Here is a 104,064-nt window from a genome sequence, read left to right on the forward strand (position 1 = left end):
TCCATGCAGGGAGCCCGATGTGGGACTAGATCCCAGGTCTCCAGGATCACGCCCTGGACTGAAGGTGGCGCTAAACCACAGAGCCACCCGGGCTGCCCCCTCAAATGGTTTTTTAAACAAAGAGGGGTGAATTCGTTCATATAACAGAGATCTCCAGAACAGCAACTGGTTTGGGGAGAGGCCTTGAATAAAATCAACTAGAGCAGTAGAGGATGGGGCGACTTTGGCAGAGACCCAAGTGGGAAGATGTGGAGGGGAACGATAGTCATGCAAAGAAAGGAGAAATGTGTAAAAATCCCAAGAGTGTAATAAGCCTGGCATGTTCAAGAGACCAAAGAAAGCCACGAGGACCAGCTGGGTAGGGAAACTGGAGAGGTTGACAAGCGTCAACTCCCGTGAGACACGGAAGCCACACCAAGGAGCTCAATTATATGTTCTATTTGATTCCACCTGCTGTGGGAAGGATCTGATTTACACTTTTAAAGAGATCATCCTGGTCACTATTTTGAAAATGGGTTAGGGAGAAGAGAAGAGGTAAAGGCAGAAGACGGGAGGCCAATTGGGAGGTGCTGCCATCTTCAGGGAGATAAATGGTGGCAAATTGGTCTAGAGCTTTGTCAGAGGAGATACAGAAAAACAGTCAGGTGTTTGGATATAATTCATTGAGATGAAGAAGTACTCAAGGGGGAAAATAAAGAATTCTGTTTTTCCCATGATAGACAAGACTGACTATTGGGTTTTTTTAAGTGAAATATCAAGTAAGTGGTTGGATATATGAGTTTGGAGCTCAGCATGGGCATGTGATTTAGGAGTCACCAGTTTAGATGATATTTCTAGTCAACAGCCAGAATGTATCAGAGAGCGCTGTAAAAATCTAGAAGAACAAAGCCAAAAACCTGATAGAAAAACCTGAAAGAAATCACTGTAGTTCATTTTTAAAAAATCATCAAAAATTTTTCAAACATATATAAAGATACTCAATTTCATGCAAATTAAAACCCCAAATGAAAATACACTGAGATACTGTGTATCAACCACTGATTGACAAAAACTCAAAAGCTTGAAAACCTACCCTGTTAATGAAGCTGTGAGAATAGGCACTTTCTTACATTGCTGTCAAAGGTACAAAAATGGAACAGATGCTATGGAAGGAACATCTGGTAATATTTAACAAAATTATGTATTAATATGGATTTACCTCTTGATCCAATAATCTGGGGAGGAGGGTTTTTTTTTTTTAAGATTTTATTTGTAAGTCATCTCTATACCCTATGTGGGGCTCAAACTCAGAACCCTGAGATCAAGAGTCGCACGCTCCACTGACTGAGCCAGCCAGGCGCCCCAGATATAGTAATCCGTTTTATAGGAAGTTATCCTGTGGATACACCTGTAAAAAAGAAAGAAAGAAACAACAGGTTTATTAATTGTGGCACCATCTTTAATAGCAAAATATTAAAAACAACCCAGATGCCACCTACATAAGAAAATTGTTGAGTTAAAGGTAGTACAGCTACATAATCAAGTACTATGTAGCCATAAAAGACAATGAAGAGGAGTACTATGTACTGTTATGAAATGAATGCCAAGGTACATTGTTAAGTGGAAAAAAAGCAGAGGTCAAAAAAGTATACTGTGTGCTACATTTTTTTTAAAGATTTATTTATTCATGAGAGACACAGAGAGAGACAGAGGCAGAGGGAGAAGCAGGCTCCTTGCAGACAGCCCCATGTGGGACTCGATCCCAGACCCCGGGATCACATCCTGAGCCAAAGGCTCAACCACTGTGCCACCCAGGCATCCCCAGTGTGCTACATTTTATTTTAAAAATGGTGGAAGAAGCCTATATATTCTGTATTTCCTAATTTTTATTACAGTTTATTGAAATATAATCCATATAATATGAAACTCGCCATTTTATTATTTTATTTTATTTTATTTATTTTATTTTATGAGAGAGAGCACACACAAGCAGGGAGTGGGGAGGGACAGAGAGAAGAATCTGAAGCAGGCTCCATTCTCAGAGCAGAGCCCAATGTGGAGCTTGATCCCAAAACCCTGGGATCAACACCTGAGCCGAAATCAGGAGCTGGACACTTAACCAAACTGAGCCACGCAGGCACCCCAAAAGTCACTGTTTTAAAGTATACACATCAGTGATGTGTAACATATTAAAGAAGATAGGCAACTGTCACCACAATCAATTTTAGAACATTTCATCATCGCCAGAAAAAAACCCCATTCTCATTACAATCACAATCGATTCTCCTCTTCCTCCAGAACCTGGCAACCACTTCTTTATTTTCCACATAGGTAGATTTTCCCCTTCCAGACATTTCATACAAATGGAACCATAAATATGTTATCTTTTGTGTCTGGCTTCCTTCACTAAGCATAAATTTTCCAAGAGTCGTTTGTGCTGTAGCAGGTGTTGATATTTTGTCTCCTTTTGTGGCCAGATAAGATTTTCTTGTACAGATATGCCACATTTCATTTATCCATTCATCAGTTGAGGAATATTTGGGTTATTTCCATGTAAGACTGTTGTGAATATTCACGGACAAGTTGTATGGGCACATGTTTTCATTTCACTTGGGTCTAGAACCATGAGGATAATTACTGGGTCACAGAGTAATTCTGGGGTTAGCACTTTGAGGAACTACCAAACTGTTTTCTAAAGAGGTATACCATTTTACAATTCTAGGGTGTATGAGGGTTCCAAATTCCCCACACCTTTGCCAACATTTGTTATTTATTTTCTCTCTTTTTTTAAATCTTAGTCATCCTAGTATGTGTGAAGTGGTAGTGTATTGAGGCTTGCAATTGCATTTCCCCAATGTCTAATGATGTCAGACATCTTTCCACGTGCTTACTGCTATTTGCATATCTTCTTTGGAGAATGTCTGTTCAGATACTTTTGTTCATTTTTTTTTTTTAAAGATTTTATTTACCTACTCATGATAGTCACAGAGAGAGAGAGAGAGAGGCAGAGACACAGGCAGAGGGAGAAGCAGGTTCCATGCAGGGAGCCTGATGTGGGATTCGATCCTGAGTCTCCAGGATCGCGCCCTGGGCCAAAGGCAGGCGCCAAACCGCTGCGCCACCCAGGGATCCCTGTTCATTTTTTAAATAGGTATTTTTCTTTATATTGTTGAGTTGTAAGAATCCTTTTTATATTCTGGACTCAGGTCCCTTACGATACATTTGATATTTTGGAATCAAGAAGTGTGAGGGGCAGCCCGGGTGGTGGTTTAGCGCCGCCTTCAGCCCAGGGTGTGATCCTGGAGACCTGGGATCAAGTCCCACGTCGGACTCCCTGCATGGAGCCTGCTTCTCCCTCTCTCTCTCTCTCTCTCTCTCTCTGTGTGTGTATGTCTCTCATGAATAAATAAAATCTTAAAAAAAAAAAAAGTGTGAGGGGATCCCTGGGTGGCTCAGCGGTTTAGCGCCTGCCTTTGGCCCAGGGCGCGATCCTGGAGTCCCGGGATCGAGTCCCACATCGGGCTCCCGGCATGGAGCCTGCTTCTCCTTCCTCCTGTGTCTCTGCCTCTCTCTCTCTCTCTATGTCTATCATAAATAAATAAATAAATATTTTTTTTAAAAAGTGTGAGGCTTCCAGCTTTATTCTTCTTGGTTAAGATTGTTTTGACCACTCTGGATTCCTTGAATTCCTATGAGTTTTAGGATCAGCTTGTCAATTTCTTCAAAGAAATCATCTGGGATATTAAAAGACATCATATTGAATCTTAGACCCTTCTGAAGAGAATTGCCACCTTAACCATATAATATCTTCCAATCCATGAATATGGTATGTTTTTCCATTTATCTGTCTTAAATTTGTTTCAACGATGTTTTACAGTTTTCAGAGCATAGATTTTGCTCTTCTTTTGTTAAATTTATCCCTCGGCATTTCATTGTTTTTGAGCTATTGTACGTGGAATTGACTTTTTTTTTTTTTTTAGATTTTATTTATTTATTCATGAGAGACACCCAGAGAGAGGCAGAGACATAGGCAGAGGGAGAAGCAGGCTCTATGCAGGAAGCCGGATGTGGGACTCGATCCTGGTCACTCCCTGAGCCAAAGGCAGACACTCAACCACGGAGCCACACATGCATCCCATGGAATTGACTCCTTAATTTCATTTGTAGATTTTTCATTGCTAATGTATAGAAATACAACCGGGGTTTGTCTATTAGTCTTGTATCCTGCATCCTTGCTGAACTCATTTATTAGTTCCAATGGTTTTTTGGTGGATTTTCTTTTTCTTTCTTTCTTTTTTTTTTTTTTTTTTAGATTTTATTTATTTATTCATGAGATACAGAGAGAGAGAGAGAGAGAGAGAAGCAGAGACACAGGCAGAGGGAGAAGCAGACTCCATGCAGGGAGCCCAATGTGGGACTCGATCCCGGGACTCTGGGATCACACCCTGGGCGGAAGGCAGACACCCAACCACTGAGCCACCCAAGCATCCCATTTTTCTTAGGATTTTCTATATACAAGATCATGTCATCCGAGAACATAGTTGCACTTTCTTTCCAATCTGGATGTCTTTTGTTTCATTTTCTTGCCTAATTGCCCTGGATAAAAGTTCCAGTCTGATGGTGAATAGAAGTGATGAGACTGGACATCTTTGTATTACTCTTGATCTTTGAGGGAAAGCTTTCATTATTTTACAAAGTAGCACACCTACCATATACCACTAAACATAATGTCTTAGACATGTATCACTTAAGAAAGAACATGCAGTGTGAGCACTAAACACAATATCTCACACACATATATCACTGAACACAATAGCATAGACACTATATACCACTTGCCTGGTGCATGTATCACTAAACACAATAGCACACACACTATGTGTGACGAAACAGTGTTTCATGCAGTAAAACATGGATCATGCACCACTAAACACAGCATCTCATGCATACATTACTAAACACAGCAGTCTACGCACCACACACCATTAAACTCAGAGTCTCATCCATATATCATTAAAATGTAGTTTTTCATAGATCTCTTTTATCAGGTTGAGGAAGTTTGTATTCCTACTTTAACAGGCAGGTTTTTGTTTTTTTTTTCATGAGAGGGTGTTGGATTTCATCAAATGATCTCTCTATGTGTCTATTGAGATGATCCTGTGTTTTTTTTTTTAATCTAATTGATATGGTGTATAATACTAATTGATTTTCAGGTGTTTAACCAGTCTTGCATTCCTCGAATAAATGCCACTTTTTATGTTTCGCTGAATTTGGTTTGCTAGTACTTTATTGAGGATTTTTGCATCTATATTCATAGGAAAATTTGGTCTGTAGTTTTCTTTGTTGTGATATCTTCTTTTTGGTTTGGTAGCAGCCTTATTGAATGAGTGGGGCAGTACCCTCACCTATCTATTTTTTAAAAGAGCTTGTGAAGTATCAGTGTTAATTCTTCTTGAAACATTTAATAGAATTTATTAGTGGAGCTATCTGGCCCTAAGTTTTCTTTCCAGGTAGTTTTTTCTTATTAATAATTCAACCCCATTGTTTGTTATAGATCTATTCATATTTTCTATTTCTTCATGAGTCAGTTTCAGCAGTTTGTTTCTTTCTAGGAATTTGTTCATTTCATCTAAATTATCTAATTTATTGGCAAACAATTGTTCATAATATCATTTTATTATCCTAATATTTCCATAGGTTGGTAGTAATGTCCCCTGTTTATATTTTTTTAATGTATTTATTCATGAGAGACATAGAGAGAGAGGCAGAGACACAGGCAGAGGGAGAAGCAGGCTCCCTGCAGGGAGCCCAGTGCAGAACTCGATCCCAGGACCCCGGGATCCCAACCTGAGCCAAAGGCAGATGCTCAACCACTGAGCCACTCAGGTGCTCCCTTGTTTATATTTCTTTTTTTTTTAATTTTTATTTATTTATTTATTTATGATAGTCACAGAGAGAGAGAGAGACAGAGAGGCAGAGACACAGGCAGAGGGAAAAGCAGGCTCCATGCACCGGGAGCCTGATGTGGGATTCGATCCCGGGTCTCCAGGATCGCGCCCTGGGCCAAAGGCAGGCGCCAAACCGCTGCGCCACCCAGGGATCCCCTATATTTCTTAATCTCATTAAGGATTTGTCAATTTTGCTGATCTTTTCAAAGAACCAACTTTGGTTCTATTGATTTTCTCTATTGTTTTTCTATTCTCTGTTTCATTTATTTTCACTCTAATCTTCATTATTGTCTTCCTTCAAAGTGCTTTGGGTTTCATTCACTCCTATTTTTCTCATTTCCTAAGGTATAATTTTTGGTTATTGGCTTGAAATCTTTCTTTCTTTCTTTCTTTCTTTCTTTCTTTCTTTCTTTCTTTCTTTTTCTTTTTCTTTCTTTCTTTATGATAGTTACACAGAGAGAGAGAGAGAGAGGCAGAGACATAGGCAGAGGGAGAAGCAGGCTCCATGCACCGGGAGCCCGACGTGGGATTCGATCCCGGGTCTCCAGGATCGCGCCCTGGGCCAAAGGCAGGCGCCAAACCGCTGCGCCACCCAGGGATCCCCTATATTTCTTAATCTCATTAAGGATTTGTCAATTTTGCTGATCTTTTCAAAGAACCAACTTTGGTTCTATTGATTTTCTCTATTGTTTTTCTATTCTCTGTTTCATTTATTTTCACTCTAATCTTCATTATTGTCTTCCTTCAAAGTGCTTTGGGTTTCATTCACTCCTATTTTTCTCATTTCCTAAGGTATAATTTTTGGTTATTGGCTTGAAATCTTTCTTTCTTTCTTTCTTTCTTTCTTTCTTTCTTTCTTTCTTTCTTTCTTTCTTTATGATAGTCACACAGAGAGAGAGAGTGAGAGAGGCAGAGACACAGGCAGAGGGAGAAGCAGGCTCCATGCACCGGGAGCCCGACGTGGGATTCGATCCCGGGTCTCCAGGATCGCGCCCTGGGCCAAAGGCAGGCGCTAAACCGCTGCGCCACCCAGGGATCCCTCTCTCTTTTTTTAATACAGGCATCTAGAGCTATATATCCCTCTAATCACTCCTGTATCTGTAGTCCATAAATTTTGATATGTTGTATTTTCATGTTAACTCATTTCAAAGTAATTTCTAACATCCCTTGTGATTTCTTTTTTTGACCCATTGATTATTTAGAAATGTATTGATTTCTGAATTTCTGATTTTTGTGAATTTCCCAAATATCCTTATGCTAATGATGTCTAGTTTCATTCCATTGTGTCGGAGAACATACTATATGCAATTTCAATTCTTTCAAATTTACTGAGGATTATTTTATAGCCTAACACAATGTTATGGCCTAGAAAATGTTCTATGTAAACTTGAAAAGAATGTGCTTTTGTTGGGTGCTATTACATCTAATTGGTTTATGATGTTCAAGTCATATATTTCCTTGTTGATCTTTCTAGATGCTCTATAGATTACTAAACATGGGGTATTGAAGCCAACTATTATTGTTCAATTGTCTATATCTTCCTTCAATTCTGTCCATTTTTGTTTCATTGGGTCTCTTTTATTAGGTACATATATATTTGTAATTAAAATGCAATTAACCTTGGGCAGCCCCGCTGGCCCAGCGGTTTGGTGCCGCCTTCAGCCAGGGTGTGATCCTGGAGACCCAGGATCAAGTCCCACACCAGGCTCCCTGCATGCAGTCTGCTTCTCTCCCTCTGTCTCTGCCTCTCTCTCTCGTCTCTCTCTCTCTCTCTGTGTCTCTTATGAATAAATAAATAAAACATTTTTAAAAATGTAATTAGGGGATCCCTGGGTGGCTCGGTGGTTTAGCAACTGCCTTTGGCCCAGGGCGTGAGCCTGGAGTCCCTGAATCGAGTCCCACGTCGGGCTCCCCATATGGAGCCTGCTTCTCCCTCCTCCTGTGTCTCTGCCTCTCTCTCTCTCTCTCTCTCTCTATGTCTATCATGAATAGAAAAAAAATTAAAAATGTAATTAACCTTTTTATTATTATAAAATGCCCTTCTTTGTTGCTATTGGCAATTTTTGTTTTAAGGTGTATTTTATACAGTATTAACACAGTCATCCTACTTCTCATTTGAATACTATTTGTATGGACTATCTTTTCCACTCTTTGAATTTAAATGGCTCTTAAAACAGCATGCAGTTCACGATTTTTTTCTTTTATCCATTGCCAATCTTGGTCTTTTGGTTGGACTGTTTCATATATTTACATTTAATTAATTGCTCATAAAATGGAAGAGGAAATTAATACATCTATAAACACAGCTTTATAATTATTTATTCAGCTAGGATTTAAAAATTACAAACAAAAAATAAATATTTGCTGTCTTATACTTACGTAGTTACCTTTATTGGTATTCTTTATTTCTGTGTGGATTTGAGTTGCTGTATAATGTCTTTGCATTTCAGCCTGAAGGATTCCTTTTAGTATTGTCTGCAGGGAAGATATGCCAGCAACAAATGTTTTAGTTTTTGTTTATCTGAAAGTGTCTTAATTTCTCCTTCATTTTTGTGGGATTATTTTGCTGGATATGGAATTTTAACAATTTTTAAAAAAGATTTATGTATTTATTTATTCATGATAGACAGAGAGAGAGAGAGAGAGAGAGAGAGAGGCAGAAGCAGGCTCCATGTCGGGAGCCTGACGCAGGAGCAGGACTCGATCCCAAGACTCCAGGATCCCGCCCCCGGCCAAAGGCAGGCACTAAACCGCTGAGCCACTCAGGGATCCCCTTTAACGATCTTTTTGCTTCGGCACTTTGAATATGTCATCCCACTGCTTTCTGGTCTCCAGTTTCTGATGAGAAGTCAGCTGTTAACATTTTTGAGGATTTCTGGTATGTGATTTTTCTCCTGCTGCTTTTGAGATTCTTTGGCTTTTGTTTTCATAAGTTTAACTGATGCAGCTAGGTATACATCATTTGAGTTTACCATACTTGGAATTAGTTGAGCATCCTGAATGTACAAATTAATGTATTTCATCAAATTTGGGAATTATCTGGCATTATTTCTTTAAATGTTCTTCTTCTCTCTCCTTTCCTTCTGGAATTCCCATTATTCTGTGAAGTTGGCCTTACTGGTGTTCGGCTAATAATTGGACAGAGATTTCCTTAAATTTCTTGAAGCAGGGATCCCTGGGTGGCTCAGCAGTTTAGTGCCTGCCTTTGGCCCAGGGCGCGATCCTGGAGTCCCGTGATCAAGTCCCACATCGGGCTCCCTGCATGGAGCCTGCTTCTCCCTCCTCCTGTGTCTCTGCCTCTCTCTCTCTCTCTCTCTCTCTCTCTCATAAATAAATAAATAAATAAATAAATAAATAACTCTTTAAAAAAAATTTCTTGAAGCAATAAGATTCCCAGCTTTTGACATGAGGTTATGTGTGTGTGTTCCGTCATGACTTCAATGCTACAACAGGTAGTTTATGACTCTGCTTTGCCCTTAGTTTCATGCTTGTACAAAGTCTCAAGGTCAGTCAGAAGTGAGAGATTGGTGGGGTAATTGGGTGGCTCAGCAGTTGAGCGTCTGCCTTTGGCTCAGGGTGTGATCCCGGGGTCCTGGGATCGAGTCCCACATCGGGCTCCCCGCAGGGAGTCTGCTTCTCCCTCTGCCTGGTCTCTGCCTCTCTGTGTGTCTCTCATGAATAAATGAATAAAATCTTTTAAAAAAAAAGAAGTGAGAGATTGGGGCCTCTCGGGTGTTTCTTAGACATGTTCACAGCCCTGTACACGCAGGTGTCCTTCTGGAGTTCCAAGAATGAGTCAGAGAATATCAGAGCCCTCTGTGGACATCTCATTCCCTAGCTTTGCCTTTCAAGTTCTTTGGTCGGCTTCTGGTTAGCTCCAACTGGTATTACTACTTCTTGCAGCTATGATGTTGAACCATCACAACTGGTTTTTTTCTTTCAATGAATGCCCCGGGGATAGCCTGTTTGCTTAGAATAAGCTCTGAGTCAGTTCAAATAAAAACAAGCCCTAAGACTGGAGATTTTTAAGGAGCTACCAGACAGATCACATGGTGACAGTTTTCTGTGTTGGGGATTTGGGGGCAAGTTCAACCCTATTCTACCCCCTCTAATGGCTTATAGCCTGGTGGCTTTCATAGCAACTATAGTTTCAAGTCTACTACAAAGATAAAGAAGAGGAGGGGTGAGAAGAGAGTAAGCTAAAAATGCCAGAAATCCTTCGTTCTTACCTAGTTTCAGTCATTTTTCTACAATAAATCCTTTTAGCAAGACTTTGGTGAATTTCTAGAGTTCTAATACAGTTGATTTTGACCATTTATTTGCCAGTGCTTTTGATATTTTTACAGAGGAACAGATTTTCAGAGACCTTTACTCTGTCTATGGAAGTGCTTCTACCTGTATTCATTTTTCCACAAAAGGAATCAGGATAAACCAGTCTAATAAAAATCGCAACACAGAGAGCAATTCTCAAACTATCTTGGGTAGATTATAGGGTAGAGTAAGTACACAAATATGTTGATTTTGTTGGGAACTAGGATTCTCACTGCAAAGAAAGGAAGGTACAAATACAGGAGGACAAAGGTGTAGCAGTATTGGATGAAGTTGGATTGGTCATATTAATAGTAGCATATGATCTCTAAAAATATATATATTTTAAGAATTCATGATTTTTGCTCTGGTCATCAGAAGGGCTTAGAAGCGATGATACACAGCAAACACAACTGGCACTCAGTTTATCTGAAATTCAATGCTCCATTAGAAAAAAAAGAAAAAAAAAGGAATATTTGGAGACATGGTTGATCCTGGGCAGAGAGGCAGGGAAAATAGAAGGTGAGCCTGAAACACATTTTGTGCCAAAAAGCAAAGAGGAGAAGACAAAGACTTGCAATGACATGGATGGGACTAGAGAGTATGATGCTGAATGAAGTAAGCCAGTCAGAGAAAGACAAATACCATATGATCTCACTCATATGTGGAATTTAAGAAACAAAACAAATGAATAAAGAAAATAGAGACAAACCAAGAAAGAGGCTCTTCACCATAGAGAAAAAACTGATGGTCACCAGAGAGAAGGCTGGTGAGAGGATGGGGGAGACAGGTGATGGGGAGTCAGGATTGCACTTGTCCTGATGAACACCGGTGATGTAGGAAAGTGTTGAATCACTATATTGTACACCTGAAACTAATACCACACTGCATGTTAACTACAGTGGGATTAAAATAAAAAATAAGAGAGACGCCTGGATGGGTCAGTGGTTGAGCATCTGCCTTCAGCTCAGGGAGTGACCCCAGGGTCCTGGGATCGAGTCCCACATCAGGCTCCCCACAGGGAGCCTGCTTCTCCCTCTGCCTGTGTCTCTGCCTTTCTCTGTGTGTCTCTCATGAATAAATAAATAAATTTAAAAATAAATAAATAAAAATCTGATGAAAGTAATAGACACCTTCTTGAGAAAATACACATACACACATATCATTTTAAGGGGTTCATGGATGCCCCGAAATCCATTCATGCACCAAGTGTAGAGTGTCTAACTTACAGTCCAGATTGGAAAAATAAAGTTACGAAGTTAATTCAAATCATTTTGTAGATACAAATATGCTAGAAATCATTCATAGCAGCCAATTAAAAGAATAACGATTTGTTTCTTGTTTTAGCAGTCTGTGGCAAGGTTGGGATTGAAAGCCAAACAAACCTTGGATTCTAAAGCAGAGCAGCCACTACATGTTGGCAGCTTCTCTCCAATTGATCTGATCAGAAAATCTTGGGCAAATCATGAATTCTTCAGGCTAACTGCCATTTCTTCATCCACTTCAACAACTTCACCTTCCTGGATGGTAGCAGGGAAAAAAAAAACACATATTAAGAAAAGCCACTTTAATCTCAATAAAGAAAAACATGCAAAGATTTTACTAAGGAGTAACATTTCTGGAGAAAAGACTATGCCTTCTGATATGATATTCTCTTTTCTTTTTCTAAAAGATTTTATTTATTTATTCATGACAGAGAGAGAGAAGGAGAGAGAGAGAGAGAAGCAGAGACACAGGCAGAGGGAGAAGCAAGCTCCATGCAGGGAACTTGATGTGAGACTCGATCCTAGGTCTCCAGGATCACACTCCGGGTGGAAGGCCGCACTAAACCGCTGAGCCACCGGGGCTGCCTGATATTCTCTCTCTCTCTCTCTCTTTTTTTTTTTTTTTGTCTATCAGATTTTATTTATTTATAATCATTTTCTTCGGTGGCAAAGCAAAAAAAAAAAAAAAAAAAAGTCATACACAGGAGTGCCTGGGTGGCTCAGTTGGTTAAGCGGCTAACTCTTAATTTTGGCCCAGGTCATGATCACCGGGTTGTGAGTTCAAGCCCCATACTGGGGTTGCAAACTAGGTATGGAATCTACTAAGAAAAAATAATAATAACACCACACATTATACTATATATATATACACACACACCCCATACACACATATATAAAATTTGTGATAAAAGTGAGAAAGTAGGGATCCCTGGGTGGTGCAGCGGTTTAGCGCCTGCCTTTGGCCCAGGGCGCGATCCTGGAGACCCGGGATCGAATCCCACGTCGGGCTCCCAGTGCATGGAGCCTGCTTCTTCCTCTGCCTATGTCTCTGCCTCTCTCTCTCTCTCTGTGACTATCATAAATAAATAAAAATTTTAAAAAAAGTGAGAAAGTATTTGCCAATTAATAATTATGGGTTAATTTTGTGTCTGGAATGGGGATAGATGGAAAGAGAGGGTTTTGCTCTGCATTTGGCTCATTTCAACTAATCTATGTTAATAATAATATTAATAATGATGATAAAAGTGATAGGTCACATTTAAGGGGAGTCTACCATATGCCAGATCCTAAGAACCAACAAAAAATTTTTTTGAAAGAAAGAAAGCTAAAAGATTAACGGAAATGTCACAAGGAAGCAGGAGGCAGCTTGCAGTGACTCGCGCTGGCCAACCAATGGCACCGTGGGCACCAAAATAAGCAATGATGGGGGCACCTGGCAGGCTCAGTCGGTGGAACATGCAAGTCTTGGTCTCAGGGTTGTGGGTTCAAGCCCCACATTGGCTATAGAGATTACTTGCAAATAAAATCTTAAAAAAAAAATAAAACACTGAGACAAGGTGAACCTGGATCTAAATCATAAGTAAACAATTAGGTACATGTAAACGGGGATTTCTCCACCTTGGCACTGCTGATGTTTTGGGCTGGGTAATCCTTTGTTGTGGGGATGCTTCCGTGGACTGCAGGATGTTCAGAAGCCCATCTGGCCTCTCCGCATCACATGCCCAAGGTATGTGGCTACAGACTGAATACTGTGTCCCCCCAAAATCCTTATGTGGCTATCCTAATCCCCAAGCTGATGGCATCAGGAGGTGGGGGTATTTGGAGGTTATTAGGTCATGGGTGCAGTCCTCGTGAATGGGATTTTTGTCCTTTATAAAAGGGGCCCTACACAGCTCTCTTCATCTGAGTAACTATAGCAAAACGACAGGTGTCTATGCACCAGGGAGCAAGCCCTTCACAGACACTGAGCACCTGCCAGCCGCAGCCCGGAAGTCCCAGCCTCCAGGACTGTGAGAAACAAGTATCTGATCTTATGAGCCATGCAGCCCATGTTATTTTCCCGTCTCAATCCCAAAGGATTAACACGCACTCCCTCAACAGTGACATTACCAAATTTTCCCCTAGGGGGCCAAATTACACAAACTGAGAAATGCATTCTACAAGCCAGAGTGGGCTCTTCCAAAAAATCAACGTTGCGTGAGCGGGGCGGGGAAACAAAAGCAGGGGAGGAGTTTTCTGTTTTACAGCAAGGGAGACTAGAGATACTAAGGGCCAACTGTAGTTGATAAATCTTGATTAGATCTTGGATTAAAAAAAAAACTTGGGGTGCCTGGGTGCCTCAGTCAATTAAGGGTCTGGCTCTTGACTTTGGCTCAGATCATGATCTCAGGGTCTTGGGATCGTGCCCTGTAGCCTCTTCACTCAGTAGGGAGTCAGCCTGAGATTCTCCCTCTCCCTCTGCCCCTCCCCACTCTCACTCTCTCAAAATAATAAATAAAACCTTTGAAAAAACTAAAAGAAAAACTTCTATAAAAGTCAGATGGTGTGGGATCCCTGGGTGGCGTAGCAGTTTGGCGCCTGCCTTTGGCCCCGGGCGCGATCCTGGAGACCTGGGATCGAATCCCACATCAGGCTCCCGGTGCATGGAGCCTGCTTCTCCCTCTGCCTGTGTCTCTGCCTCTCTCTCTCTCTCTCTCTGTGACTATCATAAAAAAAAAAAAAAAAAAAAAAAAAGTCAGATGGTGGAGATTTGGGGAAATTTGAATATGCACTATATATATTAGTGATACTAAGTGATTATTCACTTTTTTAGATGTAATAATAGTATTGTAGTCACTCAGGAAAACCTTTATTCTGATCTTGGGACATACATGCTAAACTACTTAAGGGAGCAGTATCATGTTCATTGAAACTTGCTTCCAAATGGTTGGGCAGAAAGTAAAGTGTGTGGGGCAGGAGGACAAGTGAAGAAGAGAGAGACAGAGAGAGGGAGAGAGAAAGTCCAAATGTTGGCAAAATGCTGATGAGCTTCGTGGAAGCCCATAGGGGTGTTCATAGTTAGTATTCACCCAACTTCTTGGTAAGCTTGAAACTTTTCAAAATAAATCAAGGAAATACAATCAAAATATATAATATATGATAAAAATCATAGAGAAAAAACATTTGACAAGGAAGCTGGAAATCACTGAGGGAGAGGAGGTCGTAGAGGAGAGAAGACCCCAGGGAAGCGAAGTAGGTTGAGAAAAGTCAGGGAGTGTGAAGTTCCAGAACCTCCAGAAGAAGTTGTTTCAACAATACAAAGGGCTGCCGGGCAGCTCAGTAAGATGCCAACAGAAAATGCAACAAACATTGGCTTTGGCAAGACAGAGGTCTACGGTGACCTTGACAAAATGGGGAGGACAGGAGCCCGATTGATGTGGTTTGTGGGAAGGACAGCATTGAGCAAGGGGAGCACACAAATAGATGGTCCTAAAGAGGAGCTTTGTGTGGGGACGGGAACAGAAACGTGAGGCAAGAGCCAGAAGGGGAATGGCTAGGAGTATGTTCTTGCCCTGCTTGTGATTCTGGAGGGGAGTGATGGGAGGATGGGTCTCTGTGGTTGAGGGAAGGACTGAGTAGCGTGTGTGTGGGGGGGACAGGGTGTGGACGCCACCCCCAAGGGGCTGAGGGGCGGCGGCATCCTCAGAGCAAGTGGAAGGGTGGCCTGGGTGGAATGAGGGGCTAGACTCCTCTGGATGCACCTGTCTTCTCCAGGGATCACCACCCAAGGCACCATGGGCTGAGCGGAAGCTGCTGGAGGTCTAAGGAGGAGAGAGAGGTGAAGTCGAAGCTCAGCAGGTAGCAACCTGGGTTTGGAGGAAGGCACAGGATAGTCCGGCCATGTTGCCAGCTCAGTTGTGGACAATGAGTGGGTTCCATCAAAGTGCAAGATCATTTCCTCCTACAACAAGCTACCGTTTGGGCGCAGGTGCAGAGTGAGAGGATAGCTGGGGTCTGCCAGGGGTGTCGGATTTCTTTCATCTTTATTGACAGCCCAGGATCCAAACCTCTTTCCTCTATTTCCTATGTGTGGATCCCCTTCCCCATTGTGACAGTCTCCCTGAAGAGCACGGCCCTCCTCCCACCAGACAAGCTCCCACCGCCAGATACTTGCTTCGCAGTGTCCCATGCAGAAGGGAAGGAGCGCGTGACCCAGGGCAGCCAATCAAATGCACTGATTCGAGTTTGGGGTCAGGAGCCCAAGAAGACACAGAGTTGGGGGCTGCAGAATGGTGTCAGCGGTGGCAACCAGGCCAGTGGTCGCCTCCCGTGAGCAGTGAACCATGTCCCTGCAGCCTTTACCCTCCTGCCCCCCAGATGGTAGCAGAGACGTCTTCTCCAACGTGGGTTCTATGCCAGACCTTTGCTTGTGGTTCTCACCTCGTAACCTCCAAGCTGGTTCTCCAGCTCTCCCAGAAACTCTGTGAGCCAACCAGCGTCTACGCAGTGCAGATGGCTACATTTATACAATGATATGTCTGTGATCATAAAACCGCAAGGTTCACCGACAGATTGAGCAAGCAAGTTCAATTTCCTCTAACTAGTGTGTTTTGCGGCCTAAATGAACAAACACGGCCCGCCGTGGTAATGATGTTTTACACGTTTTATGGGTATCCGAAGCCTTGTGGTGAAAACTTACATTCCTGTGAGATTAGCCAGGAACAAAAAAACCTCTTGTACTCTAACAGATGGCTATCTCACAGAACCTCTTCGGTTCCTTCTCCTAGAATGCCAGTAAACACGCTGCGAGAAATTGCCGTCGTGATGACAAGGAAGCAGGCATGTATTGTCTAATCATAAATTAGATCTCCGCTGAACACCTGGCTGGTCCCCAAAACCCCTAACTCTTCTTCCTTCTCTAAGATGACAATAGCCGGAACAACTCTCACGTCCTCACACAATTTTGGTAAGAATGTGTTTCCTTTATAGCCTTCTCATCAAATACTCTTGTGACCAAAAGTTTCTTTTGATTTGATTTTTTTTAAAGATTTTATTTATGGGGATCCCTGGGTGGCGCAGCGGTTTAGCACCTGCCTTTGGCCCAGGGCGCGATCCTGGAGACCCAGGATCGAATCCCACATTGGGCTCCCGGTGCATGGAGCCTGCTTCTCCCTCTGCCTGTGTCTCTGCCTCTCTCTCTCTCTCTCTCTCTGTGACTATCATAAATAAATAAAAATTTAAAAAAATAAAAATAAATAAATAAAGATTTTATTTATGTATTCATGAGAGACACAGGCAGAGAAAGAAGCAGGCTCCCTGTGGAGAGCCCAATGCGGGACTCGATCCCAGTCCCCAGGATCACACCCTGAGCCAAAGGCAGATGCTCAACCACTGAGCCATCCAGGCGTCCCTTTCTTTTGATTTTAAAGGAAGCTGATTACTGAATATAAGCTGAATCTTATAATTTTGGGTCGTTACTAGCAATTGTCCCTTCTTTGCCATCTCTTCCCCCCTTCTTTCTTTCCTTCCTTATTGTCTCTTTACATTGGCTAGAACCTTCCGATCATCATTAAGTAGCAGAAGCAAGGGGCACCTAGGAGCTCAGTAGGTTGAGCATCTGACTCTCGATTTCGGCTCAGGTCATGATCTCAGGGTTATAAATAAATAAATAAATAAATAAATAAATAAATAAATAAATAAATAAATAATCTTCAAAGAAGAAGTGAGGCAAATGAAGAATGCCAGCCTCCCAAGAATTTGAAGATTGAGTCTGAGTCTGAAGCTGCACAGGTAATTCTTGAGAGCCAAGTCGGTGCTGGAGTTTTGATGCTAATCTAAAGCTTGTCTAGGGTATTCCACAGCTATTGAACTTCATGAGTTCCATTTTTGTAGTAATCTTTGAGGGTAGTAATGATATTTTTCTGTTTGTATAATGTCAATCATTTGGTCAATGAAGATGGACCTTAGATTAAATTCAACAACATAAGTTTTAGTTAAGAAAAAATGTTTTAACTGAGTTTTTAAAAACTTCAATTTAAAAATTGAAGCTTTGTAAAATAACTTTTTCTCACTTATACCAAAATTATAGTTAGCAGGGTGAGGGCAGAGAAGAGCATTCCGAATGGAGAAACCGGAGAGCCAAGGGGAGTAAGTGCCAGGTTTTTCTCTGGAGTGGTTTTCTTCCAAAGGGCATTTCTGTCCAGGGTAATGTGACTGTGCTTGCTGGGCTCCAAGTAACCCACTTTATAGGTACAGGGCAGAGGACCGGAAGGAAACTAAGTGGGAACCTTAGATCTGCCCTCGCTTGTTGGGTTACTTTGGCTAAGTCACCAAGCACCAGGAATGTTTCTTGTCATGGATCAGTCCATCCATCCATCATGCACCAATCCTTCATCCACCTGTCCTTCATCCACTCATCCATCATCCATCCATCCTTCTCTCCATCCATCCATTCTTTTCTCCTTCTATCCATCCATCGATACATCCATCCATTCATCACCCACCCATCCCTCTATCCCTCCATCCATTCATCCATCCATCGTCCATCCAATATTTAAAGAGTGATTACTACCTACATACACTATTTTAGATACTGGGAATACCCGCATAAAGAGACAATGTTCCTGCTTACTATGTAGTGGAGAAATGTAATATATAAGCAAATAAATAAATAAAAAGGCAATTTCACACTGTGATTAGTTCTATTTAACAAACCACGGGAACATGTGGCATGGTGAGGACATGGATGCAGGTGAGGATGCTCCTAGTTGAGGTGGTGGGGGAAAACTTCTCAGAGGAGGTGATGTGGGAACTCAGAATGAGCTCCCCGTGCTAATGAGAAGGAATCAGCCAGGTGAAAGGACGAAGAACAGTGTTGGGGGGACCAGAAAACCCTGAAAAGAAGAAAGGCACAGCATGGTACAGGCCAGAAGGAGGGCCAGTGCACTGGAGCTTCAATGAAGGTGTGGGGAAGCTGTAGGGCATGGCGTAGGGGAGCTTGGGGGGCATGTTTTCCAGTGGACTTTCTCCTTGGCTTTCCTGGAACTTGTCCAGTTTACACGACTGTGCGAGCCTCTTTTCTTTTCAACGGTATTTGGGTTCAGACAGCAAATTATACAGTTGCCCTCCCTTTAAGGCCACAGCAAGGGCTTTGAGTATTTCCTCAGTGCAGGGAGATGCCACTGAAGGTTTTAGGCAGGAGAATCGAGGACCTCATATGGGTGCTTCCTGTAGCTACAGCAGTTTTCTCCATGTCTGAAATAAGACATAGCTGCTGCCATGGGTCTGGCCTCTATTTCCAGGGATCTGCAAGATGATCCACATGGGTGTGATTTTGTATTAAATCTAAAATGGGGGATCCCTGGGTGGCGCAGCGGTTTGGCGCCTGCCTTTGGCCCAGGGCGCGATCCTGGAGACCCGGAATCGAATCCCACGTCGGGCTCCCGGTGCATGGAGCCTGCTTCTCCCTCTGCCTATGTCTCTGCCTCTCTCTCCCTCTCTGTGACTATCATAAATAAATAAAAATTTTTAAAAAATCTAAAATGGTTGAGGGGCACCTAGGGGGCTCAGTAGGCTAAGCAATCTGCTCTTGATTTCAGCTGCTTCTCCCTCTGCTTATGTCTCTGCCTCTCTCTCTCTGACTATCATAGATAAATAAAAATTAAAAAAAAATCTAAAATGGTTGAGGGGCACCTAGGGGGCTCAGTAGGCTAAGCAATCTGCTCTTGATTTCAGCTCAGATCATGATCTCAGGGTAATGGGATCAAGCCCCACTGTCAGGCCCTGCAGTCAATGTGGAGTCTGCTTGAGATTCTCTCTCTCTCTCCCTCTGCCCCTCCCCCCCAGCTCACTCGCTCTCTCTCTTTCAAAATAAAAATAAATAAATAAAATCTTTAAACCTACAATGGTTGAAACATGTCCCACGTGGCTGATGTATGTTCCACGGATTGGTGCTAGCGTGCGGGTGCAGAGGTCAGATCATAGCCAGTAGGGCTGGTATACCAGGTGTCCTTCCAGAAGAGGGTGGAGGCCCACCTGCAGGAGTGGGGGCACGGGGTGGGGGGGTGCACAGCGGCTGCCGTGATCTTTGCCCCCAGTATATTGTGATGTACTGCAGCTACACTGGGCCCAAGTTATATGGGTTTTCTGTTTATAGCATCCAGTATAGAGCCCAGAGCACGCGCTGGAAACCTATATCGTCTGAAAACATTTGAGTGGGGAGTATCCGTTTCCTGTCTCCACCATGAGGAGGATAATCATGTGGCCTGGGGACTGCCGGGCAGATCAAATCCCACCCCATCCGTGTCCCAGACAGTCCCTTATGAGTGTCCCGCCTAGGGGGCCTCCTTGCTGGCCTCCCACCCCCAGCTCCCTAACATCCTGTTTACTCTCCATTCCACAGCTGACAGAGTCCAACGTCGTGACCCCGTATGTTTACACATCACCAGACGATCTCCAACCTCACGGTATTACTGACCATGCTCCCTGTGCTCCACACTGCATCCCCGTGACTTGTGTATTTTCTAACTAGCAGTTTGCACCTCTTGATTCAGTCTACCACTGAACAGGTGGAGACATGGCAGGAAAAAAGGGATAAAACAATGTTTTGAATACACTGTGAGGGAGCAGGGGTGGCGGGCAGGGAGTGAAGGCAAGATGGTGGGCCAGGAGGCGTGGGTGAGGGCCCACAGTTACAGGGAGGAGGGTGAGACTATGGAAATGCATGGAATTCTCCCCTTTTTGATACCTGTGTCTGGCTGTAGGTAGCCCATTGGTTGTTTAGGGCCTATGGCTACTTTGAGGTGGGTCACCTAATGTGCATGACCGATGGGTGGCCACGGGGTCACTTTGGGCGCTTTCTGCATTTCACCCACAAGCCTGTTGGCAGACAAGTGGCCTCCGGGTCCCCTGCCCTCTGGCCCCCACCAGTTGGTCCTCTGGGGCTGTGAGTCTGTGTTGTGTTTTGTTTTGTTTGTTCACGTGGCCATGCCCCCCAGCCAGGTGTACAAGGCCATCAGGATGAGGATGCTGCCACCACACAGAGCCCAGCCTCACCTCAGTGTCCAATATCCAAACCCCTCCAGTCCCCGAAGGCCAGCCAAGCCCACGGGTCCCACCCTGCCAACCTCTCCTGGGTCTTCCTGGCCCCGGGGACTTGCGCCTGGGTGGGAATCCGCCCAGCAAACGTTCCCTGCTGCCTCCCGTCCCAGATCTGGGCTGAAGACCTCTGAGGGCCCTTGTCAAGGTATTTGTAGTTTCTGGGCAGATGTTCTGCTCTCCACGCCTAGAAAGCAGGATGTGGGTCTAAAACCAGAGCCTCGATGGCAAGTGATGCAGAGCATTTTCTCATGTGCATGTTGGCCAAGTCTATGTCTTCCTCTGTGAGATTTCTCTTCATGTCTTTTGCCCGTTTCATGATTGGATTGTTTGTTTCTTTGGTGTTGAGTTTAAGAAGTTCTTTATAGATCTTGGAAACTAGCCCTTTATCTGATATGTCATTTGCAAATATCTTCTCCCATTCTGTAGGTTGTCTTTTAGTTTTGTTGACAGTATCCTTTGCTGTGCAAAAGCTTCTCATCTTGATGAAGTCCCAATGAGTCTCACCTCACACCAGTGAGAATGGGGAAAATTAACAAGGCAGGAAACCACAAATGTGGGAGAGGATGTGGAGAAAAGGGAACCCTCCTGCACTGTTGGTGGGAATGTGAAATGGTGCAGCCACTCTGGAAAACTGTGTGGAGGTTCCTCAAAGAGTTAAAAATAGACCTGCCCTATGACCCAGCAATTGCACTGCTGGGGATTTACCCCAAAGATGCAGATGCAATGAAACGCCGGGACACCTGCACCCCGATGTTTCTAGCAGCAATGTCCACAATAGCCAAACTGTGGAAGGAGCCTCGGTGTCCATCGAAAGATGAATGGATAAAGAAGATGTGGTCTATGTATACAATGGAATATTCCTCAGCCATTAGAAACGACAAATACCCACCATTTGCTTCGACATGGATGGAACTGGAGGGTATTATGCTGAGTGAAGTAAGTCAGTCGGAGAAGGACAAACATTATATGTTCTCATTCATTTGGGGAATATAAATAATAGTGAAAGGGAATAGAAGGGAAGGGAGAAGAAATGGGTAGGAAATATCAGAAAGGGAGACAGAACATGAGAGACTCCTAACTCTGGGAAACAAACGAGCGGTGGTGGAAGGGGAGGGGGGGGGGGGTGGATGGGTGACGGGCACTGAGGGGGGCACTTGACGGGATGAGCACTGGGTGTTATTCTGTAAGTTGGCAAATTGAACACCAATAAAAAATAAATTTATTATTAAAAAAAAAAAACAGAGCCTCGATGAAGAGGCTCCAGAAATGTTTGCTGCCTGAGTGAATAAAGGGACGGAAGAGTGGAAGACTTGGCCTGGGCCAGGTCCTCAGGCCTCAGTTTATCGGGGTTAGGATGCACCTGACAGGAACTCAGCCCTTAGGGACGCTAGTCCTCTGCACAGCTCTCAGCCTCGCCTCTGGCTTGGGGTTTGGCCTCCTCTTCCTCTGGACCACTGGGCCTCCTAGTACACACACCTTCTCTCCCTCCGTCTGCCCTGGGGTGTCATCCTGTGGCCCGGGCACAGCACAGCTCTTGGTCTTTGGCCTGAGCGCACCTAGGAAGCCAGCCAGCCTGCCAGCCAGCCAGGTTATATTTAGATTTCTGCCACCACCTGACGGGGTCATCTGTGAGTCGGGGCACAGAAGTAGCTGTGGCATTTCGGGAGTAAGCCGAGGCAGGACCAGGGCAGCGAGGAAGTAGGTGGGGAAGTGGGGGCTCGTCTAAGTGAGTCACAGGGCAAGGATGAGAATGTGTGGCTTCCATGGAACCCAGGGAGAGGAGGTCAGACCCCAGGCTGCTGCTGGTTTGCAGTCTCCAGCAAAGCTGACCCGGGCACAGGCACTTGAGCTGCAGACACCGTGACTCCATCGACGGCACCGCGTGCACCCACGGGTGCTCCCACGCAAGTGCCGGCTTAACTTTTCCAGAAAGTCCCAAGCTGTTTTCCAGAGGGCTGGCTCTGGTTTCTGTGCTTGCCGGGAGGGCACGAGGGGGCTGCTCCGCTGCGTCCCCACCAGCATGTGCACAGCCAGGTACCCTCCACTCAGCCACTTGGCCACGGTGCAGATCCCTCACTGAGGGTCGCTTTGTATCCCTGTGGTCACTCAGGGTGGCGAAGGGATGCCCATGGGCGTGTTTCTGGGTTGATGATATGTCCCTTCAAATATTTTTTCCATCTTGTTTTCTTATTGTGAAGTTATTTATTTATTTATTTATTTATTTATTTATTTATTTATTTGCAAAGGAGAGCTTGAGCAGGGGTGGGGGGAAGAGGCAGATGGAGAGGAAGATGCAGACGCCCCGCTGAGCAGGGAGCCCGATGCAGGGACTCAACCCCAGGACCCCAACCCCAGCACCCCGGGATCATGGCCCAAGTGGAAGGCAGAAGCGTCACCCACTGAGCCCCCTGGGCGCCCCTTAGAGTCTTTCAAATACTGCATACACAAAGCTTTATCCAATATTTGACTTTCCAATATTCTCTTCCAATTTGTTGTCTATCTTTTCAATTCTCCTAATGGTGTCCTTGGAAGAGACGTTCTCATTCTGAGCAAGTCCAACATATGAATTTGGTTTTCTACAGATAGCACAGGAGCTAAGAAATCTTTGCTGAACCAAAAGGTCACGAAGATTTTGTGCTAAGTTCATCAGTTTCATGTCCTACGTTTTAGTTCTGTGATCCATCTCGAGTACTTTGGTTTTGTTTTGTTTGTGTGGTTCTTGACGTCCTACAGTTTCCACGCTATTTGTTGAGAAGACCGTCCTTTCCTTCTGCACTGAATCACCTTCGCTCCTTTGCTGAAAACCAACCATCCACATGCGATCCATGTCCTGGGTCACGGGCCCCCGGCTTTCAAGTACCTGCATTCAAATCCCATCACTGTCACTTATTAGCCTAACCTCCCCTAGATACAGATATGCCCCGCAGTGCCTCAGCCCTCTCATGTGTAACAGTGACTCGCTAATGATTCTTACTGGAAGCGTTGTGGGGGTGATTAAATGAGGTAATCACATTAAGCTTCTGGAATACTGAGTAGACACACAGTAAATACTAGCTGCAATTTTTATCTCCACTTTTCAGGGGATGTGAGGTGAGCTTCGAGTCATAAATAGCTCTCCTAAGTGAGCGTTCAGAAGTGGTACGGGAAATTTCCAGGTGATGCACCACAGGAGTCTGACCCCAGACCTCAGAGCCTCCATCACTCACATCATCTATCCTGTACATTTTTTAAAATATTTTTTTCAAAGATTCTACCTATTTATTCATAAGAGACACACAGAGAGAGGCAGAGACACAGGCAGAGGGAGAAGTAGGCTCCCTGCGGGGAACCCGATGTGGGACTGGATCCCAGGACCCCAGGATCACACCCTGAGCCGAAGGCAGATGCTCAACCACTGAGCCCCCCAGGCATCCCTTGATACTGTGATTATGATGGAACTTGGTGGTTTTCTTCATGTTTCTTGTGTTTTGGGTTCATTGAGCTTTTGGGGCCTGTGAGTTTGTAGTTTTTATGAAATTTGTAAACTTGCATCCATTATTTCTTGGAATTTTTTTTTTTTTTTTTTTTTTTTTTTTTTTTTTTTTGGTGCCTCTTCCATTTGGGACTCCAGCACACACATCATAGGCTTCTCAGAGTTATCTCACACTCGGCATTCATATATTTTCAGCCTTTACTTCTCTGTATTCCGCTGTGGACAGTTCCTCTTACCATGTTAAGGTCACTAATTTTAGATAATTTCTGTGTTATCTAATCGAGGGATTCCATTCAGTGTTATTTGTCATCTCTAGAGGCATGGCTTGGGTCATGGATGTGGGTTCTCCATATCTATTTAACATGCATTTGTCCCTAATTCCACCACTGCTACCATTTCTGGGCCTGTTTCTGTCATTAGTTTGTGCCTCTTTCCCATGTTGATGTAAAATTAATTTTTTTACATATTAAGGAAAATAACTCTTGTCACATAGCACAGATATTTCTCACAATTTTTTGTTTGTGTTTTCTGTTCCCTATCCCTGAAATGAAACTCACTCTTATTCTTGCTCCAATCTCCCTTTCTTGGCTCCATTTTCCTTCAATAATCCTTAGTACCACCCAACACGTTATATAAATCTGTGTTGTCTCCTCACTAAAAAACAAACTGTATAAGGGTAGAGATTTATCTGTTTTATTTACTGCAATATCCCCATGCCAAACATCAGGAGCAGAGCACATCCTAAGTGTCTCTAATAAATATATTTTGGGAGGAAAAAAAAAGTTAATCTTGTTTCCATTATTTTTGTTTTCATTAAAATCAGTCACCTTTAGAAAGTCTTGCTCATTTCAAGAATACTTGATTTAATTTTTATATTTAAATGTTAAAGCTTCTGATCCTTAAAAAAAAAAAGCCTCTGATCCTTTTGTAGCTCATAAATGTGATGATTATGTGTTCACGCCACTGTGTGACATATGCCGCCCTCAAACCTTGTTACGACCACGGCACATTACCCATTTGACGTGAAAAAAATAATAATAATAAGGGATCTCTGGGTGGCGCAGCGGTTTGGCTCCTGCCTTTGGCCCAGGGTGTGATCCTGGAGACCCAGGATCAAATCCCACGTCGGGCTCCCAGTGCATGGAGCCTGCTTCTCCCTCTGCCTATGTCTCTGCCTCTCTCTCTCTCTCTCTGTGTGACTTATCATAAATAAATAAAAATTTAAAAAATAATAATAAATAATTATTAAAGCCTCTTTGATATGGATTTTGATGTGTGAAGCATGATTCTGGTTTTATTGGTGAATCTTCTTCCTTCTGCCTTGCTCCTGGCAGCCACCATTCTCCTTCCTGTCTCAACTAATTTGATTGCTCGAGGTTCTTCATGAAAGTGAAGTCACATGATATTGTCCTCTAGTGACTGGCTTAGTTCACTCGGCATAACGTCCTCAACATTCATCCGCGTTGTAGCAGGTGTCAGAATGTCCTTCTTTTCTCAGGTGGAATAATATTCCACTCCACGGATATAGGCCACATTTTGTTTACCTGATCCTCCATCGGTGGACACTTGGGTTGTTTCCATGTCAGGGCTGGGGTAAAGAATGCTGCTATGAACACAGGTGCATGAATGTTTCTTGAGACCCTATTCTTTTTTTTTTTTAAGATTTTACTTATTTATTCATGAGAGACAGAGAGAGGCAGAGACACAGACAGAGGGACAAGCAGATACCCTGCAGGGACCCCGATGTGGGACTTGATCCCAGGACCCGGGGTCACAACCTAAGCCGAAGGGAGATGCTCAACCACGAAGCCACCCAGGTGTCCCTGAGACCCTAGTCTTAATTTTTTGGGGTATATGCCTAGAATTATAATTGCTAGATAATGTGGTGGCTCTATTTTTAATATTTGGAGGAACTGCCACACCGTTTTCCAGAGCAGCTGCATCACTGTACGTGCCCACTCTCAGGACACAAGGATTCCAATTTCCTCACATCTTTTTTGACACACCATTTTCTGGGGGTTTTGTTTCATTTTGTTTTTTAATAGTAACCATCCTAAATGGTGTGAAGGTATCTCACTGTGGTTTTTTGTTTTGTTGTTTTCTTTTTTAAAGATTTTATTTATTTATCCATGAGAGACACAGAGAGAAAGAGAGGCAGAGACACAGGCAGAGGGAGAAGCAGGCTCCATGCAGGGCGCCCAACGAGGGACTCGATCCTGGGTCTCCAGGATCACACACTGGGCTGAAGGCAGCGCTAAACCACTGAGCCACCTGGGCTGCCCCTGTTTTGTTGTTTTTTTAAGTAGGCTCCATGTGGGCATGGGGCCCAACACAGGACTCGAACTCAGGAACCCCCACCCCATCCCAAAATCAAGACTTGGATGCTCAACCGACTGACTAAGCCACCCAGGCGGCTTTGATTCTCATTTCCCTAAATGATCAATGATGTCGAGAATCCTTTATGGGCTTGTTGGCCAAGTGTGAATCTTCTTGGGAGAAATGCCTATTCAATATTCTCTCCATTTACGAATTGGGTACTTTGGTGTTTTTTGCGGTAAAACCAATGAGTTTTTAGTGGTTGGAATTTCTATTATTGTGCCAAGTGGAGTGAAACAGTGGGAAGAATAAGCACCGTGCATGGTGAGGGGGAATGGAGAAGGGACTTCTGGCCAGGACCCCTTTCCTGGTCAGGGCTTTCAGCTCCCAGCTGCACCTGCTGTCTCCTGACCCCGCCCAACCCCCCCGGACCCCCTCCCCCCTGGCCGAAGTGTCCAAGGTCCCCGCGGTTCCTGTGGGGAACCCCAGGTCAGTGGGGGGCAGGCACCTGCCACAGTCCCTCGCAGGGGTGAGGGCGCCACCTACCGGGGAGACTGAGAATTTGTCATTTTCCTGAGAATCCAGGCACCAGCTGGCCAGAGAGAGAGGAAGAGGCAGGGTTTGGCCTCCACTTGCCCCCGGCTCTATGGTTTTGAGACGATCTTCAGCTCTGTGGGCACTGAAGTGCCTCCTCCCCGCTCTCAGCTTTGGGAGTTTCAGGGCGGAGATCACGGGGGGCCAGAATGTCCCCCAGGCAAGAATTCTCTCACAGGGTCCTTTCTGGCTCCAGGTCTGGTCCACTGGCTTGGCATTCAGGGCCTCCCTGCTATGGGGACCCGAGGCAGCACCTGACTGAGAGGCCTTGCTGTCCACTCCAGCCCTGTGCCCTTGGAGGCTGCAGGGTCCAGCCTTGAATCCTGGCCTCACGTTCCCAGGCTGTCCCTGAAGCCAGCCCTGGGGTCTTCCACATCCAAGTTTCTCTGCAGAATTCAGCAGGGACTCAGGTCACGGGTAACAACTGAATCCCGAAGGCTCCAGCACCTCCTGGAAATGTGGGGGCCCTTCCTCTTGGTCTGGAACTACTCCTGATGCCCAGCCTCTCCCAGAGGCTCCATTCACCTGTTCTTCTCTCTGACCCCTTCGCCTCGGCCCTGCCTTCTCTCACGTCAAGAAAACTTTGTTTCAGGGGAAAATCATGCACTGTGGAAATCCTGGAGGCCCCCCCCCCCCCCGCCCTCTGGGTTTTCTGGTCCCAGTTCCCTGTGAAGCACAGACACTTGGTGGCAACACAAAAAGAATTCTTATCTGTAGAGATGGAAATGATGTCCTATGATGTGCAGGGTGAATTGACTCTCTTCCCTGCCTCCCTAGCTCTGGGGAAAAACCAGTCTGCTGTACATTTGTGCATTCACTGCCATATTCCTCATCGATAAGTGTGTCTGTTCCTTGGATCTGTTTCCTTTTTCTTTCTTTCTTTTTTTAAACGACAGTATTATTGACTGTATTCCCTATGCTGTACTTTTCATCTCTGTGATGGGACTTTCTTTTCAACCTGTTAAACCATCTACTTGGTTCCCTCACTGATTAGCAAGTAGAATAAAATCCTCAACAGGCAGGGCTGCTGGAGAGCTCAGTGAGGTAAGCATCCAGCTCTTGGTTTTGGCTCTGTTCATGATCTCAGGGTTATGGGATTGAGCCCCACATGGACTCTGTGCTCAGAGGGGAGTCTGCTTGAGATTCTGTCTCCCTTTCCCTCTCCCTCTGCTCTCTCTCTCTCTCTCTCTCTCTCTCAAACAAATAAATAAATCTAAAAATAAAATCTATAACAGGTGCTCATTTTTGTGTCTGCATGAGATTCATGATTTTTACCTTTTGTTGAAAATTAAACACTCAACTGGGTAGGTCCCTGCACCCAGAAAGCCCAGCCCTCCGGCACCGAGACCCCAAGGGTCACAGCTGGGGACCCGTGCCCCCCCTTTATGTGCCCCGTGGGCTCCAGGAGAGACATCCTCTCTGGTTCCTGGTCCCCACAGGCTGCAGCACACGTGGCTGGTCAATAAGACCATGAAGGCGAAGCTGGGGGCTTTCTGGATGTTGGGGGAAGGGGCTTGCCCTGAAACTGACTGTTCTGCCCTAGAAAGGCTCAAGGGCAGCTTGGCCATCCCTGCACTGGTCACGGGGTAAAATGGTTGGGTTTTCACGGTTTTGAAAATGCTTGAGCCTTTTCTAAGAAAAACGTTGCTGTGGGGGGAAGGGGAGAGTTTGTGTTTCGTGGGGACAGAGTTCTGGGGACAGTCAGTGGCAACAGTGTCAGGACGGTGGGAATGTGTCGACACTCCTAAGCCACGTGCTTGCAGGAGTAAGAAGATAGATTTTACATCACGTGCATTTTACCATGATAAAAAGAAAATGAGAGCAAAGTGCTCATTTCAATGCTTTTTTGGGTGGACTTCTGTGGAGGAAGCTGAAACGGGCAAGATTTCACAGCTTCTCAGAAATGGAGCTTCTTATGCAGGTGATGCTTAAAAATAAACCTTCCTCCTCCCTCCATTTCCCCCCACCCCCAGCTTTCTACCCAACAGCACACAAGGACGTGGCCTACTATCTAGAAGGTTCCAGGGAGCAGCATGGAGGCAATGAGAGGGAGCGCCAGGGTGAGGGGACACCAGTCTGTCCACGTGACACCTGCTGTTGTCATGAAAGGGTTGCTTCGATGACTGAGGACAGAAAACTTCATGAGCTGGCCAGCAGGCCAGGGGAAGGGAGGGCTGCGGGGTGTGGAGGGGGTGCTTAGTCTTGTTGCTGTGGTAGTTCTGGCTGTCAGAAGTCCAGAACAGGTCAGCAGGACCAGTTCCTCCTGGAGGCTCTAGGGGGGAATCAGCCGCTTCCTGCATCGTCCTGACCGCTCACTTCCCAGGTCACAGCTGCTGACTCTGACCTTCCCGCCTCCTTCTTGGGAGGGTGGGGACCCTGGCGGTCACCATGACCCCACTTAGGTCAGCCAGTACAGTCTCATGTCTCAAAGTCCTTAACATACACCTGCAAAGTCCCTTTGCCCATATAAGGTGACATTCTCACGGGCTCTGGGGTTTGGAGGGCTTCCTGTGAAATGTGGGGGTGAAGACAGGCCTGTTGGGACTCCCCATGCCCTCTCATGGGGATCTTCACCTCCAGGAATGGGGACAGTGGGTGGGGACCCCCTCATCTGCAAGAGATGGCTGCTGCCTGCCCACCCACCCCCGAATACCCGCACACCAACCTTGCCTCTGGATTGGGGTGATCTCACCTCGGTGACCCCGGGGCAGGGGGCAGGAGGGCAAGGGGCCTGCCTGGCTGTGGTTGGGGATAGCAGAGCAACTCCAGCAGGCTCAGTGAGGACCCCCAGTTCCCATGAGTGCTCTGGCCTCCCACACCCGTCAGAGCTCTTTGGAGACATGTCCTCGGGGCACTTGGGTGACTCAGCCAGGTCCTGGGATCAAGTCCCACATTGGGCTCCCTACCCATCATCCCTACTTGTCCTTCTCCCTCTGCAGCCCCCCCTGCTTGTGCTCTCTCTCTCTGCAAATAAACAAATATTGTTTAAAATAAATAAATAAAAACAAGTTCTTGTTTTTGTGATTTACAAACATGCCTGACATCCTCAGACAATTAAGAGAAAACAATTTAAGCCTCTAGAAAACCCATCAACTCAGTGGCAACCACTGTGAACATAGCCACGTACATCTTTCTTGACAGATTTAAGTATGTGAGTTTGTAACATTATTATATGTGCAGCTTTATAATCTGCTTTACTCACTCAGTAATAGGTCGCGATCATTTTTCTACAGCCATAAGTGCAGAATTGCACATCTGTTTGTATCGGCATTGTAGTGCCGTGTAGAATAACATATTTACGGGGTCACACAGTTGACTGCTGAATTTCTCTAACTTTTCACTATCATAAACAATACCTTTGTATTTGTCGGTCGAGGTATCTCCTTAGGGTAAATTTCTTGTCTTTATTCCATTTTTTTTTTTTTAATTTTCAGAGAGCCAGAGAGCCAGAGGAAGGAAGGGCAGAGGGAAAGAGAGAATCTCAAGCAGACTCTGGACTGAGCGTAGAGCCTGGCTTGGGGCTCGATCCCAGGACCCCGAGATCATGACCTGAACCAAAATCAAGAGCAGGACACCTAACCAGCTGAGCTACCCAGGCATCATCCTTACAGTAAATTTCTAAATGTGGGATTACTGAGCCAAAATATGCTCATTTTACATCTGGACATAGTACCGGTTAAATTATATGCCCCACTCCCACCCCCCCACACAAAGATAGGCTGAAGTTTCTAAGCCCTGGTACCTGTGAACGTGACTTCCTTTGGAAATATGGTCTTTTCTGATGATCAAGTTAGGGCATCCTTAGGATGGATCCCGATCCAGGAGGACCAGAGTCCTCCCATAAAGGAGAAACTTGGACACAGATTCAAACACATGGAGAGACGCGGGGACAATGTGGTGATGGTCATCACGCTGATAAAGGCACGCGTGATGCACTGCCAACCAAGGATGCCCAGATGCCCGTCCTCTCCAGAAGCTCAGAACAGGCTGGGAAGGAGTCTACCCAGAGTCACAGAGGGGGCGTGGTCCCACCCACACGTGGATTTTGTACAGCTAGACTCCAGGACTGTGAGGCAACGCATGTCTTTCGAGCCGCCCAGTTCGTGGTGATTTGTCGTAACAGCCCAAGGAGACTAGTACAGATGCTTGTGGCCAAACTGCCCTGCAGGAAAGCCTCATCATTAGGTTCTCATCAGAAGGAACCATCAGCATACACGTCCCTTCCACCATTGGTGAGATGCAATCATTTTTCATATGTTCGCCCACTGTTTGTATTTCTTCCATGGATTGCTTGTCTGTACCCTTTGTCCATTTTCTTATTTTTTTTTAAAGATATCATGCATTTATTCATGAGAGACACACAGAGAGAAGCAGAGACACAGGCAGAGGGAGAAGCAGGCTCCATGCAGGGAGCCTGACGCAGGACTCGATCCCGGGATTCCAGGACCACACCCTGGGCCGAAGGCAGGTGCCAAACCACAGAGCCACCCAGGGATCCCCTTTTGCCCATTTTCTATCAGGAAATTCCTTCTTCCTTTCTTTCCTTTCCTTCCTTTCTTTTCTTTCTTTCTCTTTTGACAGAGAGATGGCATGTGCTCCTGCATGGGGCCGAGGGCAAAAGGAGAGAGAGAATCTCAAGCAGACCCCCTGCTCAGGGAGGGGCCCAACATAGGACTCGATCCCAGGACCCCTGAGATCGTGACCTGAGTCAGATGCTTAGCCAACTGAGCCAGCCGGGCACCCTCCATTTCATTTCTTCTTAGCTCGTAAGAGATGTTTTCAAATCAGAAACACTGATGGTCTCCCCACTTTTCTTTCAATAACTGCTCCCCATCTAGACACCCATCTTCCAAAGATGCATCTGGCCTCTCATCCTTCAGAAAATTTAAAATCAAATGTTACTGATGCCTTTTCTGGTGACCTCTGGCTTTGCAGCACACCTTACAAGTCTTTCCCCCGCCCAGGGTAATTTTAATAAGAAAAAGTAGGGATCCCTGGGTGGCGCAGCGGTTTAGTGCCTGCCTTTGGCCCAGGGCGTGATCCTGGAGATCCAGGATCGAGTCCCACGTCGGGCTCCTGGTGCATGGAGCCTGCTTCTCCCTCTGCCTGTGTCTCTGCCTCTCTCTCTCTCTCTCTGTGTGACTATCATAAATAAATAAAAATTAAAAAAATTAAAAAAAAAAAAGAAAAAGTATCTGCGTTTGCTTCTGGGATTTCTCTCATTTCGCATCTTGAAGCTAGATCTTTGCTGGTCCCGGATGCGTTTTCCCAGGAGGCCGGGCTCCAGCGGGTGTTTCCTGGAAGCGGCCAGGCAGGGCTGCAAGGTGAGGAGCCCATGTCCTGTACGCTGACCTGGAGCACCACCAGGAGCACATCCTAGATCCCCAGGGCGCGACCATCTATTTCTGGGCTCTGCTGTGATCGTTATCCCACTGTTGTAATCCACTTACTTGTCCTTCTCCCCAGCCGACCGTGAGTCACTTGAAGACAGGGACTGGGTCCTACTCGGCCACCAGCACCCAGCGGGGCTCCATGTAAATGACCGACCGCACAAGAGAGCACTAACACATGGTGCCGTGAGCACCACCACAGCCCTTTCCTGGGGTCCCCCCCTCCCCGTCCAGACACACAGCTGCCTGTCACCTCCAGCTTGCCTTTCAGGCTGGGCAAGAGCACCCCCACCCCCGCCTCTGAGAAGTCCACCTGGGCACCCCCGCCGGCCCATCGGGCAAAGCCCTGGCAGGTCATCCAATCACTTCACGGATCAGACAATAATTCTAGGCCCCTGAAAAAACACCAAAATGGGAACAGTTGCGTTTGGTTTTGTTGTGGTTTTTTTCTTTCTTCCGACTTACCGTGATTTGATACTTCGAACCACAGGTGACAGAGCAACGCACCGCATGGGAAGGGGCTCAGTGTGAGGCAAGAAGCAAGGATACAACAGGAGAGTTTCCTCCCTGTTTCTGGGACCCGCAGCCTGCTGGGTGGGAAGGGATCTCAGCCCAGGCTGTGCCGCATTGAGCGAGCGCCTTCCCCCACGTCCGGTTCCCCGCTGCCCCCTGAGCGGAGCTGGGACCTGCACCCTTCAGAGGTCACGCCCGCTCAGAGGGAGCGCCCGCCCGGCTTCCAGCGCTGGGTTAGGGAGCCTCCCCCTTCCCCGCCCCCCGCCCCCCACCTCGTCAGCAATTAGGAGACTAGAAGGAGCGAATCCCGGCCCCTGGGAGCGTCGTTTCTGCCCCGGGGGCCCCACGCAGCCCTTCCTTCAATTGCTGAAGCAGCACGAGAGCAGCCCCTCGTTCTGCGCGGGACCGGGACGCCGTGTGCCACCTGGATGCTACGAGGACACGGAACCCGGGGCAGGGGGACTAGACTGCAGTCCCCCCCGGTGCCCCTCCGGTCTGACGTCTCGGGTTCTGCGGCGTCCGAGGCCAAGGTCTCCGGTGTCCAGCATCCCCGCCCCCGCCCCGCCTCCCCCCGCCCCCAGGGCGGGACCTGGGCAGGTGGAACCCTGGGAGGCAGGCACCGCACGCGGCCGGCAGAGGGCGCCCCCCTTCCTCGCCGAGCCCCGCGGCCCCGGCTCCCGCAGCCCGCCTCGCCGCCGCCGCCGCCCTCCCCGCCCCAGGCCCGAGGAAGAGTGTGGGCAGCAGGAAAACCTGCAGGTCCGCGGCCCCGGGCTGGGGCCCAGCGTTCCTCTCCGGCCTCCTGCTGCCTCCAAACACTCCAGCGGGTCTGCCCTGCTCCCGCCACGGCGTGACCTCCGGCCTACACACCCGCCAAGGCCCAGGCCAGATGCCTCGGCCACGCCTGTGCTCCCACGGGGCCAGCACTCCTTGCTTTCAACAGGAATGACCGGTGTCCTTCTGTCCTGCAAAAACTGGGCTCCACGGCCACCGGCCAGACTGCGACTTGCCGGGCTCCGAGCTCAGACTTGTGAGTGCGCGGGCACCCAGTGACGGGCGTTGAACCCGGCCTGCGTCCGGTCATGCCCTCGCCAACCTCCCACGCAGGAGAGGCTTCCCTGAGAGCAGATGCCGGGTCTCAACCTCCCCCGGGGCTCCCGCCCCTTGCTGGGACCAAGTGCGTCATTTCTCTCCGTGGATGGCTTGGCTTCCTTTCTTGGTGGGCACACACCTGGGTGCCCTGTCCCCCCAGGCCAGCTGACTGTCACAGCACAGCCTCCACGGCCTAGTCCTAGGGACACCTTAGCATCACCAGGGAGCTCACTTACTTCCCAAAAGCAAGGAAACTGAGGCTCAGGCAGGGGAGGGATGCACCCGGATCTCTGTGGGTAACTGCATGTGGGATCCTGACCCCCTGGACCCTCTCCAATGCCCCCTCCCCGGGGGCCACAGCCTGTTGTGCTGGGTTCCCCTTGGCAGGCAGCAGGTATGCTGAGAATGCTGTCACCTAGCTGGGGCCAGCCCCAAGCGCTGCTGAAACCACATGGGATGCAGACCCAGAAGTCAGGCCTGGGTAGCACAGGCTAAGCTATTCCCACAGGAGCATGTGTTTACTTCTCCAACGATCACTTTAAATTCGCTTTTAGGGAGTGTTTGGAGCAGCTCAATGCTGGCTCGATCTGAAGAAAGAGCACAGGTTCTGCATGCTCACGGGCACACAGGGGCTTGGAGTCCTTCCCTGGCCCAGGAGCTGACTCCAGCTGTAACCCCCCTGCTCAGGTGTGCTTGCCTGTACCATGGAGATGATCACCCCCCAGGCCAGGGGAGATGCGGCCAGGCAGGGCACAGAAGGCGCTGCCACGGTGGGCGCAGTGCCCGCAGGTGCTGGGGGCTGGGAGTTAGCGGCCGTAACCCCTGATGCAAACATGCCCCCCACCCCCCGGCCGGATGCAGGCCCAGCCCGCCACTGGCTCGAGATGGGCCACAGTGGCGCTGTCTGCATCGTGGAAATTTGCAAAGCCTGTCAGATCAGGAATCCTGTTTCCTGCAAGCCGGTGGGTAAGCATTTACCAGAAAGCCCAGGGCAGCATCATTACCCCGGAGACTCAAAATAACCTCTGTCCCCGGGGCAGAGGTGGTACACACCCATGTGGCTATTTTTACCGCCAGGCTGTTCCCTGAAGTCAGAACGGTCAATTCAACAAGACAAAACGACAAAACACGACAAAATGGTTCACAGACCCCCCACCCCCGCCACCATGGCCTGCGGCCCCAGGGCGCTGCTGGCGACTCTCTACCCCGTTTGGTGGAGACCCAGTCCTGCCACGATGGCCGGGGTGGGGGTGGGGGGCGGTGGATGGCTGGCCCAGTAGCCCCTAGGTGCCCAGGTTTCCTCCAGCGGCTCCCACAGGGATGCCGTGTCCCACCTGAGCCCGTGTCGTGCCCGGGTCTCTGGGTGGGAGCCAGCGTCCTCACTCTTTGGGAGCCCTATGGGGGCTGCTGCAGCCAAGGATGCCCACACAGGCTCATCTCAGGGACCCCACAGCACCCCGTCCACGCCGGTGAGCCTGTCCCCGACCCCTGGATGGCTGTCTGCCGGGCCTCGTGGAAGGAGGGTCTGGGTCCTGAGAGCCTGGGGAGGCAGCTCCCCTGGAACAAGGACGGGCTGCTGTGCAGGCGCCTGGGACTCCCCCCACTGGAGGGCTGAGCAGGAAGGGGAAGTGTGGTCTGGCTGGGCTCACTGCTCCGGGGTGGGCGGGAGGCTTGTGGGCGAGGAAGACGTCCTGCCAGCTGCGCCGGAGCCACCACACTCGGGCGCCTGCCATACCCTCAGCTGCTCACGGATGGACACCCTTGCTACCCAGGTAAGCATCCGGGCCCGAGCCACCCGAGGGGTCACCCGGGGGTTGTAGCCCAATCTCTGGGTGGCCTTGGCGAGTCCACTCTGCCACCCACCAGCTGGGTGACCTCAGAATCACTGCACCCCTCGGGGCCTCCATTCCCCAGCGTGTGTTGGGGGGAAGAAGAAATCTGCGTCTCGGGTTGAAATGACACAATGACTGGCAGCGAGCTGTGTTACCTGGAGAGGGGTGGTTCGCCCTCTCTGGACTCTGATAGTGAGAGGACCCCGATGGGTGTGCGCTGGGGGTAAGGGGGCGAGGCAGTGACAGTGCAAACTTTGGGCTGCGTCGTGGGGCCCGTGCAAAACACCCTAGGGGCCACACACTGTGGCGCCGTCATGCGTGTGCATCTGCTGCATGGGGACTGGTAAGACATCCCGTGCTCCCACGGCCCTGGGGTCTAGCTATGCCGGGCTGGCCTCAGATCCCGGTCAGCCATCTGCTGCCACCCCGGGGGGAAATCACCGCGGAGGGGGCCTGGCTCCAGCCTGATGTTTCTAGTTCCACTTTGTCGCTCATCACTGGTCCCGAGGGCCACTGCCTTTCCTGGCCCCTCTGCCAGACCAAGCTTGCCAGCATGTGAACCTCCCGGGGAGCTCTGGAGGTGGGACTCCCCGTGCCTGGTAAGGACAAGATCTGGCGGCTTCTCAGTATTTTTTAGGATCAATGAACATGAAAACTTCAGACAAACAAGGGGAAGGGATGAGCCCACATTCCACAACCTCGCAACAAACAACGCAGAGTTTGGGTTTTTGCCTCCTGGTTTTTCGGCAGAGAGCATAGCTATTTTGAGAAGGTAGCACTGTCTTGTTTTGATTAAACAAGTTCTAGAGGGGACCTACGGGCCTCAGCGGCTGTCACCAGGCATCCTCAGTGCCCCCCACCCTCGGATGATACAAGCACCGTGGCCAAAGAGCCACCCCTGGCTCCTGGCACCAGAGCCAAACAAAAAAGGCCAGCAACAGTGGGAGACAATTTGACGGGACCCGAGGAAGGATTTATGGGTTGCAGAAATCCCGGGATAACTCAGTAGGAAGCTTGAGTCATCCGTAATTCCAAAAGATTCTGAGGAGGACATAGCCAACGCCGTGGAAACACCACAAAGGCCACCTGCTCAGGAGGGGCAAGCAGAGGCTCTTTTAAGATGTGATACCTGGAGTCTTGAAACCGTGTTGGGTTCATGCTTCATAGCGAGGCTGGCGGCAGAGCGAGAGAGGGGGATGGATCGTATTCCCGCACGGTGGAAGGTCTGCGTCCTGGGCTTTCTCCCCACAGGCCCCAGCCGCGCACCCAGGTGTCAAGGGGAGACATGGCATCGCATGGGCACGGGCCCTGCTCTGCTCCCTCAGGGTCTGGGGTTCCTGGAAGGTCACTGGGTTTCTTCTCATCTTCCTGCCACCTGATTGCTGCATGCAATCCACTGAGTGGCTCTTGCGCAACTCCCCCCATCGCCCAGTCCCACGCGGCGGGTGGGATGGCTCCCTGCCTCTGTGTGCGCTCAAGTCAACACGGTTCTGCATCCAACTTTTACTTCCTTTGGATTCCTTCTCAGGCTGTTATCTCTAGAAACGATATTACGGAATCAGAGGCAATGACCGTGTGATTACTCTTTGCTTCCCCATCCCCCTGACAAAAAAAAAAAAAATTTAAGTCTATTTATTTAAGCAATCTCCACAACCGGACACGGGGTGGGGCTCAAACTCACAACCCCCTACTCAAAATCAAGAGTCGCATGCTGCACCAACTGAGCCAGCCAGTTGGTCCCAAGAATCTGAGTGTGAGCAGAGGCACAAGAGAGAATAATTTCAATTGGAAAAATTAAAAGAGATAAAAAGCTGAAATTAATTTTAATAATACATTTAACTTAACCCAATATATCCAAAGTTATCCTTCCCTCATATAGGCCATATAAACATTTATTAATGGGCTTTTTTTCCCGTTCTTCTCTCTGCACGAAGACTTAGAGACATAGCAGGTGCTGTCCCGGGCAGGGCAGGCCTCATTCAAGGGGATTTGTGTCCCAGGCCACGAAGCCCTAACGCAGAGAGCAGGTGAGGAGCGGGACCCCATCTTCTTTCCTCCCATGGAGGCTTTGTTGGAGGCCTCTTGCAACTCCCGCTAGGACACCCCAACACACCCGCATTCTCTCTGAAAATTTTGGGCCTCGCAGCTGCCTCAAATCATTAATTTCTCTCAAGGGAAAAAAAGCCAGCTGTTTCAATACCCAGGACTTCATCATTAGTGGCTCTGGAAAGAAACAGAGGGCCTCATGCTCCCTACTTTTTTTAACACACTCAGCTAGATGAGGCAGGAAAATGCTGCTGGGAAGACATGTCAGAAAGAAAGTTCATGAACTGTTTCACGTATGCCAGTGTTTATGAGTGTTTGTGTAGCCATCTGCCTACACTATACAACTTGGTTGTGTAGGGGTTTTTTGGCGTGCTTTATTTATTTTTTTAAGATTTCTTATTTATTTATTCATGAGAGACACAGAGAAAGAGGCAGAGACACAGGCAGAGGGAGAAGCAGGCTCCCTGCGGGGAGCCTGATGCGGGACTCAATCCCAGGACCTTGGGGTCATGCCCTGGGCTGAAGGCAGATGCTAAAACCCTGAGCCACCCAGAGATCCCTGGTGTGTGTGTGTGTGTGTGTGTGTGTGTGTGTGTGTGTGTTTAAAGCAAGTGCTAAATAAACCCACAGTCTCTGGAATTCCCGGTAAGGGGACAGTATGACTTCTGTCACTGACTCCCCAGAAATGCCTTTTGGGGAAGTGAGAGCCAGGGCTGGGGCTGGGTCGTGACTGTGCTCAGCCACCCACTGGCCCTGAGGCCACTCAGACTTGCAACATGCTCGCTGGGAGGGTGAGCATGTTGCTGGAGTGGAGGAGGAGAGACTTTTGGGAGGCCGGAGCTCCACCCCCAGGTTCCACAGGGCCTCTGTTTCCCTGCCGGCTGTTCAGTGCCTATAGCGGCAGCTGAGATGGTAGGTGGACGCCAGGTGGCAGGCCGGGCTGGGTCGCTCTGGAATCAGGGTGCAGACTGTAGATCTAAACTGCCTGCCAGTATCCTCAGAGGTGAAGTGCAGCCACAGGTCAGGGGAGAGGCCTGTGGGTCATTCATTTGCATAGTCCTAAATCCCTCTGGATTGCTTACTGGATCCAGGTGAGGTCTGGGCCCTGCAGACAGCGGTAGAGAGCAGCCCTGCCCAGTGGAGCTGACTGGTCCGCATGGGTGACAGTGAACCTGTGAACCACAGGACGGACAGCAAGCCCCTAGGGCAGGAGCAGGGGCAGGGGCAGGGCAGGGGCAGAGTGTGTGGGCCCAGCTGGAGGAGGAACGCGTCCCTCCCAGCAGTGACAACTTGGGTTCTGCCTCCCACTCGGCCCGCCTAGCACCCGCCAACCTGGCTCCTACTTCAGAGAGAACAGGGGTGTTGGCTCTCCCTGCTTCCCACCCCCTGGGCCCCAGCATGCCCCTCTCCATCTTCCTTCCCTTCGGGCTGGGAAGAGGTCTCTCTTCTCTGTATTGCCTTCCTATCTCCTGTCCCGACACGTTCATGGTTTAGAAGCACCTTGAAGCCCCTCGTATTCTCAGTGAACCATCTTTCCTCTGCCTTCACGTCCAACCCGCTCTCACCTCTTGGGTCTCCATCACTCTGACGGTGGAGCCCCCATCAGGATCTCATCAGCCACAGAGGTCACGGGGTGCGTGAGATCCCAAGTCTGTCCTGAGGGCCGGATGAGCACTGAGAACCCCCTGACCAGGGCTGGGCCTCTAGCGGGAGTACGAGCTACATAAGACAGTCTTTGCTCCTATGTCACATTCACTTATATCCTCTGGGGACTCTGGATACGATCCTAGGATGCTCCCCGCGCTGGCCAACACCCTAGGGAATCCAAGGAAGCAGTCCCATCCCCTGAGGAGCCAAGAAGTCATTCGCAACCTAGTACTGATCAGGTTTTCTTCCTCAGAGTCTGGCACTCTCTGGCAAATGAGTTTGAATGGACAGGAAGCAGGGGGCAGGGGTGGGTGGGGAGCATGGGACTTTTGCAGCAACTTGATGACACAATTTCAGGCATTGTGACAAGCAAACAGGAGAGGTGTTTGGTTCGAGGAGTCTTTTGGAGGGGCTTGCACTCCACCATGCCAGTGCTACGACTGCCCCTGACTGTGGGGTTGGAGGAGGCAGGGCAGGGTGTGCAGATAAGCCTCCCCTGGGCTCACCCACCCCAGCTGTGGGCTCTGCTCTCTGGCTGGACACGTTCCTCCCTGGAACTGTGCTCATTAAAAGGACTAATTGCTGGGCAGCCCCAGTGGTGCAGCGATTTGGCGCCGCCTGCAGCCTGGGGTGTGATCCTGGAGACCTGGGATCGAGTCCCACGTCGGGCTTCCTGTATGGAGCCTGCTTCTCCCTCTGCCTGTGTCTCTGCCCCCCACCCCCCTCTTTCTCTATGAATAAATAAAATCTTTTTAAAAAAATAAAAATAAAAGGACTAATTGCCGAGTCCCACCCTGGACCCACAGATAAGAACTGGGAAGGGGCCTGGGACCCTGGCATCTGCATTTTCATGCATCTCCCAAAGCCCCCGTTCGGCAGTCACACATGAAAGCTCCACTGGTTTCAGGGAGACCTGGGGTGGGGGGTTGGCTTCTGAATTTTCCACTTGCTAGCTCTGCGACCCTGGGCCACTGACTCAGACCTAAGTCTCTGCTGTCTTCTCTGTAAATGGGCTTATAACCAGAAGCCGCCGTTGTGAGACAGAGCATGCAGAGCACTTCTGGCCTGGGCTACGTCAGCGCGCAGAGCGTGTTGCTTTTCTGAGACGTATTTTCATACTGCGGTTCTTGCTGTGGGGAACGAGACGTGGCCCACGGCTGAGGCCCTGCTGGAATTGGAAGCCCTCGGGTGAGGGTTCTGCTTTCAGTTCTGTTGTGAAAAGAAAAGCATGCACCAGCTTGGTGTCCACCCCGCAGCCTAAGAGAAGCATGAACTCTGGTCCAATGGCACTGACCTGGAATCTTGGGTCGTCAACTCCCAGCTGCGCTGCCTCTAGCAAATTGCTTCACCTCCTGGCGCCCCATTTCTACTGCGGGTGACAACAGCACCTCCATCGGGGAGGTTGTAATAGGAATTCAGAGACAAAAAAAAAAAGGAATTCAGAGACAAAGCGCACATCACTCAGGGAGAATTTTATGAAAACAAACAAACAGGGAGCACCTGGGTGGCTCAGCGGTTGAACGAACATCTGCCTTTGGCTCAGGGCATGATCCCGGGGTCCTGGGATCAAGTCTTGCATTGGGTTCCCTGCGAGGAGCCTGCTTCTCCCTCTGCCTGTGTCTCTGCCTCTCTCTCTATGCTTCTTGTAAATAAATAAATAAAATCTTAAAAAAAAAAAGACAAACAAAACCACGGTGGCCAGGCACCACCCCAGATCAGTTAGAGAGTTGGATGTAGAGCAGACAAGCAGCGGTCTTTCAGGCTCCCTGAGTGATTCCAAGGTTCAAGCCGGGTGAGGGTTGGGAACCTCAATATTCTTTCAGTTTTTGCCCAGAGCCTGATACGTGCATCCAAGCTCCTCGACAACTAAAATCTGAGGGGCGCTCCCATGGTGCCTCTTCCCTTCCTTCCTCCAGGTGTGGTGTCCACCAGATGCTCCTCCAGGTGATGGCACCTGAGGTCCGGCCTGCAGCTCCTGATCTCCTCCCAGCAGCTGGGACCCTGGGTCTGCACACCTGTGCGCTTGGCCCCTCTCCTTTTGCTGTGCTCTGGGACTGCTGACCTGGGCCCACGATGATGATTCCTCTTCTGGTCTATACAGGGCCAAGGGTGCCCCTCGCCCTGGCCCCCAGGGCCCTGCCTCACCTATGAGCCCCAGTCCTGCCTCAAGAACCTCCCTGTGTCCTCAGACTCTTGACAACAAAGATATTCCCTCCCATGGGGCAGAGACACCTCCCAGAAATAGAGACCCATGTCTGACCCCAAGCCTCATGACAGGTCCCTACTGCTTCCTGATGAGGTCAGTGACCTTGGGCCCCAGGCCATGGACGTCTGTCAAAGATAGCAGAGCCCCTCCTAACTTTTCCTCCCTTTTCTTCCTGACTTTTTTTTTTTTTAAGAATTTTTTTTTAATTTTTTATTTATTTATGATAGTCACAGAGAGAGAGAGAGGCAGAGACACAGGCAGAGGGAGAAGCAGGCTCCATGCACCGGGAGCCCGATGTGGGACTCGATCCCGGATTTCCGGGATCGCGCCCTGGGCCAAAGGCAGACGCCAAACCGCTGCGCCACCCAGGGATCCCTCTTCCTGATTTTCTACTGGCAAAACACAAGCATGAGCCCATGGAAGCGCTTGTGCGGGCGTCTCGTCCTGAGGTGAGAACCCGAGGTGGTCTGTGGGGTGACCCTACACGGCCCCAGCCTGTGATGGTGTCAGGCCACAGCCAAGGGAGAAGTGATGGCGCAGGTGGAATTGAGGTGGCTGCTCAGCAGCCGGGGAGACAAGATCATCCTGGGTGGTCCGGGCAGGAAACAGAGTCCAAAGAGGAAGAGGAGGCAGACGTGGCTACAGAGGGACTGCCAGGGACATGCCACCCAGCTGGTTCCGGGCATAAGGAAGGGGCCACGGCCCAGGAACACGAGTGGTCTCTCGAAGCCAAACAGAACAGGGAGATGAATAATAAATAAATAAAATATTTTAAAAATAGTTTCTTTTGATTACTAAGCCGACTGAGTTCAGTTGGTAAAATTTGGCAATGCTCATTTTATTTTTTTTAAGAAAAAATAAAGAAAAAAATTAAAAATTAAAAAAAAATAAAAGAGGGGCAGAGAGAGAGGGAGAAACAGATCCCCCTGCTGATCTTGGAGCCCCACTCAGGGCTCAATCCCAGGACCTCGGGATCATGACCCGAGCTGAAGGCAGATCCTTAACCAACTGAGTCACCCAGGCTTCCTTATGTGGCATTTCCTTAAGTCCAGTGCCCTGTGATCTCCCTGGACCCGGCAAAACCAAATTTCATGGGGCCCTCCTGAAAGCCAAGTTCCCAGTCTCTATGCTTCTCCTTTTTCCCCTATGTTCTTCTTCCTCTATTGTTTTCGTTGGCACGTCCTGAAAAGGTGATTTACGATAAAACCTCTGCTCAGTGCCTGCATGATGGTCAGGCTACCTGGTTAACTGACAGTTCACCCCGTTAAGACTAAATCCCCAGCACACCCACAACGACCATGGATAAATGGCAAAAGAATAATGATTATTGAAAAGTTGAGCAAAAAAGCTGCAGAACGATGCGCGTACAAGACCACTAGTTACACACAATTGGTATGGCCAAAAGACGTTCTATTTGGTCAAGCCAAACCTTCACTAAAACAAACAAACAAAGTTTGGAACTGAAAACCCAAATTACAGTAGAAACAACATCAAACATCATAAATGAAGACACGATGCCGGTAATATAAACAGGTACTTAGAGAGTGAGCCAAGTCAGAAGTCTTTGTAGGAATCAGAGCTTTAGCTTACTTTACCCCCGTTCCCCTGACTGGGTCTCCGTTTATTTTATTTTTTTTAAAGATTTTATTTATTTATTCATGAAAGACACAGGGGGGAGAGAAAGAGAGAGAGAGAGAGAGAGAGAGAGAGGCAGAGACAGGCAGAGGGAGAAGCAGGCTCCATGCAGGGAGCCTGACATAGGACTCGATCCCGGGACTCCAGGATCATGCCCTGGGCCGAAGGCAGGTGCTAAACCACCGAACTACCCAGGGATTCCCTGGGTCCCCGTTTATATTGCTAATATTACTCAGAAGCATGAATTGGAAGTGGCTCTGTATGAACATGCATGAGTTTCCATTTAGCTAATACCAGGGATATGCCAGGCCTCAAGGATCATTTTTTTTTTCAAGATTGTATTTATTTATTCATGAGAGACACACAGAGAGAGGCAGAGACCCAAGCAGAGGGAGAAGCAACCTCCCTGGGGGGAGCCCGATGTGGGACTCAATCCCAGGACCCCGGGGTCATGCCCTGAGCCGAAGGCAGATGTTCAACCACTGACCCACCCAGGTGATCCAAGGATGATTTTTTTAAAATTTTAATATCCAAATAGAGTGCTCACGCCCTGGATGAGGGGTGCCCCGTCCCTCCCCCAAGAGCTCCCCGCATTCCTATTCCTAGGAATCCCACCTGCAGGCTGCTCCCCACTGGCGGGGGCCTCACGGCTGCTGTTTTACTCACACATACATTACCCCTGGTTGGAAAACCACCACCCACATGTCATTACTCCCCCGGCTCCATTCCTACAAACTTTTATTGTGCAATTTTACTGCAGATTTGATGGTGACAAAAGATTACAGCACAATATGACAGGGGCAACAGCTTCAGACTGAACATTAGTCATCACTATCCTATGAGAGCATTGGTCATCTTCCACCGCGGGGACCTTCCAACAATCCTCAAACCTTCTGCTCTCTTGTTTCCTTTTCTTATCTTTTTTCCCTCTTTTTCAGCCCAGCTTTACTGAGATATGATTGACTTCTAACATTGTGTGGGTTTAACATGTAGAGCGTCACTGGCCGGCACCGCTGCCATGTTGTAGAGGAGGACACACCGATGCTCAGAGGGGCTTCAGGACTTTGCCTGAGGTCTTCCGGCTGCGCAGGGGGAGGGTTTGCCCCAGCCAGCGCCTGCCCAGCCCCTAAGCAGAGGTAGCCCCTCCACATGGTAGACAACGGCCCCCCACCCCTCCCTGCCAGATGCTCTTGCTCCTGCATCATCCCTCTGTCTCCATTCTCCTCAGGGTCTCATTGCGATGGATTGGTGGAGGGACAATTTCTGGATCATCTTAGCTGTGGCCATCATTGTCGTCTCCACAGGCCTGGGCCTTATCCTGTACTGTGCCTGCAGGCAGCTGCTTAGACAGGGTAATGGTGGTATCCCCTGGGGCAGGTGGAGGGAGCAGATCTGGGGTGCATATCCTTGTGCATCAGGGATAAGATGATTTGTTCTGGGCCTGTATTGGCTGAATTTTGGATTAAGCATCATGTGCTCTGGGTTTGAGTCCTAGCCCTCCCACTAGCTTACATCTCTGAGCCTCGGTGTCCCCATCTGCACAGCAAAGGGAGGGAGGGTAACTCCCGTCCAGGAACTCCACAGGCCCCCGCAGGGTTTGGGTGAGGGCAGAATCTGTTTCAAGGCACAGGATGCTCCAGCGCTTTCTCTCTCTGGTGTGGCTGCTGGCTTACCTCCGGGACTTAGGAGATAGCTCAGATCCAAGGAATGTCAAAGGTTGTCTCAATTCCAAGCCCATCAAGTTGTACACATGTTAAATACATGGGAATATATACAGCTTTTTTGTAGGTCCATCATCCCTCAACAGAATGGGTTTGGTTTTTTTTAAGATTTTATTTATTTATTTATTCATAAGAGACACAGAGAGAGAGGCAGAGACACAGGCAGAGGGAGAAGCAGGCTCCCTCTCGGGGAGCCTGATGCGGGACTCAATCCCAGGACCCCGGGATCACACCTTGAGCCGAAGGCAGACGCTCAATCCCTGAGCCACCCAAGGGCCCCCAAAGCAGGTTTTTTACAAAAACACTGTCTTAATGCATGAAAAATGAGCTTAGTCCGTGACCAACACGTTGGCCATCCCGGTTGCCTTCTCTAAAGTCATACTCTGAATTTTCCAGAGTGCAAGCTGCCTTGGCCAGAGGTTGTTGGCATCCTCAGAATATAAACGAGCAGCTTCCTGAAGGCCCTACATGAACTTTAGATGACCTACGCGCAGGTTTCCACTTTGGTGTTCACGTCCCGAAACACGAAATCCTTGACTTGATTTGATGGTGTGTTTTCTTGAGATCCTACCCCTCTGTTGACCTGCAGAGGATAAAGAGAGTGAGAGGGGTGGCCAGCTCCCCTGGGGGGGCAGCCTGGACAGGCACCCCTCAGTGTCCTGGGCCTGCCCTGAAAGGTTAGAGCCACACAAGGAGTGAGACCCTGTCATCCTCCTCAACCTCTTTTTGTAGATAAGCCAGTTAAGGTTCAGAGAGAAGCCAAGCCTCGATGAGGCCACAGGAGTTGGGGGCAGAGTGGGGACCAGAGCTTGCATCCACCGGGCTGAACATTAGTCCCTTCACCCCTTGGCGGCAATTGGTTTTTTAAAGACAAAGCATATTCTGGGTCCCATGGTCCTCTGTCCACCTGCCTTCTTAAACTGTTTCCTTTTTTAGATACGGACGAAAGCATGACCCTAAAACAAAAACCTTACCCCATTCTCTTTTATCTCAACCCACTGCTCTTCACATGTAGGTTATAATTAGCAGTAACGTGTAGGTCCAGCACACCACAGTTTATGAACGGCTTTTCTCATTCTTTCTTTCATTTCCCCCCCAACCACACTCTGGGTTGCTCATTCCACCACTATTTCTGGGCACTGAGGAAGCAAGCAGGGTCCACCCTCGTGAATTAGCCAAAGGCCGGAAGACTTAAAGTCAGTCTCCATCCCTTACCTGCTCCGTGTCCCCACAGTGGTTCTTCCCAACTCCACCCCAAAACACCCTGAACACACTCAGTGTCTGAGGGCCTCTGAACTCTAAAGTCACATCTTCTGCTAATTCCTCACAAATGAAATATGCTTATTGGATTCCTCTTAGGCAAGAAGTGGGAAATTGCCAAGCCCTTGGAAGAAAAGCGAAGAGATGATGAGAAGATGTATGAGTAAGTCAGGGGAACCGGTTGGTCTTTTCTGTCTAGAGAGCCCCGCGCTCACACCCGCCCCTGCACCTGCACTTCTCCGCGGGATGCCCTTGACGCCTACTGCGCCTGAGCAGCCAGTGAGCAGTCACATGTGCCAAGTCCCCCTGCACCAAGGGGAAAAGGATTTGGGCTTTTGGGGCCTCAGGGCACCGTCTGGGGCTCCGCTCTCCAAGTCGTCCTGGGCTCGTCTCATTTCGTAGAGGTCACAGGTCAAGCTCTGTGCGCTGGGCCCACCACTTAGGGTTAGGCCTACCCTCCTGTCCTTTTCAAGATTTTATTTTTAAGTCATCTCTACCCCCAAAGTGGGGCTGGAACTCACACCCCTCCTAGGTCAAGAGTTGCAGGCTTGCTCTACTGACTGAGCCAGCCTGGTGTCCCCACCCTCCTTTTCTTTAGATGGATCACAAGTGTAGTCTGTTTAAGGCTGGGTGCTTAAGGAAAATAGGCCCCTTGTTCTACTTCTGTATTTTGTGATATATTTGGGGCTTTTATGATTGCTATGCGTTGGGCATAAACCCAGGTTCACCTTTAGGGTTGATGACTCTCTCGAGAAGGACTCACAGGACCCAGAAAAGCTACTGTAGTCACACTTACGGGATATTGTAGTAGAAGGGCGCAGAGTAAACTCATCAAAGTGGAAAGTGTGTAGGGTAGAGCCCAGGAGAAATCAGGGGCAAGCTTCCAGGAGTCCTCTCCCAGTGTGATCTCATGGAGCAGGCTTTCTCCCAACGTGGGTTTGTGGCACCATGTGCAAAGCACGGCCAGCCAGATAGGCTCACAGAGCCTTGGTTCCAGCTGTAGAGTGGATAATTCATCATAGCCTCCAAAAGGGCTGGAGATGGAGTGTATACTATCCAGTGCCGCTTGGCTTCTTTGGTGAGCTGTGTTTTGTGAGTGTCATGCCATGTGTGTGGTTGTAGACGGCCCACCCTTGCTCCTATAGTCTTCCACGGTGGGAGTGCACCATGACGAATTTATCCACTCTGTGGCCAGTGCACACCTTGGTGGTGTGCAGTGTGGGGCTGTTGTGCATGGTGCTGGGATGGATATTCGGGCACACGTCTTCTGGTGAGCACACGCAAGCCTTTCAGCAGAGTGGGCCCACAGGCGTGGACTGTGGTCACGGAGGTGGGCTGCGGTCACACATTGTGTGCACAGGTGGCTTCAGGAACTCTTGTGTCTCTGCAAATCAAAGCGCACCTGGTGCTTATTACCTCCCCTGCCTGAAACTGCCTGGGAAGGCACGCTCCATGCTAAGTCCAGCTGGTCCCCGGGCACAGAGGCATCCTCTTCTTTACAAATGGTATACAAAGGGATCCCTGGGTGGTGCAGCGGTTTGGCGCCTGCCTTTGGCCCGGGGCGCGATCCTGGAGACCCGGGGTCGAATCCCACGTCGGGCTCCCGGTGCATGGAGCCTGCTTCTCCCTCTGCCTGTGTCTCTGCCTCTCTCTCTTTCTTTGTATGACTATCGTAGATTTAAAAAAAAAAAAAAAAAAAGCTATATAGCTTTAAAAAAAAAAAGGTATACAAAACCTAGAAAAGGCGATGCCTCCTGCTTTCAGGGACCAGGGTCTGAATGTTCAGTGCTGTCCTTCTTCTCATGCTGACCACCAGCATGGTCAGAACCACACCCTGATCTCTCTCTCTCTCCAGGAATGTTAACAATGAACCGCTGGTTCAGTTGCCCCCTCTGCCACCCAGAGGTCTGCTTTTTCCAGAACACACATGTAAGTATCTGTCTCTGATCGCAGTTTCCTTCGGGGTAACAAATGTATCTGAATATCTCAGCTCAGGCTGCCCAGGACAAAGTCCCATAAACCAGGTGATTTAAGCAATAGGAATTTTCTCGTGGTCCTGGAGGCTAGAAGTCCAAGACTGAGGTGCCAGCCAGTGTGGCTGGGGATGCTGGGGTGGGTAGGGAGAGAGGGAGGGAGGGAGGGAGAGAGACAGTGAGTGAGCTGGTGTTTCTTTTTATAAGGAGACGAAGCCTATGAGATCAGGGCCCCACCCTTGTGACGTCATTTAGCCTTCATTACCTCCATAGAGGTCCCGTCTCCGACACAGCCTCACTGGGGGCTGAGGACTTCAACATATGAATGTTGTAGGGATGCAAAACTCAGTCCAGAACCCTGGAATCTGCAGACGGTAGCATCCTTTTGGAAGGGACAGACAGGTCGGAAAGGGGACGGGGTAAGCAGCAACGCTCCCAGCTGTCGCTGTGTAAATTCAAACCCCTGCTTGGAGCATGAGTCAAAAGGAACATGGGGGTGTCACTGGGCCTACTGCACTGGCCGCTGGAAAAACTCCGCCTGGTCCCCTTGACTGGAATGTTCCTCTCTAAGCTGCTTACATAGGGGCCTCACTTCATCCTTCACAAGTCAGCTCAAATGTCGGCATCTCGTGGCGCCTAGAGGGGCTGAGTCAGTTAGGTATCCAACTCTTGGTTTCGGCTTGGGTCACAATCTCAGGGTCCTGGGATCGAGTCCCACGTCTCCTGCTTCCTCTGCCTCTTCTCCTCCCCCGTTCTCTCTCTCTTTCTCAAATAAATAGATAAAATATATATTTTTAAAATGTCAGCACCTCAAAGAGGCCACTGCCGCCTACCCTCTGTAAAGCGAAGGCCATTATCCAAAATTGTCTCATTTCATTATTACTCAGTTGTTTACGACCCGTGGAACACAAAGCCCTGGGAAAACAGGAGCCTTTCTTATCTTGCTCACCATGCCTTAGCCACTGCTGAGAGCAGTGCCTGGAGCTTAGGAGCTCATAAGAACGTATTGCTCACACAGATAAATCCTAATATGAGCCCACATTCATTGAGCAGCCCTGTGCGAGGCACCTTACAGACACCATCTCATGCCATGTGCTCAACAGCATTATGAGGCAGGTTTGTGGTTATTCCCCTTTGGCAGATGAGGACATGGAGAAACAGAGATGTTCAGTGACTCACCCGGGGCCACACAGCATGTGACAGCTCGGGCCTGGGTAGGAACCGGGGGTCTGACTGCAGTGCCCTGCGGGAAATGAAGGGTGGTCCTCTCTCAGGCCTGCGTGAGGAAGACGAGATTGTGGTAGAGCCACTCTGGTCCCATCTGAGGAGAGCTGGCTGTCTTGCTTTTCTTCCCCGTGGCCACTTGGGTGCTTGTGCTACATACCTGTTCCCTAATTCCACGTTCTGCAAACACCACCATCCCCTTTCCTTCTGAACAGAGATCTGTGCCTAAGTAATTACGGGAAATTCTGAAAAACACTGTAAGTCACTGTGAGGGATGTGCCAGAGAAGAAATGTGGTTTGCATCACTTCCCCATGAGAATGAGGCTCCCACACAACTCTACTCATCTGGGTACTAGCTCAGGTCGGCGTGTTGTCTACACTTCTGTTTCATGGTTCCCATGCCATGTGTGTGGCGTGCAGGCAGAGGGACCCGGGAGCCAGGGTGTCTGACCCACATCTGCCTTTCACTCACTTGCGGGATCCCGAGGCTGGGTCATGTCTGCTCATCTACAACTCCCACAGATGGGGTCGGGTCCACCAGGGAGTGGGAAGGTCACCCAGACCCATGGAAATCACGCTGAGTCACTTAGTCAAAACCACGTAAACACACAGTAGCTTTGCCTCTAAGGATTTATTTGCATGTTCTAGTCCCACAGGAACCCCCAAGTCAGCCATCGAGCACATACTCACTGGTCAACAAAGTGAGAAACAAGAAGACGGTTTCCATCCCGAGCTACATTGAGCCTCTGGATGACTACGATGATGTTGAAATCCCCGCCAATATGGAAAAGCAGCGCTTCTGAGACAACCGTTCCTTCTTTTTTGACAAGCCCAAGGGGGTTCACCCAGCTTTTTAAACCAATCGAGAATGAGTGAACTGCCATAGGTCATGGGATCCTGAAAGCCAGTGCTCACGTAGTGGAGCTCCTTTAAAATCAACACCTCCTGAAGCTCAGAGCATCAGCATCCAGCAGAACCCACGCTGAGGATCTGCCCTGCGGACCTGGAGGGCTCAGGCCTTGAACTCCTGTCCATTGGTTCCTTCAGGAGGACCTCCGGGGCCTGTGGCTCTCCGACCCCCTGAACCTGTGAGAAACACTCCTCCCCCTTCCTCTCTTTTGTTTGGTTCTAAGTGATGCTACATTTTGGTGTCTGACTCCAGAGCCTTCAGGCTCCCACCCCCACCTTGGCCCCCCCGGGTCCTGCCCACCTCCTTGCAGCTTCTGCAAGGGTGAGTATGGCTCTTGCTTCATGTGAACCAACCTCCCAACATGCATCCCAAACCCCAGTGCCTCCCCATGACCTTGGCCAGATGGACCTCAGAGATTCAGGTTCTCACCCATCTTTTCTTGTGCTTCCCACTTGTATCAATCAACGGGGACAGATGTGATCTTGGGGGGCCAAAGCACACACGTTACATGCAGCTGTGTCATTTTGCACTATGTGCGGGGTGAGGGGGTACAGGAAAGGCAGGTTTCCCCAGGGAAAAACCATGGGGAAGAGGAAAGAAAGGGACAGTGAATGGGCAGATTCATCTGTGAGTCCCTTGGGTGACTTTCTGTGCAGACAGCAGCAAGGTCACCGCCCTGTCCTGCTGCAGCAGTGCCTGCATCCTCTGGAACCCCATCAGTCCCCTAGCGCTGACTGGCAGGGTCCCCGGGCTTGACGCATCCTCAGTGGACCCGAGGCGCTGATGGCCAAGCCTTCCCTGGGGAACCCGGCACCGAGCAGGCTCACGGGGAGAGCACTGAGGGCCTCGGGAAGGCGAGCAGGGCCCCTGGGGCCGAGCCCCTCCTCAGAGACGGACATGTGTGCCTGCCGCCGCCAGCTGCTGGGATGGCCTTGCCGCTGCCTGCTGCCCTACCAGGGGGGACGGACAGTGGCACATGCGCTTCCTCTCGCCTATATCCCAGGACGTGTGGATGTCCCGCCACCCGGGGTCACCACCGCCTTGCTGTGGGGCATGGCCCTGTGGCCCCTGAACTCATGAGCCAGAGAGGACTCCCTCCCCAAGTTACAGGGGAAAGATTAATACGCCAAAGGACAGAAGAGTTTGGCCCGCGTGCTCTCCCTCTTACAGATGTTTGGCAAACCATCCAAGTCTACGACGGGAGTTAAAAGCAAATACCAGGGACAGGTTACCTCCTACCTCCTCCCTCCTCCCTGGTGTCTGGGATGGCACCATCTCCTGTACTCCTGCCACACACACCAAAATGCCATACCCAGATGGCTGCTCTTCCGCGGGCTCTTCCCAGTCCGTGCCCCAACCCTGCTGGAAGAAGGAGCAATGGGGCCACCTCTGTGGGCTCAGGGCCCTCTGCTCATGACTCCAGCCATGCCTCATCCTGGGTCTCAGACCTGCTGCCCCAGGAACCCTCCCCCTCAAGTTCAACATATCCTGAAAGGAACCACGGCCCACCCCCAATCCCAGACTCCTTCTGCTGTGCTACCTTCTCAATCCCTGGAGTCAGAATCTGGTCCAGGGTGTGGGGTCCTCTGCTCCGGGGTCCCCACCTCCTGTGACTGTGCCTCTCCAGCAGCCCCCCGGGCAGTCTCCTGCCACTGACATCTCAGCCTCCGGTCCCCTTTCTACACAGCAGCCAGTGGTTTTTCCAAGGGGACATCTGACCACCCCATTCCCTTGCCTAAAGCTCTTCTTCACCCATTGCCCTCAGAAGAACTCCGAACTCCTTCATATAGGTTATGAGATTTGTCAAGATCGGGTCCCCAGGTGTCTCCTGCAACCTTCCTCTCCCCACTCCCTTGCAACTTCCAAATTTTTGGCTATAGTCATTTGAGATGACCTGGTCTGTAGTCCCTCTTGCCCCTATTGTTATGCGCAGCAACCTCCCACCTATCTAGAACATTCTTCCCCACCCTCTCATCCCATCTCTGCTTAGAGCCTTTCCTCTGAGGTGCTCTTCCCATAACATTAGCACCCTAGGATGATCTACTTACCCGTCCTTCTCCCCTACTACATTGACAGCAACGTGAGGACGGTGTTCTCTCCATCCATCCATCCATAGCACACTTCCCAGGCACTTCATGGATACTCAATAAACACGGCAAATGAATGATCAATTGAATGAATGTATGAACTTGGCCTTTTGGGAGCACATCTCCCTCTGTATTACAATGGCCTGATCACTTCCCCACCCTTCTTTCTAATCTGGGGCTCCTCTGGGGTGGAACTTGGCTGGCTCACTGCTAGACGCCCCATCACTAGCACAGACTCTGGCACGTGGTGGGGCCCTTAGTAAACATTTATCAGATGTTGAACATTGGCCAGAAAAAACCTACCAATCAGTTTGATCAAAGCAAACAAGCAGTTTCTCTCTGAGCCTGTATGATTTAGGGGAGATGTTATACTGGGTACCTGTAATAAAGCCTTTTTTTTTTTTTTTTAACCAGTTTGGTTAAAAAAAAGAAAGTTGTTGCCAGTTTGGTTGATATCATTATCAAGATTTGACGGGGCCTTTTTGTGGATTCTAGCCCCCTAGGGGCCCCCAGGCCCAAACTCACCAATAAATAAAGGTAGAAATAAGACGGTTCCCATTCTGAGCATATGGAATCTAGAGGTGACCATGATGATGGCAAAATCCCCACAAATATGGAAGACCGCCATTTTGAAACACCCCTGTTCTGTCATCTTAACTCTTTTGGAACAGGTGGTTCACTCATATCACAAATAAGTGGGGGTAGCCCCGGTGGCGCAGCGGTTTGGCGCCGCTTGCAGCCTGGGGCGTGATCCTGGAGACGCTGGATGGAGTCCCGCGTCGAGCTCTCTGCATGGAGCCTGCTTCTCCCTCTGCCTGTGTCTCTGCCTCTCTCTCTCTGTCTCTATGAGTAAATAAATAAAATCTTTAAAAAAAAAAACCAAATAAGTGGGCTATAGTTTTCTTTATAAACAGTTAAGTCGGGGATCCCTGGGTGGCTGAGTGGTTCAGCGCCTGCTTTCAGCCCAGGGCGTAATCCTGGAGTCTCCGGATCAAGTCCCACATCGGGCTCCCCCCACATGGAGCCTGCTTCTCCCTCTGCCTGTGTCTCTGACTCTCTCTCTCCGTGTCTCTCATGAATAAATAAATTTAAAAAAACACAAAAAAAAACCAGTTAAGTCTGATTTTTTATGATACAAGAACGATAGTTTTCAGGGAATGCTCAGGAATCACCAATCACAGATCTCACAAAGCATGTGTATCAGTCAGTACGGTGTGGACTGCAAGGAAGATGGCCCAACAACGAGGACTATTATGGCCTCACAAGACAACAAGCCTACAGGTAAACACTCCAGAATTCAAGACTCAGGAGCAGGGGCTGACTTTTCTTTGATTCTCTTAGCTGTACAATTCATGGTGCCAAGGCAGCTGCCACAGCTCTGGGCATCCATCACATCCCCCCACACGATAACATTTGAAGTTACAAAAGATCGGGGCAGTTCCTCCCAGATAGCTCTTTTAAGCAGAGAGGAAAGCTTTCCTAGAAGCCCCAGTAGCTTTCCCTGATGCATCATTGGCCTGGATTGGTTGGTGCACACGCCCAGCTGTGAGAGATGCTGGGGAGTGAACCACGGGCAATTTTCAGCCCGTTCTTGCTGGAGCTGGGCTTTGCCATGAAGGGAAAAGGGGGCAGGCGTTGCTGGATGGGTGACCTTGGGTCAGTTCACTTTCGGCAAATGACACTATTCATTATATGCTCTTGTTCCCGTTACCATGTTAGAGGCATTGGGGGTTCAGGGTTCCAGGGGTTCACCTTTTTTTAAAGATTTTATTTAATTATTCATGAGAGACGCACAGAGAAAGGCAGAGACACAGGCAGAGGGAGAAGCAGGCTTCCTGCAGGGAGCCTGATGTGGGACTTGATCCCCAGACCCCGGGGTCACGACCTGAACCTAAGGCAGACGCTCAACCACTGAGCCACCCAGGTGCCCCCAACCTAAGTACATTTAAAAAAAAAATTTTATTTAGCATGAGAGAGAGAGAGTTGAGGGAGGGACAGAGGAAAAGAGAGAGAGAGAGAGAGAATCTCAAGTAGACTCTCTGTGAGCACAGAGTCCACCATGGGGCTCAATCCCAGGTCCCCAAGATCATGACCGGGGCCGATATGAAGAGTCTGACACTCAACTGACTGAGCCCCCCAGGCACCCTTCAACCTAAGATAATTTTACCTCCAAAGAAAAACTGCCAGCAAATGCTGAGTTATGCTTCAGGATATGCACACAGCAGTATTTAGGGGAAGGAATACGGGTGTTTGTGATTCACCCGAAATGCATCCAAAGGCAGGGTGGCTGGAGAGGCCGCAGGGGAGGCCTGAAATGAACGTGGACCTTCCTCCCACCACTCCAAGTGCAGACAGATCTGGGTCCACCCCACCTGCATCCCACCTGCTCACCCACTTCCTGGGAATCGGACATGGGGGAGTAGGTGCGTGTGGGTCAGAGACTGAGGCTGTGGCCCGACTCTCTCTCCAGGCAAAATAAGTCCGCCTACATGGTCAGCAAATGTCTCAGGCCCGCCACAATCTAAACCTCTCAACCAAGGACAACCATTCCTGACCTCACCGTGTGGACCTCTCCAGAGCTACAGGGACCAGAGTCAGAGTGTGGTTCTGGGGGGTGGGGGGCCCGGCCATGCCGCCAGGGTGGAGGACTCTTGTTCGCCTCCCCAGGATGCAGTCTGCTCCTCCCAGCAGAAGCCCAGGATTTCCCTGTGGGCTCCTCTTCTTCCTCTTCTCTCAGGTGGTACCACATGTGTGGGATCTCACCCCACTCCCGCATACACACACCCCCACCTCGGGGCTCGAGCCTATGACCCAGCCTGGCCAACCAGAAGCTCTCGCTTCCTCGGCCCGGTGACTGGTTGATGCTGGGAGGACCAGGGCAGGTGTTCACTTGCTGTCAGAGTGGACTTTCTAGAACACCAATTTGATTAGGTCAAGGCCCCGCTTAAAACTTTTCAGTGGGGTGCCTGGGTAGCTCGGCCTACTGGGCTTCTGGCTCTTGATTCCAGGGGGGTGGTGACCTCAGGGTCATGAGATGAGCCCTGCATAGGGCTCCAGGGTCAGCATGGAGTCTACTTGAGGTTCTCCCTCTCCCTCTGCCCCTCCTGCTCATGCTTTCTTTCTCTCTCTCTCAAATAAATGAATATATCTTTTAAAAATTTTTTTAAAAATCTTTCAGTGGCTCCCTTGTGCCTAGACAACCTCCAGACTCCTTAACATGCCATGCAAGACCCTGATAACCTGCTTCCCGCTGGCCTCATTTCAGCCTCCAGTCCTCCTACTTGCAGCACCCCCACCCCCCGACCCTTTCCCAGCATCAAAATGATGCCAAGGCTTTGCATATTCCTTCTTTCTGCTGGGACCATCTTTCTCCTGCTTCCCTACCTGACACGGTGACTCAACCCTTAGCACCCAGCTGCAGCCGCACATTCTCGGGGAGGTGACCACCCCCCTCCACCGAGGCAGGCACACTCTTCCTCACCAGCCCTCTCACACTTCTCACAGTGCATAACTACCCCGCTCTCCACAGTTTACACAGCTTTCGTTCCCAGCACAGGCCAGGCCCCTCCAGGATGAGGGTTACATCTTCAGACGAATCTCGATTCCAGTTCGCCCAGGACGGTTTTGGCTTTTGTGGGATGTCCCCGTGGGATGAATGGTGCCCTCTCCACTCTCCACAGCGTCCTGGTTTGGATGATGACTTATATGTTCACCGTACTTAAGCAGCATCTGCAAAGGTAGTTTTCCCGGGAATGTGCGAATAAGAGATCCTTCCTAGGGCTCATTTCTTCTACCAATTAAAGAGCTGAAGTAGATGACCTCTGACTTCTCCACTGCTCACACTGAATCAAGTAAATCAGGAATCTGAAAGGCTAAATCCAGCAGTTCTGATTAAGCGCTCCCTGGAAAAGGACCCTCTACATAGAATCAGAGAATTCTGCATTGCAACAACCTATTCACGCTTGCATCAGCACCCAAGAAACCTGGGGGTACCTGGGGGGCTCAGTGGTTGAGCATCCGCCTTCATCTCAGGGTCCTGGGATCAAGTCCTGTATCAGGCTCCCTGCAGGGAGCCTGCTTCTCCCTCTGCCTGTGTCTCTGCTTCTCTCTCTCTCTCTCTCTCTCTCTGTGTTTCCCATGAATAAATCAGTAAAATCTTAAATTAAAAAAAAAAAAAGAAACCATTACCTGCTATGACCCCATAAATATGTTAGATCCTCCTCAAGACATTTCCCGCAGTGACCCCACCAGTGGCTGCATGTGCTCCCAACAGAAGAAAACCAATTTTTGTGTGTTCTCAAGATGCATGTGGCATCAGTGGCATCATTAGGGCCCAGACATGCGTCCTGAGCTGTCAGGTGTTCCCATTCCTCACCTGTACCTTCCGCCCTCCCCAAGGGCACGTGCACCTCTGCCAATGCCACATGGGGAACCAAGCCGCCCCTAGGTCAAGGCCGGGAGGCCAGAAGCCCTCCACCACTGATACACAGGCAGCAAGTGGCAGCGGCCACATTTCATGTTGGTAGAGCAAGGTGTGCCAGTTACTCTGTGCAAAACCGTGGTAAGGAGCACACGATGGATACTGTGCCATCTCGATCTTCCAACTGTAAGACTCAGTGTCTTTACCCACACCTTACTGCCAAAATTCAGTGCAGTTAGTGTTAGATCAGCCACAGTTGAAGAATTTAAATATTCCACAATCGGGAAATAATACTAAATTGCTTAAAATACCCTTGGTCACTTATTAAGTGATCCTTACACTAATAGCCCGTGAATTTTTTTTTAAAATTCGATGCCTCGGCCTTTTATTTTATTTTTTTACAATTGGGTATCAGTGGAACATGGCTTTGGTTTTAATAAAAGTTGCAGAGGGGCACCTTAGTGGCTCAGTCGGTTAAGTGCATGCCTTCAGCTGGGGTAGTGGCCTCCAGGTCCTGGGATCGAGCCCCAAGTCAGGGCTCCCTGTTTGGCAGGAAATTTGCTTCTCTCTATCTCTCCCTCGGCCCCTCCTCACCGCTCATTCTCTCTCTTGCAAATAAGTAAACAAAACCTTTTTTTAAAAAACTTGTAGGAGGTGGCATTTACCAGAAATGAAATTTCCCTAATGGTTAAAAAAAGAAAAAAAAAGCTTATTTGCATAACTTGTACACTTCTACCTCCCATGAGACACCAAACAAAAATAAATTTTCCAATACATTTCATGTTAGCTCTCTACAATGCAAATCTCAGTGACCCAAGACAAACTTCCTCTGAGGACATTAAAAATAAATAGTACCTTGCCTTTCCCGCTATTGCTTAGAAAAGATACTCAATCGACATCTCATAGATCAAATCTCTGGTGTCCAAAGTGAAAAAAAAACATCTCTGGTGTCTCACTAACCTAGTTTAAAATAATTCCACAGTGATACCTGGGGGGCTCAGTGGTTGAGCATCTGCCTTCAGCTCAAGGCGTGACCCCAAGGTCCTGGGATCGAGTCCCTAATCGGGCTCCCCATAGGGAGCCTGCTTCTCCCTCTGCCTTAGTCTCTGCCTCTCTCTCTGTGTCTTTGGCTTGATAAATAAATAAAATCTTTTTAAAAATTAGGAAACATCTTCATATCTGCTTCTGCAGTGAACCCAACATTGACATCATGTTACTACGCCAGGATCTGCCCATCCATAGGGAACCACGGGATCCACAGGTGCTGCACTACCGCTGCTTTGCTCATCACTGTATTTTCACTGACTTAGAAAGCGTGGGCACATGGTGGGCATTCAATAAATATTTGTGGAAGTGAGAGAGGCAGTGAGGGAGAAAGGGCGGAAGTATAAATAGTGTCCTGAAACTCGCTTTAAAATGTAACTTGGAAAAAAAAAAAAAAATGTAACTTGGTTTTATAGCCTTTTTTTTTTTCTCACAAGGTAGACTTTTAGGTCACAGGTGGGAAGGGCCAAGAGTCATGTGATTCTCGATATCTGGTAAGTTTATTTTCTATCGTCTGAAAAGAAAAGATTTAAGACATTTTGAGCTATTATGTCACTGCTGGCAACAAACCAGTGCCACCTAGTGGTCCACACAATTCTGGGCGAAATGGCCTCTGCTGTGAAGACAAAAATAACTGAATGTTTTGTCCGTGTTTGATTTGGGGGTTATTCAGAGAACTGAATCACTTACTAAAAGACCTTTCTAGAAGCAACATAACCATTGTTACCACTGTGATCTGATGTACATGAGAGGGTTTTCTGTGATCTGATGTACATGAGACAGTTTTGGTAAATTTGTTAACATTTCTCAGAGCAAGCGGTAAAACCAATGATTAAAACAAAGTAATAGGGATCCCTGGGTGGCGCAGCGGTTTGGCGCCTGCCTTTGGCCCAGGGCACGATCCTAGAGACCCGGGATCGAATCCCACATCGGGCTCCCTGCATGGAGCCCGCTTCTCCCTCTGCCTGTGTCTCTGCCTCTCTCTCTCTCTCTCTCTCTGTGACTATCATGAATAAATAAATAAAATCTTTAAAAAAAAAAAAAAAAGTAATAGGAGCAGCCCAGGTGGCTCAGCGGGTTAGTGCCACCTTCAGACCAGGGCCTGATCCTGGAGACCCGGGATTGAGTCCCAAGTCAGGCTCCCTGCATGGACGCTGCTTCTCCCTCTGCCTGTGTCTCTGCCTCTCTTTCTTTTTGTGTCTCTCATGAGTAAATAAATAAATAAATAACATCTTAAAAAAAATAAAACAAAGTAATAGATCATATTCTTCGTTTAAAGATCATTTTAGGGACTCCTGGGTGGCTCAGTGGTTGAGCATCTGCCTTCGACTCAGATCATGACCCTGGGGTTCTGAGATTGAGTCCTGCACTGGGCTCCCCGCAGGAAGCTGCCTGCTTCTCCCTCTGCCTGTGTCTCTGCCTCCCTCTGTGTCTCTCATGAATAAATAACATCTTTTTTAAAAAAATCTCTTTCTTTCTCTCCTCTTTCCCTGACCTTGCCTGGTCTCTGATTTACATAGCGAGAGATTTTTAAAACTGCATGCAGTATGGGGCACCTGCGTGGCTTAGTCAGTGAGGCGTCTGCCTTCAGCTCAGATCCTGATCCCGGGGTCCTGGGATCGAGTCCTGCATGAGGCTCCCTGCTCAGCAGAGAATCTGCTTCTCCCTCTGCCTCTGTGTGCACTCTCTCTCTCAAATAAATAAATAAGATCTTAAAAAAAAAAACTGCATGCAGAAAAAGACAGGTGTGCATTGGAATTGCTCAATAAATGTTTGCTGCAGGGATCCCTGGGTGGCGTAGCGGTTTAGCGCCTGCCTTTGGCCCAGGGCGCGATCCTGGAGACCCAGGATCGAATCCCACATCGGGCTCCTGGTGCATGGAGCCTGCTTCTCCCTCTGCCTGTGTCTCTGCCTCTCTCTCTCTCACTGTGTGCCTATCCTAAGTAAATAAAAATTAAAAAAAAAGAAACAAATAAATGTTTGCTGCTGATACACATACAGGAGCCCAGTAAGTCTTGTGGAAGGGAAGGAGAGAACCTAGAACATTAGGAGATGAACATTAGGAGAGATCCTAGAACATTAGAAGCCACAGTGAATCATGAAGATTTCAAAGGCCACCTAAAACCACTGCAGTAACAATGAAAATATTCGAGTGTCCTGAGCCTTCATCAGTAAGGAAACACTCCTGCCCTAAAGATGACTGTTGGGGTGGGGATGTCCTTGTTTTTTTAGATATTCATAATCTTTTTTTTTAAGGTTATATTTATTTATTCCTGAGAGACACAGAGAGAGGCAGAGACACAGGCAAAGGGAGAAGCAGGCTCCCTGCAGGGAGCCCAATGTGGGACTCGATCCCAGGACCCTGGGGTCATGCCCTGAGCCGAAGGCAGACGCTCAACCTCTGAGCCACCTGGGCATCCCCTAGATATTCATTATCTAAATCTCCACAATTATGAGTCTGGGTAGAAAAATTTCATCAAAATGTGAAAATCGTTAACCATCAACTAGCTTCCATTTAGTCTCCTTGCGAAAACTCCTTCCCACTTAACAATCACTCAGGTCTACCTCCACCTGTCACGCTGACAGCTTGTCTCTCAGGGGATGTATGATGAAGTAAAAATACTGTCAACGACAATTTATCACAAATTAAAGTGCCGCCTCTTCTGACAGAAGAAGAAATCCATCACCAAGTAGGTAAAAGTGATGGGAAAATGGCCTTAATCGTAAGTGAAGCTGTTGATGGACAGATGAGAATATGATGGAGCAAATGATGCTTCCGTTTGGAAGCATCTTTTATCACATAATCAGTTACTCCCAAATTTACTGGCTGAAAACAGCAATCACTTCGCTAGCCCCTTCACGTCTACAGTCAGGAATTCGCAGGGAGCTGGGCTGGGCAGTGCTGTCTCGGTCTCAGAGTCTCAGGATTTCAGGTGGCCACAGTGGGATACAGGCCCCCCTCCTCACACCCAGGTACTCCGCCCAGGTTAACCCCTGACAGGTGTCTGATGCCCTTGGGATAAAGCCAAAGAGCATGCACGCGCTCCACGCCGTCACCCACGCTGGCCCAGGGTGGACATCGGCCACTTTCCCTGTCCCAACAACTGTCTCAGTTTTCGGGAACCCAACACCTGCCTTGTCGTATCATCACCTGAGAGGCCTCCTAGCAATGTGGCTCCCTTCCCCATCCCCGCGGGAATCCAAGCCCCCCCATCAGAGCACCTCCTCCGTGGGATACAGGGATTGCTGGCGGCTGGACGTGTGACCCACACGGAGCCAATCAGCATCCTTTTCTGTGTAATTGCCACACACATTCTCCCACAAGCCTGAGAACTCAAATCTACCTCCGCCGAGAAAGACTGTATGAAACCAACACAGAGACAACCAAAATGAAGAGCTGGAGAGAAAGAAGTCTTTATGGCTGGTTTAAACTCCTGAATTCTGGCCTTCCCGGAAGTCAGTCTACCCCTGGACTGGACTCACTGTGTGTCCCAATGAGGTGTCTGTCCTCATCGGATGGGGGCCCCCAAATGTGGGGCGACCATCCTGTGGAGCTGGTGGTGCAGGAGGTCACAAGAACTCACCGGAGGCAGAAGAAAGGAGATAGTTTACTGAATACACTGCGAGGGAGCAGGTGCAGAACAGCAGAGGAGAGGCTGCCTGCCAGGAGGCGGCAGGCAGGGGCCGGTTTGAAAGGGAGAAGATGAGGAGTTCTGGGGACAAATGGAATTTCCTTTTTTGGTAACTGTGCCTGGTTGTAAGGAGCCCATTGGCCAGTTAGGGCTTATGGCCATTTTGAGGTGGGTCCTTTGACAGACAAGCCTGTGTTCAGCCAGGGGGTCACTGGGGGACCCTTTCTGGGTTCCATGGTTCAAGCCTGTTTGCCTAAACAGGCAAAGCCTCTACATTCCCTCCTACTGGTCGTTGATAACAAATTATCTGCAGTGGCTTCTTCCTGCTGAATGTGGGGTGTAGAGATGTCCCTCCTGAGCTTCTCAGTCCATGGGGGGGTGGTCCTGTGCAGTCATAGATCAGAGCATGGTATTACATTAACACACCACTAGGCCATTTGGGTGAAATTCCTTGGTGGTCAGGTCTATGGGTTTGGGGAGGGGACCCTCCTGGTATGGGCTGCAATCCCTGTTGAATCATCATTTGTATATGGAATTGCTGGATTCTAGAAGAGATAAGTTGCTTTTTATTATTTTATTTATTAGAGAGAGAGAGAATTTGTGCACAAGCAGGGAGAGTAGCAGGGAGAGGGAGAAGCAGGCTCTCCGCTGAGCAGGGAGCCCAACCCGGGACTTGATCCCAGGATCCTGAGCTCATGACCTAAGCCTAACGCAGATGCTTTACCTACTGAGCCACCCAGGTACCCATAGAAGAGACAAGTTAAACAAAGAGATTAAAGAAAAGGGACCCCTGACCTCAGGGGTCCTAAGAAGGGAAGAAGCCAAGAGAGCCATGAGCAGGTTTCTTTGCAGGAAATCCATCCTTGTGTTGCATGGTCTGGAAGGAGGAAGCCCAAAGCTTACTATGAGAAAGACAAACCTTGTCCCCCGAAGGGGTGATGATCGTATCGTGACAGCAGGACATTGTGGGGGGCAGGGGTGCCAGGGTGTGGGGACAGCTCCTGGTAAGGTATGATTTCTGACCAAGTACATTCAGAGAGGTCACCCTGAAGGAAAAGTTCAAGAACGAAGCCTAGGAGAAATCGTGTTTCGGGAGGAAAATATTCAGGGAGGTTTTTTTTTTTTTTCTTTTTTTAATTTATCTATGATAGTCACACACACAGAGAGGAAGAGGCAGAGACACAGGCAGAGAGAGAAGCAGGCTCCATGCACTGGGAGCCCGACATGGGATTCGATCTCAGGTCTCCAGGATCGCGCCCTGGGCCAAAGGCAGGCGCCAAACCGCTGCGCCACCCAGGGATCCCTTCAGGGAGTTTTTCTAAGATAAAACAGAATAATGGAATGTGAGAGAGTAGGGACAGGGACGGGCTGGATGTGTGGTCCCCTAGGCCCCTGGATGTGCATCACCCAAGTGTCATTTGAAGAACAGGTGTACATCTCCAACAGGCTAGCAACTGTGGCTTGGTGGAGGGCTCCTCATCTGCAGTCAGGGAGTTCTTGATTCTGGAAAGATGGCTCCAAAGGGACAAGCCGTGAAGTTTTACACCGCTGTTGGAGGGGTCAAGAGAACTTAGTATGGCCTGACCCAGACAGCTTCAAGTGGCTTTTTGTCCTGCAAAGAGTCTTGAGGTCTATGCAATCCCCAGATGTAAGCTCTGGATGTAGGTTACCTGAGAAACACGGGTCAGGTTCTGGATCGTACTGGTTTTAGTGGCCGTTAATGGTGGAGACGATTCACCCTAGGGAGAGGACATTGACAGATGACAAAATCTTCTACTCTGAGAGGTGAACCAATCATTACAGGGAAGGGAGGGATTGGCTTAAACTGTCAAAGTGAATATTCATGTTAGTTAGAAGCCCTGTCCCATTTTAATGGAAATCTGGAGTCCATACACAACACTCTTGTTTTTAGAAAGCATAGGTTCCTCTGTGAGCTGCAGTCAGGATATTAAGGGCCATTCGGTTTTGGAGGGCCACCTTTTGAATTTGTGGGTGACCTCGAGATGGGTTTTATTAAAGGTGGTTGTCATGTACTTGGCTAAAACTTCTAGTTGCTATTTTATGTCAACAGAGGTGGCTTCTAGGACAAACACAGCAAAGGGATGAAACCATCAGGAAGTTTCTTTGGGGCACCTGGTGGCTCAGTGGGTTAAGTGTCTGCCTTCAGCTCAGGTCATGATCCTGGGGTCCTGGTATCGAGCCCTATGTCAGGCTCCCTGCTCAGCAGGAGAGCCTGCTTCCCCAACTCTGCCTGTCCCGCGGCTCCCCTCCATGCTCTCTCACTTTCTCTCTCAAATAAATAAATAAACCTTAAAAAAAAAAAAAGCCCTCTTTGTTTCATGTTTAGCCATAACAATATCCTAATTACAAGGACTCGCTGGCAAGTGGGAGAAGACTTTTCTTTTTTCTCTTTTTTTTTTTTTTTAATTTTTTTGGAGAAGACTTTTCTAGGGAGCTATGGGCATCCCCAGGTGCATCAGTCAATCCAATCACGAAGACAGTGGGGTTACCCTTATTTCCACAAGTCCATAGTTAACTCCATAGAGCACGGTGCACTCTGGCTTGTAAGGAGTGATTTTGTCATCCCAGCCATACAGAATTGGTCAAGGTGCTAGCTGAATTATACAGATTGTTGGAGAATCCATCCCATTTTCTAGCTGTTCAAATAATCATATCCCCATGGGGTCCTGTTATCTCCACAGAATAACAAGCATGAAGATAGTCTATACACAAGCTCCTGCGGCAACTTCTCTGAAGTTGACCTCAAGTTGTTGAGCTTTGGCAAACAACAAGCATTTGAAGACCATGAGAACTAGAATTTAATATCTGCAAAGGTGTGTTACTGAAACATAATTTTTCTCTCTAAAATTATGGGATCCCTGGGTGGCGCAGCGGTTTGGCGCCTGCCTTTGGCCCAGGGCGCGATCCTAGAGACCCGGGATCGAATCCCACGTCGGGCTCCCGGTGCATGGAGCATGCTTCTCCCTCTGCCTACGTCTCTGCCTCTCTCTCTCTCTCTCTCTCTCTCTCTCTCTCTGTGTGTGACTATCATAAATAAATAAAAATTTTAAAAAAATTTAAAAAATAAAATAAAATAAAATAAATAAAATTAAACCATTATTGGAGGCGCCTGGGTGGTTCAGTTGGTTGGGTATCTGCCTTCAGCTCAGGTCATGATCCCAGGGACCCAGGATGGAACCTGATATCAGGTTCCCTGTCTACTTCTCCCTCTGCTCGTGCTCTCTCTCAAATAAGTAAAGTCTTTGGGACTAAAATCTACCATTATTTTCAGAGATAACCAAATCAAGACTAATTTGTCCAAAAAACAAGTACAATTTTAATAAACTTGGCCTAATTATTTGCATAGGCTCAGCAAGAACAGTGATTGCCTGTATAGATATTTTATTTTTATTTTATTTTTATTTTTTTTGTATAGATCTTTTAGAATCTCCTTTGCCGGAACATTCATTCATTCATTCATTCATTTATGATAGTCACAGAGAGAGAGAGAGAGAGAGAGGCAGAGACACAGGCAGAGGGAGAAGCAGGCTCCATGCACCGGGAGCCCAACGTGGGACTCGATCCCAGGTCTCCAGGATCGCGCCCTGGGCCAAAGGCAGGCGCTAAACCGCTGCGCCACCCAGGGATCCCCTTTGCCGGAACTTTTTTTTTTTTTTTTTAGATTTTCTTTATTTATTCATGAGAGACAGAGAGAGACAGAGAGACAGAGAGAGAGAGAGAGAGAGAGGCAGAGACATAGGCAGGGGGAGAAGCAGGCTCCACGCAGGGAGCCTGACGTGGGACTCGATCCTGGGTCTCCAGGATCAGGCCTTGGGCTGACAGCAGCGCTAAACCGCTGAGCCAGCCAGGCTGCCCTGCCGGAACTTTTTATGAGGAATCTTGATCAAACTCTTAGTAGCCTCTCTAGGCCAGAAATCAAGCCAAGTACTTGCCATCAGACATGATGCCAGCAGTACAGTACCTATAGATCTGGGTGAATTCCTCTTCCCAAGGTCCTCAAAATAACCTGAGGCTCCTCCACCTGCCAGGAAGTGACATCCTTTACTCACCTGGTGAGGCTGCTGGGAATTCTGTAACCAGGTATCAGGCCAACATTTTCAAGGGGCTTTATTGGCTTCATGTTTCATAAAGTCAACCTTACTTCCTAAAAGCTGTCTGGTCATATCTTAGTCTGTGCATGTCTCTCTCAAACAGGATATTTCAGTGAAAGCCTTGGAAAAATAATCAATATTTCCAAGGTTGTCCTGTTTATAAGATCAGATTCTTAGCAAACTTAGGCAAATGACAACTGCTAGGAAAGAACACCCCCACCCCCACCCCGGAGACTTTGTGAATTTCAGAGTGTTCAGGTAAAGAGAAAAGTAAAATGCTTCAATTTGTTCATGAAATTAATACTTTATCACATTTTTGTAAGTCATAGCTATCTTAAGAGAAAGTTTTCTTAATCTGAAAGAGCAAATACTATTAGAGAGCCACCAAAATTTCAAGCAAGAGTCACAAAAACATAATCATCTTCCTCAATTTATTTAGTCCCATGTTACTAATTCTTAATCAGTTTGAATACAATCTTTTAGTTAGTTCTGGAAATTCTTATCTATCTTAATTTTAATGGGTTTTTTAAAATATTAGTTTATTTATTTGAGACAGCGAGCACAAGAGAGCATGCAGAGGGGCAGAGGGAGAGAGAATCCCAAGCAGACTCCGTGCTGAGCAGGGAACCCAACGTGGGCTCGATCCTAGAACCCCGGGAACATGAGCTGACCTGAAGGCAGATGCCCAACAAACCAAGCCACCAAACCTTAGAAAGTTTTAAAGCACATGCCTATGTAGGATTATAGCTCATGAAGGACAAAACAGAAACTTTGGGTTTCCTGGGCAAAGAGGAGAGAAAACAACTTTGTTTACAATCAAGAGCAGACCAATCATCCAAGAAAACTGTCTTTTGAACAGAGAGAAAGCAGAATTTCAATTATACACCAGTGTACTTTTAAAATCAGCTCATTTTCAACCTTAGTCCATCTCCACCACATGTAAAATTCTTTTCCAAACACTTCCCTTCACGAACCTTCTACAAACTTTCTTCTGTAGTCTGATTTTGTCCCAAGCCATTACTCTGCAAACAACCTATCTCCTTTAGGACAAAATTACCTTCTTTTACCTTCAACAAAAACATATTCCCATTCCTCATACTTTTCTTACACATGCAGAGTTGCTTCCCTTATTCTTGTCAAAGTTAATTACATTCAGGAGAATTTTAACTTTTAGAAACCTTAGTCTCCCGTGGAAATGAAGTAGTAACCAACTGTGAGTCATTACGGCAGCACTCTTTAGATGGTACATTTATAAATCAATTAAGCCCAAAGCATGTTTTCCAATACTGACATATCCTTTTTCTCTGCAACAGGAAGCCAAAAGCACAAACCTGCGATCACTAATCGATGCTTCAGCACTCCATCCTATTTGAAAAAGACCTAAGTGTCCAACAAATTCAGTCCCAATTTTTCACTCAAGCAAGCTTTCAAGTTTCAGGTTGCCAAAGGCTCTAAAGGCTATCTTTTTTTTTTTTAAGATTTTTAAAGTTTATTCATGATAGACACAGAGAGAGAGAGAAAGAAAGAGAGGCAGAGACACAGGCAGAGGGAGAAGCAGGCTCCATGCCGGAGCCCAACGCGGGACTCCAGGATCACGCCCCGGGCCAAAGGCAGGCGCTAAACCGCTGAGCCACCCAGGGATCCCCTCTGAAGGCTATCTTAACGATGACCCATGAGAATACTGAGAAAGACAAGATTCACCGTCATTTTAAGTCCCCTTTTTTGCTGACAAATTGTAACAGAGATCATGAGCTTAACTAACCGTCAGTAAACCTTGGTAGAATAAAATGTCTCATACTTAATGCTGATAACTCTAAAGATGGGTCTTAATTAAACCCAAATTATGTTTCACCTGGGTCCGCTTAAAATGCAATCAATTTGTTCCCCATTGTGAGTTTTCACCTGGGGCCCTGGTGGGGCAATCTGATGTGGGTGGTGCAAGTCCCAGGGGATGTTCTTCGCCCTTGACTGTGATGGGAGGAGCAGCTGCCAATGGTGCTGGAAGCCCCAAGGATGCTCTAGGAGCCATGGATGCAGGTGGCATCCATGGTGGTGCAGACAGAGTGGGGGAGAGGCAGATGCTCAACCGCTGAGCCACCCAGGTGCCCCAAGGATGCCTGGTTTTAAACCTCATCAGCTCCAACAGAGGAGCAGACACCGTGTTTTCCCGCCAACAAGAGGGAATAAAACAGCGCAGGTTGGGCCGGCATAGACAGGGGACTTCCCCCAAACAAAAGGAGTTTCAGCAGCTACTCGGGAATGTTCCTTTAAGCTCCAGGCCCAAGGTAGACTAACCACAGTGGCCCCAATGATCACAGTCATGAATTAGGGAAACGAATGAGGGGGGAGCCCCTGCATCTATTAGGACGAGGAACAGCGAGCCAGCCAGTGTCCAGTATGTAAGGAGGGGGGTGCGTATTTAGCCTGGTTGGCAGCCACACATATTCTGCAAGGGGCTCCTGAGTCAGGGTCCTGATTGACGACCAGGACTGCAATGAGACACCTATGGGGCTGCCGACCATGGGGAGGTGTTTCAGCGAAAGTCCAGCCGGAGGACAGCGTGAAAAGACAGCCGGACCCGATAAAGGATCAGACCTATACAAGGCGACAGACTGTTGGGGCGTCGGCGTCCCATCCCCCAGAGGGATCATGTGATTCAAGGCGACTGACTCGTAGGGTGTCCCACAGCACTAGGGGGTCCCACAAGAAGAGGGCAGTGGCAAATGGCCTGGCGCTTCCCATGGGGGCATCCCCTGGCAGCAGTGACGGCTAGACCCCCATGAGGCCCCACCGGGTGGGAAAGAGGAGGGGGACTCACCCCTCAGCCACGGGGGATCGTGTTCGCCTGCAGACCAAGGTGGTGGCTGGAGCCAGTTGCGGGGTACTCTAGGAGCAGACCTTCTGTTGGAGTCAGAAAGCACAGGGCAGGGGCCCTTCGTGCTCTGGGGTGCAGTTAATCTGACCTGTTTACCCTCAGACCACACTGGGGGGTCCTTGGCCTTTCTGTCCTTTGGAGGGCACTAGGGTTAGCCTCCTGAAGGGCTGAGAAGAGCAAGGTCCCTCTGAAGTGAAAAGGGGACATCCCTCACCCTCCTGGACCAGGGCAGTCTGGCTGGTTCCCCCAGGGCTTTGGGTCTTCACCCAAGAGTCACCGAGGCTGGAGGCCATCAGTCCCCCAGGGAGGATCAGAGCCGGTGCACAAGGGCAAGTCCCGAGAGACTCCCAGAGGACCCACAGAGAGCCCAGGACTGGCAAAGGCTCTGCATGTGGGGTTCCCCCAAATGTCAGGGGGCTGCAGTCTCCCTGTCTAGGCCACCAAATGTGGTACCTAAATGGGGTGTCTCTCCAAGGGATGGGGGCCCCCAAATGTGGGGCAACAATCGGATGGAAGCCAGTACTTTGGGCAGGGAATGAATTCCTGGGAAGCAGAACAAAGGAGAAAGAAGTTTACTGAATACACCTCAAGGGAGCAGGTGCAGGACAGCAGAGAGGCGGCTGCCTGCCAGGAGGTGATGGGGGTGGGGGCTGCTTTTATTTTCATTTTTAAAAAAGATTTTATTTATTTATTCATGAAAGACACACACACAGAGGCAGAGACACAGGCAGAGGGAGAAGCAGGCTCCCCGTGGGGAGCCCAATGTAGGACTCGATTCTACCACCCCAGGATCACGCCCTGAGCCGAAGGCAGACGCTCAACCACTCAGCTATCCAGGTGCCCCAGATCTTGGTTCTTAACACTGAAAAAAACCCTTCAAAATCAAACCCCCCAGGACACCTGGGTGGCTCAGGGGTTGAGCGTCTGCCTTTGGCTCAGGGTATGATGCTGGAGACCCGGGATCAAGTCCCACATAGAGCTCCCTGCATGGAGCCTGCTTCTCCCTCTGCCTATGTCTCTGCCTCTCTCTCTCTGTATCTCTCATGAATAAATAAATAAATAAATCTTTTTAAAAAATCAAACCCCCCTTTATTTTGTTAACTTAAAAATAATGTAAGAAATATAAGAATATTTTCATGGTTACAATTTTTCTGGAAAAAAAAAAGGGGGAGGAGAGAGTAAACGGAGCAAGGACTGGTCCTACCAGACAGATTCTAACACACACTTAAAAGCTCCCAGTAACAGTTTATTATCAAAGAAGAAAGATGGAGATGACTGGAGCAAACCCCAAGTACATAACCAAATACACGTGTACGCTGAGTCAACGTCAAAGACGGCATTTATAGGGATCCCTGGGTGGCGCAGCGGTTTGGCGCCTGCCTTTGGCCCAGGGCGCGATCCAGGAGACCCGGGATCGAATCCCACATCGGGCTCCCGGTGCATGGAGCCTGCTTCTCCCTCTGCCTGTGTCTCTGCCTGTGTCTCTGCCTCTCTCTCTCTCTCTCTGTGACTATCATGAATAAATAAATAAAATCTTAAAAAAAAAAAAAAAAGACGGCATTTATAACTAGCGAGGAGGGCGCCTGGGAAGCTCAGCAGTTGAGCCTCGGCCTTCCGCTCAGGGCGTGACCCCGGGTCCTGGAATCGAGTCCCGCATTGGGCTCCCCAAAAGGAGCCTACTTCTCCCTCTGCCTCTCTCTTTCATGAATAAATAAAATCTTTTAAAAATATATTAGTGAGGAAAGGGGAACGACCCATCCATCAAATGGGACTCAGGTTAACCAGCTTGCCAGCGTCACACTGCCCCTAAGCAGTAGGAGACTGAGCCCGTCAGCTTTCTGCGCGTCTGGCCTTCTCACTTCAGAACCTGCCCTTTTAAACGTTACTGGTGCCTGTCCTTGTGCACCTGTGTCCCAAGCCTCTGACAGGACAATACAAACAGAAGGCATCCACGAATGAGACCACGCAGGCTTGCGGGATCGGCGGGGTGGGGGACACGACTAAAAAGAATTGGAACAAAAATGTAAAACTGCTTGCTGGGGTCGCCCACCCGGACCCACGGGGCGAAGCCCAGCCGCCGGCAGCTCACAGATCCTGCAGGACCAGCAGGTGCACCACCCGGTGCCGCCCGAAGCCCCCCGGAGCGGAATCGCGCGAGTCCCAGCGGAGGCCGAGGGCCTGGCCCGAATCTGTGCAGAGACCCCACCCCCCCTCCAAAAGCGGACCTGGCCCGAGCCTGCGCAGAGGGGACCCACAGCTGGAGTTGGCCGAGTCTGCGCAGAGGGGACCCGCGAGCGGGCGCGAAGCGGCGAGGCGGGATCACCATAGTCTGCGCAGTGGAGGCCCCCGCCTCCCGCAGCGGGTCCGGCCGAGTCTGCGCAGAGCGGACACGGTGGCGGGGGGCGGGGCCGCGGCGGAGGGGAGACCGCTGGGTGCGTAGAGCCAGGGGTTCGGCGCCCGCCCCACGCCGGGAAGCAGGGTGCAGGGAAGACTCTCAGGGGCCGGCCAATAGGGAGAGGCTAGGGTCCCGAGGAAGGTGGGGAGGCCCCCACCCACGGCTCCCCGCGCGCACCGCCACGACCCTCAGCTGTCGCTCCCCCCCACCCCTGTGGGTTCCTGTTCCCTCCTAGGGGCCCGCGAGCTGCCTACCTCCAGCCCCTACCCCCCCACACACACCGGTGCAGACCACTCCTCTCTCTGCCCTGCTCTGTGCCTGGAGCCTTTGCAAAAACACTTGGTTCCTGGGTTCGGGGGGTTACCGAGGGCCCCGATGTGGGGGGCGGGGGGACACACGTGTTCTCACACTTGATTGAGATATTCCTGATATTCCTGCCCTTGGAGTTCAGAGGAGGGGGTAAGGCTTAGGCCAGTAGCGTCCTAGTAAAGGTCTGCACATCCTTTTAGGAGTAGCTTCCAAAGCCCTTTCCTCTGAGAAGCCTTCCAGAGTTGCCTCCGAGCTTCTCTTGTCTAGCTTGCGGGGCTAGTGCTCACTCACACTAACTTGTTTCACGCGTTTCCTCAGTGGGTGCATCTCTGGGTCCCTCTAGACATGGTTCTGTCTTTGGCATCACCCAGCACATAAACATCAATGTGACTTTAACAGGATTGAAATGGTTAGAAGGTGCCAACATTCTAGGGAGGCCTGGAACCATGGGGAGTGTCACAGGCTGAAGAAATGATGGCCCCTGGGCTGGGTAGGGCTGCAGACGTGTTTCCCCCCATTGCTCACACAGTTCATTTTTATTTGAATCCGTGGCCAGCATTTTAAAATGTGGAAATGGCTTTCACATCTACCCACACAAGGTGTAGATGTAACTGTGTCTTGGAGGCTCAGACGTATCCTCACAGAGCCCACATGTCTACAGGTGCACGTAGCAGGAATTAGAGGAGCTCTGCTTTCAGACTCCGCATCGAATTCCCAGATCCCCAGTTCCCACCAATCTCCACTGTCTGCCTGGCATGGAAGCAAAGTATCCCTTTGTCGTGTACCATCTAGCTTCCGTCACTTGTTCTGATGAAGTGCCTGGCCTCTGGCAGGCATGTGAGTCCTTGGTTCTCAGTGTAGGTGGTGGACAGCAGGTGCCTGGGTGGCTCAGGGGTTGAACATCTGCCTTTGGCTCAGGTCATGATCCCCGGGTCCTGGGATGGACTCCTGCATCGGGCTCCTCACACGGGGGCCTGCTTCTCCCTCTGCCTGTGTTTCTGCCTCTCTGTGTGTTTCTCGTGAATAAATAAATTAAATATTTTTAAAAATAGATGGTAGAGAGCTGGAGGGACATAGGGAGCAGAAGAGTCAGGGGCAAAGGGACAGCATGGGGCGAGGCCTGGCACACAGGGAAGTTAGGGGAGACGCTGGAGCACAGGTTTGCTCTTAGGTGAACTGTACACTGGGGCTATTGGTACACATTGAATTGTGCCCCGCTCCCAAACTGTGTTCCTTCCGTATATTGAAGTCCTAACCCCAGTAGCTCAGAATGTGACCCTCTAGGAAGTAGGATCATTGTAGATATAATTAGTTAAGGGGAGGAAATCCTGGAGTAGAATGGGTCGCCGATTCAGTACGACTGGTGTCCCTGTAAGAATGGGGCCATGTAAAGAGACAAAAGCAGGGAGAAGCCATGTGGACAGGGAGGCCAAGCTTGTGGTCACGTGTTTACAAAGCAAGGGGTATGAGGACTGCCCGCTGCCACCAGAGCCCACAGAGGGAAGCCACCTCCAAAACTGCGAGAGTGAATTTCTCTTGGAAGCCGCCCAATCCATGTACCTTGTTACAGCAGCCCTAGGGTACATGACACAGCTCTCAGGTCCAGAGAAGCTGTTATTTCCTTGAACAGATGACTTAAACCTCCACAGTGAGTTTTTTATCATTGTTGTCGGTGAAGGCAGGATTTGAGAAAAGTCCTCCATCCAACAGCATGGAGCCAGAAAACAGATTGATTAGATTTTCCAACAATGCATATGTGAGGTTCAAAGGTTCCAGATGAAGATGGGGATGGAGAGGGCCACAGGAGGAATCTTCAGGTTTCCCAGGTATGAATAGAGGGGGGTCTGAGATGATGAGGGCATTGCTGCAGGGCTGGGTAGGCACCGAATGCTGGGCCCCTAACGCACAGCCTTGACTCAGTGTGCCTGGGATGCTGCTTGAGAACTGGCATTTCTACTAAGCTCCTGGGTGTGACTGATGTATATGGTGTGTGTACCACATTTTAGGTGGCATATGCTCCTGTGGGTCTGGCCTAGAAACCTCTAGAACACAAGCCCCCACGAGGGCAGGGACTTTGTCTCGTGCACCAGGGTATTCCCACAGTCTAGAACGGTGCCTGAATGCCGTAGGATCGCAATTCAGTATGTGTTCCATGAAAACTGGTCAGAAATGGACGGTAAGAAAGGAGAATAGCTGTGAGATGATGAGTTCATCTTCATCCATCTGCTTCATGATCCAGCAGGACATGGGACTAGACATGTACTGTGATTACAGACTAAAGTGTGGGTGAGGAGCTGGAGTTCCAGATTCAGGATTCTGCCCAGATGAAGGTGATCACGGGAGCCAGAGGTGACGGAGTCACTGAGATGTCCCAGAAAGATGGACAAGGGGCTGAGCTTCCGTAACATTCCCAAAAAAAGAAGAAATACAAGGAGAAATGGGTAAAAAAAGTACCCATGGCCAGACCATCACACATTGTGGAAGTCAAGGGAGAAGAGAACTTCAGGGGTGATTTAGGGAAAGAAGGTCAACAGGTAACCTATTTGCTTATTCTATCATTTCTTATTGAGCACCTGCTACATCCAGGGTATGGTTCCAAAGCCAAACAAACAGACAGAGGCCCCTGGCCCCGTGGTGTTTCTTGGGAAGCTTACCCTGTGATGGTGTGCAGATTTCCATCCAGCAGGGGGCTTCATCCCCACGGTAGCCCCTTCTGTGGGACGCCTCAGGGAAGGATGGCCAAGGGAGATGAGGACGCCGGGATTCTGATCCGGTTCTACTCCCACAGCACATGCCCAGGGCTCCGAACCGTAACCCATGGTGACGCTCTTCTGCCTTAGGTACCAGTGGCATGCTCGTGATTCTGGCATCTGTGCCTTGCGTTCCAGACGCTCCTCCTGGGCTCCTGACCTGCTGACCCATCACTGGCTCCCCGGACGCTGCTCCCGGAGGCCCCACAGGTGCCTCACACATGTGTAAGGTGATGTCCCCTTTGCCCTGTCCTCACCTCCAACTGCACAAATCAGACAGTTGCCCAGGCAAGAAGCATGGATGTCACCCTGACGCCTGTCCCCTCGCCCCCTCTTTTGAGGACAGCACCGGTTCCGCCCAGTTTTGCCTCTTTAACGTTCGGACTCGATCCATCTGTGCCCACTGCCCGAAGCCCACTGGGGCTGTCACCCACTCCAGGGCACATCACTGCTGGGGTCACCTGCCCCAAAACCCTACTCGCAGCCCTGACCCACCGCCCATCCTTCAGAAAATGATCCAGATGGTCTTCTAAGCACCTCACTGTGCTTACACCATTCTGTGTTAACCCCTTCACGGGCTCCCCTTGGCCTTCAGGAGGAAGTGCAAACCTCTTGGTCCTCTTTGAGGGGACCAGCACTTCCCAGTTTCCCAGTCTGTCTTCCTGCAGCCTGGGCTTGGTCGCGGGGTGTGTGCGTGGATGCCCGTGGCTCTACTTACCTCCTGTCCATGCTCATGCCGGAGCCTCGTGGAAAGTCTGGTTGTCTCTTGGGGCCTCTGAGGCCTCAGCTTAGAAACTTTGTCACCTGGGGGCACAGGTCCAGGCACCCTGGGGCACTGGGAGGTCATTAGTGCATTTCCACTCCTCCTCCTCCTCTGTCCTTCTCTGTCCTGCTTCTGTTACTGGATCCGCACCATTTCTCCTTTACCAGCAAGCACAGGGCTTAGATTTCGTCTGTGGACAGTGCTGGAGGGACAGCGGTTGCTGTGCTGCTTCGTTTTTTTTTTCTTTTAAAAACTATGTATTTATTTGAGCAAGCATGAGCCGGGGGAGGGGCAGAGGGAGAAGCAGACTCCCCGCTGAGCAGGGAGCCAAAGCGGGACTCAACCCCAGGACCCTGAGACCATGACCTGAGCTGAGGGCAGACACTTCACCCACTGAGACCTCCAGGCACCCCGAGGCCTTTCTCCAGCCCAACAGGCTCTCACGACCCTTGAGCCAGCCAGGTGCCCCCGATAACCTCATTTTAACCTAAGTGCCTCTTTAAAGACCCGCTCTCCAAATACAGTCACGTTCTGAGGGACCAGGAGTTAGGATGAAGGCAGATGAGTTTTGGGGGGGATACAGAGCAACCTTGAGAAGTCATTCAACCTGAGTCTCAGCTTTCTCCTCTGTGCAAAGGGGCTAAATCGTACCTGCACATGGGGGTGGGGGTGACCTCCCAGTAACATGCCTCATCCATGGCGGGAGCAGGTAAGGACTTGATATCCGCCTATGTCACTGATTAGGACAGTGTCAAAAGGCAGTAGCATCTTCAATGTGACTGAATATCCCAGAATTTAAAAACCCACCCATGGGATCCCTGGGTGGCGCAGCGGTTTGGCGCCTGCATTTGGCCCAGGGCGTGATCCTGGAGACCCGGGATCGAATCCCACGTCGGGCTCCCGGTGCATGGAGCCTGCTTCTCCCTCTGCCTGTGTCTCTGCCTCTCTCTCTCTCTGTGACTATCATAAATAAATTTAAAAAAAAAATTAAAAAAAAAAAAAACCCACCCATGGAACAGGTTAAGCAGAGCAGGAAAAAATGTTTTGTAAACACCTCTATGTGCCAGGTTCTTGGTATCCTGTCCATGTGGAAGCAGAGAGAGAAAGAAGTCCTTAGCACCGGGGTTGCTGGGTGCACCTCACAGGTCCCCAAGGCTGCCTGGAGCCCCCTGACCAAATCCCCAGGGAGAGGCCAGGGGGAAGGGGTGGTGTGTTCATAGGCCTGGCCCCCTTGCTTCGGTGCCCCCCATGTCCCCAGGACAGATGCAGGCTCCTGCTGTAGCTGCTCCCAGCCAGGCCCATGGTATCTTTGCTCTCCCGGGCAGTGTTCCCCAGGGCACCCCCAAATGGACTCCCACACACGCTCCATCTCAAGGGCTGTTTCCCAGGGACTGCAAGCTAAGAAAACAAGGCATCAGAGAAGCAGAGTAAAGAGATAAAGAAATGTTAGGCATGGGAAGTGAATGAACACTATTTGTTTTAAGTCATCAATTCGTAAAGAAGCTGCAAATCCCCACCTGCAAGATCAGGTGTATGAATGATACACCTCCTTCGCCTCGTGCATCTGGATGCATCAGTATGTTCATGTTTCCCTCCATCAAATTCCACATGGAGGTGGAGGTGGAGGAGCAAGGGACACGAGGTTACGTGCTGGGGTGCGTATCCTGGCAGGACGCTGCTGTGGGGGCACAGGGAACTGGAGGTGCAGCCCAGGCTTGGGCCTCAGGATATGGGGGGTCAGCAAGGAAGAGGGGGCAGGGAGGACAGAAGAAGGAAGGTCTCCACGCAGAATGTGCAGCGTGCGGGAAGGCCAGGAAAGGTGAGGGGGACAGTCTGTGTAAGGACTTTATGAGGGGTGCCAGGGGGGCTCAATCGGTGAAGCATCTGCCCTTGGCTCAGATCATCTGCCCTTGGCTCAGATCATGACCTCAGGGTCCTGGGGTCAAGTCCCACATCGTCGGGCTCCCTGCTCAGTGGGGGGTCTGCTTCTCCCTCTGCCCCTCCCCCTGCTTGTGTGCTCTCTCAATTTCTCTCTCAAATAAATAAGTAAAATCTTAAAAAAAAAAATGTAAACTGAATTCTAGAATTAAAATTACAATGTCTGAGATGAAAAATGAGGATAGAACCTACCAAAGTGAAACAGATAAAAATACTTAGGAAAAAAAAGGATGACAGGAGCATCAGTGAGCTGTGAGACCACTTCAATCAACCAAATATATGTGTGATTACAGTCTTGGGGGAAAAAAGAGGAAAGTGGAAAAATACTTGAAGCAATCGGTACTGATGGTTTTCTGAATCCGGTGAAAACAACAGGTAGAAAACACATGAAGAAAAATACATCAACGTGCTGATCAAAACCACATTGGCTGAATCCAGTAATATGTACATGGGCAGCATAATTGGCTGCGACATGGAATTTCATTTTAGAAATGAGGACTAAGGACGCCTGGGTGGCCCAGTGGTTGAGCATCTGCCTTTGGCCCAGGTCATAATCCTAGGTTCAGGGATCGAGTCTCACATTGCGCTCCCTGCAGGGAGCCTGCTTCTCCCTCTGCCTGTGTCTCTGCCTCTCTCTGTGTCTCTCATGAATAAATAAATAAAATATTTTTTTAAAGAAGAAAGAAACAACTAAAATTTATAAGTAGAGGAAAGTATTGGATTTTCGGGAGATTGTGCAGAATAGAATCCGAGGGAAGAACTTTCTGTGATAGATCCCTGAACACATCACATTCCGCAACCTCATTGTAAACCGGCTAGTTAGACTTGACAAAGAAACAGCCTGGGAACAGTAATTAGACCCCACATCCGCTTACACTGGCTCCTTAGCAGCACTAACATATACGGAATAATAATAATAGTAATAGACGGAATAATAATAGTAATAACGTAGGCAAGAGATTTAAGATAAAACACAACCCGTAACGATCAGCGCAGAGGCTAAGACGCAATCTGTATTCTATGACGGCTCTGGAGCTTGCGAGAAAGCATCCCTAAGTCGGGGTGAATCAGAAGAAATGTAAAATGGGTGAAGAAGAAAAAGAAGCTGCACCTATTGGGTGCACCTATTGGGCGCCTACCACATACAAAGCACTTTACCGAGGAGGACACAGAAACTCAAGGAGTGACCGAGATAATCTTGAGGTCCTGGGGTCGAGTCCCACATCAGGTTCTCTGCTCAGCGGGGAGTCTGCTTCTCCCTCTCCCTCTGCACATCCCCCTCAAATAAATAAATAAAATCTTTAAATTAAAAAAAAAAAAAAAGGGATCCCTGGGTGGCACAGTGGTTTGACGCCTGCCTTTGGCCCAGGGCGTGATCCTGGAGACCCGGGATCAAATCCCACGTTGGGCTACCGGTGCATGGAGCCTGCTTCTCCCTCTGCCTGTGTCTCTGCCTCTGTGTGTGTGTGTGTGTGTGTGTGTGACTATCATAAATTAAAAAAACAGCAGCAGCAGCCCCCATTTCAGAGCTTATTTAGAGGATTCTCCTGAGCAGATGGACAAATCCATCCGAGGAGAGCACCAGCCCATGATGAGACAAAGCCGTCGCAACAAGAACATGGAGTCCCAGCAGATGTGTCTGAGACCAGCTCGCATGGAGGACAGACGTGTCCGAGAGCAGAATAATGTGTAAAAGAAGGAAGAAAAGAGATAAAGAAGCAAAGGTGGTAACAAGAGACTCTTAGGTGGTAACAAGATGGTCTCTGAGAGAGACCATCTCTCTCCTGGTGCTGAAGTGGCACGTGCCTCAGGTGCCCCACGGCAGCCCGCACCTGAGTACACGGCTGCCACTGCACAGAGACCTTTGGTTCACAGCTTCCAACTTTTCCCCATCCCCGTGTCACACAAGGGGATGCCACAGGTAACACACAACTTTCACACCACCGTCACCCTTTGGAGGTGATCAAGGATCGGCAGAGAAAAGCCAAAGGCAGCTTTCGGTTCACTGAGTGTCCAGTTCATCACTCATGGCCTCTTGCTCATGGAAACCATTTGTCTGCTAAGCTCTGAGTGGCTGACCCTGGGGTAGACGCCCTTCTACAAGGTCAGCCCCATCCCCGGGGAGCGAGACACAAGCAGGTGCCACAAAGGGTGTCTGCAGTCTCTTGACCCCGATGAGGAGGACAGAGGAAGGCTTTAGGTCACAATGAGAGTGCCTTGCGCATGGTGGATGCTGTGATGCTGGAGGGGGTGAGGCCCCTCTGGCGCCAGGTGTCTGTGGAGCCTCAACGTGGGAGTCCCACCCCAAGGTGGAATCATCACATTGGGAGGGTTGCTGCCCGGCATGAACATCTCTATGATGCAGAGTCTCTGGGCCCCGCTGAAGACCTCCAAGGTCACACGCACTGCCTCCCCTTCCCCCGAGGCTCCCCAACGTGGGAGTCAGTGGACTGGGATGTGGATTATAGTTCCACTCGGCCCAAAGCCCCTTCCTCTGCACCCTTGCCCCACAGTTTAAAGCCAGCAGGTCAAGGGTGTAGCAGTGCTCTGCTCCCTACTTGGTGATTTGTGGGGGATCTGCCCAGGAGCTGTCCCAGACTCTCCCCACTCTGAGGCATAACCAACCTCCTTCTGTGCAAAAGGCCTCAAACGGTCAAGTCACCAGGCCAGCCCTCCTACCCCGCAGCCTCAGAGGGCGTCGCCTTCCCCACCTGAGTCCATCCATTCCCACCATAACTAAGTTAGAATTCGACAGCAAAGTATTCAGCAGCTGTCTGAACCGGCCAGGATGGCAGCTGGGAATGCCTGTGGAGTGGCAGAAAGCAGCCTATCCTGGGTGTGGAAGGCAGACTCCTGAGCCTCTGGCTGGCTGTGGCCAGCCCCCCGACCCCTTCTTCCCCACAGGTCCAGGACCCCCACACCACGGGCTAGGGCCTTGCGTGGTGGGGCTCCTACCTTGTGGTCCGGAGGCAAGGCAGTGGCCGCAAGCAGGTGGCTATCTGGAGACATGGCGGGTGCCAGACGCCATAGGAGTTGGGTCCACGCTGCCTGCAAAGCGATTTACAAACAAGGACACATGAGTGTTCCAGCCGCGCCGCTGCTGACACAGGGGAGGCTGGAGTGGCTGCAGAGTCCTCTGAGCAATCCTGGGGCTGGAGACGAGGATGTGGGAGGGAGTGGGGAGGGCCTAAGCCAGGTCTGGGGCTCATGGAGAGGCTTCACCTGCCCATGGGTTACTGCCCCCAGCCCTCTTCCTCTCTCAGAGCTCTGGGAGCCTTTGGGGGCGCCGCCCACCATCAGATGCTCAGTTCCCACCAGCCTTCTGGGGCTCAGACCTGCTCCCTCCGTCCTGGGCTCCCTTGGGGCCCCCAGGGTCCGTGCACAGGTGCTAACACGTCACAGTGCTCAGCAAGTGGCAGGGCTCTGTGGATCCCCGGGCTCTCCTGGGGCTCCTCCTTCCCGGAGGCTCTTGGGTGCATGCCCAGGCAGATGGCTCCCACAGAGATTCACCCCAAATGTCGAGGCACGCCACAAGGGAGTGGTTATTGCTGCTTACCAGGTTAGTGTCTTTCCAAGGTCAAAGTTTGCTTTGAGAAGTGAGGGAGAGGACCACGGGGGTGGGGTAAGGGGGGGGGGAGTGGTTCTGAGGACAGGGTTCAGGTGGCCTATGAGTTCCCCAAGGTCACGTGCATATTTTTCTAGGCAGAGCCTTCCTGAGTCTCGGGGATCCCTCACCTAACAAGCTTAGGAACCTGCCTTGGGGAAGCACATGATGAATCTGAGGAGTAATGACAGTAAACACTAGCCCTGAAATTTCAGCAATAAGGGGGTCGGAAAAAACAAAACAAAACCGGACGTGTTAGTGCACCAGGAAAACTGGGATGAGGAAAACATGCACAGACAGAGCTGCCAAAGTTCCCGAGGGCTTTCTCAGAGTCTTGAGGGAGGCCCTTGAGAGTGTGAGGTCTGGTTTTTGTAGCTCTAGACCTACGGGAATCCATAATTCTTTTCCTCGATGGAATTCTGCTTGCACAAACATGTGACTAGTGCTCACGGTGACAGGCAGATTCTGACAGCCAGAGATGGAGGGGGGTCACGGAAGGAAAGCTCCAAGTCCCCTTGAGAAGAGTGGGTGCAAGGCGGGGGAGGGGCAGGGGACGTGGTCACAGGGGGTGTGAACTGTGTGTCCAGTAGAGAGACTGTCTGTCGTCCACCAGAGCACCAAGGGTGCATGTGGCTATCACGCATGTGAACATGGGACTGGAAGTCAGAGGGACGGGTGACACCCAAGTTTTGTGTTGCAGAGGCACAGTCGGGCAGGTGAGCTTCAAGGTCAGCAACAAGCAAAAGCACGCCCTGCACGTGTCATCACCGTATGGGCATGGGGGAACAGGGGGTTGAGAATCACCCCACCAGGGGCCTGAGTGCCAGACCAGAGCACAGATGGAAAGATGAGGCCTACCGCCAGGTGTCCACACGACGGCACTCCGCTCAGGCCCAGGCTCTGAACCCGGGTGAGCACAGCGGGCTTCAGAATAAACCCGCTGAACGGGTTTGGCCATGAGAGGTTACATTTCAGAGGCCGTTATATGAATCTATTATAGTCAAATCCACATAGTAAAAATAAAAGCTGTGTGCAGGGTACAGGTGGGGCAGCAGCGAATCTGCCTGTTGGGACCCAGCACAGGGCTGGGGCAGGCTGCAGGCCCTACCAGCTGTATGTGCACCAACAGGAGCCCCACCCACCCGGTCACCCCTACCTCCCCGCCTCACCCACATGGTCACCCCACTGCCCCACCTCGCCCATGCGGTCACCACCACCACCCTAGTGGCACACCTCTGTCAGTCAAAAATCAATCAGCTGGGCACGTCAAACAGGTGGACTTTATGGTACATAAACAGTACCCCCCTTAAGCAGCTTCTGCTCCTCGGCAAGGCTGTGAAACCTGACACGGAGACTGCATGGCCGCATGCCGGCACCTAGCACACAGGGAACGCGAGGCACTGGTGACTGGTCAGAAAGGGACTGAGAGCAGAGTGCTCCAGATGCGCCTGGCAGTCCAGGCCCACGGGGTTGCCTCAACCCCGCAGCTCATGGAGTCCAAAACCCTTCCCTTCATGGTAAGAGCAGGCAGGGGCCCCCAGGTGCCAGCCGCCACTTGGCACCTCAGACACGTGGGCACATGGAGACCCCAGGATGTTTCCTCGGAGAAGCAGCAGCTTGTGGGAGAACACAGAACACATGGTAGAGACGACGAGGACCCCTGGGCTGCGGGCAAGCCAGGTGGAGGCTCTGGGTGGCGCAGCCTGAGCCCATGGGCAAGCCAGCCCAGCACGGGGGCCCCGGAGAGAGCAGCATCACGGCTCCCCCGCTCCCCTCACCCGCCAGCCCCTCGGGGCTCTGAGGCCCCACAGAGTCCCGGCCAGGGCCTGTCTGTCTCCTCCATCCTGCACCCTCTGCAGGAGAACGAGGCAGTCTGGCAGGACGGGGTATCCCCGGGACTTCCTGCTCTTCAGCAACACCACCATCATCTAAGGAAACCCAGGAGCACGTCTGCAGGACTGTGAAGCTAGGAGGAGCCCATCGATGGATCCCAGGGCCACACAGTTAGGGAACAGGGGGCGTCGTCTCCACCTCAACCTAACACCGCAGGGGCACACGTTCACGCATCTGCTGTGTCACCCTTGGGTGGCGTTGGGATCATGTGCCTGCACGTTTCCTGGAAAGTGACGATCTGGGCTACAAGGTGGCTACTGACCCGAGCGACGGGATCCACCCGGGGGGGCAGCAGGCAGGGAGCGCCAAGGGGTACAGAGGGAATATTAAGGCCTGAAACAGCTTTTACGATTTAACCCGGTACCGAAACTTCACCGACTCCTAAAAGCATCCATCCTTTCCAGCCGCTGCATTACACACAGGGAGAAGGGGGTCTGTCCACGCATAGGATGTGCAAGCTATGGGCGCGGCAAGTCCGCACGGAGCCCCTCGCTGGCTGCCATCACTCTGCGCAGTGGACACTCTGGTGTCGGAGCAGGTGGGAGCTGCGGCTGAACGTCTTCTGGCACTGCTGACACTCGTACGGCTTCTCGCCCGTGTGGATTCGCTGGTGGAGGAGCAGCTGGGAATGCTGGCCGAATGTCTTCTCACAGTCAGTACATTCGTAAGGCTTCTCCCCAACATGGATCTTCTGGTGGAGCAGCAGCTCTGAGCTGTCCCAGAAGGTTCTCGCACATTCGCTGCACTGGTGGGGCTTCTCTCCGGTGTGGATCCTCTGGTGGACGGTGAGGTGTGAGGTCCGCCTAAACGCCTTTCCGCACTCGAAGCACTCGTAGGGTTTCTCCCCGGTATGGATCCGCTCGTGCCTCAGGAGCTCCGAGTTGCCCCGGAAGGCCTTCCCACACTCCTTACACACGTAGGGTTTCTCGCCAGTGTGAATGCGAATGTGCCTAATGATCTCAGAATTCTGGCCGAAAGTCTTGCCACACTCATTGCACTCGTAGGGTTTGTCACCGGTGTGAATCCTCTGGTGCCGGATGAGCTCAGAGCTCTGCCCGAAGCCCTTCCCGCACTCGTTACACAGATAGGGCTTCTCCCCGGTGTGGATCTTCTGGTGCCTGATGAGGCCCGAGCTGTGCTTGAAGGCTTTGCCACACTCGGTGCACTCGTGGTACCTCTCCTCGGTGTGGATGCGCTGGTGCTGGATGAGCTGCGAGCTCACCCGGAAGGTCTTTCCACACTCGTTGCACTCATAGGGCTTCTCGCCCGTGTGGATCCTCTGGTGCAGGATAAGCGCTGAGTTCTGGCTGAAGGCCTTGCCGCACTCCTCGCACTTGTATGGCCTCTCCCCCGTGTGGATCCTGTGATGGTGGATGAGGTGTGAGCTCTGGATGAAGGCCTTGCCACACTCGCTACAGGCAAAGGGCTTCTCCCCGGCATGAATCCTCAGGTGCCGTCGCAGGCTGGAGTTGGTCCCAAACGTCTTTCCACACTCTTTGCACTCGAAGGGCTTCTCTCCACTGTGAACCCTCAGGTGCTGAATCAGATGCGAGTTCTGGTTGAAGGCCTTGCCGCACTCTTTGCACCTGTGAGGCTTCTCACCCACAGGAGCTCTCTGCGTACAGGGAGACTCCACATTCTCCATGGGGTTGTGGTGGGAGGTGGCGAAGGCAGGGACGGCCTCAGCTGGGGGGTTGGCCTGAGGCGTGAGCAGGGGTGCCCCGAGGCTACAGGTGCGCTCCTGCTCCCCACGCTCCCCGTACTTCTTGCCTGGGGGTGGCCTCTGAAAGACAATGGGCCCTGGTGCAAGGCCCCTACCCCGAGGGGACAACTGCCCCGTGCTCCTGTCAGTGGACCTTCTCGAGTGCCTGTCCACCGTGTCTTCTGCGCAGGCCACTCTGAACTCCTGGCCCTGGCAAACCACCCAGGGAAGTGTCTCCAATCCTGTCGCACGTGGCTCGGGTTCCTCAGAAACTTCTTCCTTGGGGATTACCTCCGTGCTCTCGGTCCCCATGTTACAATCTGAAATGACAGAGGGCAGCGTGTGAAGTGGCTACATGGCACATGACCAGGATAGAGCTAGGGCACTCTGGAGGGCAGGTGCCCATCAGTCACCTGCCCAAGCAGTCCCGGGGTCTGGGGAGATGACAGGATGCTGCCAAAGAAGGGACCTGGGGTGATGGCGGGCACGCCAGACAAAAGGCAGACCCCGACGGGTGACAGGATCATCGGAGGAAGAGACTTTTTTTTAAAGATTTTATTTATTTATTCATGGGAGATACACAGAGTGGCATAGACACAGGCAGAGGGAGAAGCAGGCTCCCTTTGGGGAGCCTGATGTGGGACTCGATCCCAGGACCCCAGGATCACGACCTGAGCTGAAAGCAGATGCTCAACCACTAAGCCCCCTAGGCATCCCCAGAGGAAGAGACTTAAGGAGGGAGATGGGATACGGATGGGGAGAGACACTGGTGAAAGTTGCAGAATATGGGTGATGAGCTGGCAGAGGGCCTGGGGTGGTAGAAAGCATGAACAGGGTGTGCACGGCCAGGACAGGCCCGGAGAAGAGGCAACACGACAAGCAGAGCAGTACCCAGGGTGGAGCGAGGAACCCCTACTGCGCACAGCCCCGGGACGCTCACCAGGCTATGGGCCAGGGCGCCGTATCCACAGGACCGACCATCCAAAGGTCCCCACAGTGGAGCCCAAGCAGAACCACATGTCAGGCCTCTGAGCTCCCCTCTGTGTGGGTGACACAGTGCCGGCCTCAGGGTGCCCCGGGTCCGCTCTACCCCCCACAGATGGAAGGGCCCCCGCCCCGTGAGAAGCCCCAAGACTGGTCACTTTCCAGGCTCCCTTCAGTGCCGCTGACCTGCCTCCTCCTTCCCCAGGACCAACCCCTTGAAACGTCCCGTGTGGGGCTAGCTCTTGCTCTGTCTCAGTACTTCCGGTCTGCGCTCACCTTTCTCCAAGTCAGTCCCAGCATCACCTTGTGAAACGTCCAAACGTATCCTGGTGTTTTCACGCCTGTCATGTCTCTGTACGCCTTTCCTCTTGGTGACTTTTCTTACGTTTTCTAACCTGTTATTCTTATTATGTGGCAACAGGACTTATTTTTTACAGACTGGTTTTATAAACGATCTCTACAGAATTTTCTTCATCCTTTTTGGATCCCAAAGCCTACACTTTTTCTAAAATTCTGAAAGGCTGTGGCAAAAAGTCTTTTAGTTGTCACCGATGTCCTTTCTTCGACACTTCATTAGCAACAGAATAATGAATTTATTTAGTGTAACAAGGAGCCTAGCTAGAGAAATACATTCCTCAGCTTTCTCTGTGGCTGGCTTTGGCCACATGAGATGGTAAAGTGCAGATGAAAGAGCGTGGGACTTCTGGGAAGTCTCCTCAGGGGCGAGGAGATGCCTTGCTTCACTGTTTTCCACACTGTGCCCTGGGCGACAGGTGATGGGCAGGGTGCCACCTTGGACCGTGAGCACACAGGACACTCCAGACCCTACAATGGGGCCAGAGCAGGAAGGACCCTGATGACTCCACAGAGCTGCCATCCTGATCCTGGAATGCCTGCCTCTGGACACACACCCCTTTTTTTAAAGAATTTATATTTATTTATTCATGAGAGACACAGAGAGAGAAAAGCAGAGACATAAGCAGAGGGAGAAGCAGGCTCCCTGCAGGGAGCTCAATGCGGGACTCAATCCCAGGACCCCAGGTCACGGGCCTGAGCCGAAGTCAGATACTTCATCAACTGAACCACCCAGGCACCTCTGGACTTTTTTTTTTTTTTTAAGATTTTTATTTATTTATGAGAGAGTGAGAGAGACAAGCAGAGACACAGGCAGAGGGAGGAGCAGGCTCCATGCAGGGAGCCTGACGTGGGACTTGATCCTGGGTCTCCAGGATCAGGCCCTGGGCTGAAGGTGGCACTAAACCGCTGAGCCACCCAGGCTGCCCTGGCCTTTTTTTTTTTAATGTGAGAGAAATATGCTTTTGCCTTGCTTAAGCTGTTGCAGTTTTTTGTCTTGTTTTTATGAAGCCAAACCGATTCCTAACTGGTACTCTGGCCCAGGGGTGCAGTGATCCCTGTCACAGAAGTGAGGTCCCAGCACTAGGACAATGAGCCTGGCCTCTGTCCAGGGAGTCCACAGCCAATCTGAGGAGTACAATCCTCTGCCCTTCTGCCAGTAAAGGGATTACTGTGGAAGGTGATTCTCAAGCGGGAATGGGCAGCCATGGGCCTATTTATCCCCAAGACAATGCAGAGTCGTGGAATGGTTTTGAAGCCAAGGAGTGACACAGCCCACGGTCAGGCACAGGTGCACTAATGGCCACTTCGTGGAACTACCCAGTAAGCGGCAGGCCAGGACCCAGGAGGTCAGCAAGGCAAGCACAGGGCAAGGGGCATGAGCTCTAACCAGGGCGCCAACAGCAGAGGGGATGCAGAGAAGACAGCTGGAGAAAGAGTTCGGAGGTCAGATTCTGTGAGACGGGGCTGGAGGTGACCGCATGGGATACAAGGTAAGGAAGACAGAGGAGGGGTCACGACGCTACCCCGATCTCCCTGGAGATAAGACAGGCTATCAGGGGCCAGCAGTGCCAGGGGCTAGGGATGCTGGTGCAGCTAGCTGAGAGAAGAGGACCCATGAACTCTGTGTCACATGAGAGAAGTTTCGAGATACCCACACAGAGTATCAGGGAACCAGCCTAATGGTCTGAAACTTACACTGGTCAGGGCTCTGCGTGACAAGTGCCGGAGGCCAAGGACAGACACATAGGAAGCCTAAGTTAACGTGGATGAGCCCTTCTCTTATCTTCCTCCATTTCCTCCAGGTCTTCCCACCTTTCTCCACCCCACTCTGGGCCCCAGAACGCTAACCGCGGCAGACAGCACTGGACCCTTGGGCTTCCAGCTGCACTCCAGTGGTGGTGAGCCCCAGCAGCGGGAGACCAGAAGTAGGGTGAGGCCACCCTAGGCTGGTGGCATCCCTGCACCAAAGGTCATTACTCTGCTCGGGGAGTCTGTCCTACCCCTTGATTGTCTCAGGGCCTGGGGCCCAGCAGCCTCTCCTACCTCTTCCGTCTCTTCAGGCCCGAGCTGGCGACCCCTCCAGTGTCATCAGCCCCAGGTTCCTCAACACCTCGCCCACACCCAGGTCATCTACAATTAACTCCTCTGCAAACAGACCTTCCTCAATCATCCCATTTTGAGTGAGCAGTTTCCTGTCTGGATCCTAGTACAAAGGAGGGGGGTGGAGGAAGAGAAGCCCACCAATGAGAGAAGGGATGGTCAGGGAAGAAGGAAAGAACCAGGTACCCCATCCCAGGCGTCACCAGGGCCGTGGCAGACAGAATTACGAAGGGCCACCTGGAAAATGTCTACCGGGACAATCAGGTGGCCGCGGGTGACCTGTGAGAACAGGCTCCATGGCCCAGGAAGCACAGCCAGGTGGCGGCAGACTGATGAACAAATTCGCTACTTCTCTCAGAATCTGGATGAAAGGTCAAAGCCTGAACATGATCCTACAAGGGGGAATGGGGTGAGTGGAGAACCAGGTTTGGAGGGAAGGGGAAAGCAGTGATTTGGGGTGACCTCTGCCAACCTCCAGCCAACCAGAGGACGGTGGTCAGCAGCACCACCAGCCTCACCAGTCGCCCTCTCGACACCTGGAAGGAACCTGATCTCCTAGAGGAACCCCGACATCCTGGAAGCTCTGGTGCTCCCCCGAAAATGACCTGTAATCTTCAACTCCTCACCCCACCCAGCAGGTGCCCTGGCTTTCCCACAGACTCAGGGCAGGTACCCAGAAGCTGGATTTCTCCTTTTTGTTGATTCTTTTGCAAATGACAGGCGAGTATGTAGCTACACACAAGGATCCACTGCAGGGGCTTTACCTCTGTTCTTCACTCCTGGTGCCACAGGAGCCGGGAAGTGCCATCCTACAAAAAAACGTCTCCCTGATACTCAGCCCCGATCCAGATCCAGATCCAGAGCTGGTACTATTCATTCCGTGTCTACTCCCCACCCCCTCCGGCTCCCTCCTCCCCGTCTCTCCCATAGTCACTGCCTTCCATTATCCAGTGCCTCACAAAGTCATAATTCACATAACCCACATCTGTCCCCACCACGTAGAAAATCACCTGCCCACGGTACGAGAGGACACACTACCCAGAAGTCAGCATATGTCCACCCCCAACTTCGAGACCTAGTTCAAAATTCAAATCCAGAAAGTCTCCCCAACTGAATGTGACCCCCTCCAACCGCTCTTCTGCCAGGCATTCTGCCAGTGACACAATAATAATGTCACCTGTTGAATGATACTGCTTTATTCCTTCCTGGCACCTCCTCACAAGTGAATCAAAGCCAAAATCCACTGGGTAGATTTTCCCAGAGGTGCAGCTACTCATCAGACCTCATGCTCCCGGGGAAACACTCCCCTACTCACAGCCTGAATTCAAATTTCCATCCATTGTTTCCTGTCTTTGTTTCTCACTTCACTCCCCTAAACCTGGAATTGGCTGTTTCTGGAGAGAGTGAGAAGACAGAAGTGCCCACCTGAGTGGGAGGGTGACCCCTCCTGGTCCTCAGTCTGGAGGTAACATGCAGACCACTCTGGGGTCACCACAGTTCACAACAGGGTCTTCAGCTTTGCAAACCCAGATGTTTTTTTCAATGCACCCCCGAGAGCACCCCACCCACAAAGTGCTGATGCATACACCAGATGCCCACCAATTCATTAACAAAAACTAAAACTGAAAGGACCACACTGCCCAGATGAAAATCTACATGGGAAGCCACATAAACCCTGAGAACATGATGTATCATAGGCTTGCAATCAGAGCAGAAAGACGGTTTTTTGTTTTGTTTTGTTTTTTGTTTTTTAATAAAATGATTGTTAAATTTTAAGAATTCTTAGCCCAGAACGAGGCTGGATGCCCAAGAATCCACTGGGAAATGTACTGAAACTGCTAAATCCCAGGTCCCACCTCAGGCCTCCCAGAATCCCTGGGTGTGGGGCCCAGGGCGCTGTGTCCTGAACAAGTGCCCTGGGTGGTCATAATGCCCCGGCAGGTTGGGAAGCCACTGGCACCACCGCCCCACATTCAGTCCAGGGCGCTCAGCTCGACCCAAGGGCTGGCCTGCTGGGACCACACGCGTGTGAGGCAGCAGGATTGTAGGTACAGGCTCCTGCCCTCCCTCTGGAGGGCACACCCTCCCCTGAACTCAGAGTACATATAATACAACAGACCAGATCATCTTCTCGGAGTTAAAAACCACACTTCCCTTACGCTTCTCAGACTGTAGTTGCCGTGACTGGACCTGAGCTTGCCCTCAAGTGTCTAAATCAGAGTTTACAGCAGTCTCTTGAGACAGCAACCTCACCCAATCCTTTGAGCTTATCTGCCAAAAACCCTGATGTGATCTGTAGCAAAGAACTATTAATCCATTAGCTGACAGTCTGGTTAGATCTAACAATACTGTTGAATGTGAAGGCTGGAACTGGAGGGACAAAAGGCCCAAGAATCACTTCCTTCCTCAACAGAGTCTCGCTGAGGCCACACGCCAGAGGTTTTTCCAGCCCAGAATGATACACGGTAGTAAAACAACGGAGGGCCTGCGTGGGAGGCAGCTCTCTCCCTCCCGTAAAGAAGGACGAGAACCAGGTGAAGGAGCCTGGAAGGGAAAGCTGCAGGCCATGGGGCCACGAGGCCACAGTTAGGCAGGCCCGATGGTGGAGGGAAAGGCAACCGCAGGCCCCATGCCCACAGATGTTATAGTTGCTGTTTTTGCACTACTCCACACGCCATGCCCCAGCGCTCAGGGCAGAGGACGAGGGAAGCAAGGCCTCAGAGGCCAGGAAGCACCGGGGTAAAGAGAAAGGGAACAGAAGGAACCTTCTGGCTTCCATGGGGCACATGGAAAAGGAAGAAGAGAAGAAAGAGAGAGCACACTGGCATTCTGACGTGGGGTACGGAGGAGCGCTTACTGCGTGCTGGGCACTACCTTGTGAAGCCCTCACAACCTCCCTGTGAGACAGGCATGCCCCAGAGGGTCACTGTGAGGAGGAGGAGCCCGTCGGCATGCTTTCCGGACTCTCTCCAGCCCCAGAGCAGCTGGGAATCCGGGGACACAGGTGGTGGAAGAATGAGGGAGTGACCTGAGGATGCCAGTGGAGACACACTTGAGATGGGTGAGCAGGACGGACGCAGATGGAGTTGGGGCAGGGAGGGAAGTGTGGGGCACTACGAGACTAGATGGGTTACAGAGAGGGCAGAGAATGTGGCGAGCACACGAAAGCTTGGGCAGGGATCCCAGAACGCCGCATGAGGTTTAATGTCGAAATGCCAAAGCTTATAATACATGCAAAACATCCTTTGCAACTACTCAGATTTATGATGAAACACTTTGGAAGTTGACTGACAAGTAGATACGAGGATACAAAGCTTCTCCAATTATTTTGTGGTGCATCTGACCAAAGAAGTGGGAAGTGGCCTTGCACGCTCTGCAGGAGATGAGACCTCCTCTAAGTGTTCCAGGACCCAGAGCGACCAAATCCCTCGCAAGCAACTGTTCACAACAGCAGGGACTGCCTCGGGAATGGATATGCCTTCATGTGGGTCAATGATATTCTAAGCAGGTTTGCTGGGAGCCTCTGGGAATAAAGCCAACCATCCTGAGAGCAGCACAAGAAAAGACTTGGAGATGTCGTTGCCTGGAACTGCTGCTGCTGCCGTTCCTCCCCCAGCTTGGATGAGGCAGAGAGAGCTAAAAACCGAGGCACAGTGGAGCCACCACGTTTGTCCTGACAGCACTTCACCACCTGACTTCCAATCATGAGAGCTTGCACACATGCACAAAGCCAGGCTGAGTTGCATCATGTTACTTGCAGACAAAAGCATCTTAAAGCTGACAGACTTCCCAGTAATGTCTGAAAGGCCAGGTCCCACCAAATATTCAGTATCTGGTACCAGGATCCCCTCCTACCCATCATCTGCACTCACACGTGCAGGAAGCAGGCACTCTCATGCTCCTCTTCTTTTTTATTTTTTTTAATTTTTTATTTATTCATGAGAGACACAGACAGAGAGGCAGAGACATAGAGGGAGAAGCAGGCTCCCTGTGGGGAGCCCGATGCAGGATTTGATCCCAGAACCCCAGGGTCATGCCCTGAGCCAAAGGTAGACGCTCAACCAATGAGCCACTCAGGCGTCCCTCTCATGCTCCTTTCAACTGTACTGCCCTGACTTGTGCCATGTGGCTTCCCGATCACAGGTTCCCAAGGCCTACAGAATACAAACTCGTGCAGGTGGCTCAGGATGCCCCCCTGGTCAGGCCCTTTCCCGGGCTCCCCGCGGTCCCCAGGGAGGGTACTGCAGCACCCTCCCCTTTGGGAACAGTTTATACCCACTTGCTGGGATACTCCCGCCCACTGCTAGCACTTCAGGCACAGAGTCCTCTCCTGTGTGTGCCCCTGAGGTCCCTCACCTAGGAGCAGCCGCTGCAGTGTATGGTCCGTGTCTGGCCAGCCTGTTCCCACCCAGCCTTCTTCGGCCCCTGGAGCAAGGATGGAGCTCCCTTCACCTTGCTGCTGGGGGGGTGGGGTGGGGGGCTGCCACAGTCCGGGCACTCTTACACACCGCCTAGGTGAATCCCTCTACATAACAAGCCTGGGGGGCCAGTGAGGAATCACTGCACATGCATCCGTGTTCGGGTCCGAGGAGCCCAGCACGATGCCCGGACACCGCAGATGCCCCTCACCGTCTGCAGACCGGAGCTCCCTCCTCCCGATCCCGAGGACCTGTCGTTTCCAGTGCCCCCCCGTCCCCACCGCGGTCCCGCCGCCACGACGGCTCCATTCCCTCCGCGCTCAGAGCCGGCTACAGTCCGTGACACCCCCCCGCCCCCTCCCCAGGAGCCCGGGGTGCCGAGCTGGGGCGCCACTGCCCGCCCTGGCGTCCCCGCCGCCCACTCGGGGCTGGGGGTCCCGGGGGACCCTGCGGGGCCCGCGTCCCTGAGCAGGTGGGGAAATGGAGGCGGGGGTGGGGGGGCAGCCAGTCCAAGGTCACAGCGGGGCTCGGCGCGACCGCCCGGCCCGCGGGCCGCAGCAGCCCCGGAGCCCCGCCCCGCCCCGCCGCGCCGCCCCGGGGGAGGTCTCACCGCCGCCACTCGCTCCCCGCGTTCCCAGCGCCGCGCTCCCCGCCGCCGAGATCTCTGTCCCACGGGCGGCGGCCGCCCTGCTTCCACTTCCGGTGCGCTCGGCCAATCAGCGCGCGGCGGCCTCCGCGGAGGAACAGGTGGGCGGCCCGCCTGCGCCCCCCAGCCCGCCCCGCCTGCGCCCCCGGGCCCGCCCGGCCACCGCCCCTGGTGCCCGCCCCGCCGACCTCCCGCGGCGTCGGCTCCCGGGACGTCCGCACCCCCGCGCCCGGTGGCGCCCGCGTAACCCCCGGATCACCGACTAGCCGGGTCCTCCAGGCGGCCTAGAACGGCCCCAGGGACGCACTTCCGCCGCTGGGCCGGCCGCTCTGCCCGCCGCTGTCGCTGCCCCTCGTCCACCTGAGCCCGAGCGGACGCTGGGCGCTCCGAGCTCGGCCCTCAGCCCGTCGCCCGCTTCCCGGAGCGCCGAACCCCGGGAGCCCAGGAGCGGGGCGAGGAGAGGGAGACCGCTCGGAGGTCCGTGGGGCTTGCTGGAGGGGACGCCGCAGGGGACAGTGCGGGGCAGCGAGGACACCGCCTCCTCCGCCGGCCTTCTGATGTGTGACCAGCGCAGCTGGCTCGCCCCCGTGCTCGGGCCCTCTGCCTGGTGGCCCCTGTGCCGTCCTTTGCACCACGGGCTTCTTGGTTTCAGGTCTCCGTTCTCAGGTCACGTCCCAGAGGGGCCCCGTCCCTTCCAGCGCAGCCCCGGCCGGCAGCACTCCTCCCAAATCCCGGTTCTCGGGCAAGGGCTGTGATTGGCTCCGGTCGGCCGGTTCTCAGCGTCAGTGTATTTGTGGGGCAGGAGAGTGAGCCCGGTTATCCGGTCAGGGCCACCTGTCTGCCCCAGCTGGGGCCCGGCACTCTAAGACAGAGGTACTGTGTTTATATACAGTACACACACCGTCAGAAAGGAGAACTTTCTCTTGAGTTGGTCATTGGAATTAGGCCCAACCTTCCAGTCAAGCACCTCTGCCACCCACACCAATATCACCAATATCCTTAACTCCTTTGCCCTCCCATCTGCAACTACCCAAGATGTGTGTGAACCCTGGATCGGCTGAAATGTCCACTTCCTTTGCCTAGGCTACTAACAGCTAGTGGGAAAAATACTCTTCAAGAAGAGCCCTAAGGTTCATGTATCATTTATCCTTCCCGGAGGCCTTTCCCTGCTTCCTAGAAGTCGTGGTCTGTTTCCTAGTCAGCTGGTCTGCCGGTTCCACCACCGCTCCTGCAGCATTCTTTGGTTTACTCCAAAGAATATGTCCTGTATCCTGCTCCAAAGCCTGTATCCACTCCCACGGTCCCCCATCACAGGCATCGCTGGCAACATCCATCCCAAGGGAAGATGCCCAGACTACGAGGGTACCCGGCCTCAGAACCAAAGGTGGGAGATACTTACTTTCACTGACTTCTATCTAGGCCACCTGCATTAACAAGCATCTGCATCAAGAACCCAGATAAGGGATTCTCAACCTTGGCTGCACATTGGAATCATTGGGGTGGGGTGGGAATTCTTTAGAACTACTGACACCTGGTGCCACACGCACAGATTCTGTTGAAACTGATTTGAGACAAGGACTGGGCATTTTTTTAAAGATTTTATTTATTTGAGAGAGAGCATGAGCAGAGGGCAGAGACAGAGGGAGAAGCAGACACCCTGCTGAGCAGGGAACCCAATGTGGGACTCGATCCCAGGACCCTGAGATCATGACCTAAGCCGAAGGCAGACGCTTCACTGACTGAGCCACCCAGGTGTTCCAGTTTGGGCGTTGTGTGTGTGCACAGGCATATGTACACTCACTTTGTGGTTTTTTTAAGCTTTCCAAGTGATTCAAACAGGCAGCCAACAAAGTTGAAAAACAGCAACCTAGGTCAATGACTCAAAATGTGGTCTGAATTGGCAGGATCAGCATCTCCTGGGAACTAGTTATAAATGCACATTCTCAGGCCCCATTGACACATCTTCTGCATGAGAAATTATGGGATTAGGGAGGCACCTGGGTGGCTCAGTCACCTTCAGCTCAGGCCCAGCCCCTGTTCAGGAGAAACCAGCCGCAAAACATTCAGGTCTCACCTACACACACCAAAGCCACAGCTAAAGCAGAGTCAGGACTCGATTACATCCTCGCTGTTCCCCTCCCACATGCAGCCTTGAAGAAGCAACCGAGGGCATCAAAAGGGCAGCCTCCTGCCCTAGACCCGACAGTCACCCCCCAGGAGACCAGAGCAGCCGATTCTGAGCCTGACTTAGCAACGCCAGTTTTTCAGCATGCTGGGATAGCAAGTCCTGCTCAGGCAAGTTCTCCATGCCTAAGAGGTGCTCCGGAGTCCTGTGGGGTCCACATCTCTCTCCAGGGAAACCAGAACCCCCTTTACGTGGAGTAAAGTGCAGCAGCGTCAGGGAAATTGGGCCTCCATGCTGGGTACCAGGGGTGGGGCAGAGGAGCTGGCACCCAGGGCCCCTCGCACACACATGGTCCCTTTGTTTCCGAGGCTTCATTTAGCTGCCAACACCCACAGATTCTGTCTCTAGACCCATTCTGGGCTCCGGGACCTCCCCTCCCCTGCAACATGAGTTGCTCCCATGATGATCCTTGAGCAACAGCGTTCATGCCACGTAGGGAATGACAATGGCTAAGGCTTATCCAGGTGGGGGAAAATACAGGCTTTGAGGCAAGGTTTAAGAGAGCAAAAGCAACATGTCCGAGCCGTACAAATAGCTAACATACTTACGAAGCCCCCTCACCTACATGGGCCATGGTAAGAGCATCTGCAAGCTTCCTTAGGCTGCCTACAGTGAGTATAGACAAGGCTTCCACAGATGAGGGAGCCCAAAGAACTCACCGACTTGTCCAAATGTAATCGGGTCAGACGCAGGGAGGCGAGGATTAGCACCCACGTCCCCAGACTCCTCCTCAGGCTCTTCTCACTGCAACCTGACTGTCTCCCCAAAGGCCCACAGGACACACAATCTGCCTCCACCCCTTCTTAATGGGGTGGAGCAAGTTCTGCCACTCTGTTGACAATGAGTCAGCTCCAGAGAAGATATTTCAAATCCAACATTCACAAAATCCTCGCTTACCTGACATGCGTAAAGTATCTCCCATCTACCAAAGTAAAACCCTACACAGGGATGCCCGGGGGCTCAGTGGGTGAGCATCTGCCTTCATCTCAGGGCATAACCCCGGGGTCCTGGGATCAAGTCCCACATCGGACTCACCACAGGACCACAGGGAGCCTGCTTCTTCCTCTGCCTGTGTCTCTGCCTCTCTGTCTGTCATGAATAAATAAATAAAATCTTTAAATAAAAGAAATTAAGATTTCTACGTGTATTTTTCAAGGCTAACATTGGTACCATTACCTAATGAATATAAGGGTGTTATTATAGAAAGATTACAAAAACCATATAAAAATATTTAAAACTGTAGCAATACATTTTACCATCTTGGTAATCCTTTGCTTTAAGTAAGCTTTTATTTTTTTATTTTATTTTATTTATTGTAACTCATCTCTACACCCAACGTGGGGCTTGAATTCGTGACCCCGAGATCGAGAACCACATGCTCCTCCAACTGAGCCAGCCACATGCTCCTAAGTAAGCTTTTAATTTTAGAACGGTTTTGAATTTATAGAAAAGTTTCAAAGGCAGTACAGAGTTCCATGTCCCCACACCCAATTTCCCCCATCAGCATCTGATGTGAGTCTGAGACATGAGTCTGAGACGTTTGTTACAATTTGTGAACTAATCACACATTGTTATTAACTAAAGTCCATAACTCATCCAGATCTCTTTAGCCCTCACCAATGTCCTCTTCTTACCCCAGGATCCCATCCAGACACCACATTACGTTTGGTAATCATGTCTCTTTGGCTCCTCTCGTCTGTGACATAACCGTACATTTAAAAATAACAGCAGAATGCACACCATCACCGCAGGAGGTGCAGAAGCAAATCAAAACAGCTGCCAAGTCCACATGATACACAAGACGCCAGCATCTGTTTACCAGCTCACCGTGTGAATAATGCACAATTTCCTTCTCTCAGACTGCAATCGCCAGCTGATTCAGGTGCAGCAGGACACTGCAAAATCTAAAAGTCACCTCAACCCAAAGGAGAAAGCCTGTCAATTTAAATTCAGTATCTGCATAACACGGCCAGAGAGGATGCTGAAACTCACACTTGAGAGAATTGATTATGAATATTCCAGAAAACAGGTGCCAAGATACAGATACACAGACATCCTCAAACCTCCATGGAGGAGGTGCTCCAATAATTCCATTTTTAGGGATCCCTGGGTGGCGCAGCGGTTTGGCTCCTGCCTTTGGCCCAGTGCGCGATCCTGGAGACCCGGGATCGAATCCCACGTCGGGCTCCTGGTGCATGGAGCCTGCTTCTCCCTCTGCCTGTGTCTCTGCGCCTCTCTCTCTCTCTCTGTGACTATCATAAAAAAAAAAATTAAAAAAAATTCCATTTTTAAATTAGTTACTGAAACCTAAAGGACATTTATTGATCTTTGGAACATTGTTATGAATACTGGACAAGTTCTAATAACCCACCAAAATGTATTCAACCAATAATACCAGTGAGACAGTATACCGTTGCGGTGAGCAATATAAAACAAATGCTACATTAAGAATAATCATAGCGGGGATCCCTGGATGGCTCAGCAGTTTAGCACCTGCCCAGGGTGTGATCCTGGAGACCCGGGATCAAGCCCCGCATCGGGCTCCCTGCATGGAGCCTGCTTCTCCCTCTGCCTCTCTCTCTCATTCATAAATAAATAAATAAATAAATAAATAAATAAATAAATAAATAAAATCCTTTTTTAAAAATGGGCAGATGTTAAGAGACATTTCTCCAAAGACTTCCAGATGGCCAACAGACACACAAAAAGATGCTCAACATCACTCATCATCAGGGAAACGCAAATCAAAACCACAAAAAGATGTCCCCTCACACCTGTCAGAACAGCAAAAAATCGAAAACACAAATACCAGGTGTTGGCAAGGCAGTGGAGAAAGGGGAACCATCCTGCCCTGTTGGTGGGAACACAAACTGGTATGGCCACTCTGGAAAACAATAGGAGCTTCCCCCAAAAAAAATTTAAATAGAATTACTGTATGAGGGGGATCCCTGGGTGGCTCAGTGGTTTGGCGCCTGCCTTTGGCCCAGGGCGCGGTCCTGGAGTTCCAGGATCGAGTCCCACGTCGGGCTCCCGGCATGGAGCCTGCTTCTCCCTCCTCCTGTGTCTCTGCCTCTCTCTCTCTCTCTGTCTATCATAAATAAATAAATAATAAATCTTTAAAAACAAAAAGAATTGCCGTATGATCTGGTAATTCCGCTACTGGGTATTTATCCAAAGAAGGCAAAAACATTAATTTGAAAAGATATGTGCACCTCCCCTATGGTTATAGCAGCATTATCTACAACAGCCAACGTATGAGAGCAGCAGAAATGTCGATGTCCTGTGATACACACACACACACACACACACACACACACACACACAAAGGAATATTACTCGGCCATGAAAAATAATGAAATCTTGCCATTTGCAACAACATGCATGGAGCTCAAGAGTATCATGCTAAGAGAAATCAGCCATTTGGAGAAAGACAAATACCATGTCATTTCACTTGTGTGGAATTTAAGAAACAAAATAAATGAACAAAGAAAAAAAGAGATTCACACACAAAAAAACTCAGACTCTTAAATACAGAGAACACCCTGGTGCTTTCCAGAAAGAAGGTGGGTGGAAGATGAAGAATCCCTGTATCTTGATTAGCCCTGAGGAATGTACAAATTGTTGAATCACTGTACTGTGCACCCAAAACTAACACAGCAATGTATGTTAGTTGTACTGGAATTTACTTTTTTAAAAGATTTTATTTATTTATTCATGAGAGACACAGAGAGGGGCAAAGACATAGGTAAAAGGAGAAGCAGGCTCCCTGCAGGGAGCCCAACGCGGGACTCAATCCCAGGACCCCGGGGTCACGCCCTGGGCCGAAGGGAGGCGCTCAACCACTGACCCACTCAGGCGTCCCTGTACTGTAATTTATAAATCAATGAAAAAAATGAAGGGAAAACAAATGAGAAATATTTTATTTGGAGTGCTGACATTGTATACATAGAAGGAAATAAAAGAGAATGAGGGGCAGGTGGAGTCACCGAGGGAACGGCTGGAAGGGTACGAAGAATCCTGAGGCTTCCGCCCCAGCATCCAAGGCTGCCTTTCCACTGCGGGTTTTGTCCCCAGCTCACCAACCAGAAGTAGTAGCACACAATGTCCCCTGATTGTCACCCTAGGCACCCCTGAGATTTACCCACAGAGCTAAGAACAATTAGACGTCTATGTCCAGGAGTCGGCTAGGGCTTCCTCCGCACAGCCCAGCTGCTTCGACATTAGAAAGGTGTCTTGTCAGGATGACTGGGTGGCTCAGCGGTTAGGCATCTGCCTTTGGCTCAGGGTGTGACCCCAAGGTCCCAGGATGGAGTCCCGCATTGGGCTCCCTGCAGGGAGCCTACTTCTCCCTCTGCCTGTGTCTCTGCCTCTCTGTCTCTGCATCTCTCAGGAATAAATAAATAAAACCTAAAAAAGAAAGAAAGAAGAAAGAAAGAAAGAAAGAAAGAAAGAAAGAAAGAAAGAAAGAAAGAAAGAAAGAAAGAAAAGAAAGAAAGAAAAGGAAAGAAAGAAAAGAAGAAAGAAAGAAAGAAAGAAAGAAAGAAAGAAAGAAAGAAAGAAAGAAAGAAAGAAAGAAAGAAAGAAAAGGAAAGAAAGAAAGGTGCCTTGTCATGGTTCTGGAGGCTGGGAGTCCTCCCTGGGGCTGGATGAAGTATGGGCTGGAGGACTTGCTGCCTCAGGGTCTCCCCTCGCCTTGCAGGTGGCTGCCTCCCACGGCCCTTTCTCTATGCGGATTCATCCTTGGTGTCTCTCCTTCTAAGGACACTAGTCCTATGGTATTAGGGCCCCACTCTTCCAACCCCACTAACTAATTACCCTGCTTAAAGACTCCATCTCCCAGTGCAGTCCCACTGGAGGTTAGGACCCCAGCACATGAATTTGGGTGAGACATGATTGGGTCCCTAACACCACATCTCCCCCACCCAGATGGATTAAATCAAAATTAGGGGAGGGGGTGAGGAGCTTTCCCAGGTTGAGGATGGCCCCGCGCTCCCGCTGGGCTCCTGCCACGTACTAGCTCTGCATACCTGGCAAGTCCACCTGAGCTTTGAGCCCCGCTGTCCTCTCTTGTTAAACGGGATCCTGTCAGAACACAGGACTCTTGTGAGACTCAATAGAGATCGTGCAGGAACAGCACTTCGCACATGCCAGGGCCAGAATGTAGGCGGTGGCAGTTACCAGCAGGGAGAGGACCACTGTCCTCAAGGTACGAAGCGGGAGGTGGTAAAGCAGGGCAGGAGTGCGTGGGAAAGGTGGGAAAGGTGGTCTGAAGTGGGATGAAGTAGATGGAGATCTTGAGAGGCTGGGCGGGGATGGGGGGGGAATCTCCGCCCACAAGGATGAAGACGCAGTGTCCTCGATGGGCGTCAGGGGGCGCCACGAGCTTGTGGACCAGCGTCCCACTGTGGCCGGGAAGGTAGATGAGAAGGAAGGGAAAGGTTGAGTCTTGCAGCACTTTAAAGAGATGTTATTTATTCATGAGAGATCCAGAGAGAGAGAGGCAGAGACACAGGCACAGGGAGAAGCAGGCTCCCTGCGGGGACCCCGATGTGGGATTCGATTCCAGGACCCAGGGATCACGCCCTGAGCCCAAGGCAGACACTCAACCACTGAGCCACCCAGGCGTCCTTAAACTCAATTCTTTAAAAACAGAACTGGAGTTCTTTTTACATGGATTTGGCCATGAGTTACAAAGACCCAAAATAACGGTGGGGTGGCTTACATGTAATTCAAGTTAATTTTTCTCTCATGTGAAAGGCCTGAGGCAGACAATTCAGGATTTCAGTGGAGCCACCATTGTTTTTCAGGAAGAGGAGGAAGGCAAGTCCAGCGGAGGAGGACCAGGGGCAGGACCTGCCAGCTCCCGCCGTCCAAGGCCATCATTTTCTGAGGCAGAGAGAGTGATAAGCAGAGGTGAGGTGTAAGGTAGTAATCATGCAGTAAGTCATTGTGGAGTCACCACCGATGGGCACCTTCCTGGGAAACAGTTCACTTTCATACTCACAGAGAGCTTCTCCTGGAATACAGAACACCTCTGTATGTAGGACTAGTCTCTCCCTCCAGGAAAAGGGATACTTTGTGGGTTAAAGTACCAGGAGCCCACAACATGGGAAAGGCACAGATGGCTTCCTCCACACCAGCCAACAATGCATGGCAAGGCCCTTGGCCTCGCCTCTGGTCTGCCAACCATAATGCACGTAAGCAATGTACAGATTGAGGATGTGCCCACAAGGATCAGTGAGCAGCTTTGCGTCACAAAATAAACATGCCGCTACATTCCAATCGCTCGAGTTTCTAACATCTCTCTTTTTTTTTTTTTAAGATTTATTTATTTATTTATGATAGACATAGAGAGAGAGAAAGGCAGAGACACAGGAGGAGGGAGAAGCAGGCCCCATGCCCGGGACTCCAGGATCGCGCCCTGGGCCAAAGGCAGGCGCTAAACTGCTGAGCCACCCAGGGATCCCCTGAGCCACCCAGGGATCCCCGTTTCTAACATCTCTGCAACAAAGATGCTCAGCTGCAAGTCCAGCTGGAGATACGGTCACGTCCAGGACATTTACGGAATTCTTCCCCATGGAAGCTTCTTTGGTGCTATAAAATCTGACCGAGGCCAGAGAGCATCCCTGACCTGCACTGCTTTCAAGCAGGTCCTCTCCTGTAAGAATGATCCTCTGGGGCCAAATAAGGTGTGAAGTGTAAATGAAGGCTGCTCAGTGCCTGTGACTTCCGCAGGGCTTCTCTGCAGAACAGGTTCTTTGATATTGAATAAGACTCAGGCTTTGATTAAAGGTGTCCACACACCACCTAAATGACAGGGTTTCTCTCATGAGTAGACTCCGTGATGTGGACTGAGATGTGGGCTCTGAGGAAGGACTTTCCCCGAGTCATTACACCCCAGAGGCATCTCTTTGAGCAGGTGCCTCAAGATTTTATTATTTTTACATAATCTCTACACCCAACGTGGGGCTTAAGCTCACAACCCCAAGATCAAGAGTCTCACGCTCCCCTAACTGGGCCAGCCAGGCGCCCCAATTGTATTCATAAGTATTTTCCCCACTATGAGTTCATCAATATATTTTTAAAGATTTTTATTTATTTATTCATGAGAGATGCAGAGAGAGAGAGGCAGAGACACAGGCAGAGGGTAAAGCAGACTCCCTGTGGGGAGCCCAATGCAGGACTCGATCCTTGGTCCCCTGGGTCACACCCTGAGCCAAAGGCAGACGCTTAACCACTGAACCACCCAGGCATCCCAATAAATAAAATCTTTTAAAAAATTTTTTATAAAAGTATGTTGGGGCTGGTGGAGGGGAAATGATCAATTGCTCATTGTTGGAGGAAGACAAATTGTTACAAATCCTGAGGAGGACAAATAGTTCCAAGTGAAAAACACATTTACCTTTTGACCGTATAATTTCACTTCTAAGAATGTATCCTACAGATACACTATACTGTGTGTAAAATTATAAGCACACAAGGTTTTTTAGTGCAACATTGTTCATAATAGCAAATGGTTTGGGGCAGTCTAAATGTATCCATAGGAAGTGGTTAGGTAAATTATGATACATCTGAAAAATGAGATAGTTACCTTCATGACTAAGAATGAGGAAGCTCTTTGTATATGAATATGAAACGAGATTAAAAATAAAATCAGGGGCACCTGGGTGGCTCAGTGTTTGAGCATCTGCCTTGGGCTCAGGGCGTGATCCCGGGGTCCTAGGATTGAGTCCCACATCGGGCTCCCCACAAGGAGCCTGCTTCTCCCTCTGCCTGTGTCTCTGCCTCTCTCTGTGTGTTTCTCAAGAATAAATAATTAAATAAAAATAAAAATAAAAACTGACCATTACATTCCCTTTCAGGGGCACCTGGCTGGCTCAGTTGTGGGCATGCAACTCTTGATCTCAGCATCATGGGTTTGAGCCCACAGTGAGTGTAGAGATCATTTGAAAATAATATCTTTAAAAAAAAAAAAAAAAGAAATTCAGGGCACCTAAGTGGTACAGTTGGTTAAGCATCTGACTCTTGATTTCGGCTTGGGTCATGATCTCAGGGTTGTGTTATCGGCCTCACATCAGGGTCCATGCTGGGTGTGGAGCCTGCTTAAGATTCTCTCTCTCTGAAATCCTACTCAGCCATCAAAAAGAAAAGAAATCAAAAAAGAAAAAAAAGAAATCTTATCATTTGCAATGACAAGGATGGAAGTAGAGGGTATTATCCTGAGCAAAATAAGTCAATCAGAGAAATAATTACCATATGATCTCACTTATATGTGGAATTTAAGAGACAAAACAGGTTCACAGAGGAAGGGAGGGGAAAATAAAATAAGATGAAATCAGAGAGGGAGACAAACCATAAGAGGCTCTTAATCATAGGAAACAAACTGAGAGTCGCTGGAGGGGTAGGGGTAAGGGGATGGGGTCACTGGGGGATGGGCATGAAGGAGAGCATGTGGTGTCATGAGCACTGGGTGTTTTATGCAACCGATAATCACTGACTTCTACCTCTGAAGCCAATAATACATTATATGTTAATTAATTGAATTTAAAGTAAAAAAAGAAACTGAGAAAAAATAAACATAGAATGGCATAGTGAGTTAAAAAATAAAGCCTATAAGAAAGAGAAAAAAATTCTCTCTCTCCCTCTGTGCCTCCCCACCACCCCACTGCTCACATGCTCTCTCTAAAATAATAATAATAATAATAATAATAATAATAATAATAAATTTCCTTTCAAGTAAAATAACTGGGGGAAAAAGTAAGTGCAAGAGTGTTTTATATATACATATATATGTGTATATGCATGTGTCTGTAAAGAAAAAGTATTTTGTATGTAAATGAGTGTGTGCATAAATAGGTATGTGTTTGTATGTACATGGATATATGTGTGTATGTATATGGGTTATGTGTGTATATATATATATAGGTATGTGTGTATACATATGGATATGTGTGTGTATAGGCATGTGTGGGGGGTATATTTGCATATGTGTGTATACAGGCGTGTGTATGTGTATAAGTAAATGTGGTTATATACGGGTATGTGCATATGTATGTGGGTATATGTATGTGTATATATAGGTATGTGTGTATACATATGGATATGTGTGTATGTATATGGGCAAATGTGTGTACAGGTATATTTGTGTGTATATGTATGTATACAGGTGTGTGCATATGGGCATGTGTGTGTATATGGGTGTGTGTGTGTACATATGGGTAAATGTGTGTATATACAGGTGTGTGTGTATATGTGTGTGTATATGGGTATATGTGTGCATGTATAAAAAGGTATGCGTGTGTACGTATATGGGTGTATGAGTGTGTGTATGTGTATGTGTGTGTGTGCATATGGGCATGTGTGTGTATACAAGTGTGTGTATATATGGGCATATGTGCATATATACAGGTATGTGTGTGTATATGGGTGTGTATATGGGTACAC

General features: G+C 50.0%; 2 protein-coding genes and 1 non-coding gene across 25 annotated transcripts; 2 read left to right on the top strand and 1 right to left on the bottom strand.

Moving 5' to 3' along the window:
- Positions 1–1,166: 1,166 nt before the first annotated feature.
- Positions 1,167–92,539, bottom strand: ZFP3 (ZFP3 zinc finger protein). Of its 21 annotated transcripts, none has more exons than XM_038536487.1 (7): positions 92,400–92,539; positions 81,569–84,250; positions 79,687–79,779; positions 40,772–40,843; positions 36,914–37,322; positions 11,621–11,755; positions 1,167–1,387 (listed from the first exon to the last, which is right to left on the bottom strand). In XM_038536487.1, exon 2 carries the CDS (start codon positions 84,240–84,242, stop codon positions 82,731–82,733), a length of 1,512 nt encoding a protein of 503 aa, XP_038392415.1. In that variant the 5' UTR covers positions 84,243–84,250; positions 92,400–92,539; the 3' UTR covers positions 1,167–1,387; positions 11,621–11,755; positions 36,914–37,322; positions 40,772–40,843; positions 79,687–79,779; positions 81,569–82,730. The 21 variants fall into 21 exon arrangements, with proteins under 21 accessions (XP_038392415.1, XP_038392416.1, XP_038392414.1 ...); XM_038536488.1 differs by having other exon boundaries at positions 40,772–40,846; XM_038536486.1 differs by having other exon boundaries at positions 40,772–40,865.
- On the top strand, positions 24,970–25,073 carry LOC119872076. The gene has a single exon (XR_005360272.1). It is a non-coding gene; the product is annotated as a small nucleolar RNA U13 (small nucleolar RNA).
- On the top strand, positions 34,808–52,926 carry SCIMP (SLP adaptor and CSK interacting membrane protein). Of its 3 annotated transcripts, none has more exons than XM_038536505.1 (5): positions 35,575–35,724; positions 44,547–44,670; positions 46,399–46,462; positions 48,155–48,228; positions 50,145–52,926. In XM_038536505.1, the coding sequence occupies exons 1-5, from the start codon at positions 35,704–35,706 to the stop codon at positions 50,297–50,299; spliced, it is 438 nt and encodes a 145-aa protein (XP_038392433.1). In that variant the 5' UTR covers positions 35,575–35,703; the 3' UTR covers positions 50,300–52,926. The 3 variants fall into 3 exon arrangements, with proteins under 3 accessions (XP_038392434.1, XP_038392433.1, XP_038392435.1); XM_038536507.1 differs by lacking the exon at positions 35,575–35,724 and adding an exon at positions 41,958–42,132; XM_038536506.1 differs by lacking the exon at positions 50,145–52,926 and having other exon boundaries at positions 34,808–35,724; positions 48,155–48,361.
- Positions 92,540–104,064: the final 11,525 nt, after the last annotated feature.

The sequence above is a fragment of the Canis lupus genome, chromosome 5 (genome assembly GCF_011100685.1).
Source record: "Canis lupus familiaris isolate Mischka breed German Shepherd chromosome 5, alternate assembly UU_Cfam_GSD_1.0, whole genome shotgun sequence".
Classification (NCBI taxonomy): Eukaryota; Metazoa; Chordata; class Mammalia; order Carnivora; family Canidae; genus Canis; species Canis lupus.

Excerpts from the sequence above, each read along its gene's own strand:
- ZFP3 (XM_038536485.1), bottom strand. The coding sequence starts at position 84,242 with ATGGGGACCGAGAGCACGGAGGTAATCCCCAAGGAAGAAGTTTCTGAG.
- SCIMP (XM_038536506.1), top strand. The coding sequence starts at position 35,350 with ATGGGGGCTGCTGCAGCCAAGGATGCCCACACAGGCTCATCTCAGGGA. Across the intron at positions 35,725-44,546 it reads TGGACACCCTTGCTACCCAG|GGTCTCATTGCGATGGATTG; the intron begins GTAAGCATCCGG and ends CATTCTCCTCAG. Across the intron at positions 44,671-46,398 it reads CAGGCAGCTGCTTAGACAGG|GCAAGAAGTGGGAAATTGCC; the intron begins GTAATGGTGGTA and ends GATTCCTCTTAG.